Source organism: Choloepus didactylus, chromosome 15 (genome assembly GCF_015220235.1).
Source record: "Choloepus didactylus isolate mChoDid1 chromosome 15, mChoDid1.pri, whole genome shotgun sequence".
Lineage (NCBI taxonomy): Eukaryota > Metazoa > Chordata > Mammalia > Pilosa > Megalonychidae > Choloepus > Choloepus didactylus.
The window spans coordinates 9288842-9427341 of NC_051321.1; the positions used below are offsets into that span (position 1 = coordinate 9288842).

General features: G+C 50.1%; 1 protein-coding gene and 1 long non-coding RNA gene across 4 annotated transcripts; one reads left to right on the forward strand and one right to left on the reverse strand.

Moving 5' to 3' along the window:
* Window positions 1–3524: 3524 nt before the first annotated feature.
* LOC119510350 lies at window positions 3525–27661 on the reverse strand. Its single transcript, XR_005211885.1, has 3 exons — window positions 27522–27661; window positions 6739–6843; window positions 3525–4325 (listed from the first exon to the last, which is right to left on the reverse strand). It is a non-coding gene; the product is annotated as an uncharacterized LOC119510350 (long non-coding RNA).
* Window positions 27662–37831: 10170 nt separating this feature from the next.
* On the forward strand, window positions 37832–121501 carry CHST15 (carbohydrate sulfotransferase 15). 3 transcript variants are annotated; one of them, XM_037804809.1, is made up of 8 exons: window positions 37832–37970; window positions 84046–85079; window positions 85810–86149; window positions 89203–89349; window positions 95474–95630; window positions 109370–109526; window positions 116969–117116; window positions 118950–121501. In XM_037804809.1, exons 2-8 carry the CDS (start codon window positions 84534–84536, stop codon window positions 119138–119140), a joined length of 1686 nt encoding a protein of 561 aa, XP_037660737.1. In that variant the 5' UTR covers window positions 37832–37970; window positions 84046–84533; the 3' UTR covers window positions 119141–121501. The 3 variants fall into 3 exon arrangements, with proteins under 3 accessions (XP_037660737.1, XP_037660739.1, XP_037660738.1); XM_037804811.1 differs by lacking the exon at window positions 37832–37970 and adding an exon at window positions 38588–38626; XM_037804810.1 differs by lacking the exon at window positions 37832–37970 and adding an exon at window positions 39039–39088.
* Window positions 121502–138500: the final 16999 nt, after the last annotated feature.

Consider the following 138500-nt stretch of genomic DNA (forward strand, 5'->3'; position numbering starts at 1 on the left):
CAAACTGTGTCATGCAGGGTGAGATGTGACCCGGTCACTGTAGAGCTCAGGCAGCTCCTGCAGTCCCCCAGGCCCTGGGATGGCCCCAGGCTTGCCTGAGAGAGCAGCAAGTGGAAAACAATGTTGTAATAAGCTGCAGTCTTTGCAAAAAACCTTGGTGTGGTATTTTAACATTCAAAGCAGAGTCTATGCCTGTTGTTTTCTTGCTTTTTCCAAGTTCTTTTTTGTCTGATGTTTACCTTGTAATCCCCTATAATTGAGCCGTTCGGGAACAACTTTAGGAAGCTAAAAACTGCCTTTTTCCCCCCACCTTAGTGGGGGAAATTTTACTCCTTAAACAGCTTTATAAAATAAAGTTAAGCAAACCTACTCTGTCCTTCACGCCCCAGGTTAGGCTGCTACTTCACTGGACTTGGCATTGCCACGCACTTGGTATTTTCAAATCAGTTCCTCTTCTTTGGTCATCATTAAACTTCATTTGGGTGTCCAGGTAAGGGGCTGGCCTGATAATGTTACCCATAGTTCTGCTGAGGAAATGAAGGCCACCCAGCCCACCTGCTCCCTCTTTCCCCATCTCCACATCCAACCCCGCGGATCAGTTCTCACCCTCTCATCATTTTGCACTCGGATTCCACGGTGGTCCCTTCACTGGCCTCTGTGCCTCCAGATCCCACTCTCCCAGTTTCTCTGTGCTCCCAGTGGGCTGAGGCACCATCCTCAATGCTACAGTCACCGCCGTGTCTCCTCCACGGCAGCAGAAAGGACTCTGTGCTATAATCAACCAGAGCGACATGCGGGCAGGGGCTGGCCTTGGCTGTCTGCACCACCGTGACATGGAGTAGGGGCTCCGCGGTGGTGTTGAACTCATGTAGGCACATGACAAAGAGGCTTCTGAGAATGGAAGGAGGGTCTCAGGTTCCTGGGCTAACTGGGAGCACAGCGGAGGCTGGGCCCCCGACTCCCATTGCATGGTGAAACCTCGCAAGTCCCTTTGGAAACTGTCTTTGCTCTACTTTTCACGAAAGTATTTACCAAAATATGTGCTTTCTATATTTTCCTTTGAAAACTCGGGGATAGAATAAAAGTATTTTTTGCAACCATTGATTTACAAAGGGGCATTTAAAAAGTGATCATTGGGGAGATTATAGCATTCTGGGCGAAGGGAAAAATCTGTTTAAGTGCCAGCTCAGAACTTGCCATTTCCGGCAACTCAGACTCGCAGATTCCCAGCTGATGGAATCCCAGGTGCCCCCTCCTCCTGCAGAAAAGCTGTCCACTCAGCGTCCATCTGCCCTGGGAGCCAGACCCGCCTGGCACATGGGGTTCCGTCCCTGAGCTGGCGTGACCCTGGCCACCTGGAGCAGACATGCAATGCTGCTCACTGAGGGGTAGTGGGATGCTCCTTCCCCCCATGCCAGCCCTTGCCCCATGGCTGGTGACTGCAGGCAGTCCCCTCGCACCCTCTCCTTTCTTCCCAGGCTGTCGCTGCCCAGGTATATCACACTGGAATAATGTTTTAGCTTTTATTTCTTCTTCAGAAATTGACAGATGTTTTGAGAAGCGTAGAAATGTTACAAATATGTAAAAATTCTCAAACTGGTTTAAAAGCTCCCATTGCCTTCAAAACCAAGCCAGGCTCACGGTAGGAGCTCGACAGACATTTGTGCAGCCAATTAATGAAAATACCAAAACCTCGAAGCATGAAGCGAGAAAAAGGATCACACGGAGATCTGAATTTTTGAGTTCTGTATCTCAGCTTGTTCTTGCTTTAAGAAAAGTGCATGTCCCAATGTTAATTTTTAATATCCAGGAACTTCCAAGTTTCTGCCTGAGGCTGAACAGAAATACCAGTGGCTTGGAGAGATTTGGCGAAGTGACAGGAGGAAAAGGAGAGGATGGTTTCTCCCCCAGGGTCTGTTGGGAAATCCAAGATCAAACTAGTGGGGGAAGTGCTGTCAATGGCAGGATTTCGGATGATCTTTTCCTTATTTATTTATTTTGTTGTGTGAGACGGGTGTCCTTCTTTATTTCCTCATTCCATTTCTCATGGTGCTCTGTATCCCCTCACCTTCAATTCTCCCTGTTTTGGGGGTGGCTTTCAGTCCCCCTAAGGACTAAGTGCACGGAGCTTTCCTACTGTGACTCTGGGGACAGAGGGAAGGATAAGAGGTGAGTTAGAGAGAAACTGGCAGGCAAAAGGGAGGAAGGAGACTAGGAGGCATGGCTCTCCCACCTGCCACAGTCCCACCCACCACCGTCCGGGTCGGGGACCCTCTCTAGGTTCAGCCCCTCCCAGCAAACTGTAGTTGCAGCAAGACCATGTGATGACGTGACTGGCCTGGCGTTTCATGTGCCCCCGAGCCACACAGTCTTTCCATCACCCTACCCTATGCCTACCGCCTGCATTCCTGGGGGTCTGCCTCAGTTTCCCCACTCAAGCACTCCTGGTATCCCAGTCCTGGCCCCTGTCCAGAGCTGCAGCCTCCTTGGTGGGCCCCCCTGACTGGTGGCTTGGCTCCCCCAGGTCCACCCCTGCCCCTGGCCAGCCTGCCCCAGTAGGCAAAGTTATTTTTCCAAAGTTCCCTTAAACTTCCCTGTGCCTGAGCATCTCAAACCCCAGCCCACTGTGTACGCCTGAGTGAGTGTGTGGGGACGTGGCAGGAAGAAGGAGGGTGAGGAGGGAGGTTGCCCAGTATTCCTTGCCTCTGTCCTTCTACTAGGCGAGCAGGGCCGGTGGCTGCCCAGTTCCCCCCTCCCGCGGGAGGAGAGACCCCACTCCTGGAGCGTGTAAGGATGGGGGAGGGAAGGGGGCTCTCAGTGCCAGCCCGCTTGTTGACAAGAGGTGGCAGCCGTAGGGGCAGCCGGGAGAGATCGGTGTTTGGAGAGTTTGGCTCTGAGTCTGGGTCCCACATGTGTGAGTGACACTGGGCAAGCTCCTCCCCTCTCAGGGGCACAGGTGGCACACCTGTGACACACAGGGCCACTGCCGGCCTGCCTCCCTGGGCCGCTGGGAGGGCCACGCGAGGGCCAGGTGCCTGGGTGCCAACGGCTCTGGGTCAGTAGAAGCGTCGGCCATCCCAGCCACGGCTCCTGGGAGCGAGGACCGGACTCCTGCTGCCCTTTCCAGCCCTCAAATCAGACGATTTCGTTTCAAATTCTTTGAAGACTGAGAATGGCTCTATAGAAAAGGGAAAGGAGGGGAAAGCAATTTGGCAGTCCCTCGAGAAGTTGAATATAGCATCAGCAATTGACCCAGCAATTCCATTCCTAGGTGTATAGAATTACCTAAGAATTAAAACAAGGACTCAAAAAACACTTGTTCAGAGCTATGGACAAGAGCCAAAAAGTGGGAATAGCCCAATCTCTGTCAATGGGTAAACAAAATGTGGTCTGTCCCCACAATGGGATATTATTCAGCTGTAAGAATGAAGTTCTGAGCCGTGCTGCAACATGGACGAATCTTGAAAATATCCTGCTGAGTGAAAGAAGCCAGGCACACAAGCTCACATATTTTATGACAGCATTTGTATGGAACATCCAGACCAGGTAAATCTGTAGAGAGGGAGTAGATTGGTGATGTTGGGGGCTATGGGCAGGTGGACGGCAGCTGCTTAAGGGGGGCAGGTTTTTCTCTGGGTGGCATGAGAATATTTTGGTACTAGGTTGAAGCTGTGGTTGCACAACATTGCAAATGCACTAAATGCCACTGAATTGTTCACTTTAAAATGGTTAATTTTATGTTATATGAATTTCACCTCAATTTTACTTAAAACAGAATGAGAAAGAGAAAGTATAGGCTGAAAGGTGGTGGCCCAGCCTTCCATTAAAGCCATGGTGAGGTCTCCAGGTGGGTCTCTTGCCCAGCCCTTGCTGTCCACCCTCCCCCTCCTGCCCTGGACCCCAGAAATGTGGGCTCTTTCTTGAATGATAAAAGGACTGGGCATAAGTGGGTGGGACTCCTGAGAGGGAAAGAGATATCAAGGACCTGGGCACTTCTGCAAACATCTTGGGAGCATTTGAAAGGGAGATCAAAATTGCATCACAAATCATAATTGGAAACCCCTGATTACATCAATTACCCCCATTGGAGCCGAGAGCAGCAGCTTCCCAGGAAGATTTTAACTCTTCCATTATGGCCTTGGACGTCCCAGGGCACCACGCAGAGAGGAACGAAGCTTCTGGATTATGCACGGCCGCTGGGAGGGATTGGATTGACAGGCTGTGTTCTCGGAATGACCCGGAGGACACAGGATGGGGCTGGTCATCCCTCGCTGCTCCTGTCTGGCTTTGCTGGGTGCATGGGGCTGCACCTCCCCATGGGAGCACTTGGGAGTGAAAAAGCATCATTTCAGTAGCAAAGGGGAAAAGGGCAAATGATTGTTCGGAGAGCTGTGCAAGACGGGGCCAGTTAAGGTGCGGGAGAGCTGCTCGGGCAGGGCTCAGGGCTTGGGGTTTGCGAGGCTGGCGCCTGCCTTCTGGGCTCTGGGCCTTGCACGTTTAGCAGGTTCAGGCCAGAAAAACCTTTGGAGTTGGTCTAATTCACACCTTCAATTTAAAGATGAGGATGCCCAGAAGGTTGAACAACGGGGAGCAGAGGGGCTGTCTGGGGAGAGCCCGTGAGGTTGGGGTGCAGGGAGAGAAAATTGCTTGCCCCTTCTGGGTGTTGTGGCCCCCCTAGGGAGGTCAACTGGGCCCTCAGGGAGCCAACACCCCAGTGCCGGCTGCTCCCTCCCAGCCAGGCCTCTAAGGGAGGTCACTGGGAGGCGTGAATGATCCTGGCTTGAGGTTTGGGAGAGAGGAAGAGTGTGGAAGGAGATGGGTGGGCTGAGGGCAGCAGGGAGAAGAGACAAAGAATGTGACAGAGGTGGCCCTGGGCAGAGGAGGGGAGGACAGGCTGAAATGGCCTGTGCACTGCAGAGGGGAGGCAAGGAAAGAGCCCCTCTAACGGCTGCTTGTCACATGTTAACTCTACAAGCTCTCGACAGCTGTCAAAGGCAGGCCCGACTGTTAGATCGTTACCCCATTAAGCAGAGGTGACTTGGGTTCCAGGGGGTCAGTGCCTGACCTGCTCACAGTTGGCAGATGATGCACCCATCACCGTCCATCCCACCCCACCCATGTCTCTTGCAGCTTCCTGCTACGGGTGTCCCCAGCCCCCCAGCCTGCCCACTCCCCAGCAAGCCCCTCCCCTTCCAGGAGCCCTGATTTCCATCATGGACAGGCCCTCTCAGGGGTGGGGCAGGGAGGCCAAGTTGAGGCAGCTCAGGGTGAAGGAAGTAGCACTGGGTGGAGTCCGAGACCCGATTCTCATTTTGGCCCCACCCCCACTGCCCCGTGGCTGCAGCAAACCATTTGCCCACCCACAGACCTCTCCTGGGCTGGCGTGCACTGATTCTGTCCTTCTCCAGGTGGTTCCAGATGGTTCTCAGCCACCCCCCATCCCCCCAGGAAACTGGACTCCCCTGAGCTCACCCCGGCCCCACCCCCAGCCCGGGATGGCACCCACAAGTAGGCCATGGCCAGGCTTTCTCCATGTCAGCACAGTGAGTCTCACAAACCTCAGGGTGTGCTTGGTCATCGTCTTTCACCAGAAGAGGAACTCAGGGGATGGCAGCCCATGGGGTCATACAGGGGCTGGAGATGGGGGCAGGTGACGATCCAGGGTTGAAGAGGCTGGTCAGGGCAGAGACCCTCAGTGAAGCCCTCCCTGGCCTGCTGCATGTAAACCATGCAGATTTGATAAATAACTCAAAGGCTTGACACTTATTTCTGTGGGAGGCCAAACTTCCCCACCTCCCGACTCCAAGCTCTGGGGCCAGCCAAGTGGGCCTCGTGGGGTGAGGCTCAGGGTTGGGCAAACCCTGCCCTGACTCCCTGGCTCCTTCTAGGGGCTGGTCGGTTACTTAGAGAAAGCCCTGGATGGCAGGGCCTGTCCCAGGAGACTTGCGTTCCCCGGGGCTGAGGTTCTTGGGCTTCTCGGCCAGCGCCCAGGGAAGGCTGGCTGGCTGGTGACAGGGCAGGAGGCCTCGGCTGCCCCACCCCAGCAGGAGGGCTGCTCTGAAGGCAGTGGCCAGTGGGACGCTGGTGGGAAGGTACATTGTGGATCTGGGGCTGGAAAAGCCACCTGGTTGCTCAGCAAATCCCACACCAGGCATGGGCTGACTCAGCTTGTCTCAGTTCTTCCTCCCAATCACTTGATTTACAAACTGGAAATCAAGCCTCATAGAGGTGATTCCAGGTGCCCAGGGAAGGTCTCCAGCTGAGACATGGGGTCCGTGTGACATAAAGCTTGTGCTGTCTCGGCTGCACAACGCTGACCCCTTCGCTGTCCTCCCTGTGTCCAGAGCACCAGAGCTGGACTGGTGAGCCACTCTTGTCGCGTTCCACCTGCTCACCTGGCTCAGAGCTGTGAGCCAGAGCTGGCAAGGCGGGTGCAGGAGGAGACGGCACCTTCCTAAGGCCTTCACACTCACCCTGTGAGTGGAGGACCAGCCTGCGAGTTTCCTTTGGTGTTGAACTAGCATTCTGGGATTGGGACACAGCTGCAGGGAGGGCTCTAAGAGGACCCTGAGCCTGAGACTCCGGAGATGGATTCCCCATTGCTCTCCATGGATCTAACAGGCAACCGTTGGCATCCAGGAGAGTAGTGGGTTCCCGATAAAGGACTTGAAGTGCTGGCCCAAAGACCTCATCCCTGCTGCTCCAAATATGAACACTGAAAAAAAAGTGCTGCCTTACCTGTTCACGGGCCCCTGGGCAGGATGACTGAGGAGTTCCTACATGTCCCCACAGTGGCTCTGGGTCTCCATCCAGTCCAGAAGGATTTGCATTAACCTTCTGTCCCTAGGAGAGAATTCTCTCAGTCCTTAGGGCAGGTGGTCTCTGGGGAGCCTGGGTTCTCCTGTTGTGAGGTTTCAGGTCCAAAAGCTGGTGTCCAAGAACATGATAAACATGATAAGGTCCAAGGTCTTGAGGGCCAGGCAACGCGAACCAAGCACAGAGCCAATTTCCGGCATGGGAAGGCTCAATCTGCTAGTGTGGGAGCAAAACGGAAGCTTCTGGAAATAGATTCCCCAGAGAGTAGCCACAGAGCCATTTCCTGCTTGCCAGTATGGGTCAAAGGTGAGCGGAAGGGGATCCTCTGCCAGACTGGGTTGCCTCTGGCCTCACCCCCGGGTTGCCGAACTGGAGCAGTGGGAGGATTTGGTCCCAGCTCACCACTTACGAGATGGAGGTTCGGAGATCTCTGAACCTATCTGAATCTTAGATGCCATAGTTTGGAAATAAAAATACAGTATGCTAACATATTTGTTAACTTGCTACATGTGCCATTGCATTACAGCCATCACCTGGTGTGCCAGTTTGTATATTTATGTCCCCCAGAAAAAGCCATGTTATTTAATGTGTTCCTGTGGGGGCAGACATATTAGTGTGGGTTTGGTTGGAACCTATTTGTTCAGTGTCCATGGAGACGTGACCCACCCAACCATAGGTGATAACTCTGACTGGATAATTTCCATGGAGGTGTGGCCCCGCCCATTCAGCATGGGCCTTGTTTAGTTTTCTGGAGCACTGTATAAGCTCAGACAGAGGAGCTCATAGCGAGCTGGAGCTGAGACAGACATTTTGAGGACAGCCGTCAGAAGGTGATGCAGACATTTTGGAGAGCGCCATTTTGAAATGCAACCTAGGAGCAAGCAGACTCCAGCCACGTGCCTTCCCAGCTAACAGAGATTTTCTGGGTGCCAATGGCCTTTCTCCAGTGAAGGTACCCTTTGTTGATGGACGCTTTATGGCCTTAAGACTGGAACTATGCAATCAAATAAACCCCCTTTATAAAAGCCAAAAAAAAAAACAAAAAAAATACAGTGTGCATTTAAATTGGGATCTGCTCAGAGCCAAACACCACACCCCTTTTCTTTTAGGGAGCTCCAGTTACATGATTCTGGGAGGTAGAGCCAAACAGAGATTCCACTGTGAGAATCAGGGGACATCCCATAGAGAAGGGGCTCTACAGTTCTTGTAGAGTTCTCTTTCTAGCTCCACTGCAGCCTCCCCCTACCCCACCACGAGAGGTCTGTGGCCGAGAGGCAGCAAGAGCTAGGCCATGAGCCCATGAGACCAGGGCCACGGGTTTTCTAACACAGGTGAACAGTGAAAGAAATGAAAGCTTATTGGAGAAGAAGGGCTTTGATGTCCAGTCTCGGCTTTGCATCCTGTTCGCTGTGTGACCTCGGACAAGCCCCTAAAAGGTTGTCTCTGGGCCTCCCAGTCCTTACCCTTAACAAGAGGGTTGAATGAGGCCATCTCTTAGGCTCCTTCTTGAGGCTTTAAATCCCCAGGCTGCTGGTGTCTATCTTCCATCGCAGAGTTCTAGGGGGCCGGATGCCCAGCTGGGTGCCTGGAGCAGTCACCCCCAGGAACCTGCCAGGGAGGTCTGGGCCTGTGGGTATTGCAGAGGTTCTAGCTGGGAGAGCCAGGTCGGCTCACCCTGGGGAAGCAGCTGAACCCCAATCCAGATGCCTCTCCAATCTCCAGGTCCATAGTAGCACTCAGCAGACTAGGGCTGTGCAGCTAGGAGGGCACACAGCTGAACCCCACACTAGAATAGCTTTGGTGTCTAACAGGAATGTCCTATTAAGGGGTAATTTCCCTCCCGTTATAAATCCATTAGGAAATTAAGAATCCAGGCTTTGACTTTAAAATATGGAATGGAATTTTCTTCAGAGCTCTCTGGGTAATTTTTTTCCTTAGTAAATGCAGAAATCTAATGAATCTAAATCCTTTCATTGAGGATAATGTTCCCAGAGGCGACTGCTGTTCTATAACTGTTCACCGACTTGCAGCTAGGAACATATTTCAGAAAAAGTCAACATAAAATCTGACAGCATTTGCCCTGAGCTGGACCTGAGAACTGTTGATCACAATGACTGAGAACCTACTACCTATTGGGTCGCCCTGGGTGCTGAGCCAGGGACACGGGGAGGGGACGGGACGAGCCAAAGATGCTTGTGACGCCTCTCAGACTCCAATGGCTCACAGTTGGGCTTAGGAGACACAGACACGAGAGAAACTATAGAGAGGGGTTGACAAGGACACATGTCAAGTGCAAGTTAGGGTATAACCAAGACAAATTCATGCACAACCAGAGCAAGTCAGTGTACAAGCAGGGAAGTCTGTGTATAGCCAGGGGCGGCACAGTTAGTGTGCAACCAGGACAAGTGAGTGTGCAACCAGTGTTGAGTGAATGTACAACCAAGATGAGTGAGTCTACAACCAGGACAAATGAATGTGCAGCCAGCATGAGGGAGTGTACAACTGGGACACGTGAGCATACAACCAGGGTGAGTGAGTATCCAACCAGGACTAGAGAGTGTACAACTGGAGTGAGTGTACAGCCAGGATGAGTGTACAATCAGGGTAAGCGAGTGTACAACTAGGATAAATGAGTGTGCAACCAATGTGAGTGACTGTACAACCAGGATGAGTGTGTGTACAACCAGGCCAAGTGAGTGTACAACATGTGATCGTTCTAATACTCCGCCAATCCAGAAATCAGGCTTTCAACAAACCTAAGCTCTAGAACAAACTTGAGTTCTGGAACAACTGGGAGTTGTAGCAGTAAGTAAAGTAAGCCCTTGGGCTCTGCAAAAACCCAGCACTTTACTCTGCAGGGAAATGGGACCCTCTCCTCCACTCCACTCCCGGGTCTTCCCACAACATCTGTGCATCTTAAGGCACACGTTAGCAGAGAGAGCATGTCTGCAATCATGAGATGCACCAACAGATAGAGCCAAAGAAGCCAAAGAAATGGCCCATTTAGAAGCCCATAGCCTGGGGTTGTTAGTGCCTGGCATTCTAGAGCAAATGATGTCAACTCTGAATTAGCTCAAGCTCCTAACAGTCATCACAAGCATTGATAAAATGGTAGTCAGCCTACTGACATGAGAATCCAAAAAGTGCAGGCAACATCTTATCAAGGTTTTTTACCAAAGTGGTTGAAATTTTACAAACTAGTGTCCTGAAGTGTGGTCATTAGAGATCTAGGATATTTGATTTAGTTTGGCACACCTTCTCCAACAATGCTGGCTGAAATATGTGTGTGCGTGTGTGTGTGTGCGTGTCCGTGCATGTGTGCGCATATGCGTGTGCATGTGAGTGTGTGGTGTTGCTGTGTATGGAGGAAGTGAATGGGGAATATACCGACCATAAAAGTAAATGATCAAACTCATGGAGTTAATATCTAGAATGTAAGTTACCAGGAGATAAATGAGGGTAGAGAATGGGAAGCTGATGCTTAATTTGTACAGAATTTTTAATAAGGTGCATTGTAAATGTTTGGAAATTGTGCCAGTTTGAATGTATTATGTCCCCCAAAATGCCATTATCTTTGATGCAATCTTGTGTGGGCAGACATATTAGTGTTGATTAGATTGTAATGCTTTGACTGAATGTTTCCATGGAGATGGGACCCACCCAATTGTAGGTGATGACTCTGACTGGATAATTTCCATGGAGGTGTACCCCGCCCATTCAGCGTGGGCCTTGATTAGTTCACTGAAGCACTATATAAGCTCAGACAGAAGGAGCAAGCTTGGTACAGCCAAGAGGGACACTGAAGAACGCACAGGAGCTGAGAGAGGAGCTGTAGTTTACAGAGCAACATTTTGGAGATGGCCTTTGAAAGCAGACTTTTGCTCTGGAGAAGCTAAGAGAGGACAAATGTCCCAAGAGCAACTAAGAATGACATTTTTGAGGAGCTGCAGCCTAAAGAGGAACGCCCTAGGAGAAAGCCATTTTGAAACCAGAACTTTGGAGCAGACGCCAGCCACGTGCCTTCCCAGCTAACAGAGGTTTTCTGAACGCCATTGGCCATCCTCCAGTGAAGGTACCCGGTTGTTGATGACTTACCTTGGACACTTTATGGCATTAAGACTGTAACTTTGTAACCAAATGAACCCCCTTTATAAAAGCTGATCCATTTCTGGTGTTTTGCAAAAAGGCAGCATTAGCAAACCAGAACAGAAATGGATAGAGGTGATGGTAGCACACTATTGTGAGTATAATTAACAGCACTGAATGGTGTGTGCGTGGTAGAAAGGGGAAGTTTAGGGTCGTGTATATTGCTAGAAGGAAAACATGGGACAATATAACATAGTGAACCCTGGTGTGGGCAATGAATGTGGTTAATGAATGTAGTGCACCCTGGTGTGGGCAATGAATGTGGTTAATAGTACAAATATAAGAATGCTCTTCCAAGAACTAGAACAAATGTGCGCCACTATTACGAGGTGTTAATAATAGGGTGGTATGCAACTATGGACTACAGTGAACAGTAATATTTTAATATTCTCTCATCTATTGTGACAAACGTACCACACCAAACTAAATGTCAATAATAGTGGGTATAAAGGGTACGGGGGATTTTCTTTTGGGAGTAATGAAAATGTTCTGAAATTGATTATGGTGATGAATGCACAACTCTATGATTATATTGACAGTCATTGATTGGGGGGATTATATGGTGTGTAAATAAAACTGCTTAAAAAAAAAAAGTAAATGGTCAGGTAAGGCCGTACAGAGAATGGGAACGTGAGCCGACCCTAACCCTAGGGAAAGGGCATTTTAAGTGGGAAAGGCGTAAACACATGAGCATAATGTTTTGACCCTAAAAATCAGATAATAGACTTCTCAAAATATAGAGAACCCTGTCAACAGACTATCTACTCGGCACATATCCTCTGAGTGTTGGCATTGGAGGCTTGTAGCTGTGGGGCTGAATAAGAAGATCCATCATATATGCTATTAGGTGTCAGGAGACCTAAGTTCTGGGTCCATTTCTGACCCTGACCAGCCGTGTGATCTGGTACAAATCACTTCCTCCCTGGGTCTCCTTTTCCTCCATCGGTAAAAGGGGGGAGTTTGTCAAGACGCTGGTGAATGACAATGGAGTTTACATCAGAATCATCTGGGAAACTTTTGCAACCTGTGGACTCCCGGGTGAAGCTCCAGATCAGAACATCCAGGATGGAGTTCAGCACCCAGATGTCAAATAAGATCCACATGTGAGTTTATTGATAAGCTAGGAACTGGTTGTGTTAGACAACACTGGCTCCTATAACAAACAAGCCCCCCAGCCTCACTGGTTCAACATGATTGGACTTTGTTCTCATTTGTGTAAGAACCCAGTGCGAGTGCCTCTACTTGGGCAGCTGTCCTCCAACAGGTGCTTTTGATGACCAAGGTCTCTGTCACCTTGAACGTGTGACGTCCACAGTCTCATGGGGGTTGTCTCATTCCAGTCGGCTGGAAGAAGAAAGAGCACCAAGGACAGTGTGTGGAGGGTTTTCATGGGCCAGGCCTGGAAGTTTACACATCGCTCCCACTCTCAGGCCACCAAGGAGGAGGCTGTCCCATGACCGCATGACTGCGATGGGAAATGTCCCGGAAAGACGAGGACTTGGCTAACAGCTGGCAGTCTCGGCCACAGCACAGATGGGACCAGTATCCATAGTTCTTTTCAGCAGCAAGTTTCCAGAACATTATCCCTTTTTGCTGCCGCATCCCATGGTAAGAATCTTGATATAGAGCGAGTTTCATTCTGCCAGGCGCTGGAATGTTTGTCCATGGTGATATCCTCCTCCAGTGCCTGAACCAAGGGCTACTACACCGTTTTCGTCATTCTTTCTTTACCCAAAGTAACCAGCACATATTTTGCACAGATTATGCACTCCGATGTTTGTTGGATGGATGGATTAAAAATGATCATTAAAAAAAAAATCTCTGCCAAGGGATGAAGGGCAGGAGCTCTAGAGCCTACGTCCTGGGTTCTTCGGGCTCTTACCCTAAACTATGTCCCACCTACTCTCCACCCTTACCTCGAAGCTTTAGTTTCGCTAGAACTGGGCAATCACGTACTAACCTCATAAAGTTGTTGGGAGGATTAAATGAGAAGATTATGAAGTGCTGAACATAACATCTGAGTGAACAACTGTATGTCCTTTGTCATTGCGTGGGTTTGTGTCATATGGGGATGGCTTCGGCTGCGGTCACACCCATACACCATGGGATCAGGACAGGGCAGCTCTGCTTCATATTTGCAAATGGTCTGGCAGGTTGACACCATGGAAAAGAACATCTGGAATGCTTGATAATTTTTCAGGGGGTCGAGCTGACTTTCAGAAAGTCCTGGCAGGATGAGGGACCACGTAGTTGTCACTACGATTCCTTACATTTATGCAATGCTTTATGGTACTTGAGGGTTTTTTATGTCTGTTGTTCTTGTTCAGGGGCTGGTGTTCCAGTTTGCTAATGCTGCCATTATGCAAAATACCAGCAATGGGTTGGCTTTTATAAAGGGGGTTTATTTGGTTACAGTCTTAAGGCCATGAAAGTGTCCAAGTTAAGGCATCAACAACTGTGTACCTTCAAAGAAGAAAGGCCAGTGGTGTCTGGAACACCTCTGTTGTCTGGGAAGGCATGTGGCTGGCATCTTCCTTTGCTGCCAGGTTATGTTTCAAAATGGATTTCTCCCAGGACGTTTCTCTCTAGGTGTCTAGGGGTATTCTCTTAGTTTCTTCCAGGCAAACTCCAGACTAGCATAAGTCTACTTTCAATGGCCATCTCCAAAATGACTCTCTTGGCTGCAGCAGCACTGAGTTCCTTTTGTTTGTCAGCTCTTTTATATGGCTCCAGTGATTTAATTCAGACCCACCCTGAATGGGTGCAGTAACCCCTCCATAGAAATTATCCAATCAAAGGTCTTGCCCACAGTTGATTCACGTCTCCATGGAAACACTCAATCAAAGGATTTCAACCCAATCAACACTAACACGTCAAAGAACATGGTGTTTTGGGGGACATAATACATTCAAACAGGCACAGCTGGCAAACTTTTTCTTTAAAGGGCCAAATAGTAAATAGTTTTGGTTTTGTGCTCTACAGTCTCTGTCACAGCTGCTCACCTCTGCCGGCTTAGTGCAAAAGCAGCCATGGACAAAGTGTAAAGGATGGAATGTAGCCATGTTCCAGTAAAACTTTATTTACAAACACAGGCAGCAGGCTACATTTGGCCGGCAGGCTGTAGCTGACCAAGCCCTGCTCCAGTGGATCCACATGACACGATCCAACAAGGCAGGCAGAGCAGGGGTAGGGCTCGTTTCGAGGAGAATCAGCCCCAAGAGCTAAAGTGACTGGTAAAGAACTGAGGACGGTTCTAGCAGGCATGGTTTGAGCTGCCTTGCCCCTGCTTAGTGCCATTCTTTGGTAACATCCCACTCAGAGTGCACTGAAGGCTCAAGCATAGTCAGTCATTTGGTATCATGTGACTTTTCTCACTGCAGCTGATTGGACCAGGGCTGCCACCAACCCAAGGCCAGCCGGCTCTCTCACTGGCCAGCGACCAAACTATTTCCCTTGAGAACTTGAATTACAGTATAAGCCTGGGAGAGCCAATCTGCCTGGTTCATTTGCATCACAGTGCCTGGCTCACTGTAGCAGCTTGTAGATATTTATTAAATGAAAGACTAGACCAAGCAACCTAAAGACAAGTCAGTGGGTGGGACACACTAAAGCTGAGAGATATGTACACAGGGGAGATCAAACAAGAGAAGGAGAGAAAAGTGAGAGGAAACACATGGGCCCAGGGAGAGAAGGGGGAAGACAGAGAGAGGCTTTGGATCCTGCTGGCTTCCCAGGTCCACTTGAATTCTGCCGTTCCTTAAAATAAACTCCCCTTTCTGTGCTCTGTTGTGTGGGTTTCTGGTCATCACAAGGCAATGGTGTGACAAGGATTAGGAGTCAGCCTCCTGACCACTGTTCTAGGGTTTTCTCTACTTGTCAGTGGTTCTCAACCCCTTGTATCTTCTGTCTCATCAGTGACCATATCAGAAAAATCCCAGGTCTTTCCACAGAAATGGAAATCAGCTTCCCTGAGAGAACATACTGAAGCCCTGGACATTCTGCGCTTTCTACAGGCTTCTTAACACCCCACATCTCACACGGACTCCATTTTCCCATCCCAGGGAGTTGTGCCTCCTGCCTGGGAAGCTCCCAGGGCTCAGAAACCATCCCGGGCTGCAGCAGCCTCGGTTTGATCTTCATTTGTGGACGGAGCTCGTTCCACAGTGTGTACACACACACTCACACACAAACACGCAGAATACACAACACATGCACACGTACACAGCCCACACAAAACTATGCACACACACATGCCACAAAGCACACACATGCACACACACCCCACACTATTTCCTATTTTCCTCCACAGTCAAGCCTGCCTGCTCCCAGGGTCTCCTCTTCACACCACCAGAGTCAGGGCTTCTGAACAATTCAGCAATATTCAGGCAGTGTTCCCAGCTCCCCCTCATTTCCTCCTATTGTTTAAGGGGAATGTATTTGGTGCTGTATATTTGTAACCAAGGAAATGGCTGCAGAGTAGTTGATGTTGGTCAGGTTTATCAGTTATGGGGAAGACTTTTAAATTTTAATTCTTGGGCAAGAAATCAGGTGGGGAAGCTATCCCGTGTCCTCTCCTTCTAGGTATTTTTAACATGCATGTAACAAATATTTGCAGAACATTCACTGTGCAGAGGGCTTGCCAGGCATCGAATAATGCTCTGGAGAAAACAAAGAAAAGTAAGACCTGAACCCTAGTTTCGGAGAAGCTGACAGTCGGCAGGAAGGCAGGCAGGAGAAGGGAAACCAACTAAAATTTGCTGACACTTGCTATGTGCCGGAGGCTGAGTTAGCTAAGCTCTTTCCTCCCTGCAGCCCTAAGAGGTAGGTTCCATTTTGGCCCCATTTTATAGATGAAGAAATTGAGGCTCTAATAGGATGTAACACACTTATTAAGTGTGAAAGCCAAGACTGAACCCAGGTCTGCCAGGGTCCAGTCACCAGGCCAGGCTTCCTTTGGGAATAAACAAATCCAGCAAAAGAAACATCTGCAGCCCATGAGACAGGAGCTGAGTGAGAGCCAGCAGCTCACTCTCTCTGCAGGTGTACAGTGGGGTCAAGGGGGTGGCCAAGAGTTAAGGCAGCGCTCCTGGAAGGAGGAGGTTCTAGGTGAGATGGAAAAGAGGTTCTGTGTTCCAGAAGGGAACATGGGAGCCACGTTGGCTGGAAGTACCCATCCTAACCCTGTAGCTCCCAGGAAGAGGCCCCCTGCCCAGGGGTGGGGAGTCCTAGCAGCCCAGCTCTGCACGGGGGGCTTCCCTAATGCAGCCTGAAGTGGGCTTGACCTAGTACACAGTGCTCCCCTTCTCCACCCCACCCTCCCCGCTTCCTGCCTCCCCAGCCCCAGCCCACTTCTTCCCTCTGCTTCAGGCAAAGCTACTGGGGTGCAGTGGGATGCTGGTTCTCTTGGGGTCAAGATGAGCTTAGACGTGAATCTGTTTTCTTAGGAGCAGAAAATTGCTTTTTTTACAATGTGACAAGGGGACAGTATCTTTCCTTAATTTATGGGGGCCTGGTTTTAATATTACACTCAAATGGGAAGGAAAGAGTGCTTTCTGCCACCCTGCAGGGTGTCTGCCGGTTGACCCTGCCACTGTTGGGAAATTAAAAGGACACAGGTGACAGCCTCTCTCCATGGACCCTGCACATCAACTCCACCTCTCTGGTCCCACCAGCTCTGCAGGAGCCAGGGTGGCCGGGAGCTGGGCCCAGCTCTGGTTCTCACACCAGCATCTAGTCCTGTCTGTCGGCGCCTGGCACACATAGGTACTAAAATACCTGAGGAGTGAATGAAGATGAAGACTGTGGATGAGCTCTCCCAGGGAGCGAGCCTGGGCAGAAAGAGAAGGGGCTGGAGTCCTGGTAGAAGATGGGTTTTTATAGAGCAGGTGGAGAAGGAAGGGCCGGAGTTGTAGGAAGCAGGCCAAGGGAAAGAAGGAGAAAAGAAGGTTCAAGAAAGAGGGGATCACAAGTGCCAAATGCTGCCAACAGACCAAGCAGAATGAAGACCTGAAGTGTGTGAGGCACACCCAATAAGTGGGCTATTATTAAAGCAACGGAAAGGAATACGTATTGGTGAGGATGTGGAGAAATTGCAACTCTCATGCTTGCTGGTGGGAATGGAAAATGGTGCCGTTGCTGGGGAAAACAGTTTGGTGGTTCCCCAGAAGGTGAAAACATAGAATTACCATAGGACTCAGCAATTCCACTCTTGGGCATATATCCCAAAGAACTGAAAGCAGGGACTTGAATGGATGCTTGTATACCCATGTTCATTGCAGCGTTAGTCACCATAGCCAAAAGGTGGAAACAACCCAAGTGTCCACTGATGGATGGACAGATAAACAAAATGTGGTCTATCCACACCATGGAATATTATTCACTGTAAAAAGGAAAGGAATTCTGAGACATGCAGCAATGTGGATGAACCTTGGAAACATTATGCTAAGTAAAATAAGCCACACACGAAAGGACAAATATTGCATGATTCCACTTACATGAAATTTCTAGAATAGGCAAATTCATAGAGACAGAAAGTCTGTTAGAGGTTGCCAGGGGCAGGAGGGAGGGGCAATGAGGAGTTACTGCTTAATGGGTGCAGAGTTTCTGTTTGGGGTGATGAGAAAGTTTTAATAATGGAAGGTGGTGATGGCAGCTCAGCATTGTAATAGTAATTAATGCCACAGATTATACACTTAAAATATTAAAATAGCAAATTATGTGTCATATGGAAGTTACCAGGCACACCCAAAACTATAGGGGCAGAACACGTGCAAAGTGCAGGAGGGGCCTTGGGATGTTAGGGGTGATGTTGGGACTAAGGGCTGGTGGGGGGTGAGACTGCTGGTCGAGTTTGGGGGTCCTGTGTTTGCTCAGGCCATGGGCCAGTGTCTGTCTGCGTGCCTATCCTTCCGGAACCTTCCACACCAGGCCTCGTGTGCCCTTGGCCTGGGTCCCATTAGCGCTGGGTGGCAGAGAGGCTGGCGGCGGAGGGAAGTTCCAGGGCGCTGGGCGTCAGGAGAGCCAGCTTCCCTCCCTGGCTTCTTTCCTGTGGAGCCTGCCGCTGTCCTTGGGGTGGTGGGCTGGGGGTTTGGGGACATGGATCATCCTCTTTGGTCCCTTAGCTCTCAGCCACAGCCACAAAACCTGCAAGCTCTAAGTCATCTTTACAAAAGGCTGTTGATTTTATCAAGCATAGATCAGAGCCTATTATCTGAAGAGAAGCCAGAGCCCGGCTGCTCAGAAGCAAACCACCACATGGGAAACTGCCTCGGGGGCCTCCTCCTCTTCCAGTTCTGCGGGACCCTCCTCCCAGGGCCCCAAGTCCTTGCTTTCAGGCTGAAATGAGTTTTGAATGGAAGATGTTTTTAGGATAACATTGAGTAGCTTTTTAAAGTATTATGGATTTTTTTGTTTTAATTCTCGGTGGAACAGATGACTATTGGACTTTTTCTTTTTTTTATATTCAGAGGTCTGAGCCAGGGGCAATTAGAACAGACACTTAAAAAATTCCACTCCAGTGCTCTGAAAGTGGTGTGCCAATGGTGAGCCAATTATAAATGGATGTGCTCCTGGCTTCCTGCTAGAATGGGAAGGAAAGGTGCAGCTTGGCTGTGCTGTGCGCCAGTCCATGAGCTGGGACCAAAGAAATATAATTGTGGGGACAGGGAGGTGCCCCTGATCTGCCCTCCACCCTGCCAAGCTCTTGAGATATTACAAGGCATTTGCCTCCTTTATCTTCCTGGCCAAGGTGATTCCCCTCTGTGAAGCAAAGCCTCTTTAACCTTGGGAAAATCACCCCACATGCTGGATGACTCCCCCAGATGAGAATCCAAGGGCTCTGAAAGCCAAAGTGACTCAGAAAGGTCTCTCAGGAAGTAAGTGTAAATCTTGCCGTGGAACCTGGAAGCTCTGCCCGGACACACTGCAGAATCACCTTCTGAGAAGGTTCCTCTCCTTTGGGCCTGAGCTTTCCCAGCTGTGAAATGGATTTGTTGGATGGACCAGATGAGGCTCTCAGACATGGATCCCAGCCTTGAAGCAGGGTGAGGGTCCCTGCCTAGGGAAGGGGTGCTGGGGACTGTTTAAGAGCCTGGCCCTGAGTCAGACTGGCTGGGCACAGATCTGGCTCTGAGACCCCCTCTGTGCCCTGAGGCAAATTATTTCCCCTCCCCAGCCTTGTGACTGCCTGTGTGTAAGAATGGAGATGAGTCTCAATCTCTCTCTCTCCCTCTTTCTCTCTCTCTGACTGTGAATTAGAAAGGTGCCCGACACCCATAGGTGAGCATGTAATCACTGGAGCCCTATTATTTGTCAGAACCTCCAGGGAGGTGGGTGGACTTGAACAGACCAGCTGGCCCTGCTCTCCCCCTGGCTGACTGCACTTTGTGGGACATTGGCTTCCTAGGAAACCTCAGCAAATACTCATGGAGTAGGATTTGTCTAACCCTACTGAACAACAGCACAGAGCAGCCGTCCCCCTCCTTGCTTTCTTCCCATTTGACAGCCCTTTGACCCCACCTGGACATCCAGTCCTCCGGTCCTCCACCTTTCCTCTCACCCCATCCTCAGCCAGCCTGGATCCCCTGGGCTGTCACTGCAACCACTGTCCCCCCACCCCAGCCCTTCCTAGACCTTCTCCCTGCTGTGCTTGTGTGGCTAAAATGCAACCTGCTTAAATCTCCCCTTCTATCGCCTGCTCCAGCCTGCAACCCCGAAGCCAGATGTGGTCGGAGGAAGACACACAGCTGCACTGCCTGGTCTCCTTTGAAACTGCAGGCCATGACCCCCAAGTGGGTCTGCAGTGCAGTTCTGACTTCCTCTCCCGGGAGTTAGGCCAAGGCCACAGGCTGAGGTTACAGCCCTCACTTCAGACACCACCTGCAAGTTTGGGGGGAGGGGGGTGATCCCAGAGCTGCCCTCACTTCTAACCAACTGGTTGCAATAAGAGGTTCCCATTCCCTGCCCTTGGGTTTGATAATTCTTCAGAACCACTCACAGAAAGCAGAAAAGCACTAGACTTACGTTTGCAGGTTTATTATAGCAGAGAGATACAGGCCAGGACAGCCGAAAGGGCTCCAGAGGATGAGGTCTGGTGGGGCGCCCCGTGTCCCCTCCCGGCACTTTGATATATTTTTACCAACCACGGACGCTCACGTGAGCTTCGGTGTCCCTGGTTTTTATTGGGGTCTCCTTATGCAGGCGTGATTGATGGAATCGATGCCCTCCGTGGTTGAACTCACTCTCCAGGGGTTGGGCTGTTGTTGGGAAATTGGAATGACGGGGCTCAAAGCCTCAACCTCTAATCCCGGGGCTGGCCCCACCCTAAGACCTTCTCCTTTGTGTAAATTATCAGGTTTAGTCCGGGGACCCGTCATGAATAACAAATACAGTCCTTTCACTCAGGAAATTCCTTGTGTTTCCAGTTTACCTCCCCAGGAGCCAGAATGAAGGGCAGCTGAATTCTTGATTATACAAATAGCCTTGCCCGGCTTTCCTGCCCCAGTGTGTCCGCATCACCTGCAGCCCTCCCCACTCTCAGCTGATGACCGTCACCTATTTCAATGAGCAAATTAAAGCCGCCTAAGAGACCGCCCCCAAGCTCTCACCTTTCTGTGAGAGGCGCCCAGCCGCTCCTATCCTCTCCCTGGGGACACACTGCCTGCTTCTCTCGCCTGCTCTAAAGGCAATGCTCTAGCAATTTCCTCCTCTTTCTCCAGCATCAGTTTTTCTCTCTCTACGGGTTCATTCCCATCAATATGCAAAGAGGCTGCAGTTGCTTCTTTTAAATCAAATGACTCTTCTTGTGACCCCCCCTTCCCCACAGCCAACACCCTGTCCCTCTCCTTCCCCTCATGGCTAGACTCCTTGAAAATATCACCCAAGTGCCAAGTGCCTCCCCTGACCACCACGGAATCTGGAAGCCATCTCCTCGACCTGATGTGGATCTGATCCTCACAAAGAATAGCCTCCCCACTTCCATGTCACAGGTGGGGAAACTGAGATTCAGAGAAGTAAAGTGACCACCCCAGGGTCACTCAACCAGGAAATGGCAGAGCCGGAATACAAACCCAGGTCCCTGTGACTGCGTGTGCCTTCCCCCCAGATATGAATGTCCCAAAGATGTTCTGGAGTGCCTTGTGTGCAGTCATCTATTTACCAAACATTTTATGAGCATTTAGCATACATTAGGCAGCTGCCTCACGCAGTGTGCTCCTGGGGCTAAATGCCCTAATTTTGTGATGCATCTGCTCTCGGAAGTCCCCGCACTGACACTGCCTGGGTTTCAGCTCTGGGATTACCTCCTTTGTTTACTGGTAAGGAGAATAAGGAAGTGATGATTACATGGTTGTGTTTTCAATTAAATGTGCTTTCTAATGACTGTGTATTGATGCAGTGAGACCCAGTACTTGTCTCCGTGGGTGGAGAGACAGTGTGTGTTGTGCCTCTCCTGAGAATTATTGCTTGTGCCTGTGTGAATGTGCCAACCGGAGCCATATCACACTGGATTCTGATGTCCTAAGCCATGGCCCACTCTCAGGAGCTGGATGGGCAGGATGCTCCATGTCCAGCCTCACCCACCTTGTGAAGCTTCTTTGCAAGGGTGGGATATGGCATGAACTGGTGGGCCTGTGGTTCCTACCACAGATTCCTGTTCCAGGATCCCCCTTCTGAAGAGTCTTTATGGTAGCCTCATGCTTTTTGACCAGGTAGTAGCTCTCCAACCATCCATCCACCCACCCATCCATCCATCCATCCATCCATCCATCCACCCATCCATCCATCCATCCATCCACCCATCCATCCATCCATCCATCCACCAGCATTTATCATCTTTCTCCATTGCCCCCAGGAAAAGGCCCAGACTCCTAATATATCAATTTAGGATGATTTGGTGCTAAGTAATAGAAGACCTCAACTCAAACTGATTTAAACAACAAGGACATTTGTTATATCACAACCCAGATGTTCAGAGCAGGGCATGCACTAGACAGGGATGACCTGCTTAGCTCTGCATGATCCTATGGTCAACTTCATCCTTTGCTGGAGGTAAGATGGTTGCAGTGGATCTGGGAGTCATGGCCAGACACAGACATGACATGTTCCCAAGGATGAAGAAGGTCCTTTGAAGAGGACACCTTTCCTAAGAGCACTCTTTCCTAGGAGCATATTTCTGGAGAGAGGGTCTTTCATCAGATTTTCAATACAGTCCTTACTATGGATTGAATCATGTTCTCCACAAAGATGTGTTCAAGCCCTAACCCTGGTCCTGTGGGTTCTTTGAAGACATTATTAGTTAAGGTGAGGCCAAACTTAATGCATACGACTGGAATCCTTATAATCAGAGGAAATTTGGACACGGCAGGAAACAGAAGGAGTAACGTGCCATGTGATGGAGCTGAGACTGAGTTATGGATGCCCAGCAGCCACCCCCAGAACTCTCCAGACATCAGAGGAAGCACAGCCTGGCTGACATCTTGATTTTGGACTTCTAGCCTACAAAATTGTGAAGCAATAAATTTCTATTGCTTAAGCTAACTAATCTGTTTGTTACTCTATTTTTTACGGCAGATCTACAAACTATAATGATCCTTGTTCCCCTAACATTAAAAATCTCACCTGCAGACCACCTGTGACCCCCTAAGTAGAGGAGACAGGGCTGATTTCTTAAGTGGCTGAGGGAAGGTCTCAGAGATGGAGCACCACAAGGAAGGGAAAAATTTGGTGAAAGTGATTTTTGCCCCAAGCACTCATTGACTCCAGAATTTTATGTTTTGGTTAATAGGGCAAAAATCCTGTAATTGGGATCCCCAACTGGAAACCTGGGTTTCATCCACTCCTTCTCTACCACCACCCACAGTCAGCTGGTCGCTGAATCTGTCAACTCCACTCCATTGGAGCAGCCTCCTTGCTGGACTCCTGCCTCTGACACCTCCCCTAAAAACCCAGCAGCATGTCAACTTCCTGCTGAAAAGCCCCTGTTGGCGTCCTCTGACCTGCAGGAGAACCCTCTCCCGGCCTGGTACGCTAAGCGCCTTCACAATCTGAACCCACCCCTGACCTAACACCACCAGCTTCTCCTCCAGCTCCTTCCCCAAACAGGCTCACTGCTCCAGACACGATGGACCCAGGGAGGCTCCTGCTCCCCGCCCCTACCCCCCCCCCCACAGGCTCCCTCTGCCCCTCACAGCTTTGTGCCTGCCCCTCCATTCTGAGGGTGGCAATGGCCTGTTTCCATGCTAATCATCTCCACCAGCTGATAGGAGCTCTGGAGCCTCAGTGTAGGGAATGTTGCACATGTTTGTGGGGAAAAGGAAGGAAGGAAGGAAAGAAGGAAGAATAAATGACCTAGGGGAAGTCCCAGCCACGGCCTGACCTCTGTGGTCCTCTGTGCATTGATCATATCATCTCTGATATTCCCGATGGGATCCCTCAAACCTGATTCGATGCCCGATGAGTCCTGTTGCCCATTTACCTTTCCCAGGGGTCCCCTCCCCATCCCTGGCAGAGGATCTAGAGCTCTTCAAGAGAACCAGCCTCTGTAGGATGGTGGGTAGGGATGGGAGAGGGTCTTTGGTTGTGGACTCTCTAATCTCCAGGAAAAGCCAAGACCCAGTCAGGAAGGTGAACTCAAGCCCATCTGGCCGTCTCATGGCCTAAATCAGTCTAGGTGGGTGGGAAAAGAAGAACAAACCACCACCATCACCTGGGCTGGGTTCCTGGAGTCTGAGTGGCTGCCCAGCCCAGCACAGCCAGTAAAACAAGCCCCTGCCTGGGGGACAGCACTGAGCCTTTCTCTCTTCTCCCCAGAGCTTGGCATCACATAGCCAGCAAATAACAGACAAAATCCAAACTATTTGCTCCCCTTGCAGCTCTCCTCCTTCCAGCATGCCCCCCCACCCCCCGCCTCCCCAGGGTCTTCACACTGTCCTCTCACTTGTTCCCTTGGCTGCGCCTTTCCTTGGGCCCAGAAAGGAGGACAGTCGGCATAATGGCTCCTTTGTGCTAAATGTGCCACCAGAGGGGCGGCTGCCAGGGCAGTCTCAATCTCCCCTCCCACCCTTGCTCCCAGCGCCCTCAACTGGTGGGCCCCAGCCCCAGGAACAGAGGTGGGTCAGGCTGGGAAGGCATGTGGGCTCTGACTTAAGGCCTGGCTGAGCAGGACCCAACATCTCCAGCCTTAGTGTTCTCCTCCAGGAAATGGGATCATAACCCCCAGCTCAGAATCAAATGAGGAAGACACCTGCAGCTCATCTGAGAAGAGCAAGTACAAGGGGTGGGGGTGGGGAGTTGAGGGGTAGGGGTTGGAGGCGGTGGTGGTGGTGGTGGGAGGGCTGGAGGTGCGGGGGTCTCTGCGGATTGAGCGTGGGCCAGGGGTCATTGCAGAACTGGAAGGGCTAAAGCCTGTGGGTCCAAGTGTCAAGGTGGTGGAAAGGCATGGGACTGTAAGGCCCTCCTGTCCTTCCCTAGTTCCTTTCAAAAAAGGCCCCGTCACAAAGGCCTTCTGCAAGATGAGATGTGGTGAAAGGCCTGGGTCTCTGGAGCTCGCGTGCATGATGGGCATCTTTCTGGACACAGTGTGCTACTCCCCCCGAGCACCCATTGGGCAGTCCCTTTCTACTCCCCAAGGCTCTAGTGCATAAAAGGAAGATCAGGAAGCAAGAATCACTCAACAGCATTTTACAGTGTCAACTGTGTGCAGGAACCTGCACTAAGCACTGGGGGTATGGAAGGGGATAAGGAAGGTGCCCCTTGGCTGTGGCCTGGGACAGACTACCCCTCAGTAGCTGGGTGACTGAACAAGCCACATACCCCCTCTGAGCCTCAGCTTCCTGGCCTGCAAAATGGGAACAATAAATAGTATCTACTTAGAGGGTGATTGTCAGGGATAGATGAGATGAGCTGTGCATGGAAAGCATTTAAATGTGTCCGGTAATGATAGGCAATGACCACGAGGATGATGATGGTAGTGACTAGTGATAATGACAGTTTTTTCCTTTGGGGAAATCCGGGCTTCATAGAAACAGAGGCTGGGAACCTGAGCTCCATTGGGATCCTGGAGGGAAACTTCCAGGAGCAAGTAACTCCTGTGTGAAAGAGGGAGGGAAGTTCCCCAGGTAAGTCAATCTGGAGGGGCTTGGCTTCTACAGAAACAACCCCCAATCTCAGTGGCTCGACACGCAATTTCTTTCTTGTTCATGCTCGGGCCATGCACATTGAAAGGCTCAACGTACAGGTGTCCTCTGTGCAGTGGCTCAGTGATTGAGGTGGTCTTGACCTTGGGGTTCCTCAATCTCTGCACCAGCCTCTCCGCTTACCAAGAGGGGACCAACGGCACATGGAGAGCACACACCTGCTTTTTTATGCTTCAGTGGGGAAATGACATCTGTCACCCTACCCCAGTCCTTTGGCCAGAGCTCATAGCATGGCCCCAGCTACCTGCAGGGGGCCTGGGGATGCAGGCGAGCAGGGTAGGGGGAGACTTCCAGCCCAAGGGAGCAACCTCTTCCAAGGCCCAGGGGCGAGAAGGGGGTATGGCAAGTAGCTCAGGTGCCTGTAGTAATGAGAGCAGGGAAGGCCGGGGGTTGGGGGGGTGGGGATTGGGGGCCGGGGGTGATGAAGATGATGGCTGGAGGCAAGGCAAGATGACGGCAAGACTGCAGGCAAGGAGACTGGTCAGGAGACAGCTGTAGACGTCCCGACAAGGGAAGCAGGAGCTTGAATTAGGGCTGCGGCAGTGGGGGATGGGAGAGGAGGTGACAAGTTTTCAAGCTGTCAACAGGTGGAACCAGGAGACTGGTTGGTTGGAAACTGGGGACAGAGCACTTTTCAGATTCTTCGTTGGGGATCTCATTCCCTGAAATAGGGATCACAGAGGCTGGGCCAGCTTTAGGGGAGGGGGGATGAGGAGTTCAGTTGTAGATCTGCCCAGGAGGCAGCTTGATAGAATATTCCAGGGCATGGGAGAGAGAGACTTGGGCCAAACAAAGAGCTGTCAACCCAGGAGCACAAGCCCCTCCTGCCAGCCTTCCTGTGCCACCACACAGGACACCTGTCTGTAGAGTTTAGCTGCCCTTCTCCTCCAGACCCCCACCCGGCACAGCTTGGAGGAAACAGGGAAATCAGACAGTTTCCAGAGAACAAAGGGGCGGCTGGCAGATTAAAGAGCACTGGGTGTTATCCCAGCAATTGACGTTCTGAAGCTGGTGGGTGAACAGTCCCCAGTCTGAACACAACCATTCCTAGGCGAGGATGGGGAGGGACAAGAAAGTCAAGGTGTCATAGTAAGGCAGTTGGAATTGTGCTCGAAGACAGGGTACCCCGGCACATCACAAAAATGTCATGCTTTGCAATTGTTGAGGCAACTGAAACGTGATTAAAGCCCCCAGTCCTTGGAATTTGGAATCCAATATGTTGTAAAATTCCCTGCTCTGAGACTGGCCTCCCTCAGTCCTCGCTCTGCAGACAGGAGCTAGTCATAAAAAGCCTCTTGCATTATTGAGTAGGAGAGAGAGAGTTTTCCAGAGCCCTGAAGTCCTTCGCCTCTTTCTCTGTTGCTTTCTGGCATTTCAAAGGGCTCCTTTCAAGTCAACACAGAACCACATGTTCGGCCTCCAGGAGAGGGGCACGGCAGCCCCGCCCCCGACAAGTCGCCCCTCTTCTCACTTCTGGGGAGAGTCAGGTTCCGGAAGCTCCTTGCAGAGGAGTCAGCACTGGGCTCTTTGCAAATCAATTATTATCTGCATTTCATCCCAGCCATTTTACAGATGGGTAAACAGAGGGGTGCAGATGGGTTAAGTCATTTGCCTGGTTCATCAAGCAAAACCATGACAGGGTGAAAATAGAAACTGGAATTCCTGTCATGGCTTATGTAAATTAGAAGGGAAACTTGACCTCTGGAGGGACATAACACAAGTCCTACTAGAAAAATAGTGGAAGAAGCTACACTGGGGTAATCCCTGCAAAGTGGCAGGTCTGGGAAATCCTGCTGCACCTTTCCCTTTGGAAGGCCTGAGGGCCTTTGATTAAACAGGAGACGATTCAACAATAAATATTTTTCACACAAGGCCAGAGAAGTTACCGAAATTGGCTCCTCCCCAGCTTGACTGAGTCAGCAGGAAATTAGCTAAGTCGCAGATAACCTTGTGTTCTGTGGTTTTTCTGTGTTGGTATTTTAAAAACATCTAGCTGGAAAGCCCAAGGACTGAAAAACAGGCATGGGTGCCACCTCCCTTGTGGTTCTCCGATCCCAGGGAAATTGGGGGAGGCTCCTGGGGTGCCGAGAACCTCCACGGGTGAAGGGGTAGGTGGAAGGATGTGGTAGGGTTTGGGAAGATGTTGGGAGGCAAGCATCCCCAACTGTGGTTTCCTTGTCTAGAGCATGAGTGGAGTAAGGTCCACTCTTCGGGGCTGCTGCAAGATGGAGGTTTTCTAAGTGAAGATGGTTTAGCAGACAGAGCAATAGCCTCTGATTTAAATGTCCCATTTTAGTTTGCTAGGCTGCTCAGAGCAGACACCATGAAATGGGTTTGGATTTGAACAATGGGAAATTATTAACTTACAGTCTGAGGCCGTGAGAATGTCCAAATCAAGGCATCATCAAGGCGATGCTTCCTTCCTGAAGACCGGCTGCGGGCGATCCTGGCTTCCTCTGGGATCCCCTGGGATCCAGGGCAAGGACATGGCGGCGTCTGCTGGTCTCTTCCTTCTCTTCCGGGTTTCACTGCTTTCAGCTTCCTGCTTCCGTGGCTTTCCCTCCCTCTCTTCTGTATTCATCCCGTTTATAAGGGACTCCAGTAAGAGGATTTAGACCCATCCCAAATGAGGCGGGTCACACCTTAACTGAAATAACTTCATCAAAAGGTCCTGCTTACAATGGGTCCATGTCCACAAGAATGGATTGTGTTTAAGACCGTGTCTTTCTGGGGTACATACAACTCAAACGATACATGCCTCTAGTTACACTTATGACTTATTAGTCCTTGTGCCAGACACTTCAACTTTAAGGGATTTTTGCTTCATTTATAAAATGATGTGTTAATACCTTTATATGTAGGACCACGTTATGGTGAGGATGCTACAAAACGGGAGCTCTCAGCCACTACTAGCGGAAATGTAAATGGGCAACTTGTAAAGCCTTCGGCAAATCTAGGGAATTCCAGCAATTCGGCATCTAGCTGGGTCCCCAAAGAGAAACTGTCCCTCTAGGTCCATATACAAAGATGTACATTTCAGTGTCATTTGGAGTAGGGAAAACTGGAGATACTTTAAATGTCCATCAATAAGGAAATGGATTTTAAAAATGACGGTAAATTCATAAAGTAGATAATAAGTAATCTACGTGTATCAGTGTGGAAAAACTGAAGAAATGCTAATGAATAAAAAATTTGCATGAGGAGAGAGAAAGATTTGGGTGTGGGGTCTCAAAGGAGGGGACGGATGTGCAAGTGCCTTGGAAATGGTGAAGCTGTAAAGAGACTCAGTGCTCTATGTCCTGTCATCGCTGTGTCACTCTGCCTGGGGCATGTCTTGACTGAGCGGGTCCATCTCTGCATCTTTCTTTTGTTTCCTTGTCTTGCATTTTCAGACCATCCCGGGATGGCTTCTTTGTGAGGCTTCACAGAAGAGGGCCTGGCACCTGCCAGTCCTCCCCATAATTAATATTCCAAATAAGAATTATGCAGCCATTTCTATGAATATTTTATTCTGTGGCTCCTCAAGTATCAGCTCAGCTCTCCCACCGAATTGAAAGAAGAGGTCACAGTTTCCATCACCTCCCCACCGAGGAGGCAGCCTCAGCCCCGGTGGCAGCCTGAGGAGGGAGGACCGGGTTTGCTTGGTGCCGGGGGGCTCCTGGCAGGAGGGAGAAGCAGCACTCAGCAACTTTTGAGCAAATCTTGAAGAAATGGTTTCTGAGTTCCGAGCCCCACTGAGGCCCGAAGGAAGCAGCTCCGAAGGCTGGTGGGGGGCTCCCAGGGGTCCTGCCTGGGCCAGGAAGGAATTGGCAGGTGGGTGAGAGGGCCAGCCTAGGCTCCTTCATCAGTGCAGCCCCTGGTGGGCAGCGGTGGGTGCTCGGAATGACGAGGCACCCCATCCCTCAGCTCGGTGTGGAGCCAATGGGCTCCTCCTATCTCCAGAAAGAGGGGAAGCAGGCCTGACACGCCGGGGAGCTGTGGGGCCACTGTAACCCCGGAGACCTCCTTCCCCAACCAGAGGCCAAATGCATGGTGAAGGGGGTGGCAGTGAGGGAGGTGCCCCTCTGGCCAAGGTCCCCACCCTGGACCTTTTCAAACATTCACAATGAGATGTCACCTCGGTGAACAGCTTTAGGCAGAGGAAGCTGCACCAAAGAGGTTGGTAGCTGGAAGCAGGAGGGATGACATTCAAAGGAGGCATCCTTCATAAGCTCTGACCCCACTGGCTATCACCGCCACCCCCCACCCTCACCTCTGCTTTGTCCCAATTCGGCTCCATGTCCCTCACCCACTACCGTGATAGAGCCTGGCCTCAGCCAGGGAATAAAAGTAGAAAACAAGAAATGGCAAACTGCCCTGAGGTTGTTAACCATGGTGTTGTCATCTAAAATGTTCTCGTCTGTGAACATGATAATAGTGCATGAATATGCAAATCTGGAGCAAGGTGACAATGTCCCTCAGGACACTGTCCTGAATGTGCCTTCGGAGACCCCAACTGCTGAGGGGAGACACTGGCCCCACCCTGGGTTGGATGGTACCAGAACAGAGCAAGAGGACCTTCCCTGTCTCTTGCCCTGCCATTTGCCTGGCTGTGTGCCTTTGGCCAGTGTCATGAGCCTCTGTTCCCTCACCTGTAAGATGGGGCAATATCCTCTCAGGCCTTCACAGGATCTGCTTGGCTGACGTGTCTGGAAGCCACTTGTACAGGACTCTAGAGTAGTTGATGATGTTTGTCACCCCCGAGGTGGCAAAGTGGTACCCCAGGGGTCATATGTCTCCTGCAGTGTGTTTGGTTTGGCTTTCTCTGTGTTTTACAATTGTTGTTAGTTTTTTTTCTGATTTAGTTGCCAATCCCAAGATTAAAAAATATATTGGGCTATTTCACATTAAAACTTCGATTTCTGGCTCCCTTGCCCTAGTCATCAGGGAGCTGGGATCCAGCCGCCTCCAGATGGGTGTATGGTCCCCGCATTGCCACAGACCCCACCACTCTTCATAGCCCACGTCCTCCCCCCTTCAGTCATTTCACAAGCCACTTGACCCGGGTGGGCTCCAGACTTTGTGACTGCAGCCTACATCATTTGAGAGTGGTCAGAGGGGAGCAGATGGCCGGCTGCGTCTCAGCCTGGGCTAACGTGCAAGACCCCCAGCTCAGCACTGGCAGAAGGTCAGTGTGGGATAAATGTCCCCTTCCCTCTGTCTGGGCAGTGAGGCCAGGAGAGCACTCACCATCACTTCCCAGACCCCGTGTGCCTGGGGGACTGGCCCTGTCTCCCTGCCCCCACCCCCCCACACCACGGCGCTTGCCTCTGTCAACCCAGGCGATTTGCCTGTCTCCTCATTCTGCCCGTGTCCCGGGGCGGGCTTCACGTCAGGCCAGGAGGGCCGAGCTCACCATGGACCGGAAGGCCCACAGCTCGATTCTGATTGGTGGACCAGGAAGAGGGAAGCCAGCTTCCTCCTGGCTGCAGCCTGCAGGGTTCAGTCCCTGAGACACACACCTTGGCTGAGTCCTCTGCACCCTCCTCAGATGCTGGGGGTGCCTGCGACAGAGCCACCTGCCTGCCAGTCCATTGACCTTAAAATGGGGAGAGTATCCTGGATTACCCTTGGTCGGCTCCATGTAATCCTAAGAGCCCTCAAAAGCAGAAGAGGAAGGCAGGGAGTTTTGAAGAGCAGGAGGGACCTCAAATGCTGTTGCTGTTTTGAAGCTGGAGGGGCCCGTGTGTGAAGGAACGTGGGTGCCTCTAGGAGTAGACAGCAAACCCCAGCTCAGGGAAGGGGACCTCAGTCACTGTGGGGAAACAAATTCTGCCAAAGGTCTGGATGAGCTTCAAAGCAGGGTTTCTTCCCCAGGACATCCAGATGAGAGCCCGCCAGGCTGACGGCTTGAGTTTGGACTCCACTAAGCTTGGGGTAACTTGTTACGCAGTGATGGAAAACTAACACAGATAACGAGACAATCCCTTTCCCTTTGCTTCTCATGGTAACTATTTAAATATGATAAATAAAGATTCTGGTGACATATTGGAGAGGGGACAGTCCCAAGAGGCAATCCAGACCCACCCTTTGTGTCTTGGAGAGGAAGATGAGCCCCCAAGAGGGGAAGGGGCCTGCCCAGGGTCTCACAGCGAGTGAAGAGCGGGGCTGAAGTAAGACCCTGAGGGAGGTCTTGGGTCTCACCCACCAAGTGCAGCCGAGTTTCTGGCTGGGGCAGAGGGAAGGCTGTCCCCGCACCCCACCCACTCCCACACCCACACCCACACCCACACTGGGCTTTCATTTCATCAAAGCAACTTTGCAGGAGCTGTTTTTTTTTCTGATTAACACCCCTGCCCCTCCACAAGCAGATGGTCCTTGGAAATGGGCGCCAATGTTTCGTTATGCCATGGTTGCACAATGCATCTTTTCAGAGCCCCCGTCTGTCATGGATGAGCCAGTTTGGGGTGCAGTGTGGATGGATCTGAGAGCCAGGGAGGGGCTGGGCCTGGAGAAGAGGCGGGACACAGCCTGGCAGCATGGACCTGCCTCACCCTGCCGGGGAAGTGGAAGCCCTGGGGAGTGGGCATCGAGGTCTTTAAGCATGTGGCTGACACGCTCAGACTTACGGCTTGGAAAGAGCCTGGCTGTATGGAAGAATGGGTTGCTGGAAGTCAAGTGAGTGGGGGGCAGGGAGAATAGCTAGGGGGCTCCTGCAACAGGCCCAAGGGAGGGATTATATGGGTCTAAACTAGCAGTTCTCAAACTCCAATGGGCACTGGACCAGGGGAGCTTGTGAAATATACAGAGTCCCAGGCATGACCCCCAGAGATTCAGATTCCTGGGCTCTACCCCAGACCTACTGAAATGGAATATCTGGCATGGGGTCCAAGGAATCTGAAGTTTTAAAACTTCCCATGTAATTCCATGATGAGCCAGGCTGGGGAAGAGGATGGTGGCTAATTGGAGCTGGGGGTACGGGGCAGCCAAGAACTAAGGAGGACACAGGGGCTTCTCCCTCAGGTACCAGGGCAGGTGCATGGGGGGGACAGTCCCAGAGGAGGGGTGGTGGGGTGTGAAGCAGCTCTGGGTTGGATCTGGCAGCAGAAAAAGAATGCCCATTGCAAACAACCACTTGGAGCTTCTGTGTGCGGATGTGCCGCTCCTATTATCCCCTAAACACCACTTTGATACATTTGACTGCATTAAACGTTCAACCGGGAAAATGAAATTTATTTAGAAGGCTCTGGTATTTCACATCTGAGACAGGGGATGCTGCTCTAAATTTATCAAGACAACGGCTCATTTTTGCTGTTGGGTGGGTTGGAGCTCTTACTCCAAGCAAGTAAGTGAAAATGCTACTGGTTGTAAACTTTACCTTATTGGCGAAATGTCTATTCATGAAATTGTATTAATGCAATTAATGTCGATTACCGGTGATACGTTCACCCCAGGTCTCAGAGTCTGTAGAATAAAGAGTTGAACCATTCTGATGATGCCATCATCCCTGAAATCATTTGGGGGCCTCATCTGTATCTTCCTACAGAGGCTTCTGCCTGTTTTTTTTTTTGTTTTTTTTTTTAATTAAATTCAGTTTTATTGAAACATATTCACATACCATACAGTCATCCATGGTGTACAATCAACTGTTCACAGTACCATCATATAGTCATGCATTCATCACCCCAATCTATTTTGAACATTTTCCTTACATCAGAAAGAAACAGAATAAGAATAAAAAATAAAAGTAAAAAAGAACACCCAAGTCATCCCCCCATCCCATCCTATTTTTCATTCAGTTTTTATCCCCATTTTTCTACTCATCCATCCATACACTAGATAAAGGGAGTGTGATCCACAAGGTTTTCACAATCACACTCTCACCCCTTGTAAGCTACTTTGTTATACAATTGTCTTCAAGAGTCCAAACTACTGGGTTGGAGTTTGATAGTTTCAGTTATTTACTTCTAGCTATTCCAATACATTAAAACCTAAAAAGTGTTATCTATATAGTGCATAAGAATGCCTGCCAGAGTGGCCTTTTGACTCCATTTGGAATCTCTCAGCCACTGAAACTTCGTTTCATTTTGCATCCCCCTTTTGGTCAAGATGTCTGCCTGTGTTTTAAGGGTCCCCAACCTGCATTACTGAAGAGGACACTTGATTTTAGGGAATAGTGAAAATCACATGAAGCTAAGTCTGATGGACAAGTCAATAATGAAGAAGGTGATTCCAAAGGGATCACTTACGAAACCTTCACTGGTCACGTCTGCTGTATAAGGCTCTGAGCCAGGGGCTGGGGATGCAGAGATTTACCAGGCCCCATTCCAGCCCTGGAAGGGCTTACAAGCCAACAGATAGAGACAGACACAAAATCAAAGCTGCGTTTCTGAAACAAGGAGGCTTATTTGCTCATGGGGCTTCTCAGGAGTGAACTCCAAAATGGGGTTCTGGAACATTAAAGCTGTGACAGTGTCTTTGGGGTAAGTGTACTGTCCCTTGGGGGAGCCCTATTAGAGTGGACAGTTCTCATGTGAGCGTACAAGCTTACATGTTGGTTTAAAACCAGCCCTATTTCTTTCTTCACTGAATTTTTGAGGCAGAGTTGAAATCTGTGGCTTTAAGGGACCATATTTATTATTATCCCAAATCTGGGAGAGGATTTTGGATCGGGTGTAGGAAATTTTAACAAGAACCCAAATTTCACTTCGATTTGTGATGGATTAGTATAACAAAATTGGCTTAAAGTGTGCTTAATGGATGAATTACCACAGAAGGGATCTGTCTAACCAGAGAATTTCTAAATTTATGCGATTGAAATGCACTTCAGGTTACCGAGCAGTCTAAATTTGTCAGTCACAGAGGTGGAGACAGGTGTTTGCTGGTGGTAGAGGCGACAGAAATCTGGAGTCAGGGCTGCTGAAAAGAATGGTAGAGCCTTTGCAATACCCCCAAGGGCCCCCCTCACTCCCAGGTGCAGCCCTTCCCAGCACAGGGAACTCTGGCTCTACCGGTTCCTCTCCCCAACGCTATCCCCTTGGAAACCACCACAAATCTGGGGAATAAGGTGCTGAAGGTGAATTGAAGATCTTCACTCCGGTCTCTGCTAAAGGGTTAACTGAAAATTAAGGCGTTCACTGGTAATGAAGACCTTCAGGAACCTAAAATGTTTTTTCCTCTAGGGGCATTGCCTTCCTTTGGAAGCTCTTGGAAGACCCTGAACCCTCTGGTCTCAAGGAATGAAGATCTCATGGTGAAATGACCAAGGAAAAGTTTGCCATTTTGTTGAGTTGGGGTCTGGAATGGGTGCTGCCCAAGGCTCTCCTAAGGGGCCACCTTTTCCTACTTTGAAAGCATTGGATTAGTCCCCAGAACTCTGACACTCATCCATTAATCCCCTCAAAACTGACTTTCTCCAGCAATTCTTACTGATTTCACAGCTCCATAAAATGCTACAGCTTGAGCCTTAAAGGTCCTTCCCTCCTCTGGTTGGGGAAACTTAGGCCCAAAGAGAAGTTGGAGATCACATGGGAGCTGGAGGTAGAAGCAGAACCTGGGTCATCTGAGCCTCCTTGTTTACAGGGCACATAGCACAAAGGAGACAGAGACTGACACAAGCCATGGGCGTCCCTTTACTCCACCCCACAACACTTCCCCAACGGGCTTGCCCACTATTGACTTGAATTTGTTGGCACTAGTGCACACTAATGGTGTGGAGTGGCTTTTAGTCTCTTCCTTCATGTTTGGTTTCTGAGCATCAGTCTTCTTGCTTGTAAATGGGGAAAAGTAGCATTGACTTCCCAAGGCTATTTTAAGGCACAAATGATGTAGCATGGGAAAGTGCTTGGCAGAATGCTTACCACATGGTGGGGGGCTCTGTAGGTCCCCTTCTTTAGGAGAGGACTGAGTCTTAGGCATCTTGGTGGCTTAGACATTCAGCCCGGTGTGTGTAGTGCATCGCAGGTGTTCAGGGAATGTCCGATGAATGGATGAATGAGTTAATGAGTGAATGTTATTTCAGAAATCATGGCAGATTCCTGGTCTTCAAGTTTCCTGATGTCCTTGCACTGCCTTTCATAGACTCTCTATTCAAATAATTAATCAATTAGCAGGCACTTATGTGACTGATGTGCAAAGCTACAGTCAATAATTATGGTTACTAATAATAGCTCTTTTCAGCTTTTATTATGTATCAAGAACTATTTTTCACATATTTTGTCATTAACCCTGAAGTCAGCTCACTGAGGTAATGTATTGGTCAGCTATTGCCAACTATTGCTGTGTAACAAAACTCCGATAGCAGCTTATGACAGCAAGCAGGTATTTTTTCTTGTTCTTGTATCTGCAGATTGGCTGAGGCAGCTCTGAGTTGAGCTGCAGGTGGGGAGGCCTGGGTCCAGTTTGCAAGTTGAACCAGACCTGCTCTGTGTGTTCATTCTGGAGCTTGCTCCTCTCATGTTCTTCTCATGGTGGACCACCAGAGCACAAGAGAGCAAGCCCAGTCCTGCAAGAACATTTCAAGCCTCTGATCCAGTCACATTCACTAATATCTCATTGTCCAAAGCAAGTTATATGGCCACGTCCAAAGTCAAGGGGTGGAGAAGCACCTTCCACATACCATGAAGCTGTGACAAGGGTGTAGATGTACAATGCCACCATGGGAAAATGAACAATGGGATCAGTCAATCAATCTACCACTAGTAGGGTGCTATGATAACCCCAAAAGTAAGGCACAGGAGGGAGAAGTGACTTGCCCAAGATCACTTAGCTAGTAAGTGGCAAAAAATAGGATTTGAACTCAGGCCTCAAGCAATTCAAATCCAGAATAATGGAGGCCTCAGATAGTAAACACGGGAAGAAAATATTTATTTTCTTAAATTACATGTTTTTTTTCCACCCATTAATACCATGTTGATGCCAACCTCCCTGGTGGTTACATACCCATCTGTCTATTCATCAAACACCCAGCATAACAGGCCCATGGGTCATTCTTCAGCAAATTTTGGAAATTAGTGTTGACAGGGAACAATCTCCCTTTAGTTAATCTCAGGCACATGTATAAATACATTTGGAAAGTCCCTGGTGGAATTCAGATCAAAGCAGCATCATGATTTTACTTAAAAACAATTTGCTCCATGTCAGCCGTGATTTCTGACACCTGAATTTGAAATTGACGTGGGTGGGCTTAGTGCCATCTCTATAACAGAGTCGTGTGTTTACTTGGACGGAGGAGAGGAAAGAGCAGGTATGTGTGGCCATGGAATAATGTCCCACTCACCCTTGCAGGAGGGGGATTTCCTCCGTGGTATTTCCATAGAACCTTCCCTGTGTTTGTTTAAACCCGCAGCACACTCTGGTCTGACAGCTGCCTGGCCCAGGGCCGTCTTTCTAGACGCACGTACAACCGACCCTCTTTAATAGCTCCCTGCTCTGTGTCCCCCGCTGCCCCTCCTCACCATGCAATTACTTGAACATATAAACCTCACTGAAAGGCAGGCTTTTCTTGGGAGCTAATAAATAAGCCCCAAAGCCACAACGTATGTGAGACCTTGAAAAATGGCATCATCATCTATTGGGAATTATGAACCCTGCAAAAAGCAGCTCATTGTATTTTCAGGAAAAGGTTTTTTGTTAAAAAAAATAACAAGAAACAAAATCACCAAGTGGCGTCTATATGGAAAATGCAATCCAGTCTGAGATTCTGAGGCTGGACTCTTTCCTGCATTAATCTTTCTTTGTAGATTTTATGTAAGAGGTACTATTTGCAGGAAAACAAGACACAGTTTTGAAGAATTCCTCTCTCATCCTATTCTCCCATCTGCGGTTATAAACCTCTGATTGTGGCCTCGGTGTTAGTTGCCATGGAAGCTGAGCAGAAATTACCACCTCAGGATGGGTCACCCCTTCTGGGGTGTGAGACGGAGACTCAAGCAATAAAGATCACAGTTTTTCCAGAAAGGGGGTAAAGAGGGGAAAAGTACCCTTCCCACGAGCGCGGGCACTCTACAGTTTACCAACTGCTCTCAGCACCACGTCTCATTGCTTTGAGGAAGAGAGAGTCTTGGGGACTTGGGCAAGGGTTCTTTTCCCTCTTGGAGCTCAGCTTCCTGAGAAGCTGGGCTTGGTGCTCTAAGCGCCCCCTTGAGCCGAGTGTCCCAAATCCCCAAGCGTTTCTTCCTTGACGGCATCTTCAGCCCAGAGGCGGCGGAGTCAGCCACGGCTCCTTGCTCCAGGGCCGCCCAGGTGTTTCTCCGGAGCAGCCTCCTGGAGGGCCACTGCGGCAGGCGGTGGCGCTCCGGGTCGCGCCGAGCCTCCGCTCCCCCAGAAGCAAACAAGCAGAAGCAGAGCCGTGCAGCCGGGCGAGCCTACGCGGGCTGCAAAATTACAACAGAGGGCGCCGAACCCACCAGCGCTGTGGCCTTGAATGTCAATGTATGGGCTCGCTCCAGACCGCCAAGTCTCTTAAAAATGTCTCTGGCAGAGTGTCCCTGCCAGACTCTCGGGCTGGCGGTTTGCATTTTATTTGGGGGCACCGCATCACACGAACAGTATTTACTTGGAAGGGGAGAGGGCGGGGACCAAGCCCACCGCTCGGCGCACACGCCTTGATCTCACATTCCAGACTCTAGCTGATGTGTGTCAGCGCGACATGGGGCGGGGGGAGGGTTCTTTTCGGATGTTTCATTCGCCATCTGCACGTCACTCCCAAACTTTTCCTCCCTGCGCTCGGGGAGTCAGGTTGACGTGCCCTGGATGCTGGGCTCCAAGCGCGGGGCTGGGCGCGCTCCCGCGGAGCCGGAGCCGCAGAGGCTCCCGGGCTGGACTCGGGCTTCTCAGGTACAAGTTGGGTGCCAGGCGCGGGCTAGGGGTGGGGGCGAGGAGCGGCGGGCGGGGGTCTGGGCCTGGGCTAGGGGTTCCGCCCGGGAAGCGCCTGTGGCTGCCGCGGCTGGGCGCTGGGAGTCCGGGCCCGCGGAGGCTGCGCGCAGCCTCCCTCCCCGCGGCGCTCCCGGCGCGGTGGCGGTGGCGGTGGCGGTGGCGGCGGCGGCCCAGGCAGACAATGAACTTGTGAGCGCGCCGATCCAAGGCAGGTTTGGGCCCCGCGCCTCTCGGCCGGGCCCGGCCCCCCGAGGCTTCCGCGGCCCCCAGTGGGGGCGTCTCCCTGCCCCGGGTCTTGGCCGCGCCTCGGGTGCCCTGCGCTCTGGAGATCCCGCAGGAAGGGCTGGTGGGGGGCTGCGCGGGAGCTCGCACGCCCCTTTCCTGACCCGGGAGAATGCGGCCGGAGCTCCGGGACCCGGAGCCGGGGGATCGGGCGGGAGGCGGAGCGAGGCGGACAGCCGGCAGCCGGTGGGGGGCGCACGCTGCGGGGCACGCACCGGCCGGGTGTCCCGCGGAACGGCCCCAGGAGTCTGAATCCAGGCGCCCCGCGCTGCCCGGCACCGGGAGCTGCAGGCAGTGGACAGACGGGAGGACAGACTGACCAGGGCTTTCACGATGTGCGCGAGCTTTGAGGGGTGGCGGTGAGGGGTGGAAGGGACAAGAATTCCCTCAGCCGCGTGCTTCGCGTCCCCGCACACTTAGGGGAAGTTTCCAGATGCGGTCCAGGGCGCGCAGGTGGGCATCTGCCACCCTCTCGTCGGGCTTCGACCCGGGTGGCCTCCAGACCCCCAGTTTGGGCCCCGCGGCCGCTCGGGCGAGGAGGCGGGGGAGTGTCCCTGGCGCAGATGCCGTGGGACCTGGTTCCGAGAGGGGTGACCACGCGGGCGAGTTCAGGAGACCCGGGCCCGGCGGGTTCCCGGGCGGCCTGAACTTTTGCTCCCGCCCCCGCCAACTCCCTCCCCTCCTCCCTCCCCTCCTGTCCCCTCCCCGCGCCGGGTCTCGTCTCCGGAGGCGGCGTGATTAGCGAGTTGCAGGCGATTCCCCGCGGCGGCCTGGGCGCGGCAAGACGAGCGAGGCAGGTCTGCGGGCGGCTGCCGGGAGTCGGGGTGCCGGGGTTGCGGGGCGGCGAAGCTGTCGGGAGCTGGGTGGCAGCGGTCCCGGCGCGGGGACGACGGTGGCGATCGTGATGGGGTGTGAATCTGTTGGGTTGCTTGTGCGGGTGAGGAGAACGCTCTGGCCATGGAAAGGGACGGGTCGTGCGGCAGTTGATCGTTTTGGAGCCTCCAGGGATTGCGGGATGGAGGCGCGGGGGCGAAGGGACCCTCGCCTTCGCGGGAATGAATGAAGTGCCTTCGGACTCATCCGGGCGAACCCATTTTACGCGCGGGCGGGTGTTTGTTCAGGATTCGGAACCGCCTGGGTCCTGCGCGCGGCTGCTTGACCTCGGGGCGGTGGTCAGGCCGCCCACATTGCCCTCCCGCCCTGTGCCCGGACTCGGCCCACGCGGCTGGAGCGGCGAATGTAGATGCAGAAGGCTGGCGCTTGGTTGCCGGCTGCTGAGGTTCGCGAAGGAGGCGACGAGGCGGGGGTGGGGGTGGGGTGGTGGGGTGGTGTGTGTGGCTACCTCCGGCTCCTCGGGTGCCCCTTCCCCGGTCTCTTGGCGGGCGGGGGGCTGCTGTGACAGCGGGGCGTGTTGGAGCGGATCCTTTCCCCTTATTCACGTTGAATAAATTAATGGTATGGAGTTTTCAGGAATGAAGTTGTGGCTCCCTGAAGCCCCAAAGACTCCCCGCCAAAGGATGTGGCATTCTGATCAGTGGGGCTGAGCAGAGGGGACTTGCTCAGGGTCAGGGCTCCCTAGCAGCAACCCCCAGGGCCTGTATCAGCTGCGGCTCCGAGGGATGCGGGTCACGCTTTGGAAAAGGGCAGTCACCCAGTATTGGAATGGAAAGGCCTCTGTGCCCCCCAAGGGTCCCATGAGGAAACAGGCCTAGAGATTTGCCCGACGTTTAAAATCCAGGACTCCCTCTCACCCACACACACACTCTGCCTCCCCACCTTTCCCAACCCCCACCCCTGCCCCCCAAGTTGCAAAACCAGGCAGCCATGTCACTGTTCATCTCACTAATTTTACTAACTATGTGTTGAATCAGGGGCCTTGATTGAGACTTAAATGCAGACAGATCATAGATCACTTTGTTCAAAATAGCATGGGAATAAAAATGCCTTTTAATTAGGTAGTTTTTATCAAGCAAATGTTTCTCGCCAGTACTCCTGGAAATGTAGGAGGATACTTTTCTCACTATCTCCTGGAGGGGGAAACTGAGTCAGGGCTTGCCGTGGTGGTCTCCTTACCAGTGCATTGGTGAGCAGGAGGAGGAGCTGCAGGTCAGGTTTTCCCTCCAGGGCCCGTTCTCCCGGAGGGCCGCCGCTAGGGCCTTTGAAGGAAATTCCACCATCTGTCGGTGCGTGACTGCCTGGAGCGAGCTTGCGGGTGGGCGTGCAAGGGCTGTCTTGTGGGGGCGGGGCGGCAGCCCACAGTCCCTGCCTTACAGACTGCCCTTGCTTTTCCTTGATGATTAGAGCTCACGCTGCCTGAAAGGCTGTCCTGGCCAGGGACCCCAGCACGGGCATTATGGCTGCTGGGGACGGGGCGGGGGTGGGGGTGGGCATGTTTTTGTGTCTTTTGCATCCCCTGTTGCTGCTGCCTCTAGCCAGGATAGGTGAGGTGGCAGAAGAGGCAGTCGGTTTTTTCACATTCCTGGAAGGGAAAAGATTAATTGTGCATCAGGAAGAAGCAAGGTTTGCAGGAAAGGTTGGGAAGCAGGCTCTGCTCAATTGGTGTCTGGAGAAAGAGTAAAGAATCGCCACATTAAGTACTTGGGCCTTGGAAGCCTCAGGTCTTTTAAACCCAAGGTGGAGGTAGAGGATGCTTTAGATTCATGCTGGGTATTTTGGTTGGGTTGGAAGGTGCTGGAACTAGCGAGCGAAGTGGGATGGGAAGAGGAGATAGACCCCGGGATGCTGAGACAGGAGAGCAGGTGCTGCACCTGCAGGAGAAAGCCTCCAGCTCTAGCCAGTTGTAGAGAAACAGGCCCTGAGTTGCCAGGTCTTCTTATTTTTCAGGAGAATTCTTAAGCTAGGATATTTAAGTGTGGGCTCAAAATCTCCAAGGAGTAGAGGCTGGAGCAGAGTGCATCACCAGGAGGCCAGAGCTTGCCATCTAGCCCCATGTCTATATATTGCAGAGAATGTCCCATTGTCAGAGAGAAGTGACATACGGCCCATTACAGGGCCGAGGGACCAAGAATTCACGCTGCCCATCATGTGTGTGCCATGAACTGGGGCTGGACAGGGTGGCTGGCCCCTTCCTGCACCTCATCATCTGGTGTCTGCCTTCATTCATTCAGTAACTAGTTAATGAATCCCCACCCCCAGGTGGAAAGGGAGACTCTGCACAAAACTTTTCATAGAATTTCATTCACCGAATGGATGTGGAGGGTCTGCTGTGTGCCAGGCATGGCTGAACCTCTGGAGATGATGCAGTGGGTTAAAAAAGGCAGGGTCCAGCCCACTCGGGGCTCATTGTCCTACTGGAGGAGCAGGTAAAAGCCTGTGTCCCTCAAATTAGCTCTAAGCTATGTTAAGTGCTGGGAGGCACAATAAGACAAGGAAAGGGGCTGGAGAGGGTGTGGTGCATGGGGGCAACGAGGAGCCTCTTTTTATGCAGACGTGAAAATTAAGGCTCAAAACAATCCAATGACTTGCCCAAGACTGCACAGCAGTGAGTGGCAAGTTAGCCTGGCTCCCCCATCTCCAGCTCCTGGGACCACTCTTTGGTCTCCACCATGCTGGGCTGGGGCCTCCTGGAAACTCCATGATGAATGGACAGCCCCTGTGATTGGCAGCTTCCCTGTCCACACATCCCAGACCTCGGGGCCCCTCCCCGCTGCCTCAGCTGAGCTGGGTTTGTAGAACCACTGTTTGGAGACTTTGTATGAGGGATGAGTTCTCTTTAACTCTAAAATTAGAAACTTTAAAAAACTAGTGGCTGTCATGGGAAGAGCCATTTATTTGCTAAATCAGGCAGGGGACATCTCTTTAGCAGCCTGTGGTTTAGAAGTGATTGTTTTAGTCACTGGTGAGAGTAACGCAACCTCCCTTCCCTTCTGTCTATAAATTGGGGTGCTCAGATGTGATGGTAACTCTTCCTTCAGAGGCTAGCTTTGTTTCTGCGCTGTGAATAAAGAGATTGTGTTCGCTCTTAGCTGACCAGGTATTGGGAGACGGAGAGTATTTTGACTTGCACAATGTATTTCTTTATTGTCCTCGTGTCTGATTTCGTTATTGAGGTGTCTCCTCCTTTAAAATAAAGCACTGGGATAATGTCATTTATGTGTAAACGCATATCTTCACAGCATAAAGTAAAGCATAAGGTAGCAGGTATCTGATTAGTGTGTGCAGTCTAGATGTCCGGGAAGCAACAGAAAGGTTTGGCATAGATTTGGGCCAATCTAGAATTTTTTTTTTTTTTTCAAGAATGGGGTTGGGGCGGTAATCCTAACAACTGCCATTTGCTCAGTCCCTACCAATTTCCAGCTGTCCTGTGCTGGGCAGGCCATGTGTGTGTTCCCATTCACCCTACTTGGGGAGCTCAGATGCTGTTTGAGATAACACAGATCAAGCTCTTAGCCATTCAGATGCACAGAAGACAGGATCAAGGAATGATAGTGGAGAAAGAAGGAAATAAGGGGTGGGGGGAGCTGAGGATAGCAACTGTGGACTTAGAAGGGGATGGGAGGTATGAATCAGCAACTGGTGAAGTTGCAGGGAAGGTGGCAAGGGAGAAGGAGGTTTCAATCTCCACTGATTTCTAGAGGGATGTGCAGGAAACGTGAGTGGCATCACTTTCATCCGCAGCAGCTGTTTCAGCATTTCTGCGTCCCCGCACGCCCAGGTGCCGGCTCTGGGCCAGGTGCACAGGGGCAGAGGTTCAGCACTCGGCATTCGGAGCACAGCTCTCAGCTCAGCGAGCGAGGTGGGGGTGTTGCATAATGCTGCTGATGAGCGCCTTTGTGGGGCAGGAGCCCGTGGCAGCAATGGCCTGGGACCCGGGACTTTTCACCTCCACTCAATGCGTTCATGCCTGCCAGGTGCTTGGAACCCTGGCTGGCATTCAGGAAGCGCTCAGTAAAAGTTGGCTCTCCTGGAATTCTTTAGCTGTAGTGCTCATAGGCAGGGATGGTTGGGCTCTGAAATTGTGGGTAGAATTTTATGTCTGTGTGTGAATTTCTTGGAGGTGGTCCATGAGTTCTAGCATATTCTACTTCAAAGGATTTCCCTCAGCTCTGTAAGGCCAGGAGCTTCTGGATGTCTTGGACTCTTAGCTGGGTTTCCTTAGGCTGGTTGCTGCACCTCTCTGGGCTTTGTTTTTCCTACCTGTGCAAGCAGGGCGTGGGATGAGCCACTGCCCCGGGAGCCCCTCTCAGCTGACATCCAGGGCCATCTGTGGGTCCTTTCGACTGTGCTCCTATTTGATGCCATTAAGCAGAGTGCATAGACCAGGTAGCCCTGGCTGGACATGTGCCAGTGAGCTCGCTTTGGAATGTCACGTCTTGAACCCCACGCGGAGCTTAAAAGAAGCCTGAGCAGGCGTGCGGGGGCCTCACTGCTGGGGAAGCTCTCCCTGACACCGATTTCACATTTTTAGAACTAATCCCAAGCCAGGTTCTGAAGAAAGTGACACTGGCAGATCCTCAAAAGCAGACGGTGTCATTATAATGGAAACTTGGACACCTTCCAGAATTGCGTTTGTGGTGAAAATATTGAAACAGGCTGCCCAGTCACCAAGGTGCCTGGAAAACACCACAACATAGGTGAATAATTAGATACAGGCCAGACAGTTATTTCTCCCCCTACAATATGCTGGAGCCGGGTGGTTTAAAATTTTCTTGTGAAATGGCCTATGTGTCTGTGGATCCCGTTGGCTGCCCGTGGTCAAGGAGACAGCAAGGGGAGGACATGTCAAGAGTGGTGGCAATTCAGTCCCTCCTGCAGCAGCCCTGGATGGCCGGAAGTCCCACCCGGCTCTGCTGTGTCCTTTAGGTCGCTGGCCGAGGGACTGGGCCCGTGGCATCTTTGCTATGTGATGGGAAACTGCTTTTCGGAGCCGGAGAGGAGTAGAGCAACTTCGGCTGCCCTTTTTCGGCACTTGCTTCCTAGCTCACGTTCAGCCAGCACCTTTAAGTTTCCGAGCACCCCCGTGTTTGGCCACCACTGCGCACACATTCTTTTAGCCTGGGTGTTTTGGATCCACAGGCACTGGGAGGGGTTGGGTTGGGGTGCCACCCTAACTCAGGTCCAGTCCATGTTATGCTTCCTTGTCCTTTACTGGGACCTTGGGCAAGGTGCTTAATTTCACTGCACCTCAGTTTTCTTGTCTGCAAAATGGGGTCAATCATTTCTACCTAGTGGGGTGGTTTGAGTATTAGAAATAGTGCAACTTAGGATTCAGGGGAGCTCCCCAAATTGAATGCCTCTTTCCTGGCTGAGTTCTGAACCCATGAAGACATAGACAAAGAGAAAGACAAGACAGGTGGGGATCTAAACATAATCTTTGCCCCCCAACTAAAGATGTTTTGTTGGAGAATGTGGCTGAAGCAGTGGGCAAGTGAGCATCCCAACCCTGAGCCGAGAAATAGGCGATTGGGCAGACCAGCCCATCCGGTCACCGGTGAGTTGGAAAACTGCAGCCCTTGCCGGGGCAGCCCCTCTTCTCCATGGGGCAGCCAGGAGGGTGAAGTGCCCCCGCTCTTTGGGAAAGGCCAGGTGGGGCGATGCATGACCCAGTCCTTCCTCCTACCAGACTCCTGGGGTAGTGTAGATGCCCCCAGGTGTAGACGCACCAGGAGAGTTACCTGGAACAACTGCCTCTGCATGAAGGGACCATCAGGTGAGGTTCTCCCCTGCCCCCCCCCCCCACCCTCCTTGCCTGGCAGTGAATATAAAGAGCTGAACCCAGGCCTGGCCTATAGTGGGTTGACACAAGGCGTCTATTACGCATGCAATTGACAGGGTGGCATTAGCAACTGAAGCCGTGGAAACTGTGTTCTTACCTGCTTTAGGAAATGATCCGCTTTACATTCAAGAAGAAACCTCTCCTTCTCCTTCCCTGACAGAGCGTGGGAGTGGTTAGCCAAATTGAGATGATGACTAGTCAAGACATGGAGGCCGACTCATTTTAGCCTTAACACAGTTCGTAAGGAGCGGAAACACTAGCTGACTCTTGGCCTGGGCCTGGAAAACCTTTTCTGCCTCTTTTTCTTGGTCCCCTTCCCCATTTGGCAAGATGTGGTTCTGCCCTTTTGCCAGGAGGCCCCTGGCCAGCAGGGCCTGCCTCTACTTGGCGCGGTTCCCCAGCCTCTGGGGAGAGGCGCGTCCCCTTCCCTGCCTGTCCTGAGCCTTCATCTTCCACCCCACCGTCACCTCCTTCAGGAAGCCTTCACCATCTTTCCTTTGCCAGTCGCTGTTGTGCCCCCTGATCCTTCTCTGAGCTCTGGCACCCCCACTTCAATGTATTTCTCCTCCTTGAACCCCCGCTACACTGCATTCCAGTTTCCTGGTGCATTCTGCTGACCCCAGCCCACTGGGGGTCCTCAGTGTGAGGAGGCCGCCTTGGGCTCACTACATGATCACAGAGCGCAGCACACATAATTGCCAGCCACGGCACACGTAATCGCCAGCCACGGCACATGTAATCGCCAGCCACGGCACACATAATCGCCAGCCACCACCATTTGATGAATTACTGCATTAATTCAAAAGTGCTTTTCAATAGCCTGGCTCTCTCAGGGAAGGCTGCTATGGATTTCATGTGGGTTCTCTGGGCAGTGCACCCAGGGGACAGAAGAGAATTGCAGATATGGCAGCACGGTGCAGGAGAGTTAACATTTGTCACTAAATTTCCAAAGGAGACAAGAGCATAATGCCATAACCTTGGATTTCTTGGTATTAAGTTTGTAGCCTTATAAAAAGTAGTAACCACATCTTTTTTTGTGTCTTTAGAGTCTTGGGGGAAAATGTCATGGAAATTTGGTTGGTATTTCAGGAATATAAGCAGGAGCCATCTATTCAGGCAAGAAATGTGGAGACTGTTAGCGTTTCTTATCGCTGGTATAAATAGCTTTAAGCGCCACGCTTTTTTGTTAGGAATGTAAATATTTGCAATAAGAATATAAAGTATGTCTTGGCATGTATTTATGGTGACCATAACTTCCAAATCAAAAATCAGACTACTGGTCTGCAGGGGATTTTTTTTTTCTCTGATTTGTGAACCTGTTTATATAAAGTGTCTTCCCAATGTACACACATTTGATCATGTTTGCTTTGTGCACGTAATGGCTGGCCAGGATTACAAGGAATCAGAGTTGCCCTGGGAGTGTGGGTCGGGTGTATCTCCCAGTGTCCGCTTCCCATCGTTTTCTCTGCCAAGGTGCAGCAGTGCCAGGTGTAGTGAAGTTTCGGCTGAGGCCCCCAGGTGACCATCATGGCTTGGTCCCCTGTCCCCAGATTTCTAGATAGCCAGGTTGGGGTTTGATGAGCTAGTTGGTCTCTATGCTGTGTGACCAGCTCTGTGCTGTGTGATCTTAGAGTTGCTTTGGCTTTAGGGTGATGTTGAGATGCACGGGGCTTTGGTATCCTTTCTGTGCTCATGTGGAGGGAGCAGGAAGCTCTTGTTTCTGTTTCAATGTTGAGCAGTGAGAGCCTCTGTGTGATGTCCTCTTCCATCAGGTTCTTGGGGGCCATGTAGCATTTTAGTTTTTCTCTGAAATGCAACCCAGAGTTGTCACACATTTGCTGGAGGCAGAATATCTCCTCATATCTGGTCTCCACCTTGTTCTCTGTAGCAAGAGGTTTGGGGCTGAGATCCTGGGTGGGGGGGAGTCAAGCAGCAGTCAGAGCTGGGCCAGAGCTTCTGCCTGTGTTGCTGTGAGGAGGTTGTTCTTTTTGATGGAGACCCTTTGGCCTAATTGCTCAACAAGATGGAGAAACTTGGGGTTATAGAAGTCAGCCGGCCTGCTGGAGAGGGCCAGCCTGGTCTCTGAGCCTGCCCCCAACCCAGGATCACCCCCACTTGGCAAACTCCCTATAATCACAGCTGGGAGGGGAAGTGAGAGGGGAGCAAGGAGGGCCTTGGCAGGGTACACTTCGGGGCACCCAGGCCCCCAGCTTTGACTTCCTGTGTGGTTGGTGCCAGGGGCTGCCCTTGTCCCTGCTTCCCAGCCAGCCAGGGCCCCTTCCTTGGGTGGAAGAAACTTCTCCTCCATCCCACTGAACACTGATGCCCGAGGTAGCAGGGACCCTTCCGTCTTTCCTTCTCCTTCACCATCTTGCAAAGGGCTTAGGGTCCTGACTATCTGTCAGCTTGGGGGACTTCCCTTCACTGGGGTCCCAGGGAGCTGAGACCCACCCTTCAGGGGCATCAAAGGAGGGAGGTGGCCCAGGAGAGGAGCATGGAGAGCCCTTTGTTCCATTGCTCATTCTGCCCCTCAAATGCCACCCAATGTTAAAGCAAGGAGCATCCCTCTTTGATCCTTACTTTGACTAATCTGTGAACACACCTCATCTGAAAGAATCATTGCATGGTTTAGAAATGGTGAGCCCTTAGGGAGGACCATCAAAGACGTTCTCCCAGGGTGCTCTGGGTGTCCTTGAACTGTGGGAAACTTGCGACCGCTATTTCTGTGGTCATCTGTCTCCTGACCCACACTGGTGTCACCCTGCCTCATCCTCTGTTACAGTATTTAATTAAGATCATATGTTCCAGAGGGACCCCATCCAGCCCCACACCAGGCCAGCAACTCAAGTGCATTATTTTGAAAGTCAGAGGAAATAGCTACGTGTAGAACAGGGTGAACTTGCCTAAGAAAGTTATCAGGAAGATAATTGAGGGGAAAAAAGGACACTCCGATTAATGAGAATACTATCAGCCTGACGTTTTGCGTCCTCCTAACTTTGAGGAACTATTTATATCCACTCTATATAGCAGTTTCTGTGAGAAATTAGAAATGGAAAGATGTACAAAAGAGAAGAGTGGGAGCTTAGCAAATGTGAGCTCATCATCGGAAATATCTTACAGGCAAAAAAATCATTTGCCCACTGGTTGACAGTGGAAAATCCATGTGTCCTTTGCATTGTACACAATTTGGCTCTGAGAATAAAAATGATATATTAAAAAGCAGATGAAGCTTCAGTTGCTATTTGGGTGGTAGACAATAAATTGGCTTTCAACTGTTAAAATGGAAACAAATCAATAAGAAAACTCAGACCTGCTCACTTTTGAGTATTTGAGCCAGCATCTTTTTTTGGTTTATGGAAGGAGGAGGAGATTTGCCCACTGAAAATCAGAATGGTTTAGGGTTATGTTTTATTAGATGTTTATACTTTCTTTTAAAAATAGATTTTTTTTTTTGGCTGAGATACTGAATTGTTTGAAATTTAGAGCTAGAAGAGCCTTCAGAAAAATATAATTTGGCCCCATTCATGAATGGGGAAACTGAGGCACAGAGCAGCCACAGTCAGGATTGAATCCAGGTTTTCGTAGTCACAATTCTGTCACTCCGAGCACTGTCCCTGAACTCTCAGTAAATCCCTGGGTCCCCTTCTTGACTGCACTAGGGCAAGAAATAAAGGCTGGTTGGGTGCACAGATGGTGGCCGCCATGCTCTAAGCCTCCCTGCTAACTCCCCTTTGACCTGACACAGGGCGCTGAGAACATCTCATCCTTTGCCAGCCGCCAAACAAGAACCTCAGCGTGTGGCGCCAGGGCCTTCTAGTGCTTTTCCCCCTGCAGCAACTGGGAGGCAGACCCGCTTATCTGGGGAATAATGAAATTAGGAACCAATTCGGAGAATGAAATTTTATCTGATCTGGCCAAGCCCATAAACATAGGGCCCTGACTGTAACTCCAGGACACATTATGAAGTTGTTTTTAAAGAATTATGCTGGGCTAAAGCATTGGAAGAAACATGCAGAGTCTGGGAGTACCTCCCTGGTTGGTTCTTTTGCATGGGGTGGGGGTGCAGTCCTGGGGTGTTTTGGCTGCGCTGTGACTAGCCTTTCAAGCTCAAGTTCATCTGTTAAGAGCCTCTTGGATACATCTATTGTTGTCACTGATAACAGAAGAGAACTTCGCAGTTGTGGTAAGAAGACCAGGAGTGCTGCATCAGAAGGACACATGTGGCCTGGTCCCAGTAGGACCGTTGGGGGTGAGCCTGGGCATCTGTGCGTGCGTGCACGTGTGTGTGTACACACGTGCACGCACGTGCATGGGCACACAAGCTTTAAGGGCTTTAGCTAAGAACCTCTGATGGAACATAGCAGCGATTATAATCATTCCTTTGAGGAGAATTTCCAGCTCCTCCATGCAAAGGAGAGGGACAGATCATCGTCAGGATGATCTTGGGAATGAGCCTCTGTGCCTTCTGTCTGTGCTGGCATCTAGACTGACTCTCGTTGGGTTTCATGACCAGAGTCCCCGGATGTGATCACCATACATTTCCCATCACTCTGTAGCAGCTGAAGGATTTTAAATATCTTCCTTGCATCCATGTGTGCCCCCACCACCCAACCTCAGTGGGCAGGCTGGAGATCCAGGGGTCTCCTTTGACACAGCAGCTCTGTTCTGTCTCTGCCACTGGAAGATTGTTGAGGACAGGAAATGTGTCCACACAAGGTTGTATCCCCAGGGCTTAGACAATGGGAAGAATGATTGAATGAATGGATGGACAGAGGGATGGATGGACAGATGGAAGGAAGGAAGATGTTTTAGTTTCCTAGCTGCTAAAACAAACACCACACAATGGGTTGTCTTAACAACAGGAATTTATTGGCTCACGGTTTCAGAGGCTGGAAGGCTGGCTTCCTTCTGGAATCTGTATCTTCTGGCTGGCCAGCAGTCTTTGGGTTTCCATGGCTTTTCTGTAACATGGCTTCTCCTTTCTCTTCTGGGTTCCTTTGACATCTAGCTTCTGGCTGCTCCCCATGGCTTCTCTTCCATGTCCAGTTTCCTTTGCTTATAAGCACTTCAGCTGTATTGGATGATGCCCACCCTCATTCAGTTTGGGCACCTTAACTACTAACGTCTTCAGAAGTCCTGTGGACAAATGCTTTCACACCCACGGGGCCAGAGTAGGGGCCTGAACTTGCCTTTTGTGGGGGACACGATTTACTCCGAACAGAAGGCAAGAGAGGCCAAGAGTACATTGGATAATTGAAGACCTAGACCCTTTATGCAGGGATAGTGCAAAGAATTTGGCCAAACTGCAGAGTCTGAGGAAACAGGGCCCCCAACACTGCCCTCACTTCAGACACCAGCCGCAAGTTCAGGGGTTCCCACAAGTATCCTCCAGTTCAATAGTTTGCTAGAAGGATTGACAGAACTCGGAAAAGTGCTGTGCAGTTTTACAGATTACAGTTTCATTATAGCAAAAGGATACAGATCAGTACAAGGGGTGACAGTGTGATTTTGAAGACCTTGTGGATCACACCCCCTTTATCTAGTGTATGGATGAGTGGAGGAATGGGGATAAAAACTAAAGGACAAATGGGGTGGGATGGGGGGATGATTTGGGTGTTTTTTTTTTCACTTTTATTTTTTATTCTTGTTCTGGTTTTTTCTGATGTAAGGAAAATGTTCAGAGATAGATTGTGGTGATGAACGCATAACTATGTTATCATACTGTGGACAGTGGATTGCATATCATGGATGATTGTATGGTGTGTGAATGTATTTCAATAAAACTGAATTAAAAAAAAAAAAAAAAAAAAGGATACAGATCAGAACCAGCCAAAGGAAGAGACGGTTAGGGCAGAATCAGGGACAGGCTGGGTTCCAATCACGTAGTTTCTGTCACCCTCAGGGATGCGTTACCCTCCTGGTATCGAAGTGTGACAATACTCAGAGGATTGCCAGCCAGGGAAACTCAACTGGAGCTTTGGGTGTCCAGAGTTTTTTTTACTGGGGTTTTGTTACATAGCCATGATTCATCGAATCGATGCCCACCTGATGGAACTCAAGTCTCCAGCCCCCTCCCCAGAGATCAGACTGATCTCACAGGGCACAGAGTCCCAAGCCCCGAGTCACATAGTAGGTCTTTCTGGCCTGGCCAGCCCCCACCCTAAGGGGCTGTGAGGCAGGCCCACCCGGAGTCACCTCCTTAGCATAAACTATCAGGTGGGAGTGGGTGGGAATGAATAACAAACAGGCTCATCACTGGGAAAATTCCAAGAGCTTAGTGTTTATTTTCCAGGAGCTGGGACAAAGGCCAGACCTCTACAGGTGAGGTCAAATTCTTTAGGACACAGACAGCAAGGGTTTCCTGATCCTCTGATTCTCCACTCCCCACCTTGCTCAGCCAGCCCCTTTAATGGCTGGGGAAACTGAGACCTGCAGAGATGAAGTGACTTGCCCAGATCATTCATACATCTTAATGAATAGAGAACAATTGGTGACTCTGCCCTTGAACTTCTCCAGCTCTTCTGACTCAGGCTCTGCACATCCTCTTGAGAGTTGCCTGCTGGGGAATGATCCAGAACTCTTGTCGAGTACCTGCTGTGTGCCAGGACTGCCTAGGAGCTGGGGACCCAGCAGTCAACTAGACAGGGTCTTTGCACTCACCAGGTGTGGACAGGTTCACATGCACCAGAGGAGGTAGCGTGGGTACCATGCAGAAGCCTCAGTGTGCAGAGACGTGAAATGGGGCCACACGTTAGAGCAGAACTGGGTGATGCGGGAGGGCCTCCCCAGGCACCGCCGTCCAAGCTGCCCCTTGATGACAGTGAGGAGCTGCTGTCTGAGGATCAGAAAAGCAGGAAGAGACTGTGCAAAGACCCCGGGGTCCTGGGGGATGGGACAGGATTCAGCAATGCTTTGGAAAGCCAGTCAGAGGACTTAGTTGATAACACACTGGGGTTGACGCAGTCCTTTTCTGTTCTCCATCCTCTGAAGCATCTTTTGCAGCTCCTGCCTTCTCATTGTTCTGTCTGTGGGTGAAGGACAATTCTGGCCCAAAGCTGGCTGCCTTTTTGCTGCTGCAGAGTCTCAGGAAACAGGGCTGGTGAGAAACAAAGAAAAACCCCAGACTCCTTGTTCTGCTCACTTGTGAGCAGAAGTTATTTTTACGTAAACACGTGCTTCTGTGGGGAAGTATCAGGGTGGGCAGCTGAAACTGCTCTAAATGAAAGCGAGCCAGAAATAGCACTGTGAACTCCCCAAGGTGAGCATGGGGCTGCTACCCTGGACTTCGTGACAATTCCAAGCAGCCCAGTTTGGGGTAGAAGGGCCTCTCTGCAGGGGTGGGGGACACGATGGCAGAACTGACTTCTCTCCCAACTTGGGCTCTTCCTGGAGCACTGTTTGCCCCGACCTTGACCGAGACCTGGCCCTCCCTGAGGACTTGACTTCCTCGTGAGCCTTCGCAGGTGGAGGATACCTTGCCTCTCTTGCTTCTGGGTCTGGAGTTGGGGATGCCGCCTTCCTCCCTCCTCCTGCTGCCTTTGGAGATTTCTCTCCCATCCTCTGCAAGAACCTCAGCTCCCGGAGGGCTCTGCCATTCCATTGTCCCGCCTTCTCCTTCCCTGTGTTGCAGTCGATTCCCCACTCCTATGTGGTGGACCCCAGATTGCCTCCCCACCCCAGGTCCTGCATCACCCAGGTAACCATGGCTTCCATGGCAACACCCATTCAGCATCCTCGCTTCCTGGGTGCTCCGCCGTCTCGCTCTTCAGGACACACTGGACCTCATCCCCACCTGTTCTGCTCCACACACCACGATGCCTGTCCTTTCTGTCCATTAATGCCAGTCTTTCCTTCATGGAAACCACTCCCAAGGCAGCAACTGGCTGACCCGACACCCAGTAGGGCCTCAACAGATTGTTATATGTTTATGTTCAGAAACTTTGAATTCCAATCTGGTCCTCCCTAAACTCCTGTAAAAGTGTAAATCTGCAATGTTTTCAAAACCAATGTTTATCAGCAGTTGTAGTGATAATAGACGTCTCCATTTTATGTTGTTTATGATTAATTGTGGACAAGACGTAAATTTCCCTGTGTTATAGTAAATACAGAGATAAAAGAGAAACAAAAGTGGTTTTTTTCTGAATAGTTTGATTTAGAATCATGCCAGAAATCCATTTAGCCTCTTTCCAAGTTAGTTCATGGGCTGCCGTGCTGCCTGGAAACAAACCGTAATGACTTTTGAGAATGTGTTGAGAGGCTTTTGGCAATCTTAGGTGCTGCCTGATAATTTTTTGTAACTTTTTCTTTTGAAATTTTAGACTCACAAGAAGTTACAAAATTAGTATGGAGTCCCTGTATCCCCTTCATCCAGTTTCCCACAGTGTCTTACAGAATCACTGTATGTGATCAAAACCATGGCATTGGTACAATTCTGTTAACTAAACTGAAGACCTTATTCTGTCATGTCTTAATTTCATTAAGACTAGGGAACCACAGCCCTCTGGCAGCATTTTAGAATTTCATCAACTTAGCATTGTCGTTTCTCTTTTAGATCCTTTTTGGATCCCTTCCCATTGGCCATCAATTAGAATTAGTTTCCATCAGGTCAGCAAATCCTTGGAGACCCATGATTTATGCCTTCCACTGTCCCATGCCCCCTCATAGCTCCGGGGGACATCAGCCCTGGGGTAAGTACACAGAGAACCCCTTTCCCTGAGCTCTACACATGGGAAGATGTGATCAGGGACATGTGACTGGAGGGGAGCAGTGTGGTGAGGTAGAACATAGGACCGGCAGTCGGGAAACCTGATTCAACCACTGTGGGTTGAATCCTGTCCCCCAAAAAGATACGTTGAAGTCTTAACCCCCAGGACCTGAGAATGGGACCTGTGTTGGAAATAGAGCTATTGCAGATGGAACTGGTTACGATGAGGTCACACTGGAGCAGGGTGAGCTCTGAATTCGATGTCCTTATTGGAAGAGAAGAGACAGAAGCAGTGAGGGGATGGCATGTGGAGAAGGGGACATGGAGGGAAGATTGGCCATGTGGTGACGGAGGCAGAGATGGGGGTTGTGTTGCCACAAGCCAAGGGACACTGAGAGTGGCCGGGGGCCTCAGCAGCCGGGAGAGGCGAGGCAGGGTCCTCTCCCCGAGCCTTGGGAGGGAGCCCGGCTCTACTGGCAGCTTGGTTTCAGCCTTCTGGCCTCCAGGGCTGTGAGAGAATAAATGTCTGCTGTTTTAAGCCACCCAGTTTGTGATAATTTGTTGTGCAGCTGTAGGAGACTAAGACACCAAGATTTATTGATACACAGTACGTGCTCAGCTTAATCTATATTATTTCATATAATTTTCTCAGCTGCCTGTGAGGTCAACAGGATTAATGTCCTCATTTTGCAGGTGTGGAAACTGAAGCTAGAGAGGTTTACCCTGCCTGGTTCATGCAGCATGTGACAGGGAGACTTGGGCCTTGGACCCGGGCAGCCTGGCTTGGAGACAGCCTGGAGGATGCTCCTCTTGTGCAGGCCTGGACATTTCTGGTCTCTGTCCTCATGGATGGCTGTGTGACCTGGGCTGCCCAGCCAACCTCTCTGAGCCTGACTTTCATCACTAGCAGTGCCAGGAGCTTGGCTGAGATCTGCCAAGTCCCTTCTGTTTCTGAGTCCTGTTGGTTTGACTGGTAAACAGTTATACCAGTAGAGGTGAAAACACTGAAAGGTCCGAGTGACACGGCTGCCCCGCCCTTGGAGGTGTCTTTAAGGTTGGGAGGGTTTCTGCTGCCTGATTTGGTTTGATGGGAGCCTCAATTCCAACTGAATTATGCTCTAGTGTACTTTAATTAACCCATCTCCAAATTGATTTCTTAAAGAGCAAAATCCCTGTGCAGCGTGTGGGGCTGGCCCTCTCCCCAGCTCAGGAGTAGGGGCAATGCTCATGGTAGTTGGTAGGAGAGGAGAAAGGGCCGTGCCCAGCCTCACGTGCAACAATAATTGTGAGATGCCACCAGAATGAGATGCGAGGGCGTCATCTACATAAACCTCATTGATTTTGCATTCCCCAGGTAGAGAGGCAAAATTTAGCTGGTGTATAAATGATGTTTAAACTGTGCAGCCTTGGGGACGGGTTGTCAAAACTAACAGAGTGGGGCGCTCTCGCCAGAGAGCTTCATTTTCTTCGAGGGTCGTGGACTGAGCGCATCACTCAGTGAAGATAAAGGTTTTCCCCTTTAAAAGGAGCTGAAAGGGTGTAAGCTTCAAGTCGTGTATGTCATGGAAGGGGACTCCACTCCGGTGAGATGCCCTCCACGGTGGGGATGAATGTGTAATTACAGTAGTGTGATAAATTAGAAGGCCCCATCGTTTTTAAATTGTCAGGCAGAGTTGCATTAGGGAAGACAGTGTCACAGATGGGAGTAATGATGAACAGGTTCAGGAAAACTGCTTTTCCTAATAACCTCACTCCTGGTGTAGAACAGAAGATTCTGATTCTGATTCTGAAATAGCCTCACCGAGGTCCTTTCTTCAAGCAAAGGTGAGTGTAAACCTCGAGTGTAATGCAGTGCTCTAATTGTCAGTTTGTCCTTTAGCTGTAACATATACCAAGAATAAGAAAAGATTTCCAGATGTGTGGTCTCTTTCTTTTAATTGTGATTACACACCACTTTAGGTATCTCCAGGAGTGGCAGCATAATTTGCACAGCACAGAAATGAGGGGCACCTTGTTCAGAAACTATTAACTATTTCAAGACAGTGACAGTGGAGCTCTGTGCATGGAGCCAGCCCCTGGTATCTTGTATGAACCGGTTGGGATTTATAGCAACTTGTGAGAATAATGGACTGTAAGCACCCTGAGGGCAGGGTGCCAGGGACAAGCTTAGGAGATATTTGTTGAGCTGAATTGACTCCTGGGAGCGAGCTGTCCTGGTCTGCTTGTGGGATTTCATGTGGCTTTCTCAAGTTCTGTTCATTAGGAGTCTGGAAAAGCCCATCTCAGGGCTCCTCAGAATGGGCAGGGGCAAGGATCAAAATTCCCTAAAGAAATCCGCTATCTTGACAGCCCAGCTTTGTGCAGAAGGGAAAACCTCAGCACAGAGCCCTTCTAGATTGGGTGTGTGTAAACCTCCAGGTAATTTTTCACAGCAGGAACATAAGAGATCCTACAGTACCTCTTCGTGGTTAATTCTTGCTTCTCTTTGTGGCTCTGTGACTCAGTCCCTGGAGGTCCCGGCTTCTAGGCTTTTCACTTCTCCTCTGCCTTCTGCCTGGGTGTGGCCCCTCCCAGTGGCGTGGAGGCCCCTGGAGAGGGTCCAGGACTTCAGGGGCAGCCTCAGGTCACTGTAAACATTTCTTGATCATAGGAAGGACGACTTGCAAATTCCAGGGGCACAGCACATCTTGGCGAGGAGACAAAATCCGGCGCTCAGAGCATCCTCCCTCAGAGGCAGTGACCGCAGGGCTGAGAAGGGCCGCATTGCCCTTTGTGCTGAGCCTTTGTTCTTGCCAGTGTGGAGAGCCAAGGCTCGTGCACACTCCGTGGGTGCCCATTTCCTCTTAGAAGCCAGTGGAGAAGCAGGAAGTAGCATCTGGGGCTGGCTGCCAAAGAGAGGGGAGGCTCCAGTGAAGGAGAGCTGAGACTTTTCAGGCTCTCAGTTGGAATTTGGCATGTCGGATGGAGATTAAAGTCATTTTTTACTGGGGGAGGAGGAGGAGGTGCTGGGAGTGAATCAGGAAAGCTGCCCAGATCAGGCCTCTTTTTGAGAGCAGTGTCTCCGGGAGTTGCGAGCACTGCCACTAGGTTTTCCTTCTTTTGTCCTTAGTTTGTACAGAGGTCATTGGAGATGTGAGCTCAAAGGGAGCACAACATTGCTTTCTTGTCATTGTCACAAGTTGATGGATCTGAATGGGGACACGGGCTTGAAGAATGAAAGGAAACCATCTTTTATAGCTCCTGGCAGGGGAGGAAGGCGGGTTGGGGATGGACGACTTTGCGGCCTCAGCTGCTCTGGTCCAGCCTGGAACGCAGGAAGGAGGCTCTTCCTTGCACCTGGGCTCCGCGGGGTTAGACCCTGCGCCGAGCTCATGCCTCCAGATCGTGGGAACTCTCACATGGCAACCAACTTATCCAGCAAATAGCAAAAATGGTAGCTTCAAGTTCAAGTGGTTTCATTTATTTTCTACGTTAAGACATCCATGATTATTGCTTTAATTTGAAAAGAAAAATAACAGGGAAAAAAAAGCCCAAGATATCTTTATTTCTTGATATGGGAGTCTCAGATAACTTGAAGAATAAGTCTATTTTAAAACTATTGGGAAAAAAATTCAATACAGCAATCAAAAAAGAAAAAAAAAGGAAGAAAGAAAGAGGGAGAAAGAAACATGAAGACTGAGGATTGTGTTTGCCTTGTTCACCTGCTAATGGATGAATCTGGGTTCAGCCTGGGGCCCCGTAAGTTGGCATTATTGGATGATGACCTCAAATGGAAGGGAACTAGAAAGATATAAGAAAATAGCACCATCATTGTCAGAGCCTGGCTCAGCTAATCTCCATGCCAGCCCCGAGAGGCAGGTAGCCTGTTGATAGAGAAGATGATCAAGGCTCAGAGAGGTTAGGTAACTTGTCCAGGGTCACCCAGCTGTCAGTGGCTTGGCTGAGATTGGTTCTTGGATTTCAAGTCTGTGCTCTACTCTTTCTATGCTACAGGAGACTTCAGGGAAGAGAAATTGTATTTATTTATGGAGAGCCAGGGTTTTGGGATCCCAAGACAAGACTGTCTTCCTTGGCAGCCCCACTCAATAGTCCCCACTGGCTACAGTGGGAATAAGACATGCCCAGGCCCTGCCCTCATGGAGCTTAGAGTCTAGTGGGTGCACAAATTCTTCATCGGGTGCTCCTTTGGTCTCCACTGTGGGTGGGTGCTACCAAGGGGAGCCATGGGGGCAGAGGGGGCCGGGAATACTTGTTGATGCTTTGAGCCCAGGCTCGCAGTGGGTGCGGGGCAGTGCCAGGGAGTTCTAGGTAGTGATGGAGGAAGCCTGGGGGGCAGCAGCGGCACCAAGGAGCTCTGGGCCCCTGAAGGAGGGAGGAGAGTCTGAGGAGTCTGCAGGACACCTTTGATGGTGGCAGAGACTGTGCCAGTTCCCAGTGGGGTTTTCTTGTTAAGGGTCCCTGTTTGTGGAGACCTTACTGATTACGTAGCCATCCCACTCCTGACCCCCACTCTGCTGCTCCGCAGAATTGCGTCCCCTATATCTGGGTGGCCCAAGATGTCCGGAGACTCCAGCCCACTGCCTTGTGGGGAGCTGAGCTTCTTCAGCGGACATTTAGGGTTGCAGGGATTTAATTTTTCTTTGTTATCAGGAGATTTGAGAAATTATCTGGAAGTAGCTTGCAGGTTGGGAATCTTTTCACGGAAACAGTGTAAGGGATTCAATGCCTTGCCCGGCCGGGGGCCCTGGCCCTCCCTAGCTGGGAAGTGGGAGGATCCTGGAACAAAATGGCAAGTTGCCTTCCCTGGTGGTATGGCACGACGTACTGTTGACCGCACGTGCTTTCGCCCTGAGAAAACCTTATCTGAAAAGAGGCTTTTGAAGCTCCCACCTTAGCTCTGTCCCCTGCCGAGGTGAGCCGGTCTGCAGGTGTATGTAGCCAGGAGGGCCTGGGACTCCCAGCCTCCCAGCGGAGTCCACTCCGGGAGGAGCCATTTAAGACCCTGGGAACCCATCAAGCCTGGCAACTGGAGGTCATTAGCTGTCTGAATGCTTGGTCGTAAAATAAGCCCTAAGTGGTTACGAGCTCTGTTAACAATTTAAAAATGCAGGAACAGAGGAGGCTTTGGGCTTGGCGCCTCTGAAAGGACGTGCCATCGGGTGTGAGGGGAGGACATTCACCTCCAAGGCCAAGGGCTGGGCTGCGCTGGCTCATTCGGCCTTGTGTCACGTTGCCTGTGCGCTTTGCCTTCCTCCTTGGTTTCTTACTCGGCAGAAACTCACCACCGCCAGCTCCAACTTTCCTTTTTGGTGAGCTTTATTTTTTTTAATTCCTCTGCATGCACATTAAAGAGCACCCATAGTGAGCGTACAGCTGGATGGATGTTTACAAATGGGACATACCCATGCAAGCAGCACCCAGCTCAACCCTTGGTTCCTTTCCAGTTACTAAAGCACAATACCCGCTACCCCACCCCATCCAGGGGTGCCCACTCTCCCGACTTCTACAGCCTAGATTCGTTTTGTACTTTATATGAATGAAATCGTGCAGTAGTTTCCTTTTTGTGTCTTGTTTTTTTGGCTCAACATTGTGTTTGTGATTCTCCCATGATGTGGCTGGAGTTCGTTCTTTCTTGTGGCTTTGTATTTATCTGTTCTGCTGTGCAGTTTCCAGCTCTTGGCTTTAAGGCTGGGGCTACGAGGCCTCCTGTACCTGCCGTTTGATAAGCATGTGGATGCATCTCTGTTGGGTGCCCACCTGGGGGTAGGCTTGCTGGTCTTTGGGGACAAGTATGCCCAGCTTTGGCAGATGCTGCTGTGTTTCCAAGCAGTTGTACCAGTTAACACACCCATCAGCAGCATGTGACTCTCTTCAAAGTTGAAATAAGGGCCAGGGAAAAATGTAACGTACAATGGACTCCCCTCTTCCCTCTGCCCAAGATCCCAAAGGAAGACCCTGGGGGACCAACTCTTGACCCTTCTGTGGGCTTGTGTGGGAGGATGGACTGGGGACCCAGCAGACAGAAGGTCCCAGGGCTGCTCCAGGAAGATGCCTTGGACCCTGCTGGGATTTTGCACCCCATGGTAGCGTTTCATCGGAAGCCAGATTTTGCATCTGAACTTGGGAACATGTTGGTCTCAGGGAAGATCCCAGAATCCAGCATCTTAGTCAAGCCCCTTTGGATTGAAGTCTGCTTTCATTGAAGTGAAGCCTCCAGGCTACTGTGCGAGAGGAAGGTGGCTGCCCTGGGTGCCTCTCTCCTGGGAGGAGGCCTGGGGTGCTACCACTTAATGGCTTGGTCTCGGGGAGTCTGTTTGCAGAGCAAATCCAGGCTCTGAAGCAGCCAGTTTCTGCCTGTCTCGCCTTCTGTGCAGCTCTGCTGGCCAGGCCTACCCACCCCATGTTCTGGGTGGGGACAGAGCTTTCCCTGCCCCCTGGGCTGCTCACATGTCAAGGCGTCTGTGTGCAAGTCAGTGGGAAAAGGGTACTGACATTTCCTGAGCGTCCCTTCGTGGGCAGCAGCGTTGTGGTCTCCCTGTGTCAGATGAGGAAACAGAAGGGCAACAGGGCCAGGACTTGGTCACTGTCCGCAAGCAGCAGAGCCCCAATGCTGGGGTACAAAGGTATGGGCCCCTCCCTGCCTTTGCCAAGTTCCTAACCTGCTCCAGTGGCTGATGGATGGATAACAGAGACTTTGGAAGCAGTTCTGGGAAGGAAAGAGGCCCAGGCTGCATCTCAGGTCACTGCTTACTGTCCCAAGTCCCCTGACAAATCACAGAAGCTTTCTAGGCCCTTTTTGGATGCCATGGAGCAAAAGCAACCTTTGCTCTGCATGTTAGGGCCAGGGGTGTGAAGCCCCTTCCCCACCATCTGTGAGCACAGTGCAGAGCTGGCCGGTGCCCAGGGGAGGACCTGCTCTTGGGATCAGGACATGGATCCCCTGAGTGGACCTTCTAGGACCTTGAGTGCCTGAGGCAGGTTCCCCTGCTTGCCAGGTGATGAACAGTCATCTGGGGTTGCTGCCCACCCGCCCCTCCCATCCCCATTCCTCCCCATTCCTCCCCCTGCTCTGAGATTCTGGGACGGGGGTCTAGAAGCACAAGCACCTTTAGGTGAATCTTATATCAGTTTTGGGAAGCAATGACTTCCCAGCTCCTTTTATAGGGGGAAGGTAAACAGGGGGGTAAATAAAGGAAATAAGAAACAGAACCTGCCTTCTAGGAGCTTGAGGACCAGAGCAGAGCTGCCCTTTAGAACTTTCTGGAAGGATGCCAACGTTCTATGTCCACACTATCCGGTGCGGTAACCCAAGCCATGGGTGAGCACGTGAAATGTCGCTAGTATGTGAAATTTTAAATTTCATTTAATTTTAATTAATTTAAATTTTAAAACAGATGCTCAAGTCAGTTACTGGAAAACTTTTAAGAATATTTGGAGCACCTTAGGTATCTCCTTTTTCAACAGTAAATTTTATGAAATCTAAATACAGCTGAGGTATTTCTGATGAAAATCTGGCATCCAAATGGAGATGTGCTATAGGTGTAAGATACACAACAGACTCTGAAGACTTAGTATCAAAAAAAAAGAATGTGAGATAGCTCATTCATAATTTTATATTGATAACTGTTGAAGTGATAGCATTTTAGGTATTTTGGCTTAAATTAAATCTACTAAAATTAACTTCACCTGAAAAATGTTAAATTCCGTATGTGGCTTGCATTCCATGCAGGGCTGCTCTGAGGATTCCCTTTCTTGCTGGAACTTGTCCCAGAGTGCCAGGGAATGGAGGAGATTAGAGGACCCCCCTCCCCGCTGTCTGGCTTACCTGGGAGCAGGGCCCCGGGCTGTCACACATCTGGCCCTACCTGTGCTGGCCTGCAAAGGCCCCGCCCACTGAGTACAAAGAAGGAAAGTCCTCCTGGGCTTGGTTCTAGGCCCTTCCCTCCCTTCCATGCCCTCCAGGTGGTGCCTTTAGAAATGAGAGTCTGCTCTGATCCCCACTAAGCTGCAGAAAGGTGACCCTGCCAGTGACAGTTTCCATTTCTGCCTTCCCCTTGGCGCCCACTCGTGGAGAAGCCCTGGGAGTCCCACTGAGGCCGGGTCGGGCCGTGGCTTCCAGGAGAGCAGCCCTATTCCGCCAGCGATTCTCTCGCCCTGCACGGAGCCCATCTGAGGCATGATGCATTATCTGTCTCCTTAGTTGGATTCTGGGCTGCACCCCCCCCTCCCCCACTGGCCTGCCAGCTGGGCTGATGAGACTTTGCTTGGTTCACTGCTCTATCCCAGGGGGTGCACTTGAGCCTGGCACACAGTTGGGGTTGAGGAAATCTCTGCAGAATGAATTAATTTATAGCCCACTGACTTAATCTGATGTTCTAATAGGGTCCTTGGGGGGTGGGGGGAGCCCGCTGGCCTCTTGGGGCCCAAAATACCATATGACTTAGCCTTATAAAATAAAAATGATCTTACTCTTATTTGATTTTGTTTCTTATTAGAATTGAGTGTTTTTGCAGTTATTCACAAGACAAGGTCTTACTTTAGAAATAACTTTCCTCTGTCTTTCTGATTTTTTTTTTTTTGTATCTAATAGTGGGAATATTAAGGCAGGTGATAAGGCAGACTTTTTAATAAGCACATACCGATTCTTTTCACAGCTGACTCAGAAGACATTAAAATGCATGTGTTTTGGGGTTGTATCAGTGCTTTTTTTCCTGAGTTAGAATAGGAGGGATCAGTTTTTGCAATATACAGCAAAGTAATTCATTTCTGATGCATTTCATGAGCCAGCCCTCTAGAAGAGGCCAGAATGAAAAGTGGAACGGCATGATGCAGACCAGAGCAGAGACGTACCCGACATGTCAGCTCAACACAAATCCTGAAAGCAGGCAGGATGGGGAAAATGATGGAGCTGATAGTGATGATGGTGGTAGCAGGTGGTACAGGGATGATGATGATGATGATGATGATGGTGGTGGTGGCGATCATGACAGTGCCAATTATTCCAGCCCCACGGGGTGCCAGGCTCAGCGGCACGTGCTCTGCATGGATTATCCCTCTCCTCCCTGCAGTAGCTTCAGACATTACTGTCACCAGGTCCACTTTTCAGATGAGGGACCTGAGAGGGGCTTGGTATCAGGCTACAGAGCCATGGTGAGAGCCTCATGCTCAGAACCCCTGCTCTGCCCCCGCATGGTCAGCCCCTAAACCGCTCACGGTGACGTGGATGTGTCTCCACCATCTCGCTTGGCTCTGTCTCTGATCCTAAGAGAACGTGAGGCAGCTGGGCCCAGAGTTTGCCAGATGCTCATTTTTTGCTTCAGTTACTTCACTAATTGAAGCAGAGGGTCTGGGAGTTTTGACATTAAGTATCTGGATAATTGCCTCTATGTATCAGTTTCACTTTACATGCTTAGACACAACCTTTAATAAAGTCTGGAAAACCAGCCTCTACTTGGGGAGATGGTGGTAACTTATATTTCTAACTTTGTTTTCCCGAAGTACTTATGGCTTAGGCTTCGAGTTCTACACTTACGTGCCCCACACATAAAGTTCTCCACCTGCCCTGTTTATGAGATTCGAAGAGTCAGCCTTGGTTTAGGGCAGCCTGAGTGACCCTGGTTCATTATCTGGAAAATGTGGGCTTTAAGTCTGAAGGTATCTCCCTGGCCTCAGTTGGGTTCTAAGGCTCTTTTCCCATGGTTTCCAGGCCCTACTGGATTGCACATCTTAGGATCATAGGGACAGAAGTTTTCCCTTTTTGGCATAGTGTGAAAGACTGAACAAATAAGTCTGAACAAGTAGGAAATTTGCCTGTGGTTTTGTTGAATGATGTGAATGTAAATTACCAGCCAGAAAATATGCGTAGAAGATAAATATCTAAAACCTTCATGCTACCTTTGAACAATGTTCCTGATCTCTTCTTTGTGATCCCCAAAGACACTTTCATGGGTGCTCAAAGTCTGCTGGGTGCCTGGGTCCTGGCATGTAACTTGCTGCTCCGCTCGAGGGCAGGGTTTGTCTGCAGGTGCTGCCTGGGCACTCTGGGGCTGGGGGCTGCACAGTCAGTGATGATGTGATTCTGGAATGTGCAAATAGCTCTCTCTGCTCCTGCCCCTTCTTGGTGGTCAGATGCTATTGGGGGTGGGGTGCCTGGGACAAAAGGAGGAGGCTGAACTGTGGAATGTGTTGACACAAGTTCTGCTTTTGGTTTTAGAGTGCTGTGGCTGAGCTGGTGGGTGGGGCAGGGGGCAGCAGGGAGAAGGCAGCCCAGAGAACCAGCTGCCTTTTGCAGGACCCACCCTTCTGGGAGGGAGGGTCTTAACAGCCCAGGTAGGGGTGCACCCCCTCCCCAAGATGAAAAGCGTTCATCTCCTTTTTTCTTCTTTCCACTTTTAATAGACTTCAATTTTTAGAGCAGTTTTAGGTTTATGGAAAAGTTGTACAGAGAGTACAGAGTTCCCATATCTCCTATCTCCAGCCCCATCCCCCTGCCTCCGCACACAGCTCCTCCTATGATTGATATCTGGCATTTGTGTGGTGCATTTGTTACATCTGAGTAACCAATGTTGATACACTATTATTAACTGAAGTCTCTAGTTTAGATTAGGGTTTACTCTTTGTGTTTTAGCAAATGCATGTCCTCTGCCCCCCATTACGGTATCCAACAGAATCATTTCACTGCCTTAAAAATGCCCTGTGCTCCATTTGTCATCCCCACCCCCGCCATACACAAGACCCCCTGGCAACTGCTCATCTATTTACTGTCTATAGTTTTGACTTTTCAGAATGGCACACAGTTGGAAACATACAGTGTGTATGAAGCCTTTGCACACTGGCTGCTTTCCCTTAGCCACATGTGTTTAAGCTTTCTCTGTATCTTCTTGTGGCTTGATAGCTAATTCTTTTTATTGCTAAATAACATCCCATTATATGGAATATATTGAGCATTTGCGTTTTGAAGGGCATCTTGGTGGCTTCCTGTTTTTGGCAATTATGGATAAAGCTGCCTTACACATTCATGTGTAGGTTTTTCTGTGGATATAAGTTTTCAGCTCATTGGGGCGGATACCTAGGAATGTGATTGTAGTGGATCATATGGCAAGATTGTGTTAAACTTTGTAAGAAACTGCCTTCAAAAGCAGTGGTATTCATTTCCTTTTTAAGTTATAAAGAGAACCCCATAATATTGCATTTGGGCCATCTCCAGGGACAGGCATCTTTGGGGTTTGTTCCTTATCATTTGCTGCTGAAGATTTTACAGCTGTCAAAAGGGCACGAGGACCTCATAAAAAGTGAGTCAACTAAAGAGGGTCCAGGGATGTTGCAAGCTGTTTTGTCACTGGAAGGTGAAAGTAATCCCAGCTGACGAGCGTTTAGAAAACAGGTCATCCGGAATTGCTTTGTGGACAGAGTAAACATGTTTCTTTCAACCAGTCTCATAAGGAGAGGAGTGGGCCAGGTCCAGAGACAAACGCAGAAACAAATGACAGATCATGTCCACACGAAGACAAAGGACAGCCCGAGTTCCAACCCCTGACCTGCTGCGTGTTAGCTCAAGAGGCTGATAAATAGCAGTTTCTTTGCATCTCTGTGCCGCCCTCTTTCCATGCTGGCCAGGAGCTGGTTGGAAACTCAAGACTCTTCCAGCCCTGACACTCCCAGCCCTGAGACAAATAAAAGTATTATTATTTAACCAAAAAAATCTAGTTTCTCCCCCATAAAAATCAGGAAATCCCACAAATAAATTAAATGGAGGCACTCATTTAATTACAAAGGTAGTTGGTATTTTATTTTTTCTGAATTCGTCTTACTGAGTCTGTAGTCACACTCATTGCAGAGACATAGAAGAGTGGGAAAAGGAAAAAAAAAGGGAGGAAGGAAGGTAATTTGGGTTTTTAGTTGACTCTGGATACTTGATGTTTTTGAAATATTTCCAAATTTCCTTTTAGGGAAAGGAGTGAAAATGATCCAAAGGGAGGAGCACTTTTTTTTTTTGTCTCACTCAGTACCTGGTATTTTGTGGCATGTGCTGAAAAATTACGTTGGCTGAGTGCATTCAGAAATTTGCTTGAAAGGGTTATAAGAACTGAGAATGCTAAAAACAACAACAACAACAAAAAAGCAAAAAACAAAAAACCAAACTTCTGGCCACAGATAAGAATCCTGTAATTTGGTAAGACATATCATTTTGTTGTTTTCTTAAGTATGAAAGCTAATTTAGAAAAGCCAAGGAGGAGCGCTTAAAGTTGGCGTGAATGAGATACAATAATGGGCTCCCCAGGGTCCCTTTGTTTCTGCTTCCAGAAGAAGGGTGAGGTGGGAGCAGGTCTCCATGGGTGTCAGGACCCCCCAAAGCCAGAGAAGCTCAAGCCAATCCTCCAAACTGTCCACTGCAAAGGTCAGTAGAAGCAGAGAGACTGAGGGGTGCCAGAAAAGGGGTATTCAGTGCCAAGAGATTATTGTTAGATAGGCAGAATTTCTAAACCTGCAGCGTTTTACCTTCTGTTTTAAATAAGAAAAAAAAAATAGGCCTTTTTTGGGAGAATTCTTTCTTTACCACTATGTTAATTTTTATGTGTTGCCTGCCTCTCGCTGTCTTTCCTAAAATTAAGAAATATTTGTAAGTGTGAACAAAAGAGACACACTTGCCTTCACAAGGCTTATAGTTTGGTTGTCAAGGCAGATGCTAGTTAAGCAAGCACACATGATAGGGAACGGGCAGAGGCTTTGAAGGATAAGGGCGAGCACTGGACGTGGACTGGGGGTGCGGGGAGGGGCCCCTTGGCTGAGGTTTCAAAGGTGAGCAGGAGTTAATGGGTTAAACAAAGCCAGTGGAGTTGGGGAGACAGGTGGAAGGCCAGGGAGGCTGGGGTGGTGGGGCAGAGGGGCAGAGATGGAGACGGGGGTGGGGTGGGGTGGGTGGGGTGAGTAAAGACAGCAAGAGAGGGGCAGAGACAGACTAAAAAGGGATGCAGCTTCGTTTCTCATTTCCATCCACTGCAGGGAGTGGAGCTTGTCACCATTGGACAGCCCCGGGGCTGACAGGAGGCTCGCAGGCAGGTGACCAGCCCAAGGTCACATGTTAGTGCTTCATTGTCCGGTTGCTGTCCAGCGGACTGGCAGGGCCACACGGTTGGGATGGGCTTACTCTGCTCACCATGCGTTCCCATGGACTCCAAGTCCAGTGCTCGCCTGGCTGCTCCTCAGCCTCCCCCGTGCCCTTGGAAGGACGGGAAGAGCATGTGGGCACTTGGATTGTGCCGAGAGAAGTTCTTAGAATGTTGAGCTGACTTTAGGTCGTAACAACTGTGTGCTTGAGCCAAATATTTATTTTTCTGAGAAAGACTCCAGAGCAGTTCTTGCTAGAGAGTCAGCTACAGGAAATTTTTTTTTTTTTAAATTGAGACTTTTTAGCCGAGGAGTAAGTTGGCTGTCTGCAAACAAGTCCTGACTTTCCCAAGTCCTAGCCTGGATGCTTTCCAGATCTTTATGAAAAAGATCCCACTCCTCTGTGGTGAATTGGAAGAGGGTGCATATTTCTCACACCGTAGATCATTTGCATCATGGCAGATGGGTTGCCTCTGCCAAGATCCACTTATTATTTTTTGAACAAGTGTTTCAAAATTAACTTGTTTATGTAAAACAGAAGACGCAGAGCAACTCTTGAAGCACAGCCGTCTGATTTTAGACCCTTTATCCCTTCCTCTCTTCCCTGCTCTGCTTTACCTACTTGCGAAAAGAGGGCAGGCAGCACTCTCTGTTCGTTGATAATGTGGGAGATGCAGGTATTTTTGAAGAACATACCTTTATTATAATATTTATTGAATGCTCACATCTCAATAAAATAAAAACTTGGAGAGATTTGAAGAAATCATATGCCACCGAACAACTTAAAAATGTCTCTGCTTAATGGAGCAAATAAAGACCTTTTTGGATAGACTGGGCATATCCTTGTCAAGTGTCTTGGGTCATATTTCTATAAATAAGCAGTTGCTTGGCCTGTTTTTACAAAGGTTGGGAATTTGGATCTCACATTTGAGTGCAGTTATCAGAAACTGGGTCCATTTTCTAAAAGTCTAAAGGGAGTTGAAAAGGAGAAGGAGGGTCTAACAGTTACCATTTTAAAAATTAGTTTCTTCTCCAGATCTCTTCTTCAGAGTTGGGGCTTTTCTCCCAGGCTTTTTAAGTCAGTCTCGTTCAAACATTATTGATCTGCAGCCTTTGCGACTTTCCTTCTTCCTGCCCTAAATCTTCTGCTACAAATCCAGGTCTAGCTGGGTCGTCACACGCCAGCCCAAAGCCCCGACTGCTGAGCTGTCGAGACAGAGGGAGAAAGGGGAGGGAGATGGTGATTATGATGAGGACAGTGGTGGCAGTGGTTTGTTTATTGAGCACTCAGCGATAGGAGGCCCTGTTGCAGCCTTTTGCGTGGATCATCCCATTTCATGCGCACAGCACCACCATCGTGTCCATTCCACAGATGAGCAAACAGAGGCACAGAAGGGTAAAGCAGCTTGCCCAAGGGCACACAGCGTGTAAGAGGTGGATGTAAAACAGTGGGCATGTGTGTATGTTTACACATCTCTGGGTTTCGGCTCTTCGGCTTTGTTCCCTCACCACATTTCTCTGTCCACAAGGAGTAGCTGTGCTTTCCCACACACGTCACAGCCACATGGGATGAGAGCCCAGGTCATCTCTTGTCAAAGGCGAACATTCCCAAAACATTGTCCTCCAGTGTTGCATTGCCCCTAGAGTTCTTTGGCTCTGTCTATGTTTATAGACACGAATGCCCGCTCCAGGGAATTCTGTGGCATACTTTGGGATCCCCACTGGAGCAGCATAGAAGGCAAAGGAAAACATCCTTCCCAGGGCTCACTCTCAGGCATGCCACTGTTAGTTAAAAGGATATTGGATTTTTTTTTTTTAATTATGACAATTAAACACTGTATTATATCTGGTGGGAAGATATTAAGTCAAAGGTAACTTGAGAAAGTTGAGGATCAAGTGAGGCTTAGCTGTAACTCCCGATTTGGCACTTGCAGAAACCCTGTCAAGTCTACTCATACTTTATATTGTCTATCCTTGTGGTCTCATTTCCCTCCCGCATTTCACCTGACAAGGAAAACTGAGGCTCAGAGAGATCGCTTCCAGATGTGAGCCTGTGTCTTGGAGTCCTTGGCCTAGTTTGTTTCCTATTTGCCACACTTTTTTTGTTCAACGTTTATTATTTCATTTTTATTGTCTTTGTAGTTATAAAAGTAGTACTTGCTCCATGTCAACGAAATTTGAAGCAATATGGAAATACATAATTGGAAAGCAAAGCCCCTCCTCTCTCCCGTCCTGCCCCTGAGATGACAGCTGGAGACTACTGACTGCCTCTCCCCCCGGGAAGCCCCACCACATCCTGGCCACAGTGGGGGGCGGCTTGGCTTCAGCTTGCATTGATGTCCAGCTCTGCTAGGACTTGTCATGGGATTTAGGGCAAGCCACTTACCTGTCCTGAGCCCTGGTTTTCTCACCTGCAAAATGGAGCAATTGGTGGTGTTTGAAAAAAGAGAAACAGTTGAGCAGAGCACTGCTTGGTTGATGCTGGTTTCCTTCCCCTTGCCTTGTATTAGGGCTTCCCAAACTTGCCTCCCAGGTACCTGAAGGCAGAAGACAATAAATCCTTCTCTCTGGGATTTTTGGGGGCTGGCTCCAAGCAGCCAGCAGCCAGCAGGGCCAGCTGGGGCTCTGTGCAGATTTTGTATCACTCAGTAATGTGTCTGGGTATACCTTAATTTAGAAATAGTGTTTGAGACGTTTACATATTTTCCTTGTTGACACTCCACCTGGTTGTCTTGTAGCTTTGTGCAGCCCTTGCACACTCCCCTCATTCCTGGTGGCTTACGCGCCCAGGCAGGGGCTTCTTGCCAAACCTAGTGAGAGTTCTTGCTGTTGGTGAGTGTTGAGGGACTGCAGTTGATGCCCTGGAAATATCCCATCCAACCTTGCTATAAAACCCTTTGGAGGATATTGTAATGTAGTCAGCGTCTCGCCCTTCCCATCAGAAAGAAATCAATTCCAAAAAAGCGTTTTCAGGTGGTTCTACTAGTTCAAGGGTTAACAAAATTCTTATTTTGCTTATCACTGGAAATAAAATAATGTTTAAAATGATTCAGATCAGCAAGGCCATCTGGTTGGGAACGTGCAGCTGCTCCCCTTTCAATTGCGCCGCCTCTAATTTATTCATTCGGGGGCACCATGTACATCTGCAAAATCATTATGCGCAGATGGTTTTGAACGTGTGAGCTGTGTGTCTATGCAAGACCTTTCTTCTTGGCCCATCCTGAAGGACATCTGTGTTGGTCTTCTGCTGTGTGGCAGCCTTTTCACTCTTCCTGAAGTTCTGTCGAGGTGGCAGAGGCTCCCGAGGGACCCAAGTGTGGAAGGAGCCACCCTGCTCCTTTGGGCCTAATATATAGACTCTATGCAATATACTCTGAGCCACTTTTTCTTTTTTATTGATTTTACTACTTGTGTTAAGAAAATATTGTTGAAAGTCAGCTACAATCTTTCACTTACCTTAGGGTCTAGCTGTGCAAGAAGCAAAATGACCTGTGCTCTGAAAATGTCATTTTTTTTTCCTAGCAAATTTTGCAAATGTTTGAGCCCTCGAAAGCATGTCAAAAGAGTGATAACAAGAACATCCTGGGTTCCTGAGCTCACTGGACTCATGCAATGAGGCGGAGCCATTGCATCCACTTTGAGACAAAGAGGATGAGGCTCTGAGTGGTGGAGGGGTTTTGCCTACAGGTCATATGGCTGGTTAAATGCAGGCCTTTTGATCCCTAGCCCACCCCCAGGCCCACTGTCTGTAAATCATGTTGCGGCAAGTGGGAGACCTGTAAGAGCATTACATTTTTTTTTTAATTTTTTTTTTAATTAAGATTGTTCAGATACCATACAGCTATCCAAAGATCCAAAGTGTATAATCAGTTGCCCACGGCACCACCATACAGCTGTGCATCCATCAACACAATTATTTTTTTTTTCAATTTTTAGAACATTTTCACTACTCTAGGAAAGAAACAAAGACAAAAAACAAGGAAACTCACATCCTCCCATACCCCTAACCACGCCCCCCCATTATTGATTCATAGTATTGGTATAGTACATTTGTCACTGTTGATGAAAGAATGTTAAAATACTACTAACTGTAGTATATACTTTGCAATAGGTATATATTTTTTCCCTATATGCCTCTCTATTATTAACCTCTAGTTATAATGACATACATTTGTTCTAGTTTGTGAGACAGATTTCCAATATTTGTATAGTTAATCATGGACATTGTCCACCACAAGAGTCACTGTTTTATGCATTCCCATCTTTTAACCTCCAACTTTCCTTCTGGTGACATGCGTGACTCTGAGCTTACCCTTTCCACCACCTTCACACACCTTTCAGCACTGTTAGTTATTCTCATTACATGCTACCATCATCCCTGTCCATTTCCAAATCTTTAAGTTCACCCTAGTTGAACATTCTGCTCATAATAAGCAACTCCTCCCCATTCTTTAGCCTCATTCTATACCCTGGTAACTTTTATTGCATGTCTATGAGTTTACATATTATAATTAGTTCATATCAGTGAGACCCTGCAATATTTGCCTTTATGTGTTTGTCTTATTTCGCTCAATATAGTGCCCTCAAGGTTTCTTCATCAGCCCATTTCTTTTTTAAGATGGTTTTGTTCAAACACTATACATTCCGTCCTAAAACAATCGTTGGTTCCCTGTATAGTCACATATTTATGTATTGAGCACCATCGCCACTCTCTATATAAGGACATTTCTTCCACAAAGACGGAGGAAGAGTCAAAGAAGGCAGAGAGGCAAAAGAAAAAGGCAAGAGAAAGAGAGAAAAACAAACAAACAAACAAACAAACAAACTTGATAGCTAGAAGGTGACAAAAGGAAAGATAGCATTAACCTAAAGTAGAATAAAGAGTCAGACAACATCACCAATGCCTGGAGTCCCATACCCTTCCCCTATTCCCCACCCCCCCATATGCGTTTGGCTTTGGTATATTGCTTTTGTTACATTAAAGGAAGCATAATACAATGTTTCTGTTAATTCTAGCCTCTAGTTTGCATTGATTGTATTTCCCCCCAATCCTACAATCTTAACACCTTGCAATGTTGACATTCATTTGTTCTACCTTGTGTAAAAACATATTTGTACCTTTTATTACAATCGTTGAGCATCCTAGGTTTCTCTGAGTTACACAGTCCCAGTCTTTAACATTCATCTTTTGTTCTGGTGTCCCACATGGTCCCAGCCTTCCTCTTTCAACCATACTCACAGTCATCTTTGTTCAGTGTGCTTACATTGCTGTGCTACTATCTCCCAAAATTGTTTTCCAAACCTCTCACTCTTGTCTTTTCCTTTCTGTCTGCAGTGCGTCCTTTAGTGTTTCCTGTAGAGCAGATATCTTGTTCACAGACTCGGTCATTGTCTGTTTGTCAGAGAATATTTTAAGCTTTGCCTCATATCTGAAGGATAGTTTTCCCGGATATAGGATTCTTGGTTGGTGGTTTTTCTCTTTCAGTATCTTAAATATATCACCCCACTTCCTTCTTGCCTCCATGGTTTCTATTGAGAAATCCACACACAGTCTTTTCAGGCTTCCTTTGTATGTGATAGAACGTTTCTCTCTTGCTGCTTTCAGGATTCTCTCTTTATCTTCAATGTCTGATAATCTGATTATTAAGTGTCTTGGTGTAGGCCTATTCAGATCTATTCTGTTTGCGGTACACTATGTTTCTTGGATCTGTGATTTTTATGTCTTTCATAAGAGATGGGAAATTTTCATTGATTATTTCCTCTATTATTGCTTCTGCCCCTTTTCCCTTCTCTTCTCCTTCTGGGGCACCAATGACATGTAAATTCTTGCTTTTTGTTTTGTCTTTAAGTTCCCGGAGACATTGCTCATATTTTTCCATTCTTTTCTTTATCTATTCTTTTGTGTGTAGGCTTTCAGTTGCTTTGTTCTCCAGTTCCTGAGTGTTTTCTTCTGCCTCTTGAGATCTGCTGTTACATGTTTCCAGTGTGTCTTTCATCTCTTGTGTTGTGCCTTTCATTTCCATAGATTCCGCCAGTTATTTTTTTGAACTTTCAATTTCTACCTTATGTATGTCCTGTGTTTTCATTACACAATTCAGCTCTTTTGCCATATCTTCCCTAAACTTTTTGAATTCAGTTGTTATTAGTTGTTTCAATTCCTGCATCACAGTTGAAGTGCAAGTTTGTTCCCCTGACCAGGCCATAACCTCATTTTTCTTGGTGTACGTTGTAGTTTTCTGTTGTCTAGGCATGGTTTCCTTGGTTACCCCAATCAGGCCTCCCCAGACCAGAATGGGCTAAGGTCCCAGAAGGAAGAAATATTCAGTATCTGGTGTCCCTGAGGGTGTGTCTTAGAAAATTGGTACACCCTCTGATGCCTCCGGTCACTGTGCTTTTATGCCCAGCAGGTGGTGCCTGTTAGCCTATTATTCTTGACAGGTGTAAGTTCTGAAAGAAAGGCAGGTAGTAGAGCTGGGCCCCACCCCTTTCCTCTTAGAGAAGATAGATGCCTTAGGGGGAGGTCATTAGCATTTCAGTGGTCTCTCTCTGCCTGTGCTATATCCTTGTCTGGGTCACAGAACTGGGAACTGAAAATGGCCAAGGCTTTCTCCACTGAGTTGAAAAAGTAACAGAACTAATCCAAGGTGACCCTCCAGCTCTCCAAGGTCAGTCGTCACCCAAAGCCTCTGTCTGCTTGTTGGGGATTCGAGCTCGTAGTGAGCAGTTCACACTCACTAATTAAACCCCAGTTGGAGCTTAGCTGAGCTATATTCACTTGCTGGGAGAAAGCTTCTCTCTGGCACCACAAAACTTTGTAGCTCGGGCTGTGGGGGAGAGGTCTCCCGATTTGGATCTGCAGTTTTTACTTACAGATTTTTATGCTGTGATCTCAGGCATTCCTCCCAATTCAGGTTGGCATATGATGAGTGGACGGTTATGTTTGTCCCCCTGCAGTTATTCTGGATTGTTTACTAGTTGTTTCTCGTTTTTTTTAGTTGTTCCAGGAGGGCTACTTAGCTTCCACTCCTCTCTATGCTGCCATCTTAGATCCTCCAAGGGCATTACATTTTTGGGCCACAGTTTCCTCATCTGTAAAATGGGAACAATGATTGTACTTACCTCTTAAATTATCAGACACTTAAATGGAATAATCCAGATAAATCCCAGTTGGATGCCTGGATTTGAGGATGCCTTCAATAAATACGAGCTACTGTCACTGTGATTGCTGTTAGTAAGTGCCGAGCCGCTGGCCTGGATCTCTGCCGTGTTTTCTGGACTGTGTTCCTTCACTCATTAATTCCATAAGCAGTGCTTGAACACCTGTTCTGGGCCATGCCCCATGGTCTTCAGTGTTGAGCATCACCAGCCCAGCCCCTCCCCTGAACTCCATCACACCTCCTGCCTGGGAATTGAGCTGGCCGGGTGGGCTGGGTGACGGGGTCACACCCTGAGCAGGTTTCCTGCAGAGCTGCTGCTGGTAAGGGCTTCATTTGCCGCCACCCTTCAGGAAGGCATGGTGCAGGAGAAAGGCCTCAGGTTTTGCAGCCCAACAGACCTGCCTTTGAATTTTGGCTCTGCCACTGACTAGCCATGTCTCTGGGCACTGTGTGTGTTTTTAAACTCCCCTCTGCCTCAGTTTCCCACATATCACAGGGGGTCACAGTGCTAGCCTCAGAGAGTTGCCATCAAGAAAGGGTCAGACCATTATCAGTTCCTTCTCCTTTCACCATCTCTGGGGTCACTCACAACCCGAAACTAAGTCCATTTTTGAAGTAGCAGCTGGTACAAAGAATGATATTAATTTTTAATTTCAAATGTCTTAAAACATACTAGACATTGCTTCCTTGATATGCTGTACATTTATACGACTGTTGCCACTTTGTGGCCTGATGCCTTCTCAGCAGGTGGATTTCACAGGAAATCTTGTAAGTATGTCTTGAGTAGGTTCTTACTTATTGGAAAACCATAGTCAGCAGATATATAAGCTTGAGTGGACTAGTATCTATACGGATTTAAATTACTACTGGAAATAATGAATATTCAGAAATAGTTTTTCCTTCCAAGTAGTCTCAGTAAAAGAAAATTATTGGCTGGGTAACAGAGACCTTTAGAGTCTTTTGTCCATCTTGAAGTCACCCGGTGACAACTGTAGCATGAAAATACTTGAAGCCTATTTCCCCTCTTGCCCCTTGGCTGAGAAAACCAGATTATTCTGTGCACTTCAGGGAGCCTGGGGCACTGGGCTGCACTTCGCCTGTGCACTGGGCGGCTGTGCGGGGAGCTGTGGCATATCGCCCGAGTGGAGAGCAGCCTAACGCAGGAACTATTAAAAAGATCCCATCTGCCCTCCCACCCTCTGCTGCCAGAGACGGGGCTCTTGGCTCCTGAGGCACTGCTGTTGTTAGAAGGCAGATGTGGCTCATGGGGGGCCCCTGGGGTGGGGGTGTCCTTGAAATGGGACTTACAATTCAGAGTGTCAGTTTTCTGGGAGCCTCTGGAGACTTTGCTCTGGAGTTCTATGGAGTGTCTCAGAGGCCTGGGTCATGCATTCTTCATCTCTGTACCCTCAGCCATTGCAGTTCCTGCCCCAAATGGGTGTTCAATACATTTGTGCCCAAGAGTATGGCAGCTCATTAAGGACAAAACACTCCGTGTACCTTTTGAATGAACCACCCAACTTTCTTTGCCCAGCACAAAGCAAGTACTGCACCAGCTTTTCAATGCTCCCTGCCAAACTGTTGGCCTTTGGGCATCCCTTGAAGGTAAGCCAAATAATGATAATGGGCTTTTAATTGGGAGAAATTAATTTTGAATCATACACCCATGAGTGTTAGAGCTGACAGAGGTAGTCCCAACTCCCTATTTGACAAATGGAGAAACCGAGGCCCAGAGAGATGAAGTGACTTGCTCAGGGTCACAGGTTAGCGAGCAAGTCTGTAGTGAGACCATGTCGGGGACCACGGCTCAGGGGCCACCCCCGGAGCTCACTGCCTTGTGGGGAAGGCACCACCTTGGCAGTGGCTCTGAAGCTTCAGAGCCCAAATCAGCGAGTACAGGCTTGTCCCTTTGATGTGCAGGAATGAAGGAGGGGACAGGGGCTGCCCGGGCCTGCCTTCCGTGCACCTGCTCTGGGGCCATTTCCAGTCCTCAGTCCTCTTTGTTGTCTCAGCAGCAATGTAACTGACTTGGGAACCAGCCCCTCCCTCGGCCCTCTGCCCTTCTGTCCTTCCTTGCTTCCTGTCCTTCCTTCTCTCCTGCCCCCATGCTTGGTGCTGGGCCACCTTCACACACACCCATTCCCCGATACCTTGTCCCCATCCTGGCACTGCCTGTCTTCCATCACACCTCGTGTCTGGAGGAGACAAGCCTGAGTGATGAAGTGAGGCTGCACTGGGGCAGTTTGGACTCAGTGACTTCGGCGACGAGGTGACCGAAGCGGGTAGCTGTGTGTCCTCCCCTCCTCTGCTTCCTACATGGTTGCCTCAGCTCCCTGTCCTCCGTCCCAGCGAGAGACTGCAGACCTGCTCTTTAGGGGGGGAGTTCCTGCAAGGATCAGAGTGGGGAGAAGGCTCTGGCCTGGATGAGCTGCAGGGCTGTCCGAGGGCCAGGCCAGGCCAGGGGTTGGACAGAGGCCAGGACAGGGCCGCTTCTGCCTGTGAGGGCAGGGGAAGTCCGAGCTCAGGTCTCTGGTCCCTTGCCCTCCTTCTTGTGTGTCCTTGGGGAAGCTCGGGACCACTCTGGGCCTCAGTTTCTTCATCTGTGAAATGCAAGGCTGCATGAGCAGGAGCCTGGGAACTTCGTGTTGTCAGGTTTATGATTCACCCGGGCTCGCACAGGTTTTGGACTGGGCCGTGACTGCCCACATCATTTTTGAGATTTTCCACGTTGTGAATGGCTGTACTCTTTCTTCTCCCATCTATAAAGAAGGGGTTCACTTACCCGAGACCTTTAGACCTTTGGTGACTGGCATGTTTCTGGAAAATTGACCACACCCTCCTTTTTTTTTTTATTGTGGAATATAACAGATTTACACTGAAGTGATAACTTCCCAAGTGCAATTTAACAAGTAGTTAGAGAGCAAATTTCAAAGACTATTATGGGTTACAGTTCCACAGTTTCAGTTATTTCCTTATTGTGAAATATAACATATATACAAAAAGGTGATAACTTTCAAATTACAGCTTAACAGGTAGATATATATAGCAAATTTCAAAGAATGTTATGGGTTACAGTTCCACCATTTCAGTTCTTTCCTTTTAGCTATTCTAATACCCTAGCAACTAAGAAAAAGAAAATTATATAGAGATTCAGTATTCATAATCCTTATGTTAAATTCCATCTTGTCTGTTGCGACCCCTTCCTCTAGTTTAATCACTTTCCCAATCTTCAGGGATGTCTAGGCAGTGACCACTCTAACCTGCTCATGTAGAAAAGGGGTGTCGACATTATGGGAAAAGAGGACACATCTGGTTGATGTTCTTGAAGAAGCTATTGCCTCTGGGTTTTGGGACTTAGCTGGCATAGGAGTTCTCTGGAGTATTTAAGTTTCTGAAGAATAAACTTAGTGAGTGAAATTTTTATAGAGTCCCAGATAGGGACCTGGGTATTCTTTAGGTTTTTCAGGACAACTGTTGACTTGGGCTTACCATACTGTTGACCCTCCCCTTTTTAAGCACTGAAATAAGTTGTGGTGGGCACAGTTTTCTGAAAGGGTTAAGCTTCTCTTGAGCATCCAGGTTCCCCAGAGCCACCTTCCTTGGTTTTGGAAGCATCCCAACGATCCCAGTGGCCCTGCTTTTTAATATCTTGTTCCTAATGAAAAGCTTGTCTCTGGCTTCCTGCCTCCAGCTGCCACCTGCCTCATCTTTGTTACTTCAGATCAATTGTAGATGGGAAAATTGAACACCTGCTCCTGGAGTTATATATCTGTTCAAAGCAAGTAGGCCTGGAGGGAGAGTTTCAGGGCCTCTCCTATATAATATAATAATCCAAGTTGTTTAAGGAGCTCATTGGGTGTCAGATGCTACACTAAGCATTTTGTGCATCTTATCTCATTTCCTCTTCACACCCGGCCTGGGGACAGGGACAGTTTTACTCCCATTTTACAGGTAAGGAAACAGAGCCACAGAATGGCTGGGAAGTTGCCTGAGATCCCAAAGCTGGACTGAAATGCAGTTCTGCCCCTTATTTTTACTACTCAGAACCTGTTCTACATTCCACTTGTCTCCCACATTCACGATAAGTGGGGTTCACTAGACAAGGTGCTGCTGGGTAAATAGGAAGGTAGCTTATGTTGTAGAGATTTAATCTCAGTTCAAAATGCCTGATTTTTTTAATGGATATATTCTGTCAGAAAATTAATATCCTAGAATGCACTTTCTATGCTATTCTAAAGCATGTAAGACAGTCGTTATTAATAAAAATAATGTTGATTTTGAACTTAATGCAGAATCAAGGGTGCTTTAAAAATAACTTTTAAAAATATGCTCATGTTTTGTATGTCACATTTTAGCCCAGCCAGGAAGATTTTGCAGGTTACTGTTTGTAAAAATCACTGCTTTAGACAAAGCACAGATGGGGTAGAAGCAAACGTGAATGTGTCCCAGTCATCAGGAAGCATGGAATCTGGCAAGGAAACCAAAAGGAAGCAGCTTACAGGAAGAGCTTGCTCAAGGAGAGGAAGCAAGGAAGAAATTATAATAACTCTAAAACAGAGGCAAGGAGGAAGTCCTCTTTTTCAGGAAGTGGGAAGGGGGAGTCAGTTGTCCAGATAATTAAAACATAACAGCTGTGGTTGTCCTAAACACACGTTTTGCTGGAAAATAACCCAATGCGTGAGATTTGGGACAGTTATGTCCTGATGTGGGAACAACTCCCATCTGGTTCTCTGGCACTGTTTTGGAATATCTGCTCCTGGTGTTAGCCAAGGGATTCTTTAAGGCAAAAAGCATGGGGTCACTGGATCTTTGGATGAGTTGCTTTGGCCTGAATTGCTAATGATTCCCTTAACTTATACAAACTCACTTTTTGGAATTCATAAACGTCCAATTTAAGTTAGCAACATCTGTTGTTTATAACCTATAGGAGAGTGTATCAGTTAGCTTTTACTGTGTAACAAAGCACCCCAAAATTCAGTGGCTTAAAACAGCAACCATTTATTTTTTCTCTTGTGTATGTTGGTGTTGGCTGGGGGGTTAGCTGCAGGTCAGCTGCGGGTCAGCTGGGGGTCAGCTGGGGGTTAGCTGGGGATCAGCTGATCCAGGCTGGGCGCAACCAGGTAGCTCTATTCCTCCTCTTGATCTAGGTATGTTCTCCCTATGTTTGGCAAAGATGCAGGAGGGCGAGTGGACACCTGCACATGTCTTACTGTCCAGACTTAGAACTGGTACATTGTCGCTTCCGCCTCTTTCTGTTCGTCATGGAACTCAAATTGAAGGGTGGAGAAATGTATTCCACCACCTTGGTTGGAGGAAGTGCAAAGTCACTTGGCAAAGGAAGTGAACGCAGGGAGGGATAACTGGGACCAATAATGCAATCTCCCATAAGTAGTCATAAAGCACTATAGGAAAGCGTTATTGGGGACCAGGAATCTGTCTGTACACCAACAGCTACCACTGATTTAGCACCTTATGTGACTTGGTGCACTCACTGCTTGGAGATTGGTCTTGTGGTCATTCCCAACTTACATACAAGGAAGAGGGAGGAGTGAGGTTTGATGACTTGCTCACGTCAAACCTGGGCCCCAGGCTCTTGCCAGTGCTGTAGGTGATATTACCGGCCAACAGGAATTCTTCTGAGATAAAGAGCTGGCCAGGTAACTAAGTGACTTATCCAAGGTCACTAGGTGGACACAAGATTGGAGCTCTGGTCTGCATGATGATGCTGTGTTCCCTCCACAATGCTACATGCCTCTCAGGGTTGTCAAGGGATGTGGTTTTATTCTGTTCATTGACTGTGATATGATCGAAAGCCTAAAACTCCACTTAAAAGTCTGCAGATGATAATTTGTTTTTGGCACAGAACTCCTAAGTCTTGTTAGCTTTTTTCTTAGTCTCAGCAACAATCTTATGTTATCTTTGTGCTGGATGTGAAGAATGTTCGCGTTTCCACTTGTTGATTAATATTCCTTGAAAAAATGTATTTCCATGTACATAGCCCAAAGAGAAATGTTGGCATTTAGACACAGCAATCAGAAGAAGGCTTTGTGTTTTAGTAAAGGTTAATTAAGACGCATGGATTTTTTTTTCTGTAAAACATAAAAGTAAACTAATGTAATTAGCTACTTTTTCCTCCCCCTCACCCCCAGAGGGCAGATATATTCTACCTAAATGAAGCTATTTATTTCAATCCATCTAGATTTCTTTTGAAGTTTCATCCGTCTTTCTTCTGCTATATCAGCTTATAGCTACAATAATTTAATAAGTTTTCCTAGGGTGAAATTAGATGCCCTTTATCGATTTGACACTGAGGGGGCATTCAATTATAGTCTAAAGTGGTATTTCTGGGTCTCTCAATTACAATTTTGTTATAAATGGTTTGCTAATGATGCCAGGGGTGCATAGGTTAATAAGGGTCCTTGGAGAAGGGCTGGCAATTGAATGCCTTCTATTTTGGGAGCAAGTATCTGATATCTTGCAATGTGGCCAGTTCCCAAGATTCTGGTCTCCATCCACAGGGTACAGCACTGGGCCCACGGTGGGAAACAATCTAGTTGAAGTTTACCCCTGGATGTTCCTTGTTTTAATATGTGAATTTAAGTGCCAAGAGTCCATCCTAATCTGAGTTGACGGGCACCAAAATGTGGGCATTCTAGACAGGTGACGTGCAATGGACATAAGTTACTTATTTTTAAGGAAGAACAATTCAAGTGTTGGGGTTTTGAATGACTGTTCTGGGATAATTTGTGGCAGATGGCGGAGGCCAATTAAGGAACATAACAGCAAGCCCTTTTCCTCTCAGTAATGTCACATTAATTTGATTTTTCTGTCGCTGAGTTATGTTATCTAGTAGGTATACCTATCGTAGAGCTCCTTTTGAAAGAAAAAGCAGTGTGCAGTCCTATTTGCACTTGGGCAAATCCCGACCCTGACTCTGGCATTCAAGACCCTACAAGATTTGGTCCCTGCCGCCTGTCCCACCCGGTGCTCACTGCCCCTGCCTGCCTCTCACCGTTTCCTCAGGGTCTCTGATCCCCCCAGTGCTCTCCTGCATAGGTCTCCGTGTGGCTGGCTTCCTCTTTGTCGTCCAGGTTCCAGCTCTAATGTCCTCTCCTAACTCAGGCCATCCCTGGTCACCCTCTCTCTTGTACCTCCTCTTCCCCCCAAGGCAGTGGCTTCCCAGGGGCAGTTTGGTGGCCCCAGGGGACATGTGGCTTATCTGGAGCCATTTTAGGTCATCATGACTGGGGAGGGGGTGCTACTGGCATCTAGTGGGTAGAGGCCAGGGGTGCTGCTCTGTATCCTGTAATGTCCCCATGCCAAGTTTGAGAAAAACCCTGCCCTAATGCCTTTACTGTATTATCCCTTTTATTTTCTTCATAGCATTATCAGTGACGGAGCATTTATCAGTGATGGAGATTATCTTATGCATTTGTGACATCTTGGTTGTCTATTGCCCTGCAGCCCCAAAGCCTGGGGGGATTATGAGCTCCAGGAAGGAGGAGGCCTTGGGGTCAGTCACCCACCAGGGGAGGGCTGGCTGGAGTCTCAGAGTTCTGGGCCCCTCACGGACATGGGCCCCAGCAGTGTGTTCACATGGTCATAGGTTGTCACTTTAATGAACTCTCTTGAGGTGTATTTCACATTACTGTGCAACGGCCAGATGTTTTTGTAAACTGTGTAAACCTAAGATAGTTTTTCTCAAAGAGCCTGTCCTTCACCCCACCTTGTATCGGTTTCAGGCTTCACCCACCGGAATCTGCTGAGCAACTGAAGCTAGGCCTGCTCTTATGGCATCTGGAATTGTCTCTCCGATCCTCCACTTCCTGTTTTAGGTTTAAGCAGCGAGGCATGGAGAGGGTCTGGCTGTGGGCGAGTCTGACCTAGAGGCCTCCTTACTGAGAACTCCAGCTTCCCCAATGACCCGTGTTTGTTTATTTACTTCTTGAAGTAAGATACGTTTGTTCTTGTTTAGGAATATTTTGCCCATTTTGTTGGGTCCTGATTATGTACATTTTTATCCTGTAGCTTCAAAGTCTGTGTCTAAAAAAATTTTTTTTTAATTAGACCTTCCACAGGCAGAAGGACAGAAGGGTACAGAATCCCCCACCCCCCACCCCCTACCCCCGCTGAGATGGTCCGAGTCTCATTTTTAACCTCAGCCTGGCCTTGTAAAAAAAAATGTTTTCATGGCTTTAGTGATGGAGAGTCCCTGTAGGGGATCTTGCCCTTTTGTTTCTTTGGTTTGGAAGAATGTGGAGCAAGTAATGGGTCAAGGGTAGTTAAGCAAGTCTCAGGGTTCCCAGCACATCCCTCCAGCTCCCTTAAGGGATCCCGATAAGGGCAGGAGGGGGCAGTGGAGCCCGAGATGTTTGGCCTGGCTTCCTCCAGCAGTCTCCTCCCACGTGCCCCTACTCCTTGGCTCTTCCCCAAACTACCCACGACTCCACTGCCTTATCCATATCTCAGCCCCCACTCACCAGCGTTTCCCAAACGGGTTCTGAGACATTAGCCAGAAGTCTGTGCTGGAGATTGTACTTTAATCCTCTCTTGTGGATTCACAGGGCTTACTAGCATAGTAAAGGCCCTGAAAAGTCCTGCTGTAAAGAAGTCCCTGTGATTTTCTTTATCCCAGCTTTAGTCCAAATTGTTTAAGCACAGGCCTGCAGAACTGTATCTTGTGCAAGACATTTTAGGAGACACTGCTTTGTTATTTCTTGGCTAACATATTTTGATAAAAGCTGGGCTTTCCCATCCCAGGGAAGTCAACATTTCTGCTAGTGAGTTCAGCTGATATGAGGAGGCTTTGACACAAGAGTAGCTAAAACCACCTTCTCTGGAGACAGCAACGATTGTTTGAGGAACATCTGTATGGAGAGCAGAAGTGACTCTACCTTCTGTGGGTAATTCTCAAGCAATAAAGGAAAATGATGTGACATGGGATCTCCCATTTTTGACTGCACTCCAGATGTTCTTGGCACTCACCAACACTGAAAAATAATAATGGTAGTAATAGTTGCAGATGGCATTGCTATTATTTGTGTTTTTCTCCATTTTAAAAGATGCTAAATAGGTATGAGGCATTTTGTAAACTCTTTACATGCATTTACTAATTTAGTACTCCTAAACTTACAAGGGCAACACTGATTATCCTAATTTTACTGGTGAGGAAACAAAAGCTCAGAGAGATTATGTGGCTTGCTCTTGGGAACACAGCTAGTTGGCGGTGGTCTACCACTCTAGGAACTAAGAGCCTCCTTTTTGCTCTTCCCGTGCTCTTTTCACCACATCTACTCAGAAGCATCTTTTAGGTAACAATACATTTTATAACCACAGGATTCTATTAATGCATTTTAAAGTATCATATCTTCCCCAGGATGATGAAAATGAAAAATTATTCCAGGGGCTGAAGTGTTATGTTACTCAGGGGACTACCATCCATTGGAGATAATTGCTTAATAACTTCAAGTCAAATGGTTTTTTTAATGTGATACACTCTACTGAAGGAGAGAATCATTTCATTGTTTCTCAGTCATCATTAACTCTTGCTTCCTAAACTGATAATAAAGGTTAGCTATAGCTAAGATACTGTTGATATTATCAGGAAGGGAAAAGCATATTTTCTCTGCTTGCTGTCATCCTAACCATCCTCCTCCACGTTACCCTGCATATCACTTCATCCCTCAAATTCTTGGTCATCGAGCATGATCACAGAAAATGGGGGTTCCGGGGTCTGATAGCATAGATACAGAGAGGCAGTGGTATTAAAGGATGTGTGAGTTTAAAAGGGGTTAATATGGGATTGTGCAAAATACGAGGTGTTGGCGTGATGCAGGTGGTACTGGTGTTTGGGGCCACATCTTGGTGGCAGAGACAGAAGCCCACCATCAAGGATCTGAACCTGAGACCTCTCTCTTTTCCTCCTCGATTTTCTATGATTTGCTAGTGTCTGAGCACTCGGCCGACAGCTTAGATCTCTCCTTGAAAGATGGTCCCTGGGAGCTTGCTATGATCGCCTAATGTGATAACACTTCTTTCCTTTTTGGTTAGGTAATCTGCCAGTTTTGCAATTTTGCTCCCAATGAAGAGGAAGCATTTCAAGGCACTTGGGATGGAAAAGAAGAAATGCTCAGGGTCGTCTCCATGGATGGCGTGCCAGTCCATCCACCAATGAGACGACGATGATAGCACCCAGCCTTTGGTGTGTTTCCCTGATCTCCAGTGACAATTCTTCCACTTTACTTCAGGCCATGGGAAAAACCTGAAGGGCAGGCAGAATCGCCCCTGAACTTGTGACCTTCCCTTGATGACAGCGGCTCTCGTAGACGTGACATTTGGAGAGCACATCCTTTTGTTATCTTTTGGAGCCGCACCAAAGTGCTTTGGCTTCTGCTGAGTTTTGTGTTTGTTCTGTTGCTTGTGCCTTCCGACAGTTTAGGTAATCACAAGCTGTGCTTAAAATTTCCTAGCACACTTTGCATGTATCTGGACCCCTGGGGGCTCGCCCATGGCCCATTAAGCCCACAAAGGGCAGTAACATGAGGCACTGCGTTAACTGCTGCACAGAGTTGTTACCCGACAACACACACACACCGCAGGTCGACTGCCCAGGAAGTCCCCGGCGCAGTCACCAGGCGTGCCCTGCGTGCAAAGGAGAAAACAAAATTCTGTTTCGCGTGGACAGTAAGCAGATGAACTTGCTGGCCATTCTCGAAGTGAGGACAGAAGGGAACGAGAGCTGGGGTGGGTTTCTGCGCTTCAAGAAAGGGAAACGATGTAGTCTCGTTTTTGGACTGATAATAATGACCTTGGTGATGGCCTCTTACATCCTTTCTGGGGCCCACCAAGAGCTCCTCATCCCATCGTCTTTCCATTACGGAGGCTTCCCCAGTAATCCCAGCTTCATGGACGGTGAAAACCCAAGTGACATGAAAGAGCATCATCACCAGCCCTCGGCAAATAATATTTCATATGTGAAGGATTATCCAAGCATCAAATTAATTATCAACAGCATTACAGCCAAGATAGAGTTCACCCCCAGACAGCTCCCAGATTTAGAAGATCTCAAGAAGCAGGAGTTGCATGTGAGTAGCCCTTTAGTAATCTCTATTAATTCACTTTTTAAAAAAAGGGATGATGCTTCTTCCATTGCCATCTTTGGGAACACAAGGGGAAAATGGCTAAAACATTTCTCAGTTGCAACAAGGATAATCTGAGAGTGCACTGGGCGAGTGCTGTCTGCTGATGCTGTGTAATGCGGGGGAGGGGATTTGCATGTTGGATGACGTATCTAGAAGTGTTCAAGGACCGCCCCCTCTCCTAATTGCACTCCAGGACTTCTTGCTTGAAATATGGTCACCAGGGCTAAAAGTGCTTTTGCAGATCACCATCATTTGGAATTTTTAAGTTGGGCTCAATCTGATTTCCTTTTCTGTTTTGTACTAATCAGTATTTTTGTCTCTAAAGACCATGTAGATGCCAAACCAGTAAAAAGATTCCTGCTGTTTAATTAATTAGATTGCCGTGTGTGTGTGTGTGTGTGTGTGTGTGTGTGTGTGTGTGTGTGTGTAGGAAAAGTAAGTCAGAGAATGGATTCTGATTAAACTTTTGCTTCCCTCTCCAATTTTTATTTTGGGAAAAGGAAAACACAGTCATTGGCTATTTTACCAAATGTTGCTCTCTTTTAGTATTTAGTCATTCTTGAATAATATTTCAAATTTGGATATCCAAATAAATATTAGGGCATGAGCAGCCTGTCGTGAGAACGTGTTTTTTGCTAATTGTCTTTTTGTTGGTGTGTGTCTTTCATTGCAGATGTTCTCAGTAATCCCCAAGAAATTTCTTCCAAATAGCAAGAGCCCCTGCTGGTATGAGGAGTTCACGGGGAGGAACACCACCGACCCCTACCTCACCAACTCCTACGCGCTCTATTCCAAGCGCTTCCGCTCCACCTTCGACGTGCTGCGCAAGGCCTTCTGGGGCCACCTGTCGCACGCCCACGGGAAGCACCTGCGCCTGCGCTGCCTGCCGCACTTCTACATCATCGGGCAGCCCAAGTGCGGCACCACCGACCTCTACGACCGCCTCCGGCTGCACCCGGAAGTGAAGTTCTCCGCCATCAAGGAGCCGCACTGGTGGACCCGGAAGCGGTTCGGTGAGTGGGCGCGGCGGAAGCCTGCTCTGGGGCTTTTGCTGTTGAAAGCGGTTCCCACCCCTACACTCGCTCGTTGAGTTGACACCCGATTTGGGGGGTAGGGGAGGGCCTGGTACAACGCTGGGCTCTTGGCTTAATCCGCTCTGAGGAAGGCGGAGCTGACTGGATGAGAAAACGTCGGAGACTCAGAGTTATGGATTGAATCGTGTCAACCCCTGCTCGTGAGTGCGAACCCTTTAGTAATAGGGTGTTTGAAGATGTTATTAATTAAGGTGTGCTCGAACTGAGTGAGGTGGGACTTGATCCAATATGGACACAGAAGAGACGGATGGGAGAGAGAGATGGCCACGTGACAGAGGCAGAGTGAGTTAGGGATGGCCGAGGAGCCACTGCTAGAACACTACAGACGTCAGGGAAAACATGATCCTGGCGGCAACTTGATTTTGGGGTTCTGGCCTCCAAACCTGGCAAACCAAGACTCAGAGAGGTTAGAGGATATGTTTGTCTAAGATCCCACAGACAAAGACCCAAGAGGGTCTAGAAGCACCCACCTGGTTTCCAACCACCCTGTGAGATTTATTGAGCACCACTATGTGCAGGGCAAGGCAAGGGCACAGAAATTGGCAGCCCTTTTCTGGAAGAGCCTGAACACACGATTCCAGCATTGAGTGGTAAGTGCCGAGTGGTAGGTGGACAGGCCAGTGAGAAGAGGCAGGTTTGTCTGGCGTCCCAGCTCTGTGCTGTTTCAGCCAGAGCCCTGCACCTGAGGGGAGAGAACAGAAAGACAGACAGCTCCACATGCCGTCTGGAGGTCTGGGTGGTGGTTCAGCTTCTTTGCTGACTTGGCTTTGCCTCTGACCTCCCTGTCTGCCTCCCAGGCTGTTGCAATGACTTCTGACACTCGCTACCCACAGTCAGGCCAAGTTCACAGGTCAAGGGTGCGGTCCCCATAAGACGGCCCCCACTCCAGACACCGGCTGCACGTTCGGGGGTTTCCAGGGCCACCCTCACTTCTGACCAACTGGCTACAAATTCGGGGGTTCCCACTACCTCCTCGGGTTCAATAGTTCACTAGACTGACTCAGAGAACTCAATAAAGTGCTATACTTATGATGATGGTTTTAGTAGAGCAAAAAGATACACATCAGAATCAGCTAAAAGAAGAGATGCATTGGGTGACATCTGGAAGGGTCTCAAATGCGAAGCTTCCATGTTCTCCCTGAGTGGAGTCAGGACTTGGTGCCCTCCCGGCGGGGATGTTTGACAACACTCAAGGAGGATTGCCGGGCGGGGAAGCGCACCTGGCTTTGCTGTGCGGAGTTCTTACCTGGGCTCCATTACGGAGGCATCATTGAGTCAGTGCCCACGTGGTTGCCCTCTCCCCTCCCTGGAGGTCTAGCTGATCTCACCTGGCTTCAAGTCCCAAGCTCAACTCCCTTGTCACGTGGTTGGTCTTTCTGGTGTAGCGGGCGGCACCCTGAGTTACCTGATTACTATAAACTACCAGCTGGAGGGGCCCACCATGAATAACAAAAATGTCCCCATACTGGGAGAATCCCCAGGGGTTTAGAGTTTACCCCCAGGAGCCAGGACAAAGGGGATCCCATATTCCTTAGTTATGAAAACCAAAGGGAAGGGGATAAGGAGTATAGGATGTTTTGGGTTTTCTCTGTTTTTTCTTTTTCTTCCTGGAGTAATGAGAATGTTCTAAAATTGATTGTGGTGATGAATGCACAACTATGTGATGGTACTGTGAGCCACTGATTAAATACTTTGGATGGATTGTATGGTGTGTGAATATATCTCAATAAAATTGCATTAAAAAAGAAAAAGAAGAAGAGAAAAAACCAAAGAGAGACGATTCTGGGTTGTCGGGATCACAGCCTGTCCCTCTCTGCTTCTGGTTTCTGCCCCACCCCAGCCTCCAGGCACCCTGAGTCTCTCATGTCATTGTTTCCTTTCCTTAACCTTTTCCCTTTTGCCAGGAGACGTTTGGTCACTGGAGCTAAGGGATGATAAATGGCATCTCTGCCAGAGTGTGGGCGGCCACGACGGTGTTTTCCATGTAAAGGTCTCAGGTTGCTTAGGAAGGAATCTTAGAAACTTTCCTTGGGAGCGCTGAAGTTTAGAACAACTCTTACTGTGTTTCCTGACAAGCCCTTGACCCCGTCTTTTTGGTGTTCCTCCTGAAGTGAAACCAAGTGTCCCTGGTTGTCTGGGGATTAGCTGCTGAGCTGTAGGGCCAGAGTGTCACGTCCCTGCTCATCTGCCAGGCAAGCTTGAACACAGCACGGGGCGTGCTCCCCTGGAGGCTTCCACTGTTGGCCCTAATGAAAGCTAGTTTCCCGCTGGCAGGCAGGAGGGCGGAAAAGAGCTGGGCCTCTGCAGGCCCACACTTGGGGTGACCTCTGCACAACCTTGACCCTCTTGCTGTTTCAGTCAGAGGCCTTCTCTTTCCATTTTCCATTGAACTTTGATAACTGGGGGGCTGGGCAATGTTTTTTCTTCTTTTTTTTTTTTAAATGATGCTTACACATGAAATCTGTTCATTTTTAAGGCAGGAGGTAAATTTAGACTGTATGCCAGAATGATTGGTGAGTTGAACCCCACCGTAGGTCCAGGGGATGGTCGATTCCCCTTATTTGCGTAAATGGGGGGCTCTTTGAGGGCAGGAGCTAGAGCCTCAGTAAGATGCTGGCTAGCGCTGATGCAGACAGTTAGAGGATGCTGTTAGCTGCCCGTCTCCCTTTTCCTGTTTGGACCACATGTGCATCCTGGATGGCAGACTGCCCCGGACCCCTTAGGGTCTCTTTCCCTGCCCATATTAACTGGCCCCAACTCTTGGGGCCCTCAAAGTTGGCACATTTATAGTTCCTTTCACTGCCACCACCTGCTTTACCATGCATCGATTAAGGGGTTCACACCTGTGCTGACTTTTTACGGCTGCAACTGAGTCCCTTGTGCCTTTCCATCCCCTCTGTTCCCCCTAGGGGGGCCGCTCCCTTAGCGGTGGCAAGGTTGCCGTCGGTAACTCCTGCTCTTTGGCTCTCTAGGAATCGTCCGCCTGCGAGATGGGCTCCGGGACCGCTACCCCGTGGAGGATTACCTGGACCTTTTCGACTTGGCCGCCCACCAGATTCATCAAGGACTGCAGGCCAGCTCCCGGAAGGAGCAGAGCAAGATGAATACAATCATTACTGGTAGGCTCCTGGGGAGTTCCCACAAGGGGTGGGTAATTTCCCCACAGCCTGCTGCTCAGATGCTGCACCCAGCCCTGTCCTGCTTCCCCTGCAAAGCATTTGCAAGGTGACTGCAGAGGTCAGTGGAACATCCCCTTCCCCACCCAGCCCTCGGCCTTATCCCGGTGTAAAACGCTCTGGCCTCGTTCCTATAATTTCTTTAGAGCCGACATGTAGTAAACTTTTTAATCACATAGAGACTCAAGCACGGCAGATATGGGTTTTTTTTTTTTTTAAGTTTCCATTTCTTTGGGCACTCTTCTTTTAATTTAAGTCAAAATCAAGCACTCATACTTGACTCCTTTCATGATCTACTGATCTGTGTTTGAATAGGGGATCATAAATGCGATGAACTGATTAGTCGTCAATTTAATAGTGAGGCTTTTGTAAACGCCGGCCACTGGGACCTCAGGAAGCCTGAAGCAGCTTCTCCTGGAATAGCCCTGGCACTAACTTATCTTCTCTATTTACTGCTTAAAAAACCTACCCTCCTGTCAACCTAATGTCTTTAAACATTCAAAATGAGGATGTTTGACTTACAATCAAGACTATAAAAAATATATAGAGAGGGACTCGGGCAAGATGGCGGCATAGAGAGGAGTGGAAGCTAAGTAGTCCCCCTGGAACAACTACAAAAAAACAGAAACAACTAGTAAATAATCCAGAATAACTGCGGGGGGGGGCAAACGAGACCATCCATTCATCATACACCAACCTGAATTGGGAGGAATGCCCGAGAACACAGCATAAAATCTGTAAGTAAAACCTGTGGAACCAGGTCGGGAGATCCCCTCCCCCATAGCCCGAGCTGCAGAGCCGCGTGGTGCTGGAGAGAAGCTCTCTCCCAGGAAGCGAATACAGCTCAGCTGAGCTCCAACTGGGGTTTTTAAGTAGCGAGTGTGAACTGTCACTACAGGTACGCAGCCCCAAAAAACAGACAGAGGCTTTGGGTGACGACTGACCTGGGAGAGCCGGAGGGTCGCCTTGGACTGGGTCTGAAGGGGACTATCTGTTTCTTTTTTGGCTCAGGGGAGAAAGCCCCAGTCATTTTCAGTTTCCAGGGTTGTGACTCTGGGAAGGGTGGAGACACCACAAGCAGAGAGCAAGACCATTGAAATGCTAATGACCTCCACCTGAGGGGTCTGTCTTCTCTAGGAGGAAAGGGGTGGGGCCCTTTCCATTCAGAACCAGACCCCAGAGCCTGGGGGAACAGGGCCATACCTCCTCACACCAGTCAAGAATTATAGGCTAACAGGCATCACCTGCTGGGCAGAAAAGCACAGTGACCCGAGGCATCAAAGGATGGAGCAATTTTCTAAGACACACCCTCAGGGAAACCAGATACTGAATATTTCTTCCCTCTGGGACCTGAGCCTGTTCTGGTCTGGGAAAACCTGATTTGGATAACCAAGGAAACCATGCCTAGACAACAGAAAATTACAACCTACACTAAGAAAAACAAAGTTATGGCCCAGTCAAAGGAACAAACGTACACGTCAACTGAGATACAGGAATTTAAACAACTAATGCTAAATCAATTCAAAAAGTTTAGAGAAGATATTGCAAAAGAGATAGAGGCTGTAAAGGAAGCACTGGACATGTATACGGCAGAAATCAAAAGCTCAAAAAACCTACTAGTAGAATCTATGGAAATGAAAGGCACAACACAAGAGATGAAAGACACAATGGAAACATACAACAGCAGATCTCAAGAGGCAGAAGAAAACACTCAGGAACTGGAGAACAAAACACCTGAAAGCCTACACGCAAAGGAGCAGATGGAGAAAAGAATGAAAAAATATGAGCAACGTCTCCGGGAACTCAAGGATGAAACAAAGTACAATAATGTACTTATCATTGGTGTCCCAGAAGGAGAAGAGAAGGGAAAGGGGGCAGAAGCAATAATAGAGGACATAATTAATGAAAATTTCCCATCTCTTATGAAAGACATAAAATTACAGATCCAAGAAGCGCAGCGTACTCCAAACAGAAGAGATATGAATAGGCCTACGCCAAGACACTTAATAATCAGATTATCAAATGTCAAAGACAAAGAGAGAATCCTGAAAGCAGCAAGAGAAAAGCAATCCATTACATACAAAAGAAGCTTAATAAGACTATGTGCGGATCTCTCAGCAGAAACCATGGAGGCAAGAAGGAAGTGGTGTGATATATTGAAGATACTGAAAGAGAAAAACCACTAACCAAGAATCCTGTATCCAGCAAAGCTGTCCTTCAAATATGAGGGAGAGCTCAAAATATTTTCTGACAAACAGACAATGAGAGACTTTGTGAACAAGACACCTGCCCTACAGGAAATACTAAAGGGAGCACTACAGGGTGATAGAAGACAGGAGTGTGTGGTTTGGAACACAATTTTGGGAGATGGTAGCACAATGATGTAAGTACACTGAACAAAGGTAACTATGAATACGGTTGAGAGAGGAAGGTGGGGAACATGTGAGACACCACAAGAAAGGAGGAAAGATAAAGACTGGGACTGTGTACCTTGGTGAAATCTAGAGTATTCAACAATTGTGATAAAATGTACAAATATGTTCTTTTACGAGGGAGAACAAGCAAATGTCAACCTTGCAAGGTGTTAAAAATGGGGAGGCATTGGGGGAGGGATGCAATCAGCATAAACTAGAGACTGTAACTAATAGAATCATTGTATTATGCTTCCTTTAGTAACAAAGGTGATATACCAAGGTGAATGCAGATAAGAGGCGGGGATAGGGGAGGCATGTTAGACACTTGACATTGGTGGTATTGTCTGATTCTTTATTCTACTTTGATTTAAGGTTATTTTTCCTTTTGCTGCTTCCTAGCTGTCATTTTTTTGTTTCCTCTTTCTTTTGCCTCTCTACCTTTGACTCTCCCTCCTGCCTTGTGGAAGAAATGTAGATGTTCTTGCTTAGTATGAGCAGAATGTTCAATTAGGATGAACTTAAATGTTTGGAAATGAACAGGGGTGTTGGTAGCAAGATGTGAGAATAACTAACAGTGCCGAATGGTGTGTGAATGAGGTGGAAAGGGGAAGCTCAGAGTCATATATGTCACCAGAAGGAAAGTTGGAGGTCAAAAGATGGAAGTGTATAAAACTGAATCCTATGGTGGGCAATGTCCATGATCAACTGTACAAATACTAGAAATCACTTCATGAACCAGAACAAATGTATGACAATACAATTAGAAGTTAATAATAGAGGGGCATATAGGGAAGAACTATATACCTATTACAAACTATATACTACAGTTAGTAGTATTTCAACATTTTTTCATAAACAGTAGCAAACGTACTATATCAATACTAGGAGTCAACAATTGAGGGGGATTGGTTAGGGATAGGGGAGGTTTAGAGTTTCCTTTTCTTTTTTTCTCTTTTCATCTTTCACTTTATTTCTTGTCTGGAGTAATAAAAAGTTTCTAAAAATTGAACAAAAATTAAGTGTGATGGATGCACAGCTGTATGAGGGTACCCAGGGGCAAGTGATTGTACACTTTGGATCTTTGGATAATTGTATGGTATCTGAACAATCTCAATAAAAATGAAAAAAAAAATAATAATAAAAAAATATATATATATATATATAAAATCTCCACTCTTTTATTGGACTAAGCTTAGAAGATGTTTTGCCCACTTATTCCCTTCTGAAAGAGAGAGGTTTAATCATCTCTTTTGCTTAAATTGGTCACCTGGGAAAGTGATTTATGTTTTATTGTCCTAGATCTACAGTGTTTTGATCTGCAAATTAAATGAGTCTATTAGATACTAAGATAAGTTGTAATCAACCATTTGAAAGATGTTTTTAATATCAGGACTACTGTGTCTAAGGGGATGGGTTCATGCACCTAAACCCAGTTTGATTTATTCTTTTTTTTTTCCTCCCCAAAGAAATCAAGTCCCTGGGGACCAAATGAGGTGACTCTCCTGCCTTCATTGACTTTTAGCTCTTTTCCTACAGCCTTGGGGGTCCAGACACCCCAAATCACAAGTCTAATTAATATTTGACTGTGACTCTGACTGTGGCTCTCACACTATATGCCTCTGAGAAAATCTAATGTTCTTGTGAAAGACCTAACCATATGCATACGAGGGCCAGGAAATGGAGTCTGAGATAATGAAGAAAAAGGAAAGCCTTACTTTGGTTTCCTAATTTTAATGGCTTCTAGATGTAAAAAAGAAGAAGAAAGAGCACGATTGCTGGTGGCTATTTATCCAAGGTAGATTTTGGTGAGCTTTATGGTGGCCTCACTGTGTGACCCGTAGGGCACCAGGCAGAGAGGTAGACAGAGAGCTGGGGTCCCTGCCTGCACCCCAGCCAGCTCTGTGGCCTTCGACAGCTCAGTCTTGATGCACATCTGTGAGATGGCTGCCTGGACCCATTCAGTTCCGCGCTCCTCCCAGCCCTGATGGGTGCCTCAGCTCTGCTTCCACTTCCCCCTGTTAAGATCCTTGGTGGAGACATATGGGCTTGTCATCATCCCAGTTCCATTGGGTAGGGAGAGCCTTTCCTCGGTGGTTGGTGCCAATAGCTGGGCTCACACATTTGACTCTATGGGGCTGGGGCTCTAGACACATTGGGGGCCCCTGGCTCTGCTCCCTTGGTCCCCTGCCCTGCCCAACCCCAGCACCCCCAACAGTGCTGTGACTGCTCTTTGGATTGCCTGTCTTCCTCCTAGATCGCAGGGTCTGAGAGGGGAGGGGCCAGACTTGTCTTGTTTCACTCATTTGCCCTGTCACCCCAATGCCAAGTGCAATGCCAGGCACATATTAGACACCAAATGAATACTTGCTGGGTGGATGAAGGTTGGATAGCTAGATGGACAGATGGATGGATGGATGGATGGACAAATGCTTCTACAGTTGTAGAACCCAGTTCTTTTTTGAGATTGGCAAGAATTTGGGCCAGTTTAGTTTTAGAAACGTCACTTGTCTTTTCTATTTCCCTATGCCTTGTGAGTAAAATTTCCAGTGGACTCCTGATTGACTTGTATTTTCTACAAGGGCATTATCTCAAAAAAAATAAGAAAGAGCCAAGCAGAACTCTCACCTGGGTGTGATTGCACCTCCAAGAAAATGAACAGCACCCTGCTGGCTTCCTGCTTTAGGGTGATTTGCTTATCTGCACAAAAAGACTTAGTCTCCTTGTTCAAATTTTCCCCAGATAGGTTTGAGGTTGTCATATAATCCCATGTAAAATGTCAAGAAAGTGAGTGTATAATTTGATTGACTTGCCTTTCTTTCTAAATCTCTCGAGATTGTTCTGAAAAAACAAAAAAAAAAAACAAAAAAAAAAACGGGAAATAGGTTCAATTATCTGAGCATTCCGTGTTGTTGAAAATGCCTATGTCTTGGCCTTACCTCTGACCTAGTGCGTATGTCTAGCATTTTCACCCTTGGATCATGAGGTGATAAGACGGGCTTGAACCCAGTTCCTATCTACCCAGTCAGCACTGATTGATGCCAGCCGTGTGCAGGGCTATGGCACAGGTGGCCATGCGGGGTGACGGGGCCATGGCTGTGTGGACCACAGAGTCTATGACTGTGTTCCCGTGAGCCTTCAGGCAAAGCCCTCCCTTCTGTTTGTTCTTGGAGTTTGCTCTGTGACTAACCCTTTAAGTTTCATGGAAAGACAGATACAAATTGCATCTGATTTCCTAATGGGGGTCCGTCTCTCCTAACTATTCCTTTATCGCCAGTGCTGTTGGAAGGAGACCATCCAGTGCATTCTCAGTGGGCCCGTCAGATGCCACAGAGCAACATAAATATTGTGAATTTGGGAGGTCAGATGCTGGCGAAGGTTTTCTTGGACACGCTGGATACTAGAGCTGGTGGAAAGCGGTGATTGTCTTGATTTCCAGACCTGGCTGCTGGGAGGTGTGTCCCTGCAGCGGGTGGTGGTCGTCTGCCCCTCACCCCCACTTCCTGAGTCCTACCTGCCAACCTTCCGTGACTATTGAAGAGCAAGGCCAGCAGGCCCCTGGTGGCTTCTGGGCAGGGCAGGGCCACCGTTCCCTCTGGGCTGCTCCTTGGGAGCCATTGGGCAGCAGTCGCTCATTTGCAATGTTTTGTTTCTAGGGGAGGCCAGCGCCTCCACGATGTGGGATAACAACGCCTGGGCCTTCTTCTATGACAACAGCACAGATGGGGAGCCCCCGTTCCTGATCCAGGACTTCATCCACGCCTTCCAGCCTAATGCAAAACTCATCGTCATGCTCAGGGACCCGGTGGAGAGGTGAGCCCTTTAGGCTTGTATGTGGGGTGAAAAGAAAAGGCAATTAGGAAGAGCCATCTTTTTGTTTCCTCACAACCAAGATTTTGGTTCTCTCTCTCTCTTTTTTAAACAAACAAATTTGCAATGTTACTGCTATTTCTTATGTAAATGTTATTCTTAGGGCAATCCTCACTGTCATTTTTTAAACAAAATGTAGGTTGAGTCCTTAGCCACTCTGACCCTGGTTTGTGTGTCTGCAGCCTCTGGTGGGTCTGACCTGGGGACCAGGGATGGTTCCTTGGGTACAGGCAGGACTAGTAAAACACCCTTGGAATAGGGGTGTCGGGGCTTCTCTGCATTGTTTAACTTCTAGGATTCCATGCCCCCTGACTTGGTTCATATCTTTGGATCTTTGTGAGCTCTGAATGTGCAATCTCAAGCTTTTCTTGAGAAATCAAAGGGAAGAAAAATGAAAGAAAGAGCTGCTTTGTCTTAATAAAGATCATGGGTTTTCCAATATGGATGCAACAAAACTAGCGTGATATCGAACAGCCAGTACAGAGTAGATTGGCCAGTGCTGGGCAATGTTGAAATCACTGATGATACCATGTGGGCTGCAGAGTCTTGGGTGGCCAGGGCTTTAAAAATCATCTGGTCCACCTCCCGGCCTCATAGGACCCCATCAGAGATAAGGGACCACCAGTTTATTCCAAGACACTCATAGACAGTGTCTTAGTTCTCCAGGGCTGCTATGACAAATAGCACACAATGGATTGGCTTGAACACTGGGAATATGTTGTCTCAAAGTTTTGGAATCTAGAAGTCCAGAATCAAGGTCTCAAGAGGCCAGGCTTTCTCTCAGTCTGTAGCGTTCTGTGGTTGGCTTACTGCAGACCACGGGGTTCCTTGGCTTGAATCGCTGCCTCTGTCACATGGCGACTGCCTTCATTCTCTGCCTTCTCCTGACTTCCTCTGACTGCTGTGTCCAACTCCCTTTGCTTATGAGAATTTCAATCTTATGGATTGAAGCCAATCCTGCTTCAATTTGGCCTCACCTAAATATGGTCTTCGAAGATCCTTTTCACAAATGAGTCCACCCCTTAAGTAATCATATCGTCTTTACGGGGCCTGTTGATAAGTGGGTTCATGCCTGCAGGAACACTGAGACCTGAACATGTCTTTTATGGGGAGGGGGGCATGATCCAATCCCCAATGGATGGGGGGGTTCCTCTCCCAAGATGGCCATTCCAGAGCAGGTCAGCTCTGTGAGAAAATTCCTCATTTCGAGCCCAAGTGTCTTGTTGGGAGTGTCCACACATTGGTCCCATTTCTTCCCCATAGATCTACACAGACCAAGGCCAGTCCTTCCAAAATGGGCGAGCCTGGCAGCTTAAACACGGCGGCTTTGTGCCACCACCCCCCTCCCATTCTGGCTGAATGTTTCTGATTCCTTCCTTTAGTGGTCCACCTCCCCAGCCCCATATCCTTGCCAGTTCTAAAAATAATGCATGTTTGTTGTGGAAATTTTAGAAAATATATTGGAAAACTATAATGGAAACATATTTTTGGAACACCTATAATGTCCTATCCAGACTTAAATATTATTTACACTTTGATGTCTTTTCTTCCAGTTTTTGTTGTGCAGGTAAGTAGATTATGTAATTGTGTGTGTGTGTGTGTGTGTGTGTGTGTATAAACATGGTAGTGTGAATATAGTCTTATGTCTTCCTTGTTTCATTTAACATTGTTGCCCCCAAATGACATGCTTTAAAGTCCTCTCTGTCACTCTTCCTGAGTTAGTCTCTATTAGTGCGTGTCCCTCTTGTGGAGTAGTGCTCAGGAAGTACCCGCTTCTCTAAATATGGTCTGGACTGAGTAGAGCAGATGATACCTCCCTCAGCCTCCACACCCAGCTCCCATCGAAGCAGCCGGAATGCACTTTAGCTCATCTGTTTGCCCGGTGCGTGTGCACTCCTCACTTTCTCCACGTCTTGCAGCTTCAGGGATCCCAGGATCTTGGCTCCAAGGCAGCCACAGACCTTGGAGCGGATCCCTGTGTCCTACCTCATCGTTCCCACACTTTAGAGGCAGGAATTTGGCCCTTTTCCTCAAGTCTCACTTGGTTGGATGTGGACACAAACCAGTGGTGCTCTTGGGGAGCCGTGGTTACATAATTGCCAGCCTTTAAAGGAAGGCTCAGTAACTGAACTGACCCATCGCCGCCAACGGAGGTATTTTCACAGCTGCTCTGCCTCCCCGAGATGAGGGTCACAAGGTTGGAACATTCTCTCCAGAGTGTTCTTCACACTCACTGAATGTCTTCCTAGGCTGTGCTCAACTTCAGAGGCCCAGGGAGAGCGTGGAAACGGCAGCCTTTGGTGGATGTGGCTTTCTGAGCACAGAGGAGGAGGACTGGTCTGTGTTTGGACTTGCTTCAGGGTGACAACAGGGGCAGCGTGCCCACCACAGGCCAGCCCTGTTCTGGGCCCTGGGCAACAGGCATGGCTGTGATTTGTTACGGTGCTGCAGATGCAGCAGGAGCAGAATGGGAGGGAGAGGAGGAGAGTGCAGAAGCAAAAGGGAGCTCCCTAGTGGGGAGGTCCAGAAAGGCTATCCTGGGGGAGCCGATGCCAGGGCTGGGCTTCGTTAAAAGACAAATAAGAGTTTGTCAAGGAAACAGAAGAACGGCAGGTCAACGGGAAGACGCCTTCTGAGCAGATTGGCAAGCAGAAAGGTAAAGGATACTTACTGTGTCCTTTTCTTCCTGGAATTCTGAGTCCACTTCTGAAGATGCTGTAGGGAATGGTGAGCTTTTGAACAGGGTGAGCAGCTGCCACTGTCAGGCAGATGGCTGAGCCAGAGCAGGAGCTGCCCAGCTGCCTCTCAGGCTTCTCAGAAGAAGGCTTCCACCTTTGCAGAGGCAGCGTGCTCATCCCAGGTAGTCAGGTTTTTCCTTTTTCTTTTTTGTTTAGAACAAATGCCATGCACTAGGAACTGAAAGTGAAGTTTCCTGATCCTCAACTGAAATAATTCATCAATTCATGCATTCATTGAGCCCTCCCACCTGCCGGGCACTGTGCTGGCTGCTGAGCAAATATGCACGGTGGGGGACGAAGGAGACCCAGTGCCAGCCTCCGGAGCTTGCACTTTACCAGAGGAGTGGCTCATTGAGTCCATCATGACAATTGCGATGGTGCCAGTGGGGAGAAGGCCACAGCAGCAGTGTATGTCAGGGAGCTAACCCAGTTGTGGAATTGCGCACTGTATCAGTTATCTATTGCCGTGTAACAAATTATCTCAAAGCGTGATAGCTTAAAGCCACACACACTGGTTATCTCACCGTTTCTTGGTGTCAGGGATCTGTGCTCAGGTCAGCTGGTTGCTCTCTTTCAGGGTCTCCCATGGGCTGCAGTCAAGGTATCAGCCAGGGCTGGAGTCTCACCTGAAGGCTGGACTGGGGAAGGCTCTGTGCCCACCTGGTTGTGGGCAGAATTCAGTTCCTCAAGGGCTGTGGAGTCAGGGAGGCTGGCTGACCCAGTTCTTTGCTGGCTGTGGCTGGAGGCTGCCCTCAAGTCCTTGCCCGGGGATCTCTCCAGCATGGTGGCTTACTCCATCAAAGCCAGCCAGGTAGAGAATCTGCTAGCAAGTCAGAAGCTAAAATTCATAAGCTTTTGTAACCTAGTCATGGGCGTGACACCCTGTCACTTTGCCATATTCTTTTGGTTAGAAGCCAATCACTGTGCCCAAGGGGAGTGGACCATGGAGTCTGGACACCAGCAGGCAGGATCACTGGGCCTGTCCCAGCAGTCCTCTACCAAACCTGCTCTCTCCCTTCCTCTCCTGGATCCTCCAGGAAACCAGGGCCCTGGCCTTGCCAGCAGGGAAAGAGTAACTTCCGTGCCAGCTCCATCTGGCAGCAGAGCCTCTGCACAATGGAGTATGTTTTTTTATGTGCAAGTTTTCTGTATGGGTTACTGACAGCAGCAGCTGTTTCCTTGTTTTTTAAATATGTATACAAATATGTAACAATAGGAATTTCTTCTTTTTGGAAACCCACCCGGCCAAACACTGTGTTTAGGTCACTCTTGAAGAATCAACACTCCAAGTCTAAGTTCCCAGGTTCCCATTAGTAAAACCAAATCCTGGGTCATTGGCCCATTTCAGTCACTCCGTGACCTTGGGCTTCTGGAAGTGGGAGATTCCCAGGGTTGCTCCCTGCCAGCTGGGTTGGATCAGATTGTTCTGTTCCTCCTACAAACTGGCTTGAAAGGAAACCTTTCATTCCAAGTTCTAGATTCACATTCAGCCTTTATTCTACCATGGATCAAAGGAAGAGGATTTGAAAATATCAGAATTCTAAGCAAAGCCAAATCAATCATATCTAAGCTTCCAAAGAAGTATGTAAATGGTACATCCATGTTTTGGGGAGAAGAAGAGAGGAATCATGGAAAGGAATGAGATGGGCTGGTTCATAGGGCCAAAGGGACCCCACCAAGAATTTATGCTCTGGGTTTCTCTACTTACGAGATCATGATAATTCAAATCTAAAGTGAAATATTTCTAGGGCAGATGGGCCCAGTTAATTCAAAAGAAGCCACCAGTTACAAGCAGAAAATTTTCGTTGTTCAATCTGATTCTTAAGTGGAAAAGCCTATTCTCTTCATTTGTGAGATGGTTGGTGGAGTCTGCCTCTTAATTTGGAGGCAGTAACAGCCCCCATTAAATGTGGGAAATGGCTGGAATGTGCTGCCCCCCCACCCCCCATTAGTTGCCGTCCTTTTTCATCCAAGGGACATTCAAGGTCATGCACCATCTGCTGAGGATTTTACAGTGTCTCTAGTTTGGTTTTAATTCTGTGTGTCGTCTCAAAGCAATCCCCAGAAACGACCACCACAGGAATGGCCAGTTTTCACATTTTATGACGATGAGTCAAAAGAGGAGAACTCAGTCAGCTGAGGGTTAGAACTAGACATTGACCCAAACCCCTTGAGCCTTGGAATCTGAGCAGTGCTCTTCATCTGCTTATATAAATGGATTTTTTTAACAGCCCACTGGTCTGGGTGGTTTATGGCTATAAACTAGGAACAAAATGAGGCTTTTAATGAAATGCATCCATTTCCATGCAGCTGGTCACTCAGACAGAGAGTGATGAGCCCGGCTAAGCGTTTGGATAGGAATCCTGTTTCATTGATTTCACTCTATCTGGAGAGTGTGGGGTGGGGCGTGTGGGTGGCAAGCAGCCCTCAGCCTCAGGAGTGGGCGGCCTGTATTTGAATCCCAGCTCTGCCACTTCCTGCTGTGTGACCTCCGGCAAGTTACTCAATCTCTCTGTGCCCTCACTTCCTCATCTATACAGTCCTACCTACTTCAAGAGCTGTGAGAATTAAATGACTTAATCTATGTAACATGTTTAAACCATGCTGGACAAGTGAAAAATAGTATCTACTTACTGACTCTTATTATTAGGCCTTCTCAGTGGTAACAAATCTTAACAATAATAACAAACTGTATCACCCGTTTACTCATTTGCCTAATATTCACTGAGCCCCTTGGATGGGGGACATACATTGGAGAGCGAGCTCCTGTCTGCCTCGGAAACTGATGTCTGGCGCAGGGGCCAGGAAGCAGGCCTTACTGCAATGAGCTGGCACCGACGGTGCCGGATTAGGTCTCTCCAGGTTTGCCTCTTTTGAGCTTTCCAGGCAGTTGAGGGCTCTTGTGAGGGCTGGTTTCTAGGGGAGGCATGTGGGGCTCTGTGGGGTTAAGTCGCCTGTCCAACGTCACACAGCAAGTGGGTGGGCAGGCTGGAATCCCATCCCACATCTGACTGGGGGGCTAACCTTTCCACCCCACCTCAGGTGGGCTTTGAGTCAGGGGCAGGATGGGCCGAGGGAGGGGCTGGGTGGGATGCAGTCACTACAGAGGTCTCTGCCAACCCCACGGGGAGCTCCAGAGCTGGGATGGCCAAGCAGCATCCTCCCCGACAGAGCATCTCCCCATGACCAGCCTTTGGGTGTCCGTGGGTGAAACAGGCCTTCTTAGCAGAGGGCAGCTCCTGGGAGGGACTGGACTGTGAGCCGGCAGCAGAATGACTCCCGGATTTTACAGAATTCTCTAAGCAGTAAGGACCCCCTTTTCTGTGAGTGCCTCAGCCTCGACTCTTCTGAGCTTCTGTTGGCTCCTCCCTGCATCCTAGACAGCAAGATGCTGGACTGTGATGACAGACCGTGTGGCTGGAAGGGAGCTGAGTCTCTTTCACTACTCAGCTCAGCTTTTGCAGCCCCCTGGAAACTCCAATTTAAAGCCCCTGATGAGTTCTCAAGCAGAAGAGAAGTCGTGCTATTTTCTCTATCACGGATTTGCATACGTCTTAAAAAGCAAGCTGTTCCCCAGCCCTGATAGATGAATTGTTAATATAAACCACCACAGGGGGAAATTTGGAGAACTCCCCTGGGGGCAAGAGATGGAGCAGGAGAAAAGCTGCTGGAGCGGAAGGGTTCTGACTAGAGCCACCCATCGATTTCTCCACCCCTCCCTCCCTCCCTCCCTCTGCTCTCACTGTCCTCTTTTCTCCTTTAGACTTGGGAGGATAGAGTCGTAAGTAGCCGTTGTGAAGACGACTGCAGCAGCGCCAGGAAGCTGCCTATTCGTTTCCCGGTGAATTCAGGCATTGTGCTTCTTTGGGGATCACTGACTCACCTCTCTGTGGGCCCTGAAAGTGGCATGAGGTCACTGTAAAAGGGCGGAATTGTTGAGCCGCCCGAGGGCAAGGGAGCGGCCTCGGACCCCAGCGCTGGCGGGTGGAGCTGGCAGCGTCCTGCAGGGACAGCTCGGGCCTGGGGGGGGGTGTTCTCCGAGGGTGGTCAGGAGCCGCCGCCTGGGGATGGAGCAAAGCCGACCCGCTAAACACTCCCATTTGTTTACCACTGTTTATTTTCGGGGGAAATGTTTATAAAGCCATTGGCAGTCCCTGCGCATTCCCACACGGTTTATTTGGAAAGGTGGAAAGAGCCTGTTGTTTCTCTGTCTGCAGAGATCATAGGGAGGGATATGGGGGCCAGGCCAGGGGCCGGGGGGCGGTACTGAGCGTTACCTCTGGGCCTCTCAAACCCCGAGTGCTGGGCGCATTGCTGAGGTCTTGGCGTTGCCAGGACGGGGTGGCAGCACAGGTCACGGGGCCCGCCCGGACCTGCAGTGGTGGCTGCTCTGCAGTGAGGTCCCTCGCCATGTGGCTTGGGTGCAGCTGGGCTGCTAGTCTTCTCTGCACCCTGGGGTGCCCCCTGTTCCCTTGCTCCCCAGATCCCTGGCAAATCGTGAATGTGCTTTGTAAGCTGCAACGGGCTTCTGAGTCTCAGGGGCGCTGGGTACCTTCAGTTCCATGCATGTTACCCCCAGTAACCTATGACTGGATGCTCCAGAAGAGACCAAGGTGGACCCAGAGCCCCCCTTGAGCTCAAGGCACCTACGCCTAGTGGGGAAGGGAGCCCCCGATCCCACCCAGAGGGCCCCACAGAGCAGGAGAAAGGTTTACAAGCTTTTGCATCCATGTGGACAGTTTTAGGCCCAAAATGAATGGTCGTATTTGGCAGAAAACAGACCTGGTAGGTGTCATGCATGTGCTAAGATCTCAGGCGACCCTGACATTTCCCCCCAGGAGCCCGGCCTGGACGGACGTGCTTCATTATTCCTTGGGATGAGATGTTCTTGGTGTATGATTCAGATGGAACAAAAAGGCCTCCCTCCCAGGGACGTTAGATGACCTTTTCTTCCTTGTAGGAAAAATGTCGGTTATCATTACTGATGGCACCATATAAGAAGCCAGGAAGTTATTGATCAGCAGTGATTTGAATCTGGATGCCAGCAAATGGCAACTAACGAGGCGAACGACTCTGGCTTTTGTTCATGTAGGCGTGTTTATTATGAGCCTCCCTGTGGTTGTGGCTGTGAGATGTCATGGGTGGGGGGAGTTGGAGGGCATGAAGGTGTCCACCCCTCGGGGCTCCTCATTGAGGAGCTGTGACTGTTCCCCTGTGTGTCATTTGCCAGCGGGTGCTCTCAGAGCCCGGGATGGTGGAACCAGCATTGCCAGGGGTGTGCTGGCCCCAGGGACGGTCAGCCATTCCTAGCCACCCACGGCTTCACAGCGGCCTCGGCTCTTTTCTCAGCTTGGCTCTCTGAGAAGCCTGATGCATGCAGCGGTCACTTGAAGAAACGTCACAGCCCAAGGCCACCAAGAGCCTGCACTTTTCCAAGTTGAACCTGAGAACTGAGCATGTGCTTTTGTGTGTCTTTGGAGTTTGTTGACTTCTGACCTGGGCCCCTCTGGGTACTGACAGCTTAAAGCCAACACTCTTTGGCGTGATAAAAATGCTCTGGAGTTAGAGTGTAGGGATGGCTGCCCAACTCTTAGTATACTAAAAACCACTGAACTGTATACTTAGAAGGATGAATTTTATGGTATATGAATTATATCTCAATTTAAAAATGGCATGAATGAAAATACTACATACAGGGGAGAAAAATGACTGTAGGGAGAGGTCTCACCCAACTAGTGACATTTGGACTATAACTTGCAGAATTCTCCTCATAGAGGGAAAGAGAGATGAATGAGCAAATTGTTATTTAAGAACTAAAACGGTTACTATCTAATGCTCTCTTTATTACAGTAACAATGACTAACCTGCCCCTTCCTCCCGGCTCCCCCCTTCACCACCATTTGGTCCCCAGCACTGAAGGTGCCCAGCATCCTTTTGGGCTTGGACCTGCCAGGGGGGAGCCGAGTGACACCCTCCCACATTCTCGATGGTGTACCTCTGTTAATGCATCCTGAGGTTGGCTACCCAAGTGATAAAAGGTCATGCAGTGACTTTCTTACAGACTGGAATGCCCATTTGTTGTTGCTGTAATTTCTCTAGATGCCTAATGGAACGTGCTACTGCACCAACACGTTTGCTTTTCACAGTCATGGTGATGACATTTCTCACGTTCATCCTGAACGTTTGCTGCTCTAGGACATGCCACATTGTGACTGTTTGCCAGCCTCCTGGAACTTACTAAGTAATTCTGTAGCAGGATTGACTTTGACTTCCAAATCACTCTGTACCTAAAACAATAAAGATATTTAAAAAACCAACCAGTCAGCCAGTGGCCCAAATGGCTGGCACCCAACTCTAGTCAGTGAGTAATTGTCTCCTTCCCTAAGTCAGGAAGGCAGGGGTCATGTCTTGTTTGTCAGTGGCCTTTGGGTCAGGCCAACATGGGCTTGTTTGGGCCCCAGCCCTGAAGTATGCGGCACCAGGTGGCCTTGGGTGAGCTCCTTCCCCTCTCCGAATGCCATCTTTCCCCTCCATGAGACTGGCGGCAACAGTCAGCATCTTACCTCCTAGCGTGGCTGTAAAGATCAGATGAGAAAATGCGCACAGTTCCTAGCATGGGGCCCAGTGACAGTCAACTCCAGGAAAGGCCGTGTCAGGAGTGGAAATCGCACATCACCTGGCCAAGTGTAAGGCCCACGGAATGGTAGCCATGCCTGCTGTTGGTGGCAGTCAGTAGGGCCACCTCCGTGCCCCTGGCCTGGCTCAGAGCAGACCCTGGTCTATGTCCTGTTAGTCTTTCGTGAGTGGCCTCAGTGCAGCTATCCTCTTCTCCTGTAGCTGGCTGTCACAAAGTGTCACAAGCTGGGTGGCTTAAAACAAAAGAAATGTACTCTCTCACAGTTCTGGAGGTTTAGAAGTCTGAAATCAAGGTGTTGCAGGGCCACACTCCCTCCTAGGGCTCTCGGAGGGGAAGCCTTCCTGGCCCTTCCAGCTCTTGTGTGCTCCTGGCAGTCCTTGGCGCTCCTTGGCTTGCAGATGCATGGCTCCAGTCTCTGCCTGCAATAGTCCATGGCCGCCCTCCAAGGGTCTGTGTGTGTCCTAATCCCACCGCATAGGCATTAGATGCAGGGCCCTCCCTAATCTAGTCTGGTCTCATCTTAACTCGGTTATGTGCACAGTTACTGGGGGTCAGGGCTCACACATTTATTTTTTCTTGCACATTTCTTTTTGGGGGGACAGTTTAATCCAGTGCAGTGAACATCCTGCTTTTATGTGGGGGGGCCTTGAGGCTGATTGCTGGCCCCTCCTTTATCCCCAGGGGGAGAGACAAGGTTGCTTGCAGAGGGAAGTAAACACCCAACACTCCTCCCCATCCCAGAGGGGCCGCACCCAGCAGTGCCGGGGTCCTGGGATCCTTGCCCTCCGCAGGAGAGAGAGTCAGGCGGCACCGTGGTGGGCGCAGGCTACCGTCTTGGCAGCTCAGCAGCAGGGTCTAAAATAACTGCAGCACAGAAGGCCTGGAATGCATTTGGGCCTGCATTTGGACTTGCTGTTGGAAACAGCCCTGACCAAATGGAACGACCATCTGTCTGGGAGGGTATGAGAGTAAGAAAATGGGGTGGTTCAGGAGGTGGGGGGGTACTACCCAAAAACTTGGGCTGAGAGGGTGTCAGGGTCACCTGGACCTCACTCTGGAGCTCTCCCCCTCCCCCTACCCCCAGATCTTGGCTGCTTGCTTCTTGCTGGACGGTGCTGGCTTGATACAAGGGACAAGAAATTTTCCCTGGGATCTTTCTTAGGGCACCTTCTCCCCTGGCCTGCCCTGCGGGTGTATGGAGAAAGGTCTCCCAGCTCTCTCAGACAGTCTTTCAACCAGTTGAAAACGGTGTCCTTTGCGCTGAGGCCTTGCTTTTCCAGGGGAAATAGGCCCTTCCCTCTCACCCTTTGGCATCCAGCACCAGAGGCAAACACCATTTGGCTTGCATCAGAGCAAGGCCCTCCCACACTCTCGATGCTGTACCTCTGTTAATGCATCCTGAGGTTGCATTTGAGTCCCTGCATTTGTGGGGGGATTTGGTATGAGCTTATGTCTACTAAACCTGTTATGCATTTTCATCTTGGGCCCCTTTCCCCTACCTCATCGTTGTACCATTAGTTTTAAAGACTAAAATGCAGACACTGAGGTTTATCTGTCCATCCCAATTTGTTACATGTGTGTACCTGCTCCAGCTTTTTGAGAACCTTTTGGATTCTTATTAAATCATTTCCTATCCTTTTCAACATTTTCTGAGAGGGTTGTGACTCATCCAAGTGGCTTTAACTCATCAAGGGCATTAATTTACCCTTTTTCCCCAAAGAGTAGTCGTGGGGGAAGATTACAGCGATGTTTGTTGGAGACTTCTTATGAAGCATTGGCCTCATGTGTTGGGAGGAACCCAACAGAGCTTCCCCGCAAGCAAGAGCTACTGTTTGCTTCTGACTTTCTTCTTGTCTCTCTGAGGGAAACCTGGCCTCGTGGCCCCAGTCCTGTGTGTGCCTGTCACCGTTCCCGGTCTCCAGGAGGGAGGGAGGAGCTGATGAAAATAACTCTTCACTCCTCCATGGCCGTCCAATGTGGAGAATCAAGTGCTTGTTCAGATGTTTGCAGACAAGGCACAGGGCATGAGGGACGTCATTGCAGACGCACGTCCCAGCGTGCACATGGGTGCTAGAGAGTTTGAAGCCCCCAGCCAGTTCTAGGGGAGCTCCAAGGTATCTGGAGGTTCTGTGAGGCCAGGGAAGTCTCTTTCTACCTGCTGAAGAAATTGGCCTGGCCTCATCCTAACAGGCTGTGAACATGACTCACAGAATGTGGGGGTCGTGAGGTCATTTGACTGCTCTCCAAACAGATGAAAATAAACAGTCTCACCCCAGGGAACATTGGATGTTTCCCAATTTTGTCTCAGGGATCACTTCTTGACCCTAAAGAATGATACGGATCAGCAGATTCCTCCTGAAGTTACTTTGTGTTTATTTATGAGACAAGTTTAGATGCTGAGTTTTATTTATGAGCCCAGTATCTACAAGGAGTGTAATTACCACAAAGCAAAATCCTACTTTGGAATGCTTGAGCCAAGGATTGAGGTTTCTTATGGAGTAGTTTATATAATAGAATTCTAGCTCCGTCAAAGAATTTGGGTTGTTCTGTGGAAGTCCTGGGTGAGAACACTTAATTTCTTATTTAATAAGAAATTAAGCAGATTCCGTGGCACTTTAAGAGGTACGTGTTAACTTTTCATTGCTGTCACTGCTTGGGCTGTGTCTTACTGCCGATAGGCCTTTCAGGAGGTGTGTGAGGCCTGGAGGGGCTCCGTCAGGCTCACTGTGCATGGGCATCCCTTGGCACGGCACATACAGCTGGGCTGTATTTTGAGCCCCAGGTGAATGTAAAGTTGGCATCTATCCATCAGCTTTTAGATTATAGTACCTGAGACTGGCCCTACGGTGACAGTGACAGGCTGATGTGTCATCCGGGTAATGGACTGGGAATAGGATGGGGGTGGGGTGGACTGCGAATCCACACACTGCACCAGCCGCTGAACATCTTGAATGACTAGTCTTAGCGCAAGTCCTTCTGTTGACTGACCAAGCTGGGGTGAAGGCGCACTTCTGTTGCACTGTGTGTTTGGCCTCTAGAGGATCTGCGGGCAGACAGCAAACCTCTCGGGAGGTCAGAGAGGTGTCCTCCTTGCCCTTGGGCTTAGGCAAATTCTAAAGGGCTGTGAAGGCCCTGTGCCACGGTGAGGCGGGCACAGAGGTGAATAAGCTTCCGTCCTGTTCTGAAGATGTGCTGCTTGTTTCATTAGTGAACCTCCGTATCGCACTTGGACTTGATTTGCAGCAAGGGATGGTGGGGAAGGCTCATTCGCAGCAGACCCAGCTGCCCAGGAGTCCACAAGTTCAACCGGGAGGCATGGAGCTGGGAGCTGGGGATGGAAGCATGGGGTACCATCGATGCTTATGTAAAATCCTCAGAAATACGGGTATTCAATAGAGTTGCAGAATTGCTCTCCCCAGAAAGAGGGGAGCTAGGTTGGAGAAGCTGGGGGACTAGAGAGTCTGGAGCTGAGAGGAGAGAGAAGTGGCATACCACAGAGCCCCGCGAGCCTTGTATCCTCCTGGTTTCGTCCTCAGCCAGGAGGTGCCAACAGCTCAGCTGGGGGAACCCACGGAGGATAAGGACAACCAACCTTTCTGCAAGCAGAGAAAGAGGAGCAGAAGGGATAGGAACTGCAGCAACCACGCGGTTCATAAAAAGACGTGGTGCGGTACATGCTGGGTGTCTCTGTTAGCGTATACCCGTGTGGGAATCTTACATGTCTACAGGCCTTGGCAGGCATATCTGGGGGTATTTATGTCTTATTGTAAAAAATAGGTCCCTCCCGATGTAGAAAGGCACATTTCGTGTTTAGGAACGTCTGCAGAAAGGGCCAGGAATTTCATGTGAAATTGTAATATTGCAAGAGCAACAGATGCTCTTGTTTTTGTTGCCTGCAATAGAAGAGAGAGACACCGGAAGGTGCATGAAATTTTCATGGCCTCTCTTTGGATCATGCGATTTTTGTAATCTGGTGCTGTTTGGAAGCTCATGGTTACTGTGAAACAGCCGCAGCCTGTGGAGACCAAAAGAACAAAGAAAACCTGCTGGTGATTTGTTTGGTATCAGGGCAGACATGTCCCCAACTCCAGTTGGGGAGGGGGTCGGGGTGAGAGGCAAGGATGTGCAGGGACAGAAGTGGGGCAATGGCTCCCCTGTAAGGGCACGAAGGCCAAGTACAAAGAGGAATGGTGGCTCTTAAATGAACAAAACTAGGTAATGTAATTGCACATTGATTTTCATTATCACCTAAATGGCGTGATTTCACACTCGCGGATGGTAAAAATATCCATTTATTTTATTCACAGGTTGTACTCAGACTATCTCTACTTTGCAAGTTCGAATAAATCTGCCGATGACTTCCATGACAAAGTGACGGAGGCCCTGCAGCTGTTTGAGAACTGCATGCTCGACTACTCGCTGCGCGCCTGTGTCTACAACACCTCCCTTAACAACGCCATGCCTGTGGGTATTCCCCGAGCCGGGACCCCTCTACATGATGGGCTATTTTGTGGTTATCATGCAAGTGGAATTGTGGATCTGAATTCTAGTGTATAAACACAGAGAAGGGTTTTCATGAGCAAATGTGGCTCCTCGTCCCCTTTGAGAGGCAGCTAATGCAAAAGCAGTTAAGCATGAAGGTAAAAACTAAACACCAATAGGTCCTTCCCTGGCTACCTCCTTTCTTCCCTGCTTATCATCCGCTGCCATCTCCTCCTCCTCCACCTGCGAGTAAATGAGGCCCTGTTTAGGAGCATTACCATTTAGTGCGACTCAGAAAACCCACTGACGGTTAGGGGGGGCAGACATCGGCCCCAAGTTGTCTTAAGAGCTTTCCCTCCAAGCATGGATCGTTTTAGTTGACAAAATTCCCCACCAGTGACTTTGAAAGCTTCTTCTGTCTTGTTTTCTGTTTAATAATATACATATATTTTAATGTGAAAGAAGCTGCTCACCGAAGGAGTCCTCAGGGAAAGAGGCTGGTGGCTGAGTCAGGGCAGGGGCTGAGGATTGGAAAGCAGTGGAGTGTTCCAGAAACAGTTAGCTGGAAGGGTGGAAAGGACTTGCTGATGGATTGGACCAGTGCTGATTAAAGGGAGAAACCAGAGACGGCAGGTTTCCTGGGCCTGCATGCCACGTACAGTGTTGGGCCCTGAGAGGCCTCATGCTTGGCACTTGTGACTGGTTGAGGGCCATCTGCACAGAGCCTGGAGGAGAGAAGAAATAGACATGGGGCAGGAGATGGGCTGCCTTTGCAGCAGAGAGGATGGTTGGCTTTGTTAGTTTCCCAGGGCACACACTGGGCGCCTCTTGTGAGTTCAGCCCCGGGCTCAGTGCTGGAAGAAACCACAATCCCTGTCCCGAGGGGCTGTGCCCAGTGTTCCTTTCCTCCCCCCAACCCTCTGCCAGCCCTGGAGATGACCCCTAAGGAGTTACCAGTCAGTATGAGCTCTCCTGGGCCATGAGATGGGGCCAGATGGGCTGTGCTGGCCAAGCCACAAAAAAGAGTTTTCCCAGAACTCTTGTGTGTCACCTGTGATGGTGGCCCATGGAGCCAGGTATGGGCAGGTGACGTCAGGTGTTGGCAGGGTCTCACGGCCCTGTGGCTATATCTTTGGATAATGCTTAGACTCTGATTAAATAAGCCAATGTTTTAAGATAGTCAGTGTTTATACAATTCAGTGTGAGGAGAGTTTGGGAATTCCTGAGTGTTATTAAAAGACATTATTGGAAGTCTCAAATTTGTAATCTTATCAGCAAAACAGCGTTTCTGGGTATATGGAAAGCACCAGTACCTTCATAGACTGGGATGAGGGGCTTTATCCACCTCGATGGGGGGAAACAGTGTTAGAGGTTTGTCACCTAGGCTGGGGTGTGGGGACGCAGGCCACCTCCAGGGCTGAACCTTTAACAAGATGTTCAAGGAAAATCCATAAGGAAGCAAAGGAGAGAATCATTGAGCCTTTTCTAGGGGCCTCATTGAAGGTAAGGAACCCTCAGTCTTGGCCCTCAAGGCTGCCCTGAGGCTGGCCATGCTCATTGAGCACAGGGATGTGCAGTTCTGGAAAGTTAGAAAGGAGAGGAAGGCTGCAGGGGGAGGGCTTCCCAGCCCTGGCTGGCCGGTTATCCAGATCACCTGGTTGCCTTCACGGTGTGCTCTGTGTCCTCTGCCCAGGTGCATCTTGGTGCATCTTGGAAAGCAGGGAGCCGCCAGGTGGAGCCTACCAAGGGGGCTGCATGTGCTGGCCAGAGTGTGGATGAGGATGTGATGGATTCAGCCCGTGTAGACTGAGCACCAGCCTGGTGCCATGCCTTGGGCTCCCCTTTCACAGATGGGGAATCTGAGGCTCAGAGAGGCAGCATTCACCTGCAGTCAGAAAAGGGACGGCCTGGGACCCAGATCTAACTTGGAACCCATGTTTAACCCTAACACTCCCCCTCCCGCCACTTCCCCTTTAGTAATGGCTCACATCCACTCACCCTGGGGCGGCCCCTGGAGTCTGAGAAGCAGGTTGCAGGATGGGCCCTAATTGGGGAGGGGAGCTGCATCTGTTGTGTCTCAGAGTGATGGGCCAGCACCTCGGTTTTGTTAGCACACTGGGCTTTTTGAAACCTTCTCATGCTCATGATCCCACACGTCCTCAAAACAAACCAGATGGGTAGGGAGGAAAATTGGGAAGGTGGGGGTAGGGGATGGGGGAAGGAGGCAGGGCCCCTGTTAGCAGATGCAGCTGTGGGAGGCGAGGTTTCCTGACCAGCTAGCGTGGCTCAGAGAAGGGGCCGGAGCCACCCTCTCCCAGGCCCTGTTCTCTCTTCTGGAGAGGATCTGAGGAAAGACTCAGTAAAGAGAGGGATGGGTGTGGGCTTGGCATCAGGGGCTTCCTAAGGAAGTGGCATAAGCTGCACTGGGTATGGACGGACAGGAGAAGCCAGGCAGGGTGGGATCTCGATTGGAGCTGCTGTTTATTTTAAAGGCTTTAAATTGTTTTTCTCTCCACCGAAGAGATTAAACATGCACCCCTAGAGTGAGCCAGGCCCCCTGCATCTTCTCCTGCCGCAGTCAGTGCCGCAGGGACCAGGCAAGTTGGATGTGCGTCTTGCCAGCCTTTGCTGGCTCCCAGGAGGCAGGATTTCCGCAGCTGCTTCCTCCCACAGAATAAAGGGCTTGCCTTCCCCTCCTGCTTCCCAGTTAGCACCCCAGTTGTGGACATCGAGACCTCGCTGAGGCTGGGTGACGTCCCTGATGGCATCATCAGTCTCCCTACTTTTTTGCGTGTCTAAATTCTTTATCGATGAGACATTTTGTAAAACTCCCTACGGGAGAGTGGGGCACTGTGCCCTGCACTGCCCTGAGCTCTTGCAGTACATTGTCCCATTCAGTGCTCACAGTTCCCCTGGAATCCATCCCTGTTTACACGTGAGGGGACACTGAGGCCCAAGCCACTCCCCAGGGCCATTTGCTTGGACTCACAGAACTCAGAGAAGCTGTTAGACTCAGGATTATGGTTAATTGCAGCAAAAAGATCCCGATAAAAGTCAGCCAGGGGAGGAGGTGCCTGGGGCAGGCCCCAGGAGATACCAGGCAGGTGCTTTAGTTGTCCCATCCCATGGAGTCCTGCTGACAGTGCTCACTTCTCCCAAGCATGAGTTTCGCCAACCAGGGAAGCTCACCTTTGCCTGGAGGGCCAGGGTTTTTGTTGGGGTCAGTCATGTAGCCATGACAGGCTGCCTGTGTTGCTGACCTTAATCTCCAGCCCTTCCAGGGGTCAAGTGGATGCCCTGGGGCCCGAGGCTCCCCCAGCACAAATCATGTCTCAGCATAGACTGGTGTGGCCAAGACCCCCAGATAAAGAAGAGACTGTTATCAGGCAGGACATCCCTAGGGCTTTGGGGTCACCTCCCAGAGCTGGGGGCAAGGACCAAGCCTTTCTTGGGCACCGTTACTCCTTTCCTGCAGACTCGGAGCAGTGAGAGGTGGCCTCGAGAATGGTCCCCGGAACTGATGGCCTGTGAGACTTCCGGTGATTCTACCTTAGCCAGCCAGTTCCCGAAAGCAAAGCTGGGAGCCAGCTAGGAGGCATGTGCTTTTTAATTCAGTTCTCTGTTTTGCTGAGGATGGCTAGACAGTGGCTGAGCAAAGGGAGATCCCTGGGGACAGGATCAAAGGCCAGGCGCATGTGGCTTGAACAGAACCTCGGGGGAACCATTTTCCCAGGAGGAAGTGCCAGGCAGTTAGGAGGCAAGTGGAAATCCTCCCCTGGAGGAAGTCAGTCTTCATTTCCAGGATTAGAAAAGCAAATCCACACCCCCACCACCCCCACCCCCGTGGTGAATCCCAGCCCAGCTCCATTGGGAGCGTTGTCTTTTTTAAAACATACTGGCCCCGGCATTGCTGGAACATTCCCTTCCTCCCTGCGGAACCTTCATGCAGGATGTCCATGCCCCTGCCTGCCTCGCTGCAGCCACCCAGCCACTCTCCCTCCCCATCTTTGCTCTGCAGCCACCCTCCCTCCTTCCAGGTCCTCAGTGGTTCCCAAAGTATGGTCCCTGATCAGCAGCAGCAGCATCCCTTGGGAACTTGTTAGAAAAGTACGATATCGGGCCCCTCCCTAGACCTTCAGAGTCAGGAACACCGTTTAGGGGTGGGGAGAGCATAGGCACATTTTAACCAGCCCTCTAGCTGAGGCTGCTGCCCCCTCAGCTCTGCGGACCTGACCCCTCTCCCTGGGACGTGCTTCTGGTCATTTAAGAACATCGTGTCCTTTGGGTCTTGCTTTAATCTGATCTTCTGTTCGCTCGCTCTCTATATACTCTATTCATTTTCTCCGCAGCATGTGTCACAATTGTTGACTGTAGATATTTGTTAGTGTTACCATCTGGTCTGTCTTCCCTACTAGATTGCAAGCCTTTTCTAGATTTTTTTTTCTCCTAGACTTTTTAGATTTTTCTAGATTTTCTAGATTATTGCCCTTTCTGTTAAATAGCAGCATCTCCTTGCCTCCCGGGAACCTGGCATACACCATGCACTCTGGTTGTTTGATGAATGAATGGGGAGTTTAAGACTAGTGGGAGGCTGGGTGGGGAGCTGGGGATGTGGAGGCCTGTTTGAAGAGCAGCTTGGGTCTCTCCTATGCATCATCCTCTCCTGAGCAATCCCTGGGGGTGGAACAAGCCCCATGCGGAGACGTGGCTACAGGTCCAAGCTCCAGTGGGTGCTGCCAGCTGACCGTGGCCGGCCCCTGCCTGTCTTTGGGCCTCAATTTTTCCATCAGCGAGTTGGTTGGAGCAGATAACCTCAAAGGCCTTTCTCAGCACTGACATTTTCTAATTTTAAATGTATTGGAGACATTTCTCCTGCAAACCCTTTTAATCTGCAATCTCTTGATTTTCTGGCTATGCGGGGAAAAAGTGAGGATGGGAGGATTCTCAGTGGTCCTGTCTTCAGTTTGTCTTTGTGGTGTAGAGTTGTGGCAGTGATGCTGGATGTTTCATTCAGGGCTCTCTGGAGAAACAGAACCAGCGGGCTCCATGGGTATGAAGAGGTTTATTATAAGGAATTGGCTTACAGAACCATGGGGGCTGGCAAGCCTGAATTCTGTAGGGTAGGCTGCAGGCTAGAAACTGATAAAAGTGTTGCTGAAGTACTTAGTCCAGATTCCCCAGGGGAAGCTGGCTGGCTGGAAATTCCAGCAAGAACCAATTTTCAGGTTGAGGCAGAAATAATTCTTTGGACCTCTGAAAGTCTTACTTCTGGCCTTTAAGCCCTCAACTGATTGGGTGAGGAGACTCCCCCTGCTGCTGAGGACACTCTCCTTTGTTGATTGCAGATACAGTCAGCTGATTGTAGATGCAAATCCCATCTACAAAATAGTAATGAGTAGGCCAGTGTTTGACCAAACTGGCCGTCCAAAATGAGCCAAGCTGACACATGATTTCACCATCACACAGCACACCAGAAACTGACTTAAGGTGACAGGAACTTTAGTTGGTTGTTAAGAGGGTATGGTGTTGGAGGTGAGGTGAGGGGGGCATTGCAGTAGGTGGAAAAGAGGGAGGGTTCAGAGGGCCATAGGAGCTAGATCCTGTGAGAACCAACCTGGGTGTCCTAGAGGCCTTCCCACCCTCTCCCCACTGGAAAGCCCTCTGGGCTTATTCCCTGCCCTGATGGTGCCCGCCCTTCCCTCCCTGCCTGGGCCAGCCTTGGCCTGCTTGGGAAGACCTGGCTGCAGTGCAGCTTTTGGTCAGCAGGTCTGTCCTTGCGAGGACAGTGGAGGGGTTCTCGCCAAGAAGGGCGCTAATGAGGTTTCAGAGAAATACGCTGTTGCCCGTGGCCACTTTAAAACACCCCACCTGCCACCAAATACCCAGGTCTTCTCCTGCCTGAAAGGTCTTGAGCAGCAAATGCAGGCTCTCAGAAACAGAGGCTCCTCGCCAGGCTGCTGGACCCAGCCACGGTCCTCCCGAGGCAGGCAGTGACTTACCAAGGAGATGTTCTCGTAGCGCGTCTGTATTGGCAGCGACACGGAGACCAGCACGTACTCACTTTTTCTTTACTGCTGGCCTAGTTTGAGGTCTTTTTTTTTTTATAAGCAGCAAATAAGGTAGCAACAAAGCGTGGGTTGGATGCAGCTTATGCATTTTGGAGACAACTTATCCCCTCTAATTGTTTTTCTTTCTCCACATCCTACATGATTAGAAAAATAATGAAATGGAAAAACGAATCATGAGAGATGAGACTGTGTAGTGTTTGTACATATTTTGTTGACTGTTTCTTGGTCTCATTGCTAACACCTGAGAATCACGTTGAGCACCAGGGCATCTGCCTCATGCAGGACAAGGGGATGGAGATGCCCCCCAGGAGCTCAAAATGGAGCTGGGAAGAAACAGAAATATGAGGCAAGAGCATCTGTCTGAACAAATGGGAATTCAGAACAGGAGTTGGGGGTCTGAGGGGCAGTCGTGTGGTAGGGGATGAATTGGAAAGTTCAGCCCCACTCCTGAGGACTTGCTAAACAGGAGAGAGCTGGGTGGGCCATGCTCATTGGTTGGCAGTGTGAGGGGTGGTTGGGAGTGCAGAGAGTGGAGGCAGGAGGCCAGTTAGAAGGGCAGGACAATGTCCAGCAGGTGCTGGTGCCTTGAACAAAGGAAATGGCACTAAACTAGGGGAAGGCAGGAGGTGAGAAATATTTGGGAGCCCTCAGAGGGGCAGATGGAGCAGGTCCCTGAGGACACAGGTGGGGTGAGGGCCAGAGAGGAGGCACCAGGGAAGGGGGCCTCCGAGAGAAAGAGGAAAGGGGGCATTTTCTTGGAGCTTGCCGTTTGGCACAGGAGAAGGAGCAGGAGAAAGATGAGCACCAAGAAGTGTGCAGGTGGGAAGGAGAAAGGATTTAGGTTGAGGAAGTGTCCTCCCAACGGCTTTGTTCCATGCTGATTACATTTGGATGTCCACACACTTGTGGGGTCGCGGTTGCTCAGACAGCCTTGGCATGGCTGGACATGAGGCTGTGCATGCACATGGGGCCTTCACGGTTGCTTTGGCACAGCCTGTTGTTTGCTGGGAGCAGAGAGGCAGCTAGAGGATCGTGCAAAGAACATTTGCACCATTGGTTGGGGTAAACTTGGCCTCCTCCTGTAACTGTTTCCTCACCGGTGCCACCGGCAGGGCTGCTGTGACGATTCAATGTGGCCCTGTGGGTGGGAACGCTTTAACCATGTTGTGCAAAAACCCTTCATGAAGACACAAGAGCACAGTGCCCTAAAATCGAACTTCTGGAGGTGTCATTGACTAGGATGACTCTTTTATATTATTTTATCATGAAACAAACACCATAGCACATTTGGAAGAGTGTCTTCGCGCCTTGGGGGAGCCACTCCTGAAATAACACCCGCCTTCTGCTGTCCCCCAGGTGAGGCTGCAGGTGGGGCTCTATGCCGTGTACCTGCTGGACTGGCTGACCGTCTTTAACAAAGAGCAGTTCCTTATCCTTCGCCTGGAGGACCACGCATCCAGCGTCAAGTCAACCATGCACAGGGTCTTCCAGTTCCTGAGCCTGGGTATGAGTGCCGCACTGTGGATGGGGGGCAGAGTGGGCATCCCCAGGAGTTCTCAGATGCAGGGGGCTGGGTAGGGATGGGGGACCCAGGACCTCCCTAGGGGGGGGCCAATCCAGCACCTGGTTAGGCAGCACCCACTGGGCCTGGGTCATTGTGTGGTGCAAGGGATTTGCCGAGGGTGAGGAGGTGGCCTCCCCTCTGGGAGCCGATGGTCCAGTGGAAAGAGAGATGGAGGCTGTGGCTCAAATAACTGAGACCTGTAGCCTACCCTGGAAGGAGGCTGTAGTCGGGGCACTGGAACGAGTTGGGGTCTCAGCTGGCTGAGGGGTCCTGGAGAGCTTCGTGGAGGAACACCGACTGTGAGCTGAGCCTTGAAAGACAGACGGGATATTGGGTGGCCGGACAGTCCCCTAGAGGACACCGGCCCGGAGGAGGGAAGGGCCAGGCCATGGCTTTGTCTCCGGTGTGGTGGGGGATTCCGGGTATCAGGTCTTCATGGCTGGGTTTGGTCACTGGCCACAGCTCCTGGGCCTCTGGGGAGGAGGAGCCTGCCCCCAGCCCAGGGATACCAGTCCCCAGGTCCCACTGTGGGGTGACAGAATGTGCCATTGTCCACGGTGGTGACTGGGAAGGGTGTGAACTTGGGTTCGGCGTGCTGCCCATGTGGGTAGCCACCCAAGGACGGCCCGAGAGTCTGAAGCTGAGCTCACAGGTGAAGCGGGGTCCGAACAAGCCATGTCCCCCCACAGAAGACACCCCGTGGCCTGGTCCAGTTTTCCTGCCTGGGAATCATGTTCATCGAGTATCTGTGAAAGTCACACCTCTGGGACTCGGGACCTTTTCACTATCTGATTTTCTTCTTCCTTTTTTTTCCCCCTGAAAACCAGCACTGGGATGGAGCGTGGTTACTTTTTTGGTTCTGAGGCCTAGAACCGTTTTCCTTGGACTTGGTCACCTGCAGCCTCTGAAGCATTAAGGAGCTTTATGCTCAGCAAAGGGCTAGAAGGCCAATTTTGTTGGTTCCATCGGTCATAACCCTAGGACACTGGAATGGTTATTTTCTTTGAACAAACTCAGGGCTCTGGCTGGATCCAGAGAGCTGGGGAAAGAGAGGCCAGCAGCGCCTGGGGTGGGTTAAGCCAGTGAGAGGCTGCTGTCCAGAGAACTGTGGGGTGGAAGTGGCAGCCCCGGGGTCACAGGCCTGTGCCCTGGGCCACTGCTGGCTTGTCCCGAGGCCCCTCCTTCCTGATGTCCTTGCTGAAGGCGGAGGTTCTCCGGGGGGTTTCTGGGCATGGGTGGCCATCTCCACATCCTCCCTTCTTCTCCCACCCACGGCCAGCCCCACAGGGTGAGATGTTGCCCAGTCAGGGGGTCCTTGGCATCAGCAGCCCCAAAGTAGAAATGATGGTGGCAGAATTCCAGTGGGCTGGTTAGCAGGAAAATCTAGGTAAGCCAAGTGTGCCTGGCAGGCCGTGCCATTAGCCAAGGAGGAGCAGACGGCCGTGCCAGCCAGCCCGTCCAAGGCCAGTGGGACGTGAAGCCAAGGAGACAAGCCCCAGGTGAAAGGTGGATCATGAAACATGGGGTAGCTCTTGCCCTGAGGTAGTGCATTAAAAGATCATGCAATACAGTTTCTTTCCTATTTCATAATGGTGTTTCCGTCTTCTGCCCCCCACCCCACAGTGGATCCAGCCAAGGAATTTTAATCTCAGAGCATGTTCTTCTTAAAGGAGACTCCTGTCCTAACATGAAGTGCGGTGGTATTTTGGCAGAGTCCCTTTGGTTTCCTACCCTGCCCTCCTGCCTTACAGGGTCCTTTGCCTTTTATTCCAGGGCCCTTAAGTGAGAGGCAAGAAGCCCTGATGACCAAGAGCCCCGCATCGAACACGCGGCGTCCTGAGGACCGGAACCTGGGACCCATGTGGCCCGTCACGCAGAGGGTCCTGCAGGACTTCTACGGCCCTTTCAATGCCAGGCTGGCACAGGTTCTTGCCGACGAAGCATTCGCGTGGAAAAAGACTTGAGGCCCGAGTTCCTGCCTCCAGCCCTGCACCGGACGCTTTTTTTGTTCCTATTATTCTGCCATCATTTTTTCTGGGGGACCGTGGGATTCATGGTGTGGAGAAAACTCCAGGATTCGGGTCACTCTCCCTCCCAAAGCACACAGGATTTCCTTATAACCCATCTCAGAGTTTCCTTTGTGATGTTAAAGAGCCGAGTAATTGACTCCTCACTCCTCAGAGCGTCTGTCTGAGGCCACAGGAATTGCCAATTCTGCAGTAATTCAGTTCTGTTCCACAGGAATGCATGGGGCTCCTGGGATGAGGCCATCCAGCACCCTGCTGGGGGCGGAGGGGAAGCATCTAGAAGGCAGTGGCCCTGCCTGCCGGCGCGCGAGAACCTGAGTCTGAGCTTCTGCAATTCCAGGATCCAATTAAACAGCTAGAGGTCATGCCAGGGGCTTGCCAGAACTCATACTTCACATTCAGTTTTGAAACACATCTTTGTTCAGTTCACTTAGACTCATTTGGGTGGAGGATGGAGACTCTTTCATTTTTTTTCCCTTTTACTCTAGAGCTAGCTCTTCTTCAGTCTCTTCAAATACAAACCCTGTGAACTTCACTATTTATGAAAGGAAAGAAAAGCAAGTCAAGTTTCGGTCGTGCGCCCCTCCCATTCTGTGCTTGTAACCGTTGCCCTTATGTGTTTAACTTGGAAGAGAATGCATTTAAAACCAACCACTTTCTGCATTTAACTACCTTTAATTAGTCTCTAGATGTTTTCTTGAAGTTCCATTTATAATCAGAAGAGAAATTTTTGCCGTTTAATGCCAGAAAGAGAAATTTCAAGGAATTGAACACTTACTGAAAAATCTGGGTAACTCAAGCCCTCATCAGGTGGATGAGAGAGAACTGGATGATTGTAAACGTTTTAGTTCTGGATGGCTCCAAGCTCCATTTCTCTGCCTTCCCCTTGGAATGAGTTTATTATCCACAGTCTCCACCATTATGTGGCCAAACCTCTTTAGTCAGTTATTGAACAATAGCATTCTTGTATCTTGATTCAGAGACACGATGCATGAACTTGGGTTGAACGTATTGTGTTTGGATTTGGAAGGCACTTGGTAAGAGCTGAGTCTTAAATGGGATGTTCCAGAACTTTCTGGGCTGCTTGGCAGCTTGGTTTACCGAAGGATGTGCTGAAGATCTTGTCTTTCCTTGGACATGATGGGGACAACAGAAGCAAACACTTGTGCCCACTTGACAAACTGCCCCAGGTGGGGGGACCCAGCGAAGCTGTGCACTCAAGTGACATCACGGGAAGCCTTCTGTGAACCAAAGCTCTCGGGTCAAGGCCATGTGCACCAGAGTCAGAAAGGACAAATGTGTGGCATGTGTGAGACAAAGACTGGGACTTGCAATGCCGTGAGGATTTGCACTTCATTGGCTGTCCAGGCATAGTGCCCTTGTCTCTCCACCATCAGAGGTGAGACGTGCAGCCCATTTGAAGGCATGCGGAGGGTTGTCTGCCCTGGCATGTCTGGGCTCTTCCTGCTACTGAAGGAGCAGTGTGTCCTGATCACCCACTTTCGGGGACAACCCCCCCCCCCCTTGCAGCTGGCCTCGGAGCAGCAGCCAGCAGGGAAGCCTGGCTGGAGCACAAGGGTGCTTTGGGGAGGTATCACATCAGCGTGTGTGTATTTATTTGCAGCGTGGGGTGTGTGTGCATGTGTATGCACATGTGGGCACATTTTCTGAGTGGGTTCCCTTGGGTTGTGTTGCTGACGAGCCTCCTCCACTCTGGGTGCAACACTTTCACAGATTAATTTCTCTGCCAATTCATTTGTCATCCTAAGTACACATTTTACTCTTCCACACCTAATATAATTACAACAAGGGATTTTTCTTATGCACTGCTATGCATGTGAATAACATGTATTGTAATTCTACTTCTTACAGAAGTATTACTGAATTGTATTATTTCCAATATTATTTGGTTTATTATACAAATCTTTTTTATATACACAGGCCAGACCCTTCTGTGCCAATCAGTGCCATCCAGACATGGTTTCTCTCCAAGGGCCTTCCCCACAGGGTACCCCTGCTGCGTGGCAGTGTCTCCTGGGAGGCCCGGTCCTCACTGGCAGCACAGATTCCATTTTGGGCAGTGATTTCGAGCCTGTCATCCCAAACCAAAGCGAAACAGAGCATTTCTTACAACCTGGAAGTGACTTTGGGTTCTCAAAAGCTGTGTTTTGATTGTGTTAAATTGTCCTCCCTTCGTCGTGTAAAGTATGTTAAGCGAATCACAGTTATACTGAACTTTTATTAATATTTAACATAATAAAATATGGAGCCTATGACTGCTTCTCCTCTCCAACAGAAGCGCTTCCTGGTGTGCGATGCGTGTGAAATGACCTGTGGAGGTGGGTTGGGGGCTTACCTGCCTGCATCACGTACACTGCACATGAGGAGGTGCCCGCAGGTGGGCAGGTGTGGGGCAGCGTCTGAGCATGCTCCGAGCTGGGCAGAAGAGAATGCCAGGTCAGAGAGGGAGGGTTCAGCCATCACCAGACTCCCCACCCCGGGTCTGTCATGCGTGTGAGTTGGGGTGGCGGGTCTGCGCCAGCCTCAGTCAGGTGGGGTCTGGCCTAGGGTGCCTCGGACATTGGATGGGAAGGCCTTTAGGTGGCCCCTGTGCTGGCGTAGTGCTGCAGGCCCCCCTTCCATCACCACTCGTGTGGCTGGCCTGGGGCCTGGGCCTGTGTGTCTGGAACCCCCAGGGTGACGGGCTGCTCATCATTATCAGCGGACACTCAGCTTTTGGGCAGCAGAAGCCGGCTTCCACGGAGGGCCTGGCAAGCCTGAGGGAGGAGATGGGGCCACTTGGGTGTGGGGCTCTGGAAGCTTCTGCCATCTGGGGGTGGTGTGGACCTGGATTCTCAGGGCCACAGGAAGCTTTGGGAATGTCCCCAGTTCTAGAAAGACCCATCCCAGGTGAGCCTTTTCTCCCCAGCTCTGCCTCCCACCATGGCATATTTGAGGGCAGGGGGAGCTGGGAGCAACATTCCCGCCCTGGAAATAAGGAGAAGCCCCATCTCTTCATGAGTGAACAAGGAATAGTTTTGCTCAGCGGAGAAAACGCCTGTTAGTGGGGGCAGGGGGCAGGGAGACACGGCCTGCAGGGAGGAACAGGCCACACTGAGAGCCTGTGAGTTTCTTGCACAGCTCCGTCTCCCGGCGGCCTCCGCACACCCTCTCTGGTGTGTGCCCCCCACCCCCAGCCACCAGCTCTGCAGAGAGATTCTGATGAGGGTCCTTTACTTCTTACTATAAACTCCCCCACAAATGTCCTCTCCAGGTGCTTTCACATGTGCCTCAGTCATATTCCTGACTTGAAGCAAAGGCCGGGGTCCCGTGGAGGAATTTCGGGTGTCACCGAGTGGGGGGTGGGGGTGGGTGGGTGTTTTTCTGTTGGTCCGGAAACCTTGCCCTGCAGGCAGCGGCTCTGCTGGCAGGTGCGGCAGCTCCTGCCGAGGCTCAGGGGGAAGCATCACTTCGACGGATGGGATTTCCCCAGAACCCCGCCCTGCCCAAGTGCCCTGTCGAGCGAGCAAGAGTGAAAAGCTCCTGTGGGGTGGAGGCTGCATCACAGGTGCACACATTTCCTGCTGCTGCCCTAGCTACTTGCCACAAACCCAGTGGCTTCAAACACATGCACTACTGCCCTGTTTCTCGTACATTCTGCAGGTCTGACGGGGCCAAGGCAGAGGTGTGGGCAGGGCTGCTTTCCTGCTGGAGGCTCTGGGGGGACTGGTTTTCTGGCCCTTTCCTGCCTCTGGAGGCCCCTCCATCTTCAGAGCGCAGCGTCTTCAGGTGTCACTCCCTCTCCTTCCCTGTGGCCGCATCGTCATCTCTGGGTACCACCCTCCTGCCCCCATCTTCTAAGGACCCACCTGAATAATCTGGGATAAGCCCCCACCTCCAGATGACATCTGCAGAGGCCAGCACAGGGGGTATCCGGTGAGCCGGCTGCCCAGCAGAGGGCCGGATTCTGGGATGTGTCCATCCCGAGAGGGCGCGTCCTCCTGTCCAGTCAGGGGCCGGGAGGGCTGGGGTTGGGGAGGGCAGTGCAGGGTAAGGAGAGGCAGGGGGAAAGCTCCTCCTTTGTCCCAGACATACGCCACTTGCAAGGTGTTTTGGGGGATCATTTCTCCAAAGGGTGATCGCCTTGTTTCTGCAAGGAGCCGAGGACGCCCCCGCCCAGCAGAGTTGCTTCCCAGCTCTAGGGAGCAGCGATTTCTGAGTTCTTACAAGTGATTTCCTTTTGTGAAGTCACTTTCTCAGTTCCCAGGAGACCCACCACATGGGAGGTTTCGAGTTGCTGAAGTTCAGCTGTCTTCGAGTTCCATGCTTCAAAGGGATTATCTTGTGAAAAGCTTAAAAATAGTCAGCAGCTTTTCCGGTTCCCAAGAGAGCCTCGGGGGCTGGTTACCTCTGTGGCCCGGCCTCACCCTCCAGGGATGAGGCTGACCTCCAACTTTGCTTTCAAGGTCACTCCTTATGGCCCTGACTTTACTCACTCCATGACCTTTGCCCCACCCTTGCTCCCAGAAACCCCCCACCCTGTACGAAGGGATCCCTGTCCCCATCCCTCCGCCCTGACCGGCCCCCCTTCTCAGCTCTCCTTCTTTGCAACCCCCACCTTGCTCAGCTTTCAGGATAGAAGAAAAGAACCACGGGTGGCCCTGGGCTCCTTAGGGCTGCACAGGTTGCTGCCCCTGGAGAGCTTGCATGGGAAGAGGACCGGGCCTGGGTGCTTGGGCAACTGCAGCTGCTGGCAAAGAGAGCCAGCACTGGGCAGGGGTCCCGTGCCTCCGTCGCCCTGGAAGTGGCTGGGTGCTCCTGCCATGAGCGTGGGGCCTGGCTCCAATCTGCGCATGCGTTCCTGGCTGAACTTGGCCAGGTGGCGAGTAGAATTCATCTGTCCCAGACTGGGTGGCATTTGTTGACTCTCTGTGGGTGCTGGCCCTGTGTATGGGGTACAGAGGAGGGCAAAAGAGGCCCTTCTCTCCCACAGCAGAGGCCCCTGCTGGCCTGGGGCAGCAGCCTCAGCTCCGCATACTGTGAAAGGTCAGAACGAGGAGCGCAGGTCATGGCCAAGGCTAAAACCTGGTCATCCCTGAGTCTTTTATTTTTTTTTAACAGTTGTACTCACACACCATACAATCCATCCTAAGTGAACAATCAGTGGCTTTTGATGTAATCACACAGTTACGCATTCACCACCACAGTCAATATGAGAACATTCTCATTTCTTCTGAAAAAAAAAAAATCCCACACCCTTTATATCCCCCTATTATTGACATTTAGCTTTGTTATAGTGCCTTTGTTACAGTTAATGAAAGAATATTACAATGTTAATGTTAACTATAGTCCTTAGTTTGCATTAATTGTATTTTTCCCATATATCACCCTATTATTAACACCTTGTAATAGTGATGTATGTTTGTTCTAGTTCATGTAAGAACTTTAACCACAGTCATTGTCCACTCTAGGTTGCACTAAGTTTCACAGTTCCAGTTTTTATCCTCTAGCTTTCCTTCTGGTGATAACTGAGGGATGTGAAGGGAAGCGGGGAGGTGGGATCAAAAGTGGGTTCAGTCTTGGAGATGGAGTGACCGGTCTGTGGGTGGAGGCAGCTGTTTGCATCTGGCCTGATGATGGAGGCAGCTGTTCACCGTGGTGGGAGAGGGTGGGCTCCTTGGGTTGATGTTCTCCCAGTGTTCCGGTTTGCTAGTGCTGCTGTTTTGCAAAACACCAGAAATGGATTGTCTTTTATAAAGGCGGTTTGTTGATTACACTGTTACAGTCTTAAGGGCATAAAGTGTCCAAGATAAGGTGTTAACAATGGGGTACCTTCACTGGAGAAAGGCCATCGGCATCTGGAAAACCTCTGTTAGCTGGAAAGGCATGTGGCTGGTGTCTGCTTGTTCCCAGTTTGCGTTTCGAAATGGCTCTAAGCTGCTGCTCTGAGTTCCTTGTGCTTGTCAACTGCTTTATATGGCTCCAGTGATTTAATTCAGACCCACCCTGAACGGGTGGGGTAACAGCTCCATGGAAATTATCCTATCAAAGGTCTTGCCCACAGTTGATTGAGTCACATCTCCATGGAAACACTCAATCAATAGGTTCCAACCTAATCAACACTAATACATCTGCTCCCACAAGATTACATCAAAGAACATGGTGTTTTGGGGGACACACTACATCCAAACTGGCACACCCAGCAACTGTAACGGAGAGTTAATTGGGCAAGTTGGATAAGTGGGGACTCCTATTTATCAACATATACATTCCTTACACATTTATTTCTTGCTTAGACTATTTAAAATATGTTCATATGTCTGTCTTTTGATATAGGGCTCAAAAGCCTTTTCCTGAGTTCACAGATAGGAGTTCTGGGTCATCTTTCTTGCAGAAATAACATTGTAACATGTCAGTGCTGATTTCCGGTTTCGGTTTCTCTGAAGGGGAGTGAGAACGCGGAGGTGCTTGCAACACAGTCTGAAGCAGCTTCCTCCATTATTTGTGTGATTATCTCCCCTCCATACTGCCAGTTGCCTTGCCCTTATCTGTTCTCAAAGGGTGGTCTGGGGATCCCTGAGGACCCTCAAGACCCTTTTAGGGGACCCGCAAGTCAAACTATCTTCATGATTTTACTGACATGGCATTTGCTCTTTTCACTCATTTCCTCCTGAATGCACAGGTGAAGATTTCCAGAGGCCATGCCACCATCTCGGTAGCCAATGGGCTTTAATGACTTCTCAGCTTTAGTTTCTGAAATGGGAAATATTGATAGATAGAAACCCCATAAACAAGGTCCTTGGGGTCCTCAATGATTTTAACACTTGAGAACTGCTGGTTTACATAATATTTCATTGAACCAGAAATTTACAGTAGCAAGAACAACTGGCAGAGAAGGATTTGGGAACAAATGCCATTGACTTTTGGTAAATACGAACTCGGCAGGGGGGTATTTTGCAGGATGGTCAAGAACCAGGTGTGCTGGGTGCACCCCAAGCTCAGCCTGGATGTTGAGGGGACATGGAGGCCTCTCGTTCCAGGGAGGCTGGATGAGGGTCTCCTGTGACAAGGGTGATGGAAACAGGAGTAAGGAGGCTCTTTGCTGTGCACCTGCTGGGAGGCTCTGGGCATCTTCAAGGGTCTCCCTGGATTCCCACCATGCTGGGGAGAGGTTCCATCATTATTCCCATTGCAAAGGTGGGGAAACTGAGGCCCAAGACCACCCAGTTGGTAAGGAGCAGAGCTGGGACTTGGACTCAGGTCTGTGGGTCTCCAAGGTCTGCCTTTTTTAAAAACATAATTTTATTGAGATATATTCACACACCATACAATCCATCCAAAGAATAGAATCAGTGGTTTACAGTATCATATTTGTGCATTCATCATCATGATCATTTTTAGAATGTTTGCATTACTCCAGGAAAAGAAATAAAAAGAAAAAAGAAGACCCCAAACATCCCATACCCCTACCCCTCCATCTTATTGATCCTAGTATTGCACTCTACTCAACTTTAAGACTTACAATAGAAGTAGGTTAACTAAGACAGTGTAGTATTGTCAGAGATAGATACATAGATCAGTGGAACAGAACGAAACATCCATGAGTGACTGACTTTTTTTTTTGCTGTACAATTATACAATTATTATCAAAGATCAAGGCTACTGAATTACAGTTTTACATCTTCACGTATTTCCTTCTGGCTGTTCTGAAACATTAGACACTAAAAAGAAATATCTATATGATGAGTCAGTATTTGCAGTCATTTGTTAAATCCAAATTTCTCAGTTACACCTCCTCCCTCTCATTTGATCTTTCTCTCAATCTTCAGGGATATCTAGGCAATAGCCATTTTAAAACTTCTTTGTGCTGAAAAGGGGTGTTGTCCTTATGGGGTAGGGGCATGAAACTGGTTGATACTCTTGGAGAGGCTGGTGCGTCTGGGTTTCAGGGCTTATCTGGCATAGGATCAATCTGGAGGCTTTAAGTTTCCAAAAAATAAACTTACTAAGAAAAACGTTTATAGAGTCTTAGATGGGGCCCAGTATTCACCCTAGGGTGTTCAGGAAGGCCTGAGTCTTAATCTCGGCTTTGCAACTCTGAGTTGAGGTTTCCAAGGAGGCCAGTGAGCAAGCCAAGCCTCAGAGGGAAGTGTGTGGGATTTGGGGCTGGGAGGCCGGGCGAGGCTGGGCGAGGCTGATGCCGGTGCTGAGGGTTGATGTCAGGGCTGGGGTGGATCTTCAGGGTCAACCCTTCAAAGAGGTATCAGAATTGACCCAGAAAGTGGGGCCTCCTCTCCCTGTGACCCTTGGGCACCTGCCCAAGAGCTGCTGGGGGGGAAACCCCACCCTGGCTTCCCTGATGTGCTGCTGTCCCTGGGGTGGGGGTTCTGAGGAGGTGGGACCAGCTGCCCCATGGGCCCCTCCTGCCCTGGCAGTCAGAGGTTTTCTCAGAGCCAGGAGCCTCATGCTGCCCCAGACACAGCCACTTCTAAAGTTAAGGAGAGGCCATAGTGCCAGCAGCTCCTTCTGCTGAGGGTTCGTTCGAGTCATGGTCATGGAATGGGGAGTGGCTGCTTCCCAGGGGGTGCGGGGTGTGGGTTAGTGACCAGATCACGGAGGGGGCTTCCTGCACCAAGCCTCACCGCCACCCATGGAGACCACTTGTTTGCATCCACCCCGACATGAGGTCATCGGCAGAACTCCTGCCATTTTCTGTATTTTCAACATATTGGAATTCAGGAAAATTCCAGAGCTGAGCCAGCATCTAATTCTAAAGACAGAGACCTAGGCAGCTTGCAAGGATCTCGGGACCGGGGCACGCTTCTCCATGCAACCTCTAAATGGCTATTTCCCCTAAGACAGCAAGTGCCACTGCTTCACCTAAGCCCCAAGTTTCCTGCCCCGTTCATCTGAGTAGCTTCTTACTCCATCCCCAAGGCCAAGCTCCAATGCCACCTCCTCCATGACGACCTCTGGGATTCCACCTTCTGTCCTGCCCCGTGACCCTGCTGGTGGTCTCTCCCCTTTTCAAGCCTTTTCTCATCTCCTGTGGCACCAATCGCTGTCTCCCTGACTCTAGTCATTTGCATATTTCCATCTCCCCACCCAAAAAGCAAACCCAGGGGGAGGGGGTCACAGACTGTCCACCCCCACCCACCCCATGCCGGCAGTGGTGTGATGCTCCTAAGAGGGTGCCTGGAGAGGAATGGAACTGAGAGTCAGGGATCGAGATGACATAAGCAGGCGATGTAACCTCTCCCAGCCTCAGTTTCCCCGTTATTGAATGGGCTGCGGGGGCTGGAGGATCTCAAGGGGCTGTTTCAGAAAAGCGGCCCTGCGCCCGGGAGGCGCCCAAACGCAGCCCTGCGCTGCCCCCTGGTGGCCGACACGGGCACTGCCGCCAGGGGGACGCCTTTCTCACCCACCTTCTGTGAGGGGCTGCCACGAAACAGTGAGCAAGAGAAACCAACCCCTGGAAAGCTTTCCGGAAGAAAGTGCAGGTGGCTCTTCCCCTGAGGAGCTATGCCCTTTGGAGGGGGAGTGGGTTTACTACAGTGAGGTGATTGCTCCAGCCTTGGCGGCTGGGCTGGCCTGAGGGTGACCAGCTTGTCCTGGCTTCCGGGACTCTCTTGGTCTCCAAGCTGGAAGTCCTGCGTTCCAGACGTCTGCTCAGTGCCCGGAAACCGTGCTGGCTGGTCGCCTGAGGTGGCCGGTGGTCTAGAATCGCAGGCCAGGCAGGAAAGCAGGGCCGTGGACATGCCTGGGTTTGCCTCAGTTTCTGCCGGTTCCAGCAAATCACGGCAGACAGAGCCCCTGCTTCTTGCTCCCTGCCTGCCGTTCCCCGTCCCCACCCCTGGAGGAAAATACGTTTTGCCTGAATTTGCCATTTGAGCTTGGCCTTGACCAAGAACTCAATGAGAAGCTTCCAGTAGGAGCAGGAAAGGAGCAGGAGCCACAGCTAAGGCGCGTCCGTTCCTCGCCTGCAGCTGCCGGTGACGAGCCTGCACGGTGGACTCAGCCTGGGGGTCACTGGCCCCTGTCCCCCCGTGTCCCTGAGGCTCCAGGGTGCAGCAGTCACCGCCTATCCCCCCCCAGGAGCGACAGCTGCTTCCTGGGCTGGGAACTGGAGGCCACTTCTTATTAAAAAACAGCTCACGGACGATGCCACCCTCCATTCCAACAGAGCAGTGAGGAAGCAGAACTCCCGACCCACTTGGGCAGCTTCTCCTCAAAGAAACAATGTCAGGGCCCCAGCGGGTGGGAGGGTGGTCTGCGGAGCCCTGTGGAGGGGCCCAGCTGGGGGCCACAGGGGCCTCCCCAGGAGCCGAGCCCTCTTCACAGGCAACGGGTTTACCGTGACATCAACCTGCTGACGTTTCGAAGAAAAGGGACAATCGTTATCCCCCGTCCCCCCAGTGTATAGATAGATGACTTGGGAGATGTGTGGAACTGGCCTTGGACCTGGGCAGACCCCTCCCCTTGAGTCCAGCTGAGCACACCTTTTATGTCAGTTTTGAACGGCTCCACGGCTTTAGAAAGAAGTCCCCAAGTCACTTCTCATTCACGTCAAATTCATAATCAACATGTAGCATTAAAGTAAAGAAATATATATACACACAGATCAGGTAGACGTAGGCGTTGAGGCTCTGCCTGTCACCTCGCCCTCCCTCTTCCCACATAAAACCCTCTGGACCAGGAGTGGGAAGGGAAGAGGAGGGGAAGGGAAAGAGTTAAACTGTGTGTGTGTCTGTCCGTGTATGTGTGTTTGTGTGTGTGTCTCTGTGTGTGTCTGTGTGCATATGTATATATCTGTGTCTGTGTCTGTGTGTATGGGTGTGTGCTTACACACCTGTGTGTAACTGAGACCTGTGGGGCTGGGTCCTGCTGGGTGGACTCCCAAAGCAGCAGAGCAGCAGGTCCACGGGGGTCCCTGGGAGGCAGGACCCCCACCATCAGACCCCTCACCAGTGGGTGGGGGTGGGGCCAGAGCAGGGAGCGGCCTGTGAGGGGCTGCTGGGCTGTCTTCAGATACTCAGTGCCTGCCTGGGGGACGTTGGGGGGCAGGCTCAGTTCTGCTGCTGGGGATGTGCCCCCAAGAAAATTGAGTTTCAGATCCCGTGGGTGAGGCTAGACAACAGCAAGCAACGGAGGTCATTTCAGGGGCTGGTAAGTGTGACGAAAAGCACGAAAGAGTTTAAGGAGGGAGAGCATTGCTAGTCAGTGAGGTCAGAGTGGGGAAAGGACCTTGGGGCATCTGAGGATGAGAACAGGGGTACAAGTGGCCACGCTGGGGTCTCTGAGGAGGAGGGGGGAAGGTGGGGGAGAGGGGAGAGGGGAGGTGGTCTCCTTGACCAGCTTTCCAGCTTTCTATATAGTTTCCATATAGGGCATGCCTCTAGCTCAGACCTTTATCCAGCCGCCTGTCAGCAGCTCCTCTGGGAGGTCTAGAGAACATCTGATGTTTGGCACGTCCCAAACCGAGCGTCTCATCTCACTTCCACCTGCTCATCTCACCTCCACCTTCTCATCCCATCCCCAGCTGCTCATCCCGCCTCCACCTGCAAATCTTCCAGTTGCTTAGGGCCTAAGCCTGGGAGTCCTCCTCCCCGCCTCCCCGCCCCACCCAATTCACCAGAGGCTCCTGTGGGCATCCCCTCGACTAGACCCAGAATTCCAGCCCTCTTCCCTCCTCCACTGCTGTCACCCAGCTCTATGCCCTGTACCCTCCTCCCCACCCTGACTTGCCTCTCCACCCTCCCTGCACCCTGTCTCTGCTCAAACTTTGCTGTGGTCCCACACTTGCTCAGACTAAAAGCTGAAGCCCTTTCCGTGACCCACAAAGACCCAGCCTCTTCCCCTCCGACCTTGTTTCCTACCCTTGCCCCTCGCCCCCTGGCCCTCTTGCCGTCCTTCTGATGCCCGCCTGCTCCCACCCGGGGTCTCTGCACTGCTGATCTCCTGCCTGTGGCCTTGGTGACGAGCCCACAGGCTCACCCCCACCCCCCAGCCCCATTGCCTTCCCGGCCCCCTCTGCCTGCTTGTATTCAATTGCAAGTGCCTAGACAGTGTCTGGCACATAATTAATGCTCAATAAATATTTGCTGAAGGGCCGCAGAAGGAGAGTTTAAGCAAGAGTGTGTCGTGAGCTGATTTACACTTTAGAGAAAACCACTCTGGCTGTTGTGGGAAGATAGAGCAGGGTGTGGCACTGGGGTGGGAGACGGGGTGGGGGTTAGGACACACAAAGGAGCAGGGGCTGTTGCCTCTTTTGTCCCCTGATGTATCCTAGAGCAGCACCGTCCCGGGGACTTCCTGTAGCAGGAACGTCTGTTACCTGCACTTCCAGTCTGGGTCCACCTGCCCATGTGACTACTGAGAACCTGAACTGTGGCTTGTGTGAGAAGGAAATGGATTTCAGTTTCATTTTATTTTGATTAATTTAAATTTAAATAGCTCGCTGTGTCTAGAGGCTCCGTATTGACCTTGCAGTTCTAGAATCATCCAGTGAGAGAGGACGTGCCCGGACTAGGGTGCTGACAATGCAGAGATCTCATTTGGGATCTCTGTGGGAGGTAGATCCCACGGTTGTACGGATGGACTGGATTTAGGGGTGAGGATAAGAGGAATGGAGGGTGCTCCTAGGTTTCGGCCTGAGTGAGGGAGATAGGGAAGGCTTGGGGGGGGTGCGAAGGCAGAGGGTGCAAACGGAATTTCTACTTTAGCTGCAGGTACCCGGCGCTCAGGGGCGGCCTGGTCCGCGGAGAGAAGATGAGACCACCAAGGGGGAAGCATGGCCAGGGCTGAGAAGAGAAGCTGAGGACCTGGGGGCACCTGGGCATTCTGAGGAGCGGGAGGAGAAGGCAGCAGAGGCGTCTGAGAAGGGGTGGCCAGGAGACGGGGAGACGGAGGCTGGGCCTTCAGCTGGGGTGGGGTCTTTGGCTTCCTGTGATTGTCGCACCAAAGCACCACAAATCGAGTGACTTCAAACACTAGAAACGTCCTGTCTCGCGGTTCTGGAGGCCAGAAGTGCATATTGAGGTGTCAGCCCGGCTGGGAGCCTGCTGAGGTCTGTGGGGCGCTGACAGTGGCCAGCGGTTCTTGCAGTTTGAGGCATAGCCCACCCTCTGCCCCTGCCGCACGGCTGCCTTCTCTCTCTCTGTGTCCAAATTTCCTCTCCCTGTAAGGTAAGGATCCCGGCCCCATTAGGCCCATCCTAATCCAGTTTGCCTTCTCTTAACTAACAGCATTTCCAGGGATCTAATTTCCAAGTAGGGTTGTGTTCGTGGACAGGAGGTCAGGAATGTCTTGTGGGGGACACAGTTCAACCTATAGGGGAGATCTCGAGCTTTGAGGAGAGGGGGAGGATGTGAGACAGCCACCTCCCGGGCTCCTGCCCTTCCCGCCCCTGAGAGCCCTGCTCACAGCTGAGAAAGCAGTGGGGTGGACATCCTGGTGGGCATCCTGGTGATGCACAGAGCCCACCGTGTCCCCCAGCGAGGTACAGAAGGGAGGGGCACACCCGAGTTTAATCTTGAAGTGAGCGAGGGGTCCCGACTGGACCACCGTGGCTCGATTACATTGGCGATGTCTGAGCGGATGGGGCACCACGTCCAAATTAAGTCTAGTTATAGCAAAAAATCACTTGCTTTGCCACCCGGCCTGTGGTCTTTGAAATTAATTCTTGATATCAACACCAACCCCAGGGTCTGGGCCGAGAAAAAGCAACATTTTATTTTCTGCCACAAATGTTCCAATAAGAACTGCTGACTGGAGGTCAAGAGGCTGGGATTTTGTTGGCGATTCCCCTTTGGGTCATTAAAAGATGCAAATCCGCTGGACTCGTGAGCCTCTAGCACTCAGCTCCAGCCCTGGTATCAGAGTGTGTTCAGTGGCAACAAAGGGTTTGAAAAATGTCCAGACTGACTCAAATGCAGTGAAATTAACAGGGAAATGACAACCCACTTGTGAGCTCAATGAGCGCTGCGCTGTTTTCTTGACAGACTTCAAACTGCCTGTCCTAGTTGATGGGTGTTTTGGTTGAGCCCTGACTCCAGAGTTTGAGGCACTTAGGAAGGTCTTGAATGTCGGATTCCCAGCAGGCCAGCTCTGCCTCGGGAATCTGAGCCTCATCAAATAATGAGGGATCTGCTAGCTTCTGGCCCCAAACCCAACTTCTCTTAAATCAGAGGGAGACTGGTTTGCTCTCCACCTCCACTTGGATGGGCTGTAATACACTGGGGGTGGGGGGGCAAACATGCCCCTCCCTGCCCCCAGCGGTGACAGACAGACCACCCATCTATTTTATGCAGCTCGTGCAATGGCTTAACCAACAGGCAGAACAGAAGCTCCAGGTTCTCCATTCAGGTAAGTGGTAGGAATGATGACCACAGTGTAGTGGTCCCATGATGCTGGATTTTGCCAGGTGTCACCGCCGTTTATGAACATGCCGACTGGGCCTGCCACGTCCCCCAGGGCCCAGCAGGGGGCAGGCTGGGCCTGGGAACGCGCCGGGAGATGGCAGCTTCCCTGGAAGGGCCGAGTCCAAAGTCACAGCCCAAAACCTGAGTCCATGCCAGCCGGGAGCAACAGGGGCTGCGGGACCCCTCCAAAGTCCCACTGTCCACTGGCTCCTGCCGGGGCTCAATGTTCTCCCATTAAACAGAAAATGGGAGCTCTTGGCAGGGCCTCCATTTCCCTCTGGACTTTGCCCTTTCCCCCCATCTTGCTTGCTCACTGCCATTGCTTGTGGCTCCGACACGGCTCCCGGTCCCTGGAGCTCACGTGCCAGCCCTGGGGCAGCTCTGCCAGCCACCGCCCCAGCTCCGGGCCTGGCTCTGCCTCGACGGGCTGGCACAGTGGGCCCCAGGCCAGCCTGAGTTCAACTCCCGACTCTGCAATTTAGCACGTCTGTGCCCTTAGTTTTGTCATCTATTAAATGGGATTAAACGAGTTAACATTTGAGAAGGGCTTAGAAGAATGCCTGGCGCATACTCTGAGCTATCTATGTTTCTAAAACTGTGGATTGCTTTTTTTTTCCATTTGAAATTTACAATGGGCCTTAATAACTGGGGTGGCGGGTGCAGCCAGAGCCAGGGCTGAGCCCCTCACCCATCCAAAACCAGGTCTGTGCCTGAGCTCTGCCAGCTCAAAGGCAGAGCCTGGGGGGCCCTGGGCCTCCCTCCTGGATCTGTCTGCGTCTCCATCTAGCATGGAAGGCTGTATTTTGTTTGGAGGATATTTTAAACTGCAAAGCTCTCACTCCAAATGTGCTGTAGAAGGAAAGGGGATTGGATTTTCCTGTTGTTTCTTTCAAATGCTTGGAGGTTGAGTTTCAGCCCCAGACTCTGGAAAAGTAAGAAAACCCTGAAACTGTATACAGCTCCAGATCATTTCAGAAGCCCCCTGAGATATGCAGGGTTGCTGCGAGTCACTGGGGGACATGAAGTCTCCCTCACTGCCTGCCCCGGGCTGCCTGGGCACAGGCAGTGGACGCTCGGCCAGGGCTGGGATGTGGGCCAGGAGATGCCTGGCATGGAGCGGGACGCCCAGAGGCAGCCTCACTGTCCCCCATGTGGGTCAGGGCACCGGAGTCTGCACCCTGAGCTCTCCATGCACAAGGTTCTTCATCTAGTTTGTTCCCCAGGTGAGCGTTTGCTCCTGAGCTTCTGCACAGTCCCCCTTCCCCCCAATCCTGCCCCGCCCCCCATCCTAGGCAAGCCATTCTTCTCTGTTAGGCCTCTGGAAGCAGCTCCCATTTCACCCCTGCTGCAAACAGCATGGGTTTGCTTCTGCAGCAGCTGGTCATGTTTTAATAGGCTTTTTATTCTGAAATGATTCTAGGGCGTGTGCTTTGTGTGAATTCCAATGCAAAATCTTTTTGTTTTCATCATCTTCATTCTCTTGGATTTCCTCTGACTCATGTAATCAGTTAAAATATTAATTACAAAAAGATGGCTAGGTTCTTGGAGTGGGAGATGAGTTGGTCTGCCCTAGATTCCACAGAGAGGGTACAGGCCTGGAAGGAGGACGACTTGTTCCGGCGGCCAGCCGGCCCCCAGGTCAGGGATCGCACCCAGCTCTCCTGAGCCCCATCCTGGGCCCTGGGGTTCTTCTGTCTGGTGGCTGACCCGGCTGATGTTCCTGCAAGGGGCAAAGCTAGGATAGGTTAAGGGCCTTGTCTGGTTCAGGGGAAGCTGGGGAGTGCCTGAAAGATCTGGAAGCCTGGTAGGAGATGGGGCTCCCTCAGAAGGGAAACCAGGAGTGGTCACTTTGACTCTGGGTGTGGGCAAGGGGCAGGGGACACAGATTTCTCCCTTTCCCCATTGAGTCATTCCTCAAATGGGGACCCCCAGGGCCCCTGCTGGGGTGACCCAATCCATCGTGACCGACGGAGGCTGCCTTCAAGTTAGAACAGGAAAGGGGTGCTGGTGGCTGGGGGCGTGGCACGAGAGGCAGCCACACCATGCCAGTGCCAGTTGAGGGCCAGAGCCTCAGTTTCCCCATCTATATACCAAAGGAATAATTAAACTCACTTCACAGGACTGTTGTAAGGATAAAATGAAATCTGCAAGAGCCTGGTTAGCTGAAAAGGACTGAGTTGGAGGTGACGGCTATTTTACTCCAACAACCTCAGAGCTAAGTGGCAGACTGTGCACAATGAAGTCGGGCTTTGTGGGGGTCCGTGGGAGGCCCTGGGTCAGGGGTCAGGGCTGGAAATATGGGAGCACAGCATCCCCTCCAAGCAGTGGTTCCGGGTGGGGGCTTGGGGGATGCAGATGTGCATGCTGTCTCAGGGGGTCAGAGGGAGCGCTGCAGATGCCGTTTGACATGGAGGAGTCAGAGAACAGCCTGGAGTTGGGGTCACGCCTCCCCCATGTGCCAGCTGGGTGACTTTGGACAAACAACTTGATCTTCCTAGGTCTCTGTGTCTTCCTCTCAAAGTCCTTGTCCGTCTGTTGGTTGGAGTGAGGAGCAAAAGGATCGTGCCAGTTGGCACAGAGGAAGCCCTCATCACTTTTGTCAGGGCTCTGGTGGGGCAAGCCCTCCTCCAGGTGGAGACGTCCAAGGGCGTGGGGAGGTGCCCAGGCAGCGGTGAGCCCCCTCACAGGTGTGGACCTGGAAGGCCTCCCAGGAGTGGCTTCACGGTGCAATGAAGCCACCCTGCTGCAGGGAAGCTGGAGCTGCAGCCCAGGCAGGCTCCTTCCTCCTGATGTCTGAGGGTCGGCTGCGCTTCCTCACCAGACTGTGCCCGGCCAGCGGGGAGTGGACTCCAGGCTTCCTGGGGCAGAAGCTTCCAGGTTCAGGTGAGCTGGGGAGCCTGGCTGCTCGTGATGTGCAGAGAACAGACCCAGCTGTGCTGAGCCGCGTTCAGTGAGAACAGGAGGCTCTGGGTACCGGGGGTCGAGGCAAAGCCTGGAGACACCCAGGGCCTCTCACGTGCTAACCACACCTCCCTCCTGGGGGTCCAAACCGATTGCAGGGGCGGCCTCGTCGGAGTAGCCTTGGCCCAGGCTGGTGGGAGCCTCTGATTCTCCCAGGCAGCCCTGGGGCAGGAGGCCGGGGAGGGTCCATCTCCAAACAAAGCCCCCAGGGGCCACTGCACCCTCTCCCAGCATCAGATTCAGAAGAAAGTGCAGGGCTCCAGGCTGCCAGCTCTCCTCGCCTTCCTCCTGCTCTCCTGCCCCCTCCTCTTCCCCCAACCCCCTCCCCCCACTTCTTCCTCCCTCCTGGCTTTTCTGCCCCCCTCCACCTCCAGCTCCCCCTACTTTTTCCTGCTCTCTGATTCTCATCCCGCTCCTGGCCTCCTCCCAGATTTCCCATACTTCTAACTACTCTTTGGCTCTCCCGACCCTCCCTTCTGTTTTTCTTCCCTTAGTCTAGAATCTGCCTCCTCCACCTCCAGGAGCTGAGCTGCAGGAGTCTCACCCAGACCAAGCACAGCCTCCTGGGAGGGAACAGTGTGTGTGTGTGTGTGTTTGTGTGTGTGCGCGCGCGCGCGCGCGTGTGGAGAGGGGTGCGCTGGGGGGCAAACAACTCTGGAGGGTTTTAGGTGGCAATGCCTACTTGGGTTTAGGGCACATGGGAGTGTTCCAAATTTAGAAAGCAGATGGTGGGAGGATGAAGAAGGGGCACTGCCAGGGGGCACGGCCAGGGCATCTCGGTGCCTCTTTTGGAAATTAATCAGGTCTGTCCCCCCTGTTGCAACCATGTGGTCCTGGGCCTCTGCCTCTCCCTTGCCCCATGGTGGAGGGTCCCTGCTATCAGTCATCGCATAGTCGTCCCCTCCCCCTCCTCCCCTGCCCCCCAGGGCTTTGGTTTGGGGTGAGTTAGACCTGCCTGCCTTTGGGGGAGTATGTGGGAGTGGGATGGGGTCAGGGGGAAGGCTGGGCAGGCTGCAGGTCCCAGGTCCACACCCTCTGTCCAGGTCCCTCCAGTTGTATCTGTTTATTGCTTTCCATGTAAATGTTCACTTGAAAAAGGATTCTGCAGCTCTGAACCATTTGAAAATCCTGCATCTGGTACTCAAAAGACTCTCCTGGCTTGAACAGTTGGTGATTCTACAACAAGTGCTTGTTCTCAGCAACCAACCACGGGCATGCCCGGGTCTGAGACACGCTGAAAGCCCCAGGCAAAGCAAGGCCCGCTGGCCACACAATCACCTTCTCCCTTGAACAGCTTATATTCTGAGCCAGGCTCGCTTTGGGGAGGGGAGGCCCCACCATCTAGGAAGGCCCCTCAGTGCCCGTGTGCCGGGGAGAATGGAATCAGAAACCAGCCCAGTGGTAACACTGGATGGGCAGGGAGGGAGCTCATCCCATCTGTTTCTGAAAAAGCAGCATTTACTGTAACTTGCAAATCACAGCGTGCCAGTCCCAGGCAGGCCGGGAAACAGACTGGGGCCAAGGTTGGAGTGGCGGAAGCTGAGAGGAAGGGGGGGCTTTAAAAAAAGAGGAAGAATTTCACACTGAATCCTCAATCTGTTTTACAAAGAGACTCATAAAATTTCAGTAGAGCCCTGGGACTGTCATGTTTATAGACATATCAGCAGAGGCAGTGGCTTGGAGTGTGACCAGGAAGTGCCGAGGCCAAGTGCACCTGGGAGTGACTTTGATTAAAATAACCCAGCAGCCTCCAAGCAGGGGAAGGCAGGAAATGGCTCCGGCTCAGTCCTTCATCCCCACTGCCATGCAGAGGGGACGAGCTACATACGGAGCTGTCTGGAGCTTCAGTTCAGCTCGGGTGCTCTTGCCTAGCAGCCAGTCCATGCCCAGCCCTGGCCCAAGTCCTCTGGGGGATG

Coding starts and splice junctions, on each gene's coding strand:
- CHST15 (XM_037804809.1), top strand. CDS start 84,534: ATGAGGCACTGCGTTAACTGCTGCACAGAGTTGTTACCCGACAACACA. Junction 86,150..89,202: donor GTGGACCCGGAAGCGGTTCG/GTGAGTGGGCGC, acceptor TTGGCTCTCTAG/GAATCGTCCGCCTGCGAGAT. Junction 89,350..95,473: donor GATGAATACAATCATTACTG/GTAGGCTCCTGG, acceptor TTTTGTTTCTAG/GGGAGGCCAGCGCCTCCACG.